The following is a 121,896-nucleotide window of genomic DNA, read 5'->3' as shown; positions in this document are numbered from 1 at the left end:
TTGGGATTATGTTTTCCAAAGTGCATTACTTTGTACTTTTCAATATTTAATGTCATCCGCACTTTTGTTGCCCAGTCACCCAGTTCTGTGAGCCCCCTTTGGAACTTGGCAGTCACCTTTGGCCTGAACTATCGAGTAATTTTGCACTGTCTGAAAACTTTGCAACCTCACTTTCCCCCCACTTTTCCAGATCATTTATGTTGCCCAACACAGGTCCCAGTACAGCTCCTCAGGGACCCTGCTATTTATTGGTCTCCATTGTCATAATGACCAGTTTTTCCTATTTTTTGTTGCCTGTCTTTTAACCAATCACTGATCCATGTGAGGCCTTTACCTCTTTCCCCATGACAGCTTACATAATGTAGAGCCTTTGGTGTGGGACCTTATCAAAGGCTTTCTGAAAGTCTAAGTACACTATATTGACTGGATCACCTTTGTCCAGATACTTGTTGACCCCTGCTCAGAGAATTCTAATAGATGGGTGAGGGATGCTTTCCCTTTATAAAAGCCACATTGACTCTTCCCCAACATATTATGGTCTTCTGTGTGTCTGAGAATCCTCTTCTTTAAAGCAAATCAGCATTACATTAGCGACCACCCAGTCATTTGGTGCAGAGGCTGATTTAAGCAATAGGTTACATACCACAGTTAGGCATGCTGCAATTTCATCTTTGAGTTCCTTCAGAACTCTTGGGTGAACACCAGCTGGTCCTGGGGACCTACTGCTGCTTAATTTATCTGTTTGTTCCAAAACCTCCTCTATTGACACCTCAATCTGGAACAGTTCTTCAGATTTGTCACCTAAAAAAGAACAGCTCAGGTGTTGGACTCTCCCTCACATCTGCAGTGACGACCAATGCAACGAATTCATTTGGCGTCCTTGTCTTCCTTGAGTGCACCTTGATTATCCAATGGCCCCACTGATTTTTTTGGGACAGGCTTCCTGCTTCGGATTACAAAAAAATGCTGGTAGCAAAAATCCTGCTCTAACAATTACCCCCCCCCACCGCCCCCCGCTCTCTTTCCCGAGCCAGAGCTAAAATTAGAAATGGGCTTTTCTTAAAAAAAACAAAAAACCAAAAAACACTTTTCTCTCTCCTGTCTTGCCCTGTGAAGTCTTTTTCCCTTTGTCCCTTTGGGGGGCCTTTTAAAAATTATTTCCAAAGCCAGGGGAAAAAACAACAACAGAAACCATTTTTAATTCTCTTTTGTTTTTTATTTGTCCTTCGTGTAGTTTTTTTGATTAGTTCCTTAGTTTCATTTTTACATGCGCACAGTTTGGGCTCAGCATCGGAATGTGGAGCTGTTCGTATAATAACCAGTTTCGAGAAACAAAGAGTAACTGCATGGTAGAAAATTATGCCCGAAGTACAAACACGTACAGAGAATACCCATGGCGGAGGTGAGCTTGGGTGTATTTACAGTGCGGGGCAGGAGAGCTTAGCAACTCATGGCCACTGGGGCAGGCTGCAATCTTGTGTGGCCGCTAAGCAGCGACCAGGTTAAAGGTCCTCACAGCTGAAAGGAAGCCAGTTTGGTGAGGTCAGTCCCACGGACGCTCATGATGGGGAGCTGCTGATTCTGGGCCTGATTCTGTCTCACCTAGTGCCTGATCCTGTGGGGTGCTGAGCCCTGCTGCCTTCCATTGACCTCAGAGACAGTGCTTGTGCTCAGTGCTTTCTGGGTCAGGCCTTCAGGAGGGTTTTCCATGGGTGATTTTCCATGGTGTGGGCAGGAGCAGGATGTGGCCTGAAGTTGATGCTTGGGTGCTCTAAGAACAGGCCACTGGCTCTGAGTGGGGTGGGGCTTTGTCTCCCTTTGCTCTTCCTCTCTGGTACCTTTGCCCTCCCGCCTCCCTGCAGATCAGACTCAGCCCCCAAACAAGCCCTCACTCTGCCAGGTGGGACAGCATCACTAGCCCCCTTTTACAGAGGAGGGGACTCAACACGGGCCATGAGGTGACTCTCCCAAAGCCACACAGCAAGTCAGCAGCAAAGATGGACCCACTCAGCTCCCTGTTTTAACCACCAGACACATTCACTCCCAAAGCCTGGCCTAGAACCCCTGTCCTGAGTCCCACTCTCCCATTCCAACCACTAGATCTCCTGACTCACAGTCCCCCTGCTCTAACCCCCTCTCCATTTGCCATGCCCCTCCTAGAGTCGGGCTAGACCCCAGTGGTCCTATGGCTTGACGCACCAGTATACCTGCCAGCCCTCCCCTGAGCACCCTGCCCTTATAGCCGGTATACCTCCCTTCCCCTCCCCGAGCGCCTAGCCCTGATAGCAAGTATACCTGCCCACCACACCCCCTGAGCACCCAGCCCTTATAGCAGGGATAACTGCCTCCTCCCCACAGAGCACCAAGCCCTTATAGCAGATATACCTGCCTGTCCCCACCCACTGCAGAGCGCCCAGCCCTTATAGCAAGATATACCTGTCCATCCCCCCAGCACACACACACAGAGCGCCCAGCCCTTATAGCCAGTGCACTCCTTAGAGCATGCGGCTCCCAGGCCCTATAGCTGGTGCATCTCCCTGTCCCGCCAGAGCACCCAGCCTGTACAGCAAGTGCACCCCCACCTCCCCTGAGCAGTGGCTCTCAGCCCCTACCGCGGTGCACCTCCCACTCCCTCCCAAGTGCCCAGCTCCTGCAGCAAGTACACCTCAGGGACCCTCCAGAGCACCTGGCTCCCAACCCCTCACCGAGAGCAGGGCTCCTGGCCCCTATAGCAAGCGTACATCCCAGCCACTCCCAGGGCTCCTGGCCCCTATAGCAAGCGTACATCCCAGCCACTCCCAGGGCTCCTGGCCCCTATAGCAAGCGTACATCCCAGCCACTTCCAGGGCTCCTGGCCCCTATAGCAAGTGTACATCCCAGCCACTCCCAGGGCTCCTGGCCCCTATAGCAAGCGTACATCCCAGCCACTCCCAGGGTTCCTGGCCCCTATAGCAAGCGTACATCCCAGCCACTCCCAGGGTTCCTGGCCCCTATAGCAAGTGTACTTCAGCCTCACCCCCACCCCCACCAAGTCCTTAGCTCCCAGCTCTTCAAAGTAGGAGGCTCCCAGCCCCTATAGCCCCCCCCTCCCCCAGCATCCACTCTGGCACCTAAGCATGCAGCTTCCAGTGCCCCCCACCACAGGGCAGCCAGCCCCTATACCAAGTGCACCTGTCAGCCCCCTGAGCATGCAGCCCCCAGCATGTGCTGCAGGACAGGCTGGCGTTTTAGTGGAAGGGTTTCTTGGATTTTTAGTCCGGGAAGTGCCAAGTGTGGAGCCCAGCTCCCCACTCACACCCCCTTTCCCCTCTCCCATCCAAGCGTCTCCAAACACTTGACAACCAGCAGTGAATTTAGCCTGGCAACCCCCTGGGGAAATGTCATTAACCCCTTAGACAGCGGGGGAAACTGAGGCGGGGTAACTTGGCCCTGGTCACCCTCGAAGTAGCGGAGCTGGAAATGGAACCCAAGAGTCCTCATTTCCCGCCGCTCTAATCCACTGGAGCCCACCCCTCTCCCAGAGCTGCAGATAGGACCCAGGAGTCCTAACTCCCAGCTCCCTGCCTGTACTATTACACATACGCGCTAAATACGCACTTATCTCCTCCCTAGCTCCCCCTGGTGTCCTCGCTCACATCCACTGGCCAAGCACAGACAGTGCCACTCCCTACTCGAGGTCACCTGAGGTCAGGCCAAGGTAGCTGACTGGAGCAGGCTCACCCGCAGCTCTGGGCTTTCCTCATCTAGACAAATCTAGACAAATCCTCTGGCTTTTCCTGACCCATGAACCCGTGGGAAGTCCAGCCTTGGACAGCTCCCAAACAACCCCACCACAGAGCCGGCTGGAACAGAGTCCCTGTGACCCTGGGAATCAGGGGGAACTTAATATTTACAGTTTGATACAGAGTGGGCTGGATAGAGACAGGCTTCATGCACGCATCCCCACCGGCGCCCCACTGATACCCCTCAGTTCTGACCTGCAGCGCCTGTGATCCCAGCCCTGGGTTCCCCAGTCACTGCCCTACTGATGCCTCTCAATCCTAATCTGCAGCCACTGGGATCCCCGGCTCCAGCTCTACCGATGCCCCTCAATCCCAACCTGCAGCCCCCTGGTAGCTCAGCCCTGGGCTCCCCTGCCCCTGCTCTGCCGATGCCCCTCAATCCCAACCTGCAGCCCCTGCTATCTGAGCCCCCCAGACACACAGCTCTGCCAATGCTAGTCTATCACAACCTATTCTTCAGTCCCTTTCCAGCCCCTCTAGGGTGCACAGCCCCCCAGCCCCGCTAGTCCAGTCCTGCCCCCAGCTCTGCCAAGGCCCCTAGAGCCTGCTGGCTCCCATGGCTCTTGCTGAATCCTGCTGCACCACAGCCCACGGCAACTCAGTAGAGTTAATGGTGGTAAACTGAGGCTGCCACAGTCATTGCACGTGTGAGTCGACCAGGCCGAGAGTTCAGGGTTCAAACGTGCTCCCCCCCCCCAAAAAAAAACAAAAACAAAAACAAAACAACAAACCCACCATCCCTGTGCTGTGAGGTGGGAATGGGGCTGTGGAGTTTGCTCCAGGCCACCCTGCGCTTGTGAGCCGAGTCCTGTTAACAGCCAGGTGTGCAAAGGGGCCTGCTCTGGAGCCCCCCTCCAGCCACAGGATACGGATCAGAGTAATAATCTGCTCTGTTATGGTCATTCTACCCCACAGGGCGGAGGGTGAACACACCTCCCACGGTCCCTGCCCGTCCTTCCATGCCCTCCTCCACAGGTGTGGCTCAGGGGCCTAGTGAGAGACACAGGATGGAGGGGGTGGTGGGGTGGCGAGGGCTTGGGAAGCCCTTGTCTCAGTTCCGTTTATTACCCTGCACTTCTGGGAGACGTGGCTTCACCTGGCCTTACTGTGGAGCGTGTACCTGGCTCCTTTACTGTTTAGCAAGTGTTTATCCAGGCAAAAGCGTGTACACTCCCCGCCCCATGACCAGTGGAGCCTCCCGTCATGCTGCAAGGACCCATGTGCAAGGAGGCACAGAACAAACACACTCCCCACATGTGTAACATGGGGCTTGCATCTGTAACTTGCACGGGACCCGGCGAGAGCAGATTCCACACAACAGCCCCTTGGTGTCAAATACCACAACCCCCACGCCAGCCCCATGACATCTGCAGGGAGCTCCTGGGTTCCCCACAGGAAGGAGAGTGGGTCCTGACCCAATCAAATTGGAGGGGAGCCCTGAGAAAGGGGGTTTAACGCACAGGGAGTGTCACACCATGGCACCCACTTTTCCAGCCTGGGCCCAAGGTGGGCCCAAATCCCACACCACAGCTGGGGGCTTGGCCTGGCAGGTAGGAGCCCAATAGCTGTTCTCACAATGCTGGGCCTGAGCCTGGCACAGGGTCTGTTTGAATGTTGGGCTCCGGGTAGATACATATTGGGGCTGCAAGTCAGGAGGGTTTGCCACTGGAGGCCAGACCCTCCTCTGCAGGGACCCCACTAGAGACGGGGAGGAGATTCTGGCCTGCGAGGAGTGGGTGTGTCTGTCTGGGGGTACAAGGGGCAACCCAGCCCATGTTCTGTTCTAAGGGTAGGCCCTGGGGCTCTGAGTCTGGGGGGTGCAGGCATCACCCCAGACAGGTATTGTGCAGTGGTCATCCATCCTGGCTCCAGTGGGCAGGTAAGCAGCTGTGACATGCCCTGGGGGCACTGCTGGAGTCCACAATTGCCCAAGTGACCAATTTGGCACCCCATTCTCCCCCAAACTCCTCCCACAGGCCTGTGGATCACCCTGAAGCCTCTGCACCTCAATCATCCCTGGGCGTCTGGCAAATTGGGATTCCAGAGAACACGTCCTCTAAAAAGACACAGGCAAAGCCCTGGCCCAGCAGCTCCGGGAGGTTGCTGGCTGGGCAGTGAGATGCCTCTGATAGCCCCAGCTGGAGGGGTGGGGCAGGAAGGCAGCTGGAACAGGGGCCTATAGTACCTGGCTTGGCAGGGCTGGTGGCTGGCCTGGCCATGCCAGAGCTCTGGGGTGGTGGCGGCGGCGAGGAAAGGCTTTGTTGGGTTCAGGCCATGTGCTCGGTGACATCAGGATTTCCCTTGACTCTAAGTTTACATTAATTTTTATATCTTGGCAATGGTTGTTCCTGCTCGCCCTCTGGCCTGCGGCGGCTCCTCCTGCGATGGTGTTGATTTCGATGGCATCGAAGACTTTGGACTAAACTGCATCATTCAGTTGGAAATGGGACCTGCTGGGTCAGAGCGGGAGAGTCAAGGCCTAGACAGCAGGATCCGCCCTCCCGCCAGGCCCCGCTGAGTCAGGGCACCCCTGCATTGTGCCAACCTAGAGTGCACTGGTGCACAGACGCCTCTGTGCAGGACAGCACGTCCCACAGTCCCCCTCCGCTGGACGCTGCTGAGCCAGGGCCCCCCCCCCACCTAATGCCAACTTGAGACCATGGTGGTGCATGTCCGCCTCTGTACAGGAGAGTGCATCCCACTACCCCACCCCGTCCGGGACCCAGTGACCCAGAGCGCCTCCACATGGTGCCAATCTGAGGGCACGTTGGTGCACGGCTGCCTCTGTGCAGGACAGCACGTCCCACCTTCTCCCTCCCCTTGGTCCTGCTGAGCCAGGGTGCTCCCTGCATAGTACAAGTCTGAGAATGTGTTGGGGCACAGCCCCCTCTGTGCAGGACAGTGCGTCCCACTGCCCTCCACCTCACAGCAGCTGACAGCAATGAGCTACTCCAACCATAGAATCATAGAAATATCAGGGTTGGAAGGGACCTCAGGAGATCATCTAGTCCCACCCCCTGCTCAGAGCAGGACCAATCCCCAATTTTTGGCCCAGATCTCTAAATGGCCCCCTCAAGGATTGAACTCACAACTCTGGGTTTAGCAGGCCAATGCTCAAACTACTGAGCTCCCCCCAGAGTCAAAGTCAGAACTGGCTGTACCAGAGTGGGGCTGAGGGGAAGAGCTCTGCAGACTCACACCCCAGCAGCACAGCAAGCTCCAGCCTTGCCCTAGAGGGACAACTCTGTTGGGGCTGAGAGGGGAGTGTGGTCTCCCCTGCCCAACCACTGCCTGACAGCCACAGGATCTGGGCTGAGATGCCCCAAATGTATCTGACAGCCGGGCCCTCAATAGCAGAGAGGGCAACAACACGTGGTCACTACAGGAGCGGGGACCATTTGGAATCGCTGCCCTAAAGGCTCTGTCACCCAGACCAGGCACCTCTGTGTCCGCGTGAGGCGAGGGAGTCTTGCTTCTGCAGATGGAGAGCGAGCCCAGGGAAGGCCAGCACTGCCATGTCCACAACCCTGACTGTACCACACCAGGAACAGCCAGGCCCTGCTGCAGGCAGGGGTGGCAGGTTTGTAGAAATTTTGGTGGTGCCCAGAACCCGCCACCCCCAAACTCTGCTCCCCACCTGCCTAAGGCTCTGGGAAGGAGTTTGGGTGGGGGAAGGGGTCTGGGGTGCAGGCTCTGGGATGGAGTTTGGGTGCTGGGCGCAGGCTCTGGGCTGAGGCAGAGGGTAGGGGGGCAGGAGGGGATGAGGGGTGCAGGCTCTGGGACGGAGTTTGGGTGACGGCTCTGGGCTGGGGGTGGATGTGTAGGAAGGGGTGAGGGGTGCAGGCTCTGGGACGGAGTTTGGGTGACGGCTCTGGGCTGGGGGTAAGGGTGTAGGAGGGGGTGAGGGGTGAAGGCTGTGGGGCTGAGGAGGAGAGGTTTGGGGTGTGGGAGAGGCTCAGGGCTGGGGCAGAGGATTAGGGTGCTGGGGGATGAGGGCTCTGTCTGGGGCTGGAGTTGAGGGGTTTGGGGCTTTGGAGAGGCTCAGGACTAGGGCGGAAGGGTAGCCTGCCCTGCCATTAGTGAATGGCAGGCACGAGGACCCTGCGGCAGCAGTTGATGCCAGGCAGAGCAGAGTCAGGATGAGTGGCAGGCTCGGGGCCGGGGGAGAGACCCAGCCCCAAACATTGGTGGAGCCGGGCCCCCTGAGCCCTGAATACTGGTGGAGCCCGGGCACCATGAGCCCATAGGACTCGTGGCCCCTGGCTGCAGGTTCTGACGCACCCGCTGAGCAGGGAGCGGAGGACTGTCATCAGGGTCACCGGGTGTACTCAGCACCTGCCAGGCTCAGCTCTTTGTGTGCCATTTGCACCGGGCAGAGCGGGAGTGGGATCCTCCCAACTGGGATGGCACAGTGCGCCCAGGTGACGGCACCAAGCTGCACTGGCTCTGGGTTCGCAATGACAGGCAGCAGGGTGAAGGCACCAGGCAGGCCACTCTGACTCCAGCGTTGCTGTGACCAGCGCCGGGGGAAGGCACCAAGTCGCACTGACTCTGGGTTCACAGTGAGAGGCAGCAAGATGATGGAGCCAGGCCACACTGACTTTGGTATCGTGGAGACCGGTGCCAGGGTGACAGCACCAGGCCACACTGACTATGGGTTCATGGTGACCGGTGCCAGGGGACAGCGCCAGGCCGCACTGACTCCGGGTTTGTGGTGACCAGTGCCAGGGGGCAGCGCCAGGCCGCACTGACTCCGGGTTTGTGGTGACTGGTGCAGGGTGACAGCACTAGGCCACACTGACTATGGGCTCATGGTGACCAGTGCCAGGGGGCAGCACCAGGCCGCACTGACTATGGGTTCATGGTGACCAGTGCCAGGGGGCAGCGCCAGGCCGCACTGACTCCAGGATGGTGGTGACCGGTGCCAGGGGACAGCTCCAGACCTCACTGACTCCGGGTTCGTGGTGACTGGTGCCAGGGAACAGCGCCAGGCCGCACTGACTCCGGGTTCGTGGTGACTGCGCCAGGCCACACTGACTATGGGTTCATGGTGACCAGTGCCAGGGGGCAGCACCAGGCCGCACTGACTCCGGGATCGTGGTGACCGGTGCCAGGGGACTGCGCCAGGCCGCACTGACTCCGGGTTCGTGGTGACTGCGCCAGGCCACACTGACTATGGGTTCATGGTGACCGGTGCCAGGGGGCAGTGCCAGGCCACACCGACTATGGGTTCATGGTGACCGGTGCCAGGGGACAGCGCCAGGCCACATTGACTATGGGTTCATGGTGACCAGTGCCAGGGGGCAGCGCCAGGCTGCACTGACTCCGGGTTTGTGGTGACCGGTGCCAGGGGACAGCACCAGGCCGCACTGACTCCGGGTTCGTGGTGACGGGTGCCAGGGGACAGTGCCAGGCCGCACTGACTCCAGGTTCGTGGTGACCGGTGCCAGGGGACAGCGCCAGGCTGCACTGACTCCGGGATCGTGGTGACCGGTGCCAGGGGACAGCGCCAGGCTGCACTGACTATGGGTTCATGGTGACCGGTGCCAGGGGGCAGTGCCAGGCCACACCGACTATGGGTTCATGGTGACCAGTGCCAGAGGACAGCGCCAGGCCACACTGACTATGGGTTCGAAGTGACCTGTGCCAGGGTGACAGCGCCAGGGTCACACTGACTATGGGTTCATGGTGACCGGTGCCAGGGGGCAGCGCCAGGCTGCACTGACTCCGGGTTCGTGGTGACCGGTGCCAGGGGGCAGCACCAGGCCGCACTGACTCCGGGTTCATGGTGACCGGTGCCAGGGGACAGCGCCAGGCCACACTGACTATGGGTTCATGGTGACCAGTGCCAGGGGGCAGCGCCAAGACGCACTGACTCCGGGTTCATGGTGACCGGTGCAGGGTGACAGCGCCAGGCCGCACTGACTCCGGGTTCATGGTGACCGGTGCAGGGTGACAGCGCCAGGCCACACTGACTATGGGTTCATGGTGACCGGTGCCAGGGGGCAGTGCCAGGCCACACTGACTATGGGTTCATGGTGACCGGTGCCAGGGGACAGCGCCAGGCCACACTGACTATGGGTTCGAAGTGACCTGTGCCAGGGTGACAGCGCCAGGGTCACACTGACTATGGGTTCATGGTGACTGGTGCCAGGGGGCAGCGCCAGACCGCACTGACTCCGGGTTCGTGGTGACCGGTGCCAGGGGACAGCGCCAGGCCGCACTGACTCCGGGTTCGTGGTGACCGGTGCCAGGGGACAGCGCCAGGCTGCACTGACTCCGGGATCGTGGTGACCGGTGCCAGGGGACAGCGCCAGGCCACACTGACTATGGGTTCGAAGTGACCGGTGCCAGGGGACAGCGCCAGACCACACTGACTATGGGTTCGAAGTGACCTGTGCCAGGGTGACAGCGCCAGGGTCACACTGACTATGGGTTCATGGTGACCGGTGCCAGGGGGCAGTGCCAGGCCACACTGACTATGGGTTCATGGTGACCAGTGCCAGGGGACAGCGCCAGGCCACACTGACTATGGGTTCGAAGTGACCTGTGCCAGGGTGACAGCGCCAGGGTCACACTGACTATGGGTTCATGGTGACCGGTGCCAGGGGGCAGCGCCAGGCCGCACTGACTCCGGATTCGTGGTGACCGGTGCCAGGGGACAGCGCCAGGCCGCACTGACTATGGGTTCATGGTGACCGGTGCCAGGGGACAGCGCCAGGCCGCACTGACTCCGGGATCGTGGTGACCGGTGCCAGGGGACAGTGCCAGGCCACACTGACTATGGGTTCGAAGTGACCGGTGCCAGGGGACAGCGCCAGACCACACTGACTATGGGTTCGAAGTGACCTGTGCCAGGGTGACAGCGCCAGGGTCACACTGACTATGGGTTCATGGTGACCGGTGCCAGGGGGCAGCGCCAGGCTGCACTGACTCCGGGTTCGTGGTGACTGGTGCCAGGGGACAGCGCCAGGCCACACTGACTATGGGTTCATGGTGACCAGTGCCAGGGGGCAGCGCCAGGCCACACTGACTCCGGGTTCGTGGTGACCGGTGCTCACCTCACTCCCTCGTAGACTGTGCTATTCCACATCGCCATTCTGATTGTGCTGGTTTTCGGGTGCATGTGGCTCCTCCTCGCATGGTGACAGCTCATCTATGGATGTCTGGTTAGTGATCCCTGGAGAGACAGGGCATGTGGGGCACTGGGGCTTGCTCATGAGACAGGGCGGCAGGGACCCCACTCAGGATGGAGCTAGTGAATGTGGACCATTGGCTCCATGGCCTCGCTGTGGGGTGCCATGAGGGGGTTGCTTCGTGCCACCTGAAATAGGTAGGCATGTGGACTGAGCTGAGACCTGCCAACTTGTCTCATGCAGGGCCGCAGACCCTGCCACCAGGGGGTTGCCATTCGGCTAACGTGCAGCCTTCATGGGCTGGAGTGTCTGGCCTTTCTCCATCTCACTCCACTTCCCTGTGTTGGTTTGGTTTTGGAATTAGATGAACAGCTTCTGCTGGCCCCCATCTGCCTGCTCCCAGGAGCACCTGCAACCCTCAGCCCTGTGGGCCATGCTGCCACAGCCACAAGCCCTGCTCAGGTGACCAGGTGCAGGTGCAGGTGCTGGTGCAGGAGCGAGGTTCACAGAGCCAGGCCCTTCCTCCCGTGCCACTACTGCCCCTGGCCGGGACCGGTGAGGAGCGATGTGCTGCTCCCAGGCTGGGCCTGACTCAGTCCAGAGGGTGCGGGGGCACAGTGAGATCAGCCTGAGAATTTCTCAGATGTGGGGGGGAGGGATTCTCCTCAAAGGGCCCCAGGTCCTGGGGAACCCCCCATCCCTCGCAGCCCTGCATGCCCAGTACGTACCGCTGGCCGCTCGCTCCTTCCACTTCTGCTTGTTCTCCTGGATGTACTTGGTCCAGGTGGAGCGGAAGCTGGTGATGTCGGTGTTGATGTCACCCAGCTCTGAATGCTCGTCCAGGGAAGGCTGCCTCCATTGGGAGCTGCAGGGAAGCCAGAGGGGGCAGTGCCAATGTAGTGTGGGAACCACACCAAGGCTGGGATGCACGGCAGGGAGCCCCAACAGTCGGGACAGAGGGGCTGGGGCTGGGCTGAGGTGAGGACACTGCGGGCTTAATCTCCTCCACTCCAGCCTACGGCCATGGGAGCTGCCTGCACCCAACAGCTCAGCACATCATCCCCCCGCTGGAGTAACAAATAACCCTGGATGCACCTGCTCCTTCACAGACAGGGGCAGCTGAGATGAGACCCCCTGACCCCGGCCTCGCAGCTCCCAGTCCCTTGCACTGAGACCCCCCACTGCCTCCTCAGAGCGCCTGCTAATGAGGCTGGGAAGTGAGATTGCCATCCAGTGGCAGGAGCAGGGGGAGCAGTAATGCTGCCGGCCTGAGGACAAGAACAGCTGCCAATAGGGAGGCTCTGCTGGTGCTGACCCCAGGGAAGGGGCAGTGCTGAGTTCTGCTGGACCCACTGCTCCATCCTCCTTCGGGACTCCCCACTTACTCCCCTCAGACCTGTTCCATCCTCTGCTGATGGTGTTATGCACAAGGCCAGCAGGGGGCGAGCACAGATCACACACGAGACAGCTGGGAACCGTAGCCGGGCAAACCTTTCCCAGCAACATCCCAGGGGTGTGGCATTTGCACGTGGCTGTGGGGCCTGCACTGGCAAACACAACCATGTGAAAGTCATGCAAAATTTGTCCAGGCTCAATTATCCCTTCATGGTGTTGGTGTTCACAGGCACCCCGTGTCTAGAGGGGCACCTGCCACCAGCACGACAAACCCCACTGTCTTTGGTCACTTGCTAAGTCTTGTGGCTAAGGACTCCTGGGTTCTCTCCCCCGCTCTAGGTGTGGAGTGGGCTCTAGTGAGTTAGAGCAGGGGTAGCTGAGACAGGACTCCTGGGTTCTATCCCCATTTCTAGGACTTACTTGTTTGGGGCCTGATCCGAAATGCATTCAAGTCAATGGAACGACTCTGGCTCAGGCCTTCTGCCCTTGGGCTCATTGGCTCGGTCTGACCCTCAGTCTCCCCTGGTGAAATGGTGCTAACGCTGAACATTCGCTAATGGTGAGGCTCAGGCACTGCAGCCTGGAGCCATCGGTGGGGTCCCAGCTGGGTCACTGGCCTTTGGCTCTCACACTGCAGAGAAGCTGGCATGTGCACACAGAGCTGCTGTGAAGCTCTGAAGTTGGGCCATGACTCCCAGCTACAAAAAGGAGCCGTTTACGCAGAGCTTGACTTTGCCCAAGGCCACGCCTGGCCCTGCTACCCACCTCCCCAGAGCCTTGCAGCGAAAAAGGCCTTTGGAAGCGACACCTTGAAATTCCCCTTTGTTCCCATAGAGAAAAACCATCGCCTGTAACTGCTCCAGGGCCCAGCAGGGACTCAGGCAGGCAGCACAACTGGGAACCTGCCTTTACAACATGGCAGGGGCAGACTGGGCTGGAGCTGCAGCCCAAACTCAGGCTGAACCAGCACTTTGCTGGCAGTCTGGGGAAGTCTCCACGATGGTTGTTTTACATATTCCTGGTGCTCTGAAGTGGGGGGGAAGGGGGGTCTTTTCTTAGGAGACTCTTCAAAGTCATCTCATCTAGAGCAGTGAGATTAGCATCTCATTTGCATAAGGATCAGCTGACGGTACTGCCAGAGCTGGATGTTCAGGCAGGTCCCAAAGCTTCCAGCATCTTTCCTTTCATGGCCATGTCGGACTGCATCCAAGGGAATCTCTGGGTGGTGGGGAAGGATGCCCAGGGGAACGTACATGGCTCATGGGGATACTAGGGCTCGTCAGCACACATGGGGCTGGACGTGGGTAACCTCACTGGAGGAACATCGCTGTGGTCAATGAAGTTCCACTGAGATAAGTGGCCCATTGCCCTGAGCTGGTCCTGGAGCTGCGACTCCTCTGTCCAGATGTCGGCTGGTGGATCTTGCTCACATGCTCAGGGTCATGCTTGTGGCCAGATTTGGGGACAGGAAGGAATTTCCCCCCAGGTCAGATTGGCAGGGACCTTGGGGGCAGGGGTTCACCTTCCTCTGCAGCTTGCAGCAAGGATCGCTTGCTGGGATCATCTGGGCAGAGCCTACCTAATCAATTCCCTGCCCTGGCAGGGGCCTTGGCTATTGGTGGCACCCGGTCTCTCCTCTCCTCTTCTCTGCCTGTGGCCCACAACAGCGTAGCTCTCTGAGGCCTGAATACATTGGTCTGAATAAAGTCATTGGGCCCAACATAGGGGTGGCTGGGTGATAATCAATGGCCTGTGCTGGAGAGGAGGCCACGTCCAATGAGCTGATGGTCTATTCTGGCCTTAAACTATGGAGCAAGAGGAGAACCAGGCTCATTCACCCTTCCTAGTAGTGTCAGCATTTTACACATGGAGAAACCGAGGGATTGCGAGGCACGATTTACCTGCAGCCGCATCATGAACCAGTGGCAGAGATGGGACCAGAACCCAGGCATCCTGCTGTCCAGTCTCACGGGCATTCTTCTGTGCTGTGCTGGCTCTTGAGGCCCAGGGGCTCATACAGCAGCACCAGCCTACAGGGGGGTCTGGCCCCTCTGGACAGCATCGGGGGCTGCCTCACTTTACTAGTGTTTCAGTCTAATTCTATTTCTGGACAGGGAGTGCCCCTGAGGGCAGGGTCAGAGGACACAGGCCCATCTAGTCCACGGCACTGACCCCAGTGAGGAGCTGGCCCAGCCCGGCAGACATCCCCTTCGAACATTTCCGAAACACTTAATTAAGATAAATTCCTCGAGGCTGAACGACCGTCCCACAGCCAGAATGGAGACACCGGCAGAGGTTTTCCTGATCCCTGGGCTGTGGAAGGCCCAGGCTCACATCCATGCTCTGAATTGGGCTAAGCTGGACCTGGACCCTGTGTCTCCCCAGCCAGTGGCAGATTAATGATTTTGGCACCCCTAGGCCCTGAAATAATTGCCGCCCCCATAAGAACTTGTTTTTAGTTTTTTTACAAATTCACACCCTCGTTGGTGTTTTCAATAAGTGCTGTGATTGGTAGAATCGCGGCATCCATAGACACCGATTCCGTGGGTGCTCCGGGGCTGGAGCACCCAAGCACCCACGGAGAAAAATTGGCAGGTGCAGAGCCCCCACCAGCAGCTCTCCGCCCTGCGCCCGGCCCCAGCTCACCTCTGCTCTGCCTCCTCCCCTGGGCACACCGCTGGGTTCTGCTTCTCCCTGCTCCCTGCCAGTGCTTGTGCATGAAACAGCTTCGCGAAGCTGGGAGGAAGAGGGGGGAACGCCGCACTCTCAGGGGAGGAGGTGGGGCTGGGATTTGGAGAAGGGGACCAATAGGGGCAGGGAGGGGCAGAGTTGGCGGGGGGACTTTGGGGAAGGGGTTGGGAAGGGGTGGAGTTGGGGCAGGGGCAGGGGGGCACGAGCACCCACCGGCGCCGGGGGAACTTGGCGCCTCTGGCTGCTATTATAAATTTGCTGCCCCTTCAAATTTGCTGCCCGAGGCTTAGGCCTTGTCGGCCTAGGCGATAATACGCCGCTGTCCCCAGCCCCGGTGAGCACCTGGCCCGCTGGGTACTTTGGGGTGCGTCTCTCTCGCTTTCTCTCTGGGTTTTTGTCAAAAAGGTCTAAAGGTCTTAGTTCTGTCCCAATGTGGAACTAAACCAAATGCCAAAACCTGGACAGTTTTCACACCATGAAATCCTTGTTTTCTTGCCAGCTCTACTTTGTCCCTCCACCCCCACTGAGAACAATTGGGATCCTCCCCTCCCCCATTCCCCATCCTTGAGCACAATGAAGAATTCCCCTCCCCCCAGAACAATGAGATCTGCTGGGACAACCTGGCCCTAGGGCTCTGGGTTCTGCCCAGGAGATCCAGGCCCCAGGCCCCCAACAGTGTAACCACCTCCTGGAGGGGGGACTGAGGCAACACAAGGCACCAACAGCTCCCCTGCGCCAGGAGGCCTGGAGCCGGCCAGCCAGTGACACCCCAGAACTCTGTGGTACTGGCTGGGAAGGAATCAGTGACTTGCCTAGGCAGTCCCCACTGACCAGACTTCGACCAGGACATGCAGCTTGCCCTGCCCTGCCCTGCCCTGAGGATCTCTGCAGTCAGAGGTGAACACAGCACCCCCACTTCCCTTGGCACAAGAGATCTGGACTGGGCCTATGTACTGAGTGTGCAGCCTGGGAACCAGGACTCCTGGGTTCCAAACCCAAATCTCCTATATGCTTGCTCTGTGTCCCTTCCCTGTGTCATGCCTCAATTTCCCCACCTGGAATGTAGGGATAGTGATACGACCCTGCAATCCTGAGCACGCTGAAAAACTACAAGGGCATCAGTGCTAGTAACACTCCCCTGAGCTTTCTAGCTGCTGTGTGTCCCCGATGCTAGTGCTCACCTGCTCTGCTGGCTGGAGGAGGACTTAGACTTGGAGCCTTCTTCCATCAGCGGGAGGACAAACTTCTCTGCCACGTCCGTCAGCACCGAGAAAGTGGGCTCCACGATGAAGTCGATGAAACCTGCGGAGGCAGAGGGAGGTGGCATTAGAATGCGATGCACCTGGAACCCAACTGTGCCACGGACCCCTGAGCCAGCAGGGCTGCATGCACAGATATGAGGGCATGGCCTGGCCCAACGGCAAGGCAAGTCACCAAATATATCAGGGCAGGTGTGTGGTGGGGGGAGGGAGCGACTCACCGATCTGGGACTGGGCCACCAGTGTGGACTTGCGATCACAGAGCGGAGAGAAGGGCAGGCCCAGCTCAGCCTCCTTGTCCCCCTGCGGGAAACAAGACAAAGAGCACCATTATCCCTGCCAAACGCCTGGGGCACCCAGCCCCAGGGTGACGCAAGAGCAGCCTGGGCACAGGAGAGGGATTCAGTGGACTCAGCTACTGCTGTGAGCCTGGGAAATACAAGCCAGGACACCTGGGTTACATACTCAGCTGGTCCAAAACACAGGATTCAAACTGTCCCTGGGCATGAGGCTCAATCTATCTGCCACTGAGCAGCCCGGCCCCGGGGGCAGGACAGCAGGTGTGAAGCCGAACCTACTCGATCTGCACACGATTGTCTGTCTGTGCCTCTGGGAGTGAGTTTGGTTCACACAGTGAGCGTTTGTAGCTGCAAATGCCTGTTTTCACACTCCAGTGGGGATGAGTCTGTAGTGACATCCCATGGCCGCATGGCATCGCAGTCCCCACACTGCTGTCGCAACCCGAGACCCCGCGGCATCGCAGTCACCACGCCGCTGTCGCGCCCCGAGGCCCCACGGCATCGCAGTCCCCACAACTCTGTCGTCTCCTGAGGCCACGCGGCATCGCAGTCCCCACGCCGCTGTCGCGCCCCGAGGCCCCGTGGCATCACAGTCCCCACGCTGCTGTCGCGCCCCGAGGCCACGCGGCATCGCAGTCCCCACGCCGCTGTCGTCTCCCGAGGCCACGCGGCATCGCAGTCCCCACGCCGCTCTCGCACCCGAGGCAAAACGGCATCGCAGTCCCCACGCCGCTGTCGCACCCGAGGCCACGCGGCATCGCAGTCCCCACGCCGCTGTCGCACCCGAGGCCCCGCGGCATCACAGTCCCCACGCCGCTGTCGCGCCCCGAGGCCACGCGGCATCGCAGTCCCCACGCCGCTGTCACGCCCCGAGGCCCCACGGCATCGCAGTCCCCACGCTGCTGTCGCGCCCCGAGGCCACGCGGCATCGCAGTCACACGCCGCTGTCACGCCCCGAGGCCCCATGGCATCGCAGTCCCCACGCCGCTGTCGTCTCCCGAGGCCACGCGGCATCACAGTCCCCACACCGCTGTCGCACCCCGAGGCCCCATGGCATCGCAGTCCCCACGCCGCTGTCATCTCCCGAGGCCACGCGGCAGAGCAGTCCCCACGCCACTGTCGTGCCCCGAGGCCAAGCGGCATCGCAGTCCCCACGCCACTGTCGCGTCCCGAGGCCCCACGGCATCGCAGTCCCCACGCTGCTGTCGCGCCCTGAGGCCCCACGGCATTGCAGTCCCCACGCTGCTGTCGTCTCCTGAGGCCACGCGGCATCGCAGTCCCCAAGCCACTGTCGTGCCCCGAGGCCAAGCGGCATCGCAGTCCCCACGCCACTGTCGCGCCCCGAGGCCCCACGGCATCGCAGTCCCCACGCTGCTGTCGCGCCCCGAGGCCCCACGGCATTGCAGTCCCCACGCTGCTGTCGTCTCCTGAGGCCACACGGCATCGCAGTCTCCACGCCGCTGTCGCGCCCTGAGGCCATGCGGCATCGCAGTCTCCACGCCACTGTCGCACCCTGAGGCCACGCGGCATCGCAGTCCCCACACCGCTGTCGCGCCCTGAGGCACCACGGCATCGCAGTCCCCACGGTGCTGTCGTCTCCCAAGGCCACGCGGCATCACAGTCTCCACGCCACTATTGCGCCCAGAAGCCACGTGGCATCGCAGTCACCACGCCGCTGTCGTGCCCCGAGGCCACGTGGCATCGCAGTCACCACGCCGCTGTCACACCCCGAGGCCCCACGGCATCGCAGTCACCACACAGCTATCGCGCCCCATGGCCTCATGCTATCACAGTCAGCACATGGCTGTCACGCCCCGTGCACAGAGCAGGGAAGGAACACCACTCTCTGTCAAAGGCTTCTGTGGAGGCACTTGGGACGGTTCAGTGGCTCCTTGGCAGTTAATTGGATGGCTGAGCTGTCACAGTGGAATGTTCCTCATGATGGCTGGGTCCCATTCCTAAAATCCATTCCAACTAGCCAATGTCTCATATCACCCACCCCAGACCCAGAGGCAGCATGAGCAAGCTCACTGGGCGCTGGGCTTGGGGCCATGATCTGCTGGTTTCCATATCCAGCCCCACCATGTGACCCGGGGCAAGCCCCTTCGCCTCACCAGGCCCCACGCTGCTGTCACGCCCCGAGGCCCCGCGGCATCACAGTCCCCACACCGCTGTCGCACCCCGAGGCCCCATGGCATTGCAGTCCCCACGACTCTGTCGTCTCCCGAGGCCACGTGGCATCGCAGTCCCCACGCTGCTGTCGCGCCCCGAGGCCCCACGGCATCGCAGTCCCCACGCTGCTGTCGTCTCCCGAGGCCACGCGGCATCGCAGTCTCCACGCTGCTGTCGCACCCCGAGGCCATGCGGCATCGCAGTCTCCACGCCGCTGTCGCACCCTGAGGCCACGCGGCATCGCAGTCCCCACACCGCTGTCGCACCCTGAGTCACCACGGCATCGCAGTCCCCACGGTGCTGTCGTCTCCCAAGGCCACGCGGCATCACAGTCTCCACGCCGCTATTGCGCCCAGAAGCCACGTGGCATCGCAGTCACCACGCCGCTGTCGTGCCCCGAGGCCACGTGGCATCGCAGTCACCACGCCGCTGTCACACCCCGAGGCCCCACGGCATCGCAGTCACCACACAGCTATCGCGCCCCATGGCCTCATGCTATCACAGTCAGCACATGGCTGTCACGCCCCGTGCACAGAGCAGGGAAGGAACACCACTCTCTGTCAAAGGCTTCTGTGGAGGCACTTGGGACGGTTCAGTGGCTCCTTGGCAGTCAATTGGATGGCTGAGCTGTCACAGTGGAATGTTCCTCATGATGGCTAGGTCCCATTCCTAAAATCCATTCCAACTAGCCAATGTCTCGTATCACCCACCCCAGACCCAGAGGCAGCATGAGCAAGCTCACTGGGCGCTGGGCTTGGGGCCATGATCTGCTGGTTTCCATATCCAGCCCCACCATGTGACCCGGGGCAAGCCCCTTCGCCTCACCAGGCCCCACGCTGCTGTCACGCCCCGAAGCCTTGCGGCATCACAGTCCCCACGCTGCTGTCGCGCCCCGAGGCCCCGCGGCATCACAGTCACCATGCTGCTGTCGCGCCCCAAGGCCACGCGGCATCGCAGTCTCCACGCCGCTGTCGCACCCCGAGGCCACGTGGTATCGCAGTCCCCACGCCGCTGTCGCACCCCGAGGGTACGCGGCATCGCAGTCCCCACGCCGCTGTCGTCTCCCGAGGCCACGCGGCATCGCAGTCCCCACGCCGCTCTCGCACCCGAGGCCCCACGGCATCGCAGTCCCCACGCCGCTGTCACACCCGAGGCCCCACGGCATCGCAGTCTCCACGCCGCTGTCGCGCCCCGAGGCCCCACGGCATCGCAGTCCCCACGCCGCTGTCGCGCCCCGAGGCCCCACGGCATCGCAGTCCCCACACCGCTGTCGCACCCCGAGGCCCCATGGCATCGCAGTCCCCACGCCTCTGTCGTCTCCCGAGGCCACGCGGCATCGCAGTCCCCACGCTGCTGTCGCGCCCCGAGGCCCCACGGCATTGCAGTCCCCACGCTGCTGTCGTCTCCCGAGGCCACGCGGCATCACAGTCCCCACGCTGCTGTCGCACCCCGAGGCCACGCGGCATCGCAGTCTCCACGCCGCTGTCGCACTCCAAGGCCATGCGGCATCGCAGTCTCCACGCCGCTGTCGCGCCCTGAGGCCATGCGGCATCGCAGTCTCCACACCACTGTCGCACCCTGAGGCCACGCGGCATCGCAGTCCCCACACCGCTGTCGCGCCCTGAGGCACCACGGCATCGCAGTCCCCACGGTGCTGTCGTCTCCCAAGGCCACGCGGCATCACAGTCTCCACGCCGCTATTGCGCCCAGAAGCCACGTGGCATCGCAGTCACCACGCCGCTGTCGTGCCCCGAGGCCACGTGGCATCGCAGTCACCACGCCGCTGTCACACCCCGAGGCCCCACGGCATCGCAGTCACCACACAGCTATCGCGCCCCATGGCCTCATGCTATCACAGTCAGCACATGGCTGTCACGCCCCGTGCACAGAGCAGGGAAGGAACACCACTCTCTGTCAAAGGCTTCTGTGGAGGCACTTGGGATGGTTCAGTGGCTCCTTTGCAGTTAATTGGATGGCTGAGCTGTCACAGTGGAATGTTCCTCATGATGGCTGGGTCCCATTCCTAAAATCCATTCCAACTAGCCAATGTCTCATATCACCCACCCCAGACCCAGAGGCAGCATGAGCAAGCTCACTGGGCGCTGGGCTTGGGGCCATGATCTGCTGGTTTCCATATCCAGCCCCACCATGTGACCCGGGGCAAGCCCCTTCGCCTCACCAGGCCTCAGTTTCCTCATCTGTAAAATGGGGTTTGTGCTGTTTCCTTGATTGGTGGCAAGCAAAGTTGTGTCTAACAGCAGTGGGAGAGTCAGGACTCCGTGGTTCTCTTCCCCAGCTCTAGGATGGAGTCTAGAGGTTAGAGCGGGGGAGGCAGGGAGGCAGGATTCTGGGGTTCTCTTTCCAGCTTTGTGAGAGGAGTGGGGTCTAGTGGGATCGAGTGGGGGTGCGGAGGGAGTCAGGACTCCGGGGTTCCGTTCTCAGCTCTGCTACTGACTTTGAGCCATGTTCCTTCCTCTCTCTGTGCTCCGCCCTTGCTGTCGGGGAACTCCATTATTTTGTGCAGCCCACAAGCTCCTTGGCTGGAAGAGGCTCTGGGCTTGGCTCTCTGCTGTCAGGGGGGCTGGGTTCGGAATCACTGCCCCAGCCAGCAATACCCAGCTCAGCAATGGCTCAGAAAGGCTGGTTGGTACTGCAGAGTCACAGGGAAGATCGTGCCACCAACAGGGCAACACGGGGGCAGGCCCACACTTGGGGGAGACCAAGGGGGGTCACAGCAGGGATGACTGAGCTTCAGTGCCTTACCTGGGGCCCTCGGGCTGTTAGGCTGCGTAAGGGAATCGTCCTCCCCTGGCCAAGAGGAGCCGGTTCGGGGGAAGCCTGATCCCACTCTCCACCGGTAGCCTGGGTATGGACTCTCCCTGGCAGCGGGTGACACTGAAATCACTGGGGATCTCTCCCCTCCTAGGACAGGTTCCTGAGACTGCAAATTCCTGGGTCCCCTGAGCTGCTTCTGACCAAGGCCTGGAACCCCATGGGCTCATCTGGTTTTAAAGGGAGCTGGGAAGAGCTGCAGGCCTTGGGGACCGGCTGAGCCTCCCCACGGTACCTGTCTGAAGAACTCCTCCATCAGAGCCTTGGTCCAGCGGCTGTGGACGCTCCATTGCTTGGTGGGGTGGCTGATGTCGGCTGCATGCAACAGCAGCGACAGCGCTTTCGATTTATCGATCCTGCAGAGGGAGGCGCAAAAGGCGTAGTGAGGGAGGGGCTCTGCTCTCTACCCGGCCTCCACCCAAGCACGGTCTGGCCCCACCTCTCTTCACCCCTGGCGCCCAGACACAGCCCAGCACACCTTGGCACAGAGTTGTGTGCACACCTGCACACAGGCACGTTCACACACACCCACCGCCATGCACAGACGCAATTCAGCTCAACAGTGTGCAGGCTATTACCATCACCTGCTCTGTCCGTCTGCATCTCCCCGGCCAGAGCCAGGGATTCCAGCCTCCAGCCGAGCCAGAGCGAAGCTTTTAGAGCCAGACTCCAAGGGTCCATCTAGGCTGCAGCGGGAGCCGTAATTCCCAGCTCTGATGGAGCTAGTGCGCTGAACACGGCAGTGTGGCCATGGCATCAAGGCAGCGAGAATACACTGCCTGAATACACACCCAGGATTTCACATGGGATTTTAGCCTGCACCACCACCCGTGCCACTGCGGACACAGTGCTCTTTGTAGCATGTTACCTCCATCAAAGCTACCGAGTGTCCGTACACCCAAGCTGGGAATGACAGCTCCAGCCGCAGGACAGAGTGACCCCACATGACTGAGAATCCACTGCACCCCGGGGCCAGTTGTTCCAAGGGTTAATTCTCCTCACTTAACCTTTTGCACCTTATTTCTAGCCTGAATTTTTTGAGCTTCTGCTTCCAGCCATTGGATCGTGCTCTGCCTTTGAGTGCGAGATTAAAGAGCTCTTTGCTCTCAGAAATCTGCTCCTGTGTAGGGATTTACAGGCCAGGATCAAGTCAGCTCTTACCCTGCTGTTTGATAAGCTAAATAGATGGAGCTTCTTCAGTCTCGCCCCAGCAGGCAGTTTCTCCAGCCATTGAATTGTCCTTGTGGCTCTTCCCTGAACACTCTCCAATTTGTCAACATGATGCATGCAGACACATGTACACGCACAGGCACATGCATGCAGACACACATCTGTGGACATGCCGGCGTGTGTGGACATATGTGTGCGTACACATACGCACACAGACCTGCACAGCGTGCGCACACACACACACACACAATGCACACCCCCCTGCCCAGCACACATCCCACTCCCAAAATCCACGTGTGACACACACATTTCTGTCACCCACCTCAGCTGCACACAAAGCCACCCATGCTCATAAACTTCCTACGTGCACAAAGCATCTGCCCCCCGCCCCCCGCCAACACCACCTCTTGCTTCCCCTTGAAGCAACACTTTCCTTCAGCGGCCTGGAAAGACACCTCCAACCCTACCTCCACCCCCACACCTTCACTCACCTCTCCAGCTGCTGGAGGGAGGTTTTCATGGACTTGACCTGCTGGAAGTGACAGGACATGTCCGTGGCCAGGACCATCTCAATCACCAGGGACCGCAGCTCCCTGCCCCATGTGGAGAAACAGACATGTGATCACTCCTGTACAGCCAGCCACTCAGCCCGTTGCACACGCCCCACCCATTGCATTTTATGAACTGGCCCCTTTGTGGCTGCTCTGTCAGCACAACACAATGAACCTGAGCTGGCAGCTGCCCCCAGCGCTCCCCATTAAGGGGTCCCCCACACACAGAAGGCTCGGAAATAGAGTTAGCAGAGCCTCAGGCTGAATGAGCTCCCTGCCCTATTCCCCACCAGGACCTCAGCACCACCCTCTGTGCATGAATCTCAGAGAGACGTACCCCCATCATTAACCGCTTCCACCATGATGGGGTGCTTTACTGTCGCTCCGTGCTAAAAATCCCATCAGCAACTCACTAACTAGGCTTTTTGTGCTGTGTCTGTACAGTGCCAGCACACGGGGTCCTGCTCCAGGACGAGGGCCCCGAAGTGACACAGTAACTCAACTGATAAATCATAAACACGGAGGGGAGGAAGGTCCCCTCTCTGCCTCCGTTTCAATTTGGGACGGGGGGGCCTATGTCTGTATCTGCTGCCCAGTGTTCTCTGCGCTGAGCGGATACATATGATCATAGGCAGACACCTGCAATGTGCTCCCTGCTGGCCAGATGAGCAGCATGATTAGCCACTTATTTGCAACCCCGTGGCTCGCAGAAATGAAAGGGACACGGGCTCTGGGGGTCCTGCAGAGGGACAGGAAGGCAGGGCCTTACACAAACTCATCCTTGGCCAGATTAATGAAGATGTTCATCTCGTCCTCCTGCATCATGCGGAAGACGGCGCTGATGTGGTGGTTCTCCAGCACCGAGCGGTCGTTGTACAGGATGGCGCAGTCAGACCTGGGACCAGAGGAGCCATGGCTAAGATTTGGGGCTGGGGAGAGGCCACCCCGGGCAGGCAGCCAGCTGCTATCACAACCACATCACTGAGAGATGAGTGAACCAGCACAGCGTAGACAAGATTGGGCCTGATTCTGCCCCAGAGCTCATGCTGGAACGGGCCCAATTCTTCATGGAGTGCAGACCAGGCCCGATCCTTCACAGAGCGCAGACCGGAGCAGGCCCAATCCCCCCAGAGCGCAGGCTGAAGCGAGCCCAATCCTCCCCTAGGAGCACAGGCCGAAATGGGGCGGAATCCCCCAGAGTGCAGACCAGAGCGGGCTGAATCCTTCCCCAGAGCACAGGCCGAAGCGGGCCCAATCCTCCACAGAGCTCAGGCTGGAGCAGGGATGGGCAAACTATGGCCCGCCAGCCATTTTAATCTGGCCCTTGAGTTCCCGCTGGGGAGCGGGATCTGGGACTTGCCAGCGCTCCAGCTGGGGAGCAGGGTCGGGGGCCGCTCCACGCAGCTGCTGGAAGCAGCAGCATGGCCCCCTCTCCGGCTCCTATGTGTAGGGGAAGCCAGGGGCCTCCACTCTGCATGCTATCCCTGCACCAAGCGCCGCCCCTGCAGCTCCCATTGGCTGTGAACCGCAGCCAATGAGAGCTGCAGGGGCGGTGCCTGCGGATGGGGCAGTGTGCAGCAGAGCTGCCTGGCCATGCCACTTGAGGTAAGCGCCGCCCAGAGCCTGCACCCCTGAGCCTCTCCCCATGCCCCAACCCCCTGCCCCAGCCCTGATCCCCCTCCTGCCCTCCGAACCCCTGGGTCCCAGCCCAGAGCACCCTCCTGCACCCAAAGTCTTCATCCCCAGCACCACCCCAGAGCCCGCACCCCCAGTCGAAGCCTGCACCCCTTCCCATATCCCAGCCTCCTGCCCCTGCCCTGATCCCCCTCACGCCCTCCGAACCCTGCGGTTCCAGCCCAGAGCACCCTCCTACACCATAGGATCCCGGGCTGGAGGGGCCGTGCCATGCGCTGCCACCTGGGCACTCACTTGGTCTGAATGTGGAAGCTATTGGTGGTGCCCGTGTGCTCATAGTCGTGGATGGCAGCTGCAAAGATGATGGCCAGGACCTCAATCTCCGTCAGACAGTGCTGGGGGGCAAAGACGCTGTTAGTGCCCACGCGGGGCCCTGCCCAGCTCAGCACCCTGGCCTGTCCCTGGGCAGAGGTGCAGGAATCACTGCTCCTACATAACCTGGAGGGGTGGGGGGAAGGTTGGCAGCAGGTACCTTAATATAGTGACCCCACTATATTAAGAGTCCCCACTATATTAACAGTCCCTCCAGCCTGTTCCTGACTCCTTCTCAGGGGCTGCTGCCCAGGCTATGCTGGCAGCAGGGCAGACATAGGTGCCAGGTGCAGGTGATGGCTGGGCAGGAGGAAGCAGCCAGGGCCTGCCCAGGGAGCTGGGAGAAGGAGGGCACTCAGGTCCATTCACCCTCCTGATGCTGGGCTGGTTTCTCCACCTGGCTGTTTCTGTGATGGTGGAGAGGCCGCTAGGGTGCGCTGTGCTCCTTGGTAACAATGCAGCCCCTTGCACTGGAACCAGGGGAACCAGGCAGCTCTTACATGGGTTTGGACCAAGACGCAGATCCCAGTACCCCCAAAATCTGGGGAAGTGGTGCTGGATCTGACCCACTCCCAGCCTGGGCCCTGACTCTAAAACTGGCTGAACCAAACTCTGGATCCCCACAAACTTGGGAAAGAGCCAGGACGGAGCTTCCCCCTCCCTGTCTTGTGCAACTAGGAGCTTGGAGCAGCTGCTGCTGAGTGCTGTGGGAGATCCCCTGCCCTCCACCCGTGGGCACCAGGGAGGAAGTAGTAGCATGCCCTGATCGTCCCACCTCCCCCCATTAGCCACCAGCCAGTGGAGAGACCAGACCGTGACCCCTCAGCATGAACCCAGGTGAGGGGCCCTGGACACAGCGAGCTGGCACAGCGCCCACATACCACCATGCCAGTGCGCAGCAGGAAGCAGTGCACAGTCTGGGTCACGTCAGCCGCATGGATCTGGTTGTGGTAGGGGTTCTTGTATTTCCCATAGCCAGCCTCCAGTGCGTCCAGTAAGGTCATTAAAAACACAGTGGGGATCTGCGGAGCAAGGAGATGGTGGTCAGGCTGCAGCACCAGAGCCCTGAGCCAGCAGCATGCAAGCTGGGCGCCCCTTGTGCGCTGCGGGGGTATCTGCCTGCCAGAGAGGGCTGCCAGCCTGTACTGGAGCCAGAAATATCACCACGTAATAACCCTAGGGGCAGCCAGGAAGGATTGATGGAGAAATTGAGGCACGGAAACAGCCAAGTGACTTGCCAAAGGCTGCCCAGGTGGGAAAAGGACTCAAGCACTCCTGGCTCCCAGACCCGTGCTTGTGCCACTAGGCCACAGACCTCCGAGCTCCCCCCAGGGCAGTGGCCTGCTCTCCCACTGTGGTTTTGGGGGATCTTATTCTATTTGCTGATGTCAGACGGGCTCAGGCCTCATCCTGCAGGGACTTACTCACTGGAGTAACTGCTGCTGCTCCCATGGGTAAAGCCACATGTGTCTTTGAGCAGTACCTGCAAAGAGGCCAGGGAGTGAATGGGCCCCAGGACTCCCCCAGCCATTGAGGGGCTCCATGGGGCCAGGCTGAGGCTGAAGCCCACAAGCAGGGGGCAGCCCTGCCCTGCCTGTTCTACGGTATTGCAGCTGCCCGAGAACTGCATGGTCCAGGGAACACCACGCTGCCAGCCCTGTTGCCAGAGCTCTGCCATACGCAGAGGGCAGAGAGGAGACAGGGGGTGGATGTGCTGTATGTCTAGTCCCGACCCTGCTGTGAGTGGGGAGAGGAGCATCACACCTGAGTCCATTCCCTCAGGGGCAAAGGGGAGTCTGCTCCAGAGATTGGCACGTGGAGACAGCCTCTGCTTCTGCTCCCCCTCGCCCCATCACAGCCAGTCCGACACCTCTGCTCTCCAGCCAGGAGCAGTCAGTGCAGCACCCGGCACAATGGGCTCTGACCCTGGATTGGGCTCCTTGGTGCTACCATTTGGGAAATCAACAATGATCTAGACCAACACACTGTCAGAGCTTCCAGCCTCCTCGGGCCACCGCACCCACCGTGGCTGCAGAAGGGAAGCACCAATCTGCTACGCCAGGGTCCTTGACCTATATGCTATGACTGTGGTGCCTGTGGGAAGGTCTCTGGGATTGGGGCTCGACTCTGCTCACAACAATCTGGAGCAGTGCCAGCGACTCCCAGCAGATGTACGGCAAAGAGCAAAGACGGGCACTGGAAATCGGGCCCTGCAGGGCACTTGTGCTGCCCAGCGCAGCACCACGGACTCCCTTGCCCATTGCAGCCCTGTGCCCATTCCAGCCCCTCCCACCCAGGCACCCAGACAGGGCTGGCTCGGAGTTTAGTACATCTTCTGCCCCACGTGATCAATGCTCGGGCAATAACCGTGGCAGCTCTTGGCACGTGACCCCTGCCAGAAGCCATTTTGCCTCAGGGCAGCTCCCTGTACCCAGCCTGGCACTGAGCAGCCAGGACCCCTGAATGAGCCTGGGTCACTGATGTGGACAGTCTCCTTCTCCAGGTCCCTGTGTGGCAAGGCGTCCCAGCATGCACTGCTCCATGGTGCTGTTCCGTGCACGTCTCCTGGGTGCGCTGTCCCTGTTGAGGCACCACGGGTAGCTGCCCGGATTTTCCCAGCATGCACTGAGGCATGCACTCAGGCAGTGTGTCTGGGGTGGATGCGTGTCATGCTGCAGCAGGGACATGGCTCAGACATGTTGGCTGTCACCTTCTCGGAGGAGTTGGGCACCGGCTGTTTGCATGGATGGGCCAGTGCCTGAGATGGCCCCTTTCAGCCATGTTGAAAAGCCGCCAAGGGATGTGATCTTGGGAACCACAGACCCCTGCCTTCCCCTTGCTCCGTGGCTCTGCCTGGAGCAGTCCCAGAGAGCCCATTAGCATCTCCTTCCTGCTAGAGCCCAGGAGCTCCCGATCCCCCCATCAGTCACCAGCATGTGGGTGGGAAAACACCCTGCGTGTGGGCACCACAGCTCTGCCCCAGGCAGCGATGCCAGCTTGTGCAGGGGACCAGGGAGCTGCCCCCAACCTGTCTCGAAGGGCTGGGGCACTGACCTGGGGAGCTGGCTCACACACCGCTCCCCACGCTCCACAGGCGGGATGCTGACGGAGCCCCCTGCTCTTGCAGTTTGTTCCATGGTGTGAGATACATGTGTTTCTGCTGGGACCTTGTTTTATTGTTTCACAGACGGGATCATTAGATCATCTAGTCTCAGCCCCTGGGTAGCACAGGGCAGGGGATTTCACCCAGACACCTGGAACCAAGTCTAAAGACTTGCGCTTAATCAAAGCAGGTTTGGCCCCAGCAGAGAAGAGGAGAGACCGAGGTGCCACCAATGCCCAAGGCCCCTGCCTTGGCAGGGAGTTGATTAGGTAGGATCTGCCCAGATGATCCCAGCAGGTGATCCCTGCTCCCTGCTACAGAGGAAGGTGAAAACCACCAGGTTCCTGCCAATCTGACCTGGGGAGAAAATTCCTTCCCAACCCCAAAGCTGGCGACTGTGTGGCCCTGAGCATGTGAGCGAGATGGGTGCCTGTGTCATGTCTGGACAACGGAGAGCATTGCAGAGAACGGGAAAAGCAAGTAGGGCTGTTCACACAAACCTCATCCCCATCAGTTACTGTCAATGGGCGAACATAACCGACCCAGCAAGGGAGCGAAGAAAAACAGTCAATGCTTGGACAGACATGCACACCTGGGCACTGACATGCACACTCAGGCACACACACGCCCCGACATGCATGCCCGGGAACACACACGCACAGACATGCACATGCAGATCACAGGCATGCATACTCCTACGCCACACATGCATGCACATCCCTACTCATGCACACACGTGCAGACTGATACACATATGTGTGCCTATGTAACCCAGGCCTGCTGGGAGTGGCACTCTGTCCCCCTCTAGTGGTACCTAGCCCAGCTAGCGATTGATGAGTCTGCTACCGCCTTGGCTAAGAGCCACAAGATTTTTAGTTCATGCGGTAGAGACTCATGCATTGAGCTCCAGAGGTCCCAGGTTCAATCCCGCCCAGTGTCTGAGGGCGCTACACATACACACGCTCACACATATCCACAGGCGTGCACATGAACCCTACCTAAGCCTCTGCGGAGCCGGGAAGGTCGCCGTGACCTCTCCATTCAGCTGGCTTAGAGAAAAACTCAGGGGATCTCTTCTCTGCAAGACCCAGCCCTTCCATTGACAAACAGAGGCCGGCACCCAGCCCCAGGAATGGGTCCAGGGCTGCTGTGACCACACCGGGCCTGTTCGGGTGCTGGCTCTGCTGGCCACACCCCTGCACTGTGTCCCCCAAACCTCCTTTCCAGCTGAGTGCTGGGGACAGATCTGGGCTGTGTAGAGGGTTGGAGATCCTGGTATCACTCATGGGCTCCTGTTCTACTACCCATTGGATCTTCCAGCCCTCTGGGGCTGAGTGGGCAGGAGGCTGCTGATGGGGCATGATAAAGGGCAGGAGACTGGGTTGGGGGCTGCTGATAGGGCTTATGGGGCGGGGGGGCTGGTGATGGGGCCTGGTGGGGACAGGGGGCTGGTGATGGGACATGGCGGGGAGCAGGATGCTGGTGGGGGACGGGGGAGAAGGTGGCAGGCTGCTGACCTTGAAGCGGCTGTTGAGGTTGTGTCTGGTGAGCAGCTCAAAGACAATGGTGCGCAGGGCGTGGTCCTCCGTCACCCTGTTCAGCGCAAACACGTCGAAGCACCACAGGTCCAGGGTCTGCGGGAGAAGGCAGAGCGGAAGTCACACCTCCGCTCCGTGCAGCAAGGCTGGGGAGGGACAGGCAGCTTGGCGCAGGGCCGTGGCAGGCAGGGGGCGCACTGCCTGAACCAGGCTGGGAGGAGCTGGCATAGGGCTAGGCTGGGTCCCATTCCAGGTGGCAGAGTTACATCCAGGGGGCCTTTGAAACACCCTGTATCCAGCACAGGCAGCATGAGCTGCGAATGGGTGCAGGGGCAAAGCGTCTAACCTAGGGAAGCAGGACAGGGAGGGGCACCGACACCCCAGCTAAGGGTAGGAGGGGGTTGTGCCTGTGGTTGTGGGGGGCCCTGTCCATCAGCCTGGTGCAGCCCTGCCCAGCCGATACAAGCAGGCCCATGGTGGGCATGTCACAGGAAGAGGTGATGGGGATTTTCAGGTGCTGGGAGGGGACAGCGCTCGTGTGACACAGCAGGGCTAGGCCGGGTGACCCCTCCCAAGCAATGGGCATAGCAATGCAGCCTTTGTGGGGCCAGCTTTGGCTCTGCCAGCACAGGGCAGAGTCATGCTCGGCTCTGATGGCCACAGGGAAACAGGGGTGAGCAGCACAGAGGATGCCAGGCTGCCACTGGCTGCAGCCTCCGCCCCCATGGGAGCCATGGCCCGTCTCACGGGCAGGGTCAGGGGCATGGGGAGCAGCAGGCACCTCCCCTCCCTGCTGTTACCTTCAGGCAGTTGATGACAGAGGTGGAGTAGTTAGGTCCCACGGCTGTGTACGTCCGGCGGAACATCCTGCAGGGAAAGGGAGCAGCAGGTGAGACTGTGGCCCTGCTCCCCACTTGCCAGAAGAGGGCGCTAAGGCAGGTAGCCAGCCCAAAGAGGCAGATCCCCTGCCATGAGAGGCGAGGGGTGTGTGTGATCCTGCTTGACCCTTCCCCAGAGTCTCAGAGCACTCAGCAGACGTTCAGCCTCATTCTCCACTCCCACACCCAGTGTGGGGAGCATCCCTGGACACAATATGGGAAACTGAGGCACAGAGAGGAGCGGTGACTATACTATCTCCCTTCCCAGAGCCAGGTATGGAACCCAGGAGTCCAGACTTCCTGCTCCCCCACTCTAACCACTAGACACTCTTCCCCGCCCAGAGAGTCCTGGCTCCCAGTCCCCATGCTGAAATCACCAGATCCCAGTGGCCTCCCAGATCCAGGAATAGAACCGAGGAGTCCAGGCTCCCAGCCCCCTCCACCAGGCAGGGAGCTTTCTCCCTACATGCCAATATAGCACCCTGCAAACTCCCCGTAGACAGCCCCCACCATGCCCCCCAGCTCCGAACCTCTCGACGAAGATGCCGGCCTGAACAGCATGGACAATGCTGCGGAACTTGGGCTTCTCCTCAGAGCGCCGGCCCTTGGCACGGGTCTGCTGGGTGAAGGTGGAGGCCAGCCAGTCCCGCACCTCGGACGGCACTGCGTCCGACTTGATCTCCTGCAGCTCATCCTCTGTGTCCAAGATTTGCCTGAAATGGAAACTGCCAGTGAAGCAGGAATGGACACGCACCACCCCACACGCTCCATCCCTCTCCCCTCATATGCCCCTATCAGCACAGCATCCCATGCCCTATACATGCCACTTGCCATCCTCCAATATGCCCCTGTCAGCATGGCATCCCATCCCCTGTATGTCCTCCTCCCATATACCCCTGTCAGTATGGTAGCAGATGACAGAACAAGGAGTAATGGTCTCAAGTTGCAGTGGGAGAGGTTTAGGTTGGATATTAGGAAAAACTTTTTCACTAGGAGGGTGGTGAAGCACTGGAATGCGTTACCTAGGCAGGTGGTGGAATCTCCTTCCTTAGAAGTTTTTAAGATCAGGCTTGACAAAGTCCTGGCTGGGATGATTTAGTTGGGGATTGGTCCTGCTTTGAACAGGGGGTTGGACTAGATGATCTCCTAAGGTCCCTTCCAACTTCTATGATTCTATGATTCATGGCATCCCATCCTCTGCATAAACGCCTCCCATATACCCCTGTCAGCATGGCATCCCATCCCCTGCATGTCCTCCTCCCATATGCCTGACAGCATGGCATCTGATCCCCTGTATCTCCTCCTCCCATACACCCCTGTCAGCATGGCATCCCATCCCCTATGAGATGCTGGCATATCTTGTGCCAGCTCATGTCAAGGCGCCATGTCTCAACTGAACACTGACAACTACGTAGCTGGAACCAGTCTGGCTGTTGAGGTTGTGTCTGGTGATGTAATATTAAAATAGGTATTAGAATTATAAGAATTTGTTTAGACTTTATGAAACACTTGTGAGTTGCTGTCTGCATTAATCTCACTTACAGCATCTGTATCCCATTTGGTCTGTAACTGTTAATCACCAGACAGGAGAGAAGCATTAAGGAGAGTGTAAATACAAGTCTCCAACAGGAGCTGAAAGAAAAGGAGTACTTGTGGCACCTTAGAGACTAACCAATTTATTTGAGCATAAGCTTTCGTGAGCTACAGCTCACTGCATCCGATGAAGTGAGCTGTAGCTCACGAAAGCTTATGCTCAAATAAATTGGTTAGTCTCTAAGATGCCACAAGTACTCCTTTTCTTTTTGCGAATACAGACTAACACGGCTGTTACTCTGAAACCAACAGGAGCTATTAGCTCCTGCCCAACTAAGGAGGCCCATCAACACTGAATGTCAGAGGACAAAAGGCTTTGCTGATTGCTCTCCCCCACCATGAGTTCCTCCGAACAGCTGAATGTACAACTCCATGCAGAAGGGGGAAAGAAATAAAAAGTGCTAACAAGGAGGAACTGTATCTTTTGTATTGCTTGGACTCTTGGAGGCAAGGATTGCTCGGCAAAAGATCCCCAGTTGCTTAGCCTTGGTTAGCCCAAAAGGACATATGAGCTTGCACATTATAGAAGTGTCTATTACCTTTTGAAATTTAAGATCGGAACACATTTGTGTATGTTTTTCTGCTTTAACCTTGTAAATAACTCTTATTTTCTTTCCCTAGTTTATAAATCTGTATATAGTTTAGTATAGAATTGGCTACAAGTGTTGTCTTTGGCGTGAGATCTAAGGTGCTACTGACCTGGGGTAAATGGTTGGTCCTTTGGAACTGGGAGTAACCTGACTATTGCTGTGATCCTTGGTGTAAAGTGTTAGGATATAGATATTCAGGCCTGTCTGTAAAGGCCTGTACTTTAAGAATTTAGGTGTATTCTTATCACTTGGCTAGTTAGAGGTATAAAAGAAAGAATCAAAATCACTGTCTGCCAGTGTAAGGTCCTTCTCTTACTGTGACAGTCTGAGGCCCTGTTCTTAGGTTAAGGCCTTTGGCTAAACAGCAGAGGCAGCCATAAGCTAGGAAGCGACCGGTCACCTCCTCACATTCCAAACTAGTCACATTGAAATAAGGTGCTATTGGGCTGTCAGGCACTATCAGGACAGGATTGTATTCCTATCACCTCCAGAGAAAGGGAAGTGCCTAGAAAATGTAAAAGGAAACTTAGTTTGATAGCATCCTGTCTGGCAAGAACTCACTTATCAATAGCTGGGATGTGAAATCCTCACTTCTGTATTGTTTTGTCATTATAGTTCCCACTTTGCTATTGTTTGTCTGTATAATCTCTGTCTGGTTCTGTGATTGTTTCTGTCTGCTGTATAATTAATTTTGCTGGGTGTAATCTAATTATTGTGAAAAGAAAAGGAGTACTTGTGGCACCTTAGAGACTAACCAATTTATTTGAGCATGAGCTTTCGTGAGCTACATTACGTGTAGCTCACGAAAGCTCATGCTCAAATAAATTGGTTAGTCTCTAAGGTGCCACAAGTACTCCTTTTCTTTTTGCGAATACAGACTAACACGGCTGTTACTCTGAAACCTAATTATTGTGGTGGGATATAATTGGTTAGCTAATCATGTTACAATATGTTAGGATTGGTTAGTTACATTTCAGTAGAATAAGATTGGTTAAGGTATAGCTAAGAATATTACTATATAAATTAGGGGCAAACAGGAAGTAAGTTGGGATTCGAAAATAAGGAAAAAGGAACTTGTATTTAAGCTTGCTGGAAGTTCACCCCAATAAACATTGAATTGTTTGCACGTTCGGACTTGAGGTATTGTTGCTCTCTGTTCATGCGAGAAGGACCAGGGAAGTGGGAGAGTGAAGGAATAAGCTCTCTAACATAAGGGACCATCCGTCACAAAGGCAGGCTGCCCTGCATGGCAAGACAGATCAGAGTACCGAGAGGGACTGTCTGTGACTCTGTGGTTAGATTGTTACATTGCCTGAGGAGTTTATACTTGATAATTGATTGGTGAAATCTAAGCACAGAACTCACCAACAATTGGGGATTGTGTCCTGGTCCTTAACAGTCTGCCCGGAGGCTGGTACTGATGCTCTTGAGCCACTGCAGGACAGCTTGACACCCTATACTCTTCCCCTCCATCTCCCAGGCACCACAGCACCCTGTCCTCTATGCACCCCCCACACCCCTGCCAGCACAGCACCCCATCCCCTATATACTCTCCCTCCATATGCCCCATCAGCAAAGCATCTAATCCCCTATGCACTCCCACCCACCCACCCCTGTCAGCATGGCACCCCATCCCCTATACATCCTCCCCAGGAGGGAGTGTCCCCCATACAACCCCTAGTGTCCCCAGGGGGCACTATGGGGCAGGCACACCCCAGCCTACCTGGTCTCATCGATGTAGACGGCCTCCAGCAGTGAAGCTGTGTACTCCAGGTTCTTCTTCAGCTCCTCGATGTTCACCTCGCCATTCTCCAGCTGCTTCACCATATACCTCAGCCTGCAAAACAGGACAACCCTGGGTCACCCCTTGCCTGTGCCAGCACCCCCTGCCTGCCATGGGGGGAACTGCTGCATGGATCTGTCAGGGCTGGTGCACTGCCCTTCCCTCAGCACACACACACCCTATCACAGCCCTGGCACTCACCGACTCCTGCCAGTCCACACAGGGACAGCAAGAGCCCTGCTCACCTGTTGAAGGGGAAGCCCTTGGAGCTGGTGTCTGAGCCACATTGTTGCTTCTGTTGTAACCAGACCCCCACTGCTGCACACACACCAGAATCAGCAGTGGGGACAGACCCTGGAGCTTCAACCTCTGCCAGGAAGGGCAGTTAGCAGCCAGACCCCACGCTGGAGGCCTGTTGTCCTGCTCCTGCTGCCAGCATAGATGCGTGTCTAGATGCTGCACAGATTTTCATTCCAAGACATACATGCCTGTGCTTTGCCCTAGGGCTAAGCGTCGGTGCTGTGCTGAGAACCCACCAGCTTGTCTCAGCCAGCTCTCCAACGGAGCACCACGATCGGCTACCAGCACACTGCTCTCCCTATCTACGGCCATATAAACCGCAGGGGAGCTTGGTTATCTAGTGCAGTGACCCATCACCCACATATGCTGCAGAGGAAAGTGCAAGAACCCCGAAGCAGGCAGATGTGGGGTAATCTGCCCCAATGGAGAGCTCATCCCAATTCTGACTAGTTACAGATCAGCTAATGCCCTGAAACAGGAGGTTTATCTCCCTTCAAACACTGTTTGCATCAGCACAAAGCCTGGCAGTTCAGGAACCACGCACTCAGTGGGATTCTGTCTTTCTGTGTGCTGCCCCTTTAAAATTTTCTGGCACTTGCTGCCATCTGCTCGAGAGCCAGCTGCCATTCTGTGCTCTGATCAGTGCAGACTGTTACAGAAATTCCACGCACCTGTGCACAAGTGTTCTGAGAGAGAGAGAGCAAGCATCAGAGGACTTTACTTTTGTGATTTGTTCTCTTATTTTGTTACTTTCCTTTGATCTAAAATAAAGGTGATTCCAATTGGAAATACAAATAGCTTTCACCCAAACTTTAGGGGTGGTTTGAAGGGGAAACAAAGTTAATAGATTGGAAAAGTCCCATGCAATGGATTTTGTTTGCAGTGGGAGCAGTAGGAATCTTTGTTTTGGCAGGAGATGAGAGCTTTGCCCCAGCAGACTCAAGAACCTAGAAATCCCTTGTCATTTGGGCTAGTGCAGCGGTCCTCAAACTGTGGGTCAAGATCCCAAAGTGGTGCCAAGTTCATTTTAATGGGGTCGCCAGGGCTGGCATTAGACTCACTGGGGCCCAGGGCAGACAAGCGAAGAGTGAGCCCCACAGCCCAAGCCTGAGCAATTTAGCCTGGTGGAGCCCCTTGTGGTGTGGGGTCATATAGTCATTTTTGTTGTCAGAAGGGGGTCGCAGTGCAATGAAATCTGAGAACTGCTGGGCTAGTGTATGGGAATAATGGAAGTGAAACTGATTACAACAGGAGTTGGCTGCCTAAACACCTTTAAAAATCTGGGCCAAAGTGAACCAGAGCAAGGTTGCAGCATGGCCAACCCTCCAGCATTCATGAGTCAGCTCTCAAAAATCATGAGATTGGCTTTACAATTCTGGGATTTTAAAAAAATGAAATTTCGGGACTTTTTTTGCCCACTGATTGGGGACAATTGGGTTCACACTCGGGTCACAGTTTCAAGATTTTCTCCACAATCACGAGGGAGAAAAATATTTTATTTTAAATAAAAGCTGATATTCTCACATGATCACTTGACTCCGGCAGCTGGAGCTTCAAGAAGAACAATCAATACCATGAAACTCAAGATAAAATCACTTGCATTGGCAGCATTGATTTTGTTTCACTTTCCCAGCTGAGTGAAGTGCAAAATGAAGCAAAGTTAATCAGCAGCGAAGTAAATTACACTCGTCAAATTCATCCTGTTTAATTATCTCAGGTTTAAATTGTTTTAAATAGGATTCCCATCCAGCTAATTACACTCACAAACATCAGATTCAGACCTCGAGGCAGCCTGGGTTATAACATCAGGCTTAAATTGCCACAGACATGGGGTGACTCCCTTTTTCAGAGCCTGACTTACACATGAAGCTGGGAACCCCCAGTTCCCCTTGGCTTCAGCTGGAGATTTGGGGGTTGAGCAGAGCATCCCTACAAATCAGGCCTTGAGGTGGGGCCTTCCAAACCAGCAGCCCCTTTTAAAATGTTTGGCATTCACTGTGAAATGCCTCACAGGGTGGGGTGGCTCCAGTTGATCACTGCCTACATCCCATGCAGTGATTGACACCAGAGTGAAGGGTGCTCTGAGATGGTACATTTCACACCCAGGATGTGCCAGTGCAAATGACATGCAGAGGGTTATACTCTGGGCCCCATATGGTCTTGGGTTTTGTGCAGTTCTTTTATTCCCTACTCGCTCTCTCTGGTGAGAGCAGAAAGAAAAGGAGGACTTGTGGCACATTAGAGACTAACCAATTTATTTGAGCATGAGCTTTCGTGAGCTACAGCTCACTTCACCCGCATCCGATGAAGTGAGCTATGAAGTGAGCTGTAGCTCACGAAAGCTTATGCTCAAATAAATTGGTTAGTCTCTAAAGTGCCAAAAGTGCTCCTTTTCTTTTTGAGGATACAGACTAACATGGCTGCTACTCTGAAATCTGGTGAGAGTGTTACTCTGCAGGTATTTCCTTGAAAGGCGACGAGCTAGAAAAATAGGAACAGATCTTTATTTTTGCAGTGGCTCTTTAAACCACCGTGATCCTCCTTTGATGGATGGCAGTGAAGCTCTCTCTGTGTTCTCTCACACCCGCACACACTCCCCTACATTCCTAAATTACTCCTCCTCAGATTAAGAGTTGTCACTCACTTTGGAGTTTCTTTAAATCAAAGCCTCTTTCTTGTGCTAATTGAGTTTCCCAAAGAACGGGGCTGCCTCTCTGGTTTGTATTTCACAGGCCGGAAGGGACAGGTTTGTGTGCTTATCTAAGGAAGCCATCCATGCCTGACTACAGATGGGAGCTGGAATTACACACTGAAAGAATTCCCAGCTCTGTGCTCAAAGGCCAGTGGGTCTGCGCTCCCAGCTAGGCATCTACCCTGCTGGGACTGGATGGGGGAGGGGTGCAGGCTCCTTGCCAGCTGCTCTCTACACTGTTCTAGCTGAAGCCGCAGGGCTCAGGCTCCTGCTGCAGCAGGCCGCCATGGGTGGATCTGTCCCAACGGGCCTGGGGTTTTCTCCTTTGCTGTGACGTTTATGAGAGCGAGGCAGTGAGGCGCGGAGGCAGGCCCAGCCAGCATGTTGCTGAGAACTTGGACCTTGGATTGGGTAGAGGGAACCACAGGTTCCGTCTGCAGCCAACAGCCTCAGTGCAGTGCACAGGTGAACCTGGACGACTCTGCTCCTGCCATCGGAGCATCAGGCTCCTGCAGGCAGGATTTGTGCTTCTCTAACCCACCACTCAGGATGGCGCTTTCCCCCCAGTGTGGCTGGGGCACAGATAGAGGCTGGGGAGCCGGATGCAGCCTTGGTTAACGGAGCAGGGCCTGGGCAGTTAGTGGCCTGTGCTTTTAGGGGTGCCATGTTCCATGTCTGCTGCTCACAACCCTTTTCCTCCCACTCAGGAAGTGATGGCACCTGGAGCCATCGGCACATGTTGCCTCTGGGAGGGACTGGCGCACTCAGACAGGGCCCGCAGCTCAGCGGGCAGCGGCACCGTCTATCTCGGAGCTCAGTGAGGCCCCAGAGCAAACCCCGCCCCTGCAGCTCCCCAAAGACCCCCTGCCTGGTTTTCACACTGCCATGCTGGCTACCAGTGACAAGATTTAATGTGCTGTGCTCCTTGTTTGTTGTTACCTGTAGCAACTGCTGGGAGTACAGCTAGCCCTTGCTGGGTCCTGCCCCAAGGGCCAGGTCCTCAACCTGCCAAAACCTTGGCAGCTCCTCTTGGAGCTGGGGTCCAAGACACAGGACAGACAGAGGCTCACCAGCAGGAAGGAGTGAAGAGTGGAGACTGGGGCTATGGAGGCAGGAGCTCCTGGGAGGGGATGGTAGGGGGCTCCTAGGAGCTGGTGGGCACAGGGACTCTGGGGGAGAAATTAGCTATAGTCGGCACTAGGATCCTTTTTGTTGGTGTGGGGGTGGCCTGTCACCATTTTTTCTGCCTCTTGGAGGTGGCAGTCCTAGTCCCAGGGTCTCGGCTGGGCTTTGCCCTGTGGCCTGATTTCCAGCTCTAGGGACTGAAGCCACAGAACATGGGCAGCATGGCTGCAGGCTACCCCTGATCCATCATGACCCCCACAGACCCAGGGTTGGGTGCAGCTCTGCCTCTGGGGGGCCCTATTTGAATCTTAGCTTCTTTGTTGAGACAGCCAGCAGTAGGCGTGGCTTCGTGATGGGGGCTAAGAACTCAGCAGCTCATTTCACTGGCCAGTCCCAAACTGGGCTGGATTTGGTGTGAATGGTGCCTGGCCCATGAGCTGCCCCTGAGAATACTGGCCCCCTTTGTGACCAGGCACCTGGCAAATTGCACACAGACACCGTGCCACAGCAAGCTGTGAACTGACACACAAACACACACACACCCGCCCCCATGCTGGCCGCTGATGGGATCCCAGAGCTGAGTCCACCTGGAGTCATTCCGAGGCAATGTAATAATACTGGTAGATGGAAATGAGACCTGGCTCCCATTCGAATACAAGGCTGGAATCTGATTGAGGAGCCCTCTTAATGCCATTTATATGATGAACAGCCTCTGATGGCTTTTCAGTTGCCGGCAATTGGATTAACGCCTCCGTATTCAATCAGAAATCCACTCTGCCGTGACAAGGCACGCACACGCACACTGGCACACAAGAGGTGCACACGCGCGCACACATGCACTCACACAAACACACTTATTTTGCTCTCCAGTCATTGGCGTCACTTTGAAAGCGGTCGCGCAGCAGAACGTGAGGCGCTGCCTGCACTGTCCTCTGGGGCAGGGAGTGCCTGGGCCCTGCTGGCGAAGGAGGAGCGTTGAAAGCAGCAGGGTCACCACACAAGAACCACACCCTGCTGCACCCATCACTGTTCTGGTGCTAGAATCCCGCTCGCCCCCAGGAAGCCCCAGGAAGCCCCTGCGTTGCGGAAGGCACTTTCAGACTGACAATAAGGCATCTATTCCACTGCCCTCTGCTGCTTCCCAGCTCCCTCCCTGCCCTGCTGTCTGCAGAGCCCCAGCCAGCACCTGCCCCCTCTCCTCCCGAATTGCCTGGGGGCTGGGAGCTTCGGGCTGGGAATGGACACCATGAATTCTCCAGAACAGACTGGGAGCCTTCGCTGCACCTGGGCATTCATGCGCCCGGCAAATGATACAGGGGATTGTCTGTACCCAGCCCCAGCCAATCCTAGCAGCATTGTGGCCCTGCAGGTGTCCCATGACAGCCAACAGCAATGCCTGACTTTATAGCACAGGCAGAGCAGAGCTTGGAGAGTGCTGTCTAGTGGTCAGAGCACAGGGCTGTATAGAAGTCTGAACAGCCAGGTATCACAGTGATGGATGAGACAGATGTTTCTTAGGGAGCAGGATATCTGCCACCCTAACAGCCTCTTGCAAGTTGAGGGCAGCTAGAAGTCAGTCTGCTTCTCCAGCCTGGCTGTTTTGTACCTGACTGTGGCCATTACAATTGCAATCACAATAATTACCGGAACACTTATTTACATTCCATTACACTTCACAGGCGTGGCGTTCTCGTTAGGCTCTAAATGACCCAAAAGCTCTGACTGAAAGCAATGGAGAATTCCCACGCCTCGCCCCACTGAGAACCATGGGAGCTGCTGGGTGCTGAGCACTTTTGAAATCTGGCCCATAGTGTCTTTCACCCAGAGTCCCATGGGCATTTTGCATACTCACTGCAAATTTAGACAGGGAAAATACTTCACTCAGCACTGAACTACAGTCGCTTCTGGGGTGGATCGTCAGCTGTTTAACAGCACACTGCAATGCTGCATGACAGCCCAGAGGAAGAAATGACAACAGCTCTTCATGACTTTGGCAGGGCTGGCCCTATGATTTGCAAGGCCCCAGGCTGCTGGTAGGTGTTTGTGTGTGCATGTCGATGGCTTTGTGTGCACACAGGGAGGGGTGTCTGATCTCAGACAGCAAAGACAGATTTTTTAAAAGGTATTTAGTTGCCTACAGATACAAAGGTCTGCAAGTGGGTTTGCAGAAGTGCCTAGGTGCCTAGCTCCCACTGAAATCAAAAACACATCCGAAAACCCTACTAGGCACCTAGCTGCATCTTTAGACAGCTAAATGCCTTTCAAAATCTGGCCCTGCATTGCACCCCAGGACCCCAGGGCCTTGCATGAGGGAAGATGAGGAGGCCAGCCGCATCGCTCTCAGTCCCACTGCAGGGGAAGGGGCTTGTCGGATTCCTTGGCTGCTCAGGGTGACAGCAATGGCTCCATGACGACAAGCTCAGACTATGCAGAACAAAAGCTTCACAGAGTACCCAGAAACAGCTGGGCTGCATTCACACAGCCATCTCAACACCTCTGCGATTTCCCTCCATGGTAGGGTTGCCAACTTTCTAATTCCAGAAAACCAAACACCATTGTCCCGCCCCTGCCCTGAGACTCCGCCCCTGCCCCACCCTTTCCCGAGGCCCCACCTCCCACTCATTCCATCCCCCCTGCCTCCTTCGCTTGCTGTCCCCGACCCTTGCTCACATGCTCATTTTCACTGCACGGCCCAAACAGGCATATTTATTGTGTTGACAGAAGTATTTTCCTAACTTCAGGTTTTATTGCTTACAGGACGCTAGAGCTGGCAGCAAAATAGTCAAAAAGGGTAATTTTTAAAAAAATGAAATTTCACAAAGGTTTTCATGATTCTTTCCCTCATCGGTGTCGACCACCCCACCCCCTTTCCAACTCCTTCCCCAAATGCCCGCCCTGGCCCCGTGTCATAAATATAAAGGGAAGGGTAAACACTTTTAAATCCCTCCTGGCCAGAGGAAAAACCCTTTCACCTGTAAAGGGTTAAGAAGCTAGGATAACCTCGCTGGCACCTGACCAAAATGACCAATGAGGAGACAAGATACTTTCAAAAGCCGGGGGGAGGGAGAAACAAAGGATCTGGGTCTGTCTGTGTGGTGCTTTTGCCGGGGACAGAACAGGAATGGAGTCTTAGAACTTAGTAAATAATCTAGCTAGATATGCATTAGATTATGATTTCTTTAAATGGCTGATAAAATAGCTGTGCTGAATGGAATGGATATTCCTGTTTTTGTGTCTTTTTGTAACTTAAGGTTTTTCCTAGAGGGATTCTCTATGTTTTGAATCTAATTACCCTGTAAGGTATTTGCCATCCTGATTTTACAGAGGTGATTCTTTTTACCTTTTCTTCTATTAAAATTCTTCTTTTAAGAAACTGAATGCTTTTTCATTGTTCTTAAGATCCAAGGGTTTGGGTCTGTAGTCACCTATGCAAATTGGTGAGGATTTTTAGCAAACCTTCCCCAGGAAAGGGGGTGTAAGATTTGGGAGGATTTTGGGGGGAAAGACGTTTCCAAATGGACTCGTTCCCAGTAACCGGTGTTAGAGGTTTGGTGGTGGCAGCGAAAGTCCAAGGGCAAAAGGTAAAATAGTTTGTACCTTGGGGAAGTTTTAACCTAAGCTGGTAAAAGTAAGCTTAGGAGGTTTTCATGCAGGTCCCCACATCGGTACCCTAGAGTTCAGAGTGGGGAAGGAACCTTGACACCCCGTCTCCTCCCCTGAGCGTGCCACATTTCCACTCCTCCCGCTCCCTCCCAGAATGTGCTAACGCTGCCAAACAGCTGTTTGGTGGTGGCTGGGCAGGAAACGCTGGGAGGTAGGCGGAGGAGTGGGGACACAGCGCATTCAGAGGAGGGAAAGGAGGCAGAGGAGGTGGGGCAAGGTGTGAGGGGAGCTTGGCTGCTGGTGGGTGCAGAGCACCCACTAATTTTTCCCCATGGATGCGCCAGTCCCGGAGCACCCATGAAGTCAGGTGCCTATGCTTTCCCTCCCCTCTTCCCATTTTTTGTAACTAGCTCCATGTTTTTATTCACTAAAGGTATTGTAATTTTATTTGTGGAATTAGGACCACACATTATCACAACTGCAATGGGTCCATTAAAGGCACTCTCCTGAAGCCCAAATACAAATCCATAGAGCACAACCACAGAAATGCACCCCTGTCCAGATACCTATATAAATAAATCTGTAGAAACTGACTCCCACACCTACATGCAGATACACACATGTACTCATGTGTACACATCTAGCATGCACTAACACGTATACTTCCACATTATTTATTATGACAATTGTTGTTTAGTGCCTAGAGACCCCAACTAAGATCAGGGCTCCAGGGTGGTAGGGTGGTAGGTGCTGGACATACACATAAAAAGAGAGAGTCTGCAACAAAGAGTTTATAATGTAGCTAGACAAAGGTGGGGAGAAATGTATGATACATTGGCTCTTCTGCAATTACTAGTCAACAACATTCACCTTTTAAGAAATAATACATTTCTTTTAGAGTTCCCTTCTCTTTTAAAAACTTGTTATGAAAAAATACACATATATTTTATGTCATAATTTTTTTGTGCACAAGCCAGCAAAAGGAATAACAATTGAAGAGTTAGTCTTCAAATTTTATTCACACAGGCATACACACATGTGGCAATACATGCACCTCCCTACACAAACAAGCACAGTCTCTTACACGCATACAGTGCGTGCATGCACAGACTTGCCTACGCAGAGATACCTTTTCATACACTTTTCCAGGGGCTGCCTAAATCAGTGCTTTTCAAACTTTTTTTCTGGTGACCCATTTGAGGAAAATTGTTGATGCCTGCAACCCAACAAAGCTGGGGATGAGGGGTTTGGGGTGTGGGAGGGGCTCAGGGCTGGGGCAGCGGGCTGGGGTGAGGGCTGAGGGTAGGGCTGGGGATGAGAGGTTTGGGGTGCAGGAGGGGGCTCTGGGTTTGGGGGGGCTCAGGGCTGGGGGTTGGGGTGCAGGAGGGGGTCAGGGCTCTGGGCTGGGGGTGCAGGCTGTGGGGTGGGGCCGGGGATGAGGGGTTTGGGCTGCAGGAGGAGGCTCCAGGGGCTGGGAGGGCTCAGGGCTGGGGCAGGGGATTGGGGCACGGGGTTGGGGCACAGGCTTACCTTGGGCAGATCCTGGTCAGCAGCGCAGCGGGGGTGCAGAGGCAGGCTTCCTGCCTGTCCCGGCACTGCGGACTGTGCTGCGCCCTGGAAGTAGCTAGCAGCAGGTCTGGCTCCTAGGCGGTGGTACGCAAGCGGCTCCGTGTGGCCAGGAACCAGCCAATGGGAGTGCAGAGCCCGTGCTCGGGGTGGGGGCAGCATGCGGAGCCCCCCTGCCTAGGAGCTGGACCTGCTGCTAGCTGCTTCCGGGGCGCAGTGCGGTGTCGGAACAGGTAGGGACTAGCACCGCTGACGAGACTTTTAACGGCCCGGTCGGCGATGCTGACCAGAGCCATTGCGACCCAATGTCTGACATTCCATGACCCAGTTCTGGGTCGCGACCCGCAGTTTGAAAACCACTGGCCTAAATCACCCAGCTGGGAAGGGAGGAGGGTGGGTTGGAGAGGAAAAGATGGGGGTGGGGGTGGGGGTGGAAGAGAGAGGATGGGGAGGGAAAGAGGCCAAGGATGAGAGCATGGTGGGGATGAGAGGAAGGAATGGGGGGGGAGGGTATGTGCGGTGGATGGGGATTCAGGGGAAGGCAGAAGGCTACAGGTGCATGAGGATGTGGGGGGCACAGGGGTGTATAGGGACATAATGGTAGTGCAGCAGTGTATGGAGGTGAATGGGGTGCAGAGGTGTGGTGTGAAGTACATGGGGGTGGTGGCTATGGGAGGTGGAGAGGATGGGTGGGAGAGTACTGTAAGGAGTACAGGGCTGAGATGGGTAGGTGTGAGGGGCAGGATGGGATGGGGAGGGATGTAATCACGGGAAATAGGGATGAGGGGGTGCGATGGGGAGGAAGCATGTGGTCGCGGACACCCCCCCCCAGCCCCTGGCAGCCCCTAAGGCTAGGAGCCGGACATGCCGGCTGCTTCCCGACCTGGGAGCCGCGTGGTCTGCGGTGCAGCGGCTAGCAGGGAGCCTGCCAGCCCCGCTGTCATGCGGCGAGAATCCGACATTCAACAGCCCAGTCAGCAGTGCTGACCAGAGCAGCCAGGATCCCTTTTGGACCGGGTATTCCAGTCCAAAGCCGGACACCTGGTCACCCTACTCCGCAGTCAGCCAGTCCATGTGATGGCCATTCCCGCACTGTGAACAGTCAGTGACCCAGCTGAAATATGTGTAGGTAAATTCCCATAGAGTGGAATCGCACGGGGGTGTGATGGGGGTGTTCTCCCCACACCACCCTGAAGGGGTAAAATGGCTTCGAATGGGCTGCTGACAGGATGTGCCACACCTGAGTGAGGTGTGGGCTGGCTATACAGCCCTGACTGGACCCGAGGCCCAGCTAGGCTTGTACAAAGCCAGGGAGAGGAGAGCAGAAGGGGGCTGCACAGACTCTCAGCGTGGAGAGAAAGGAGAAGGAAAGAGCCTAATGGAAACAGCAGCAAGGGTGAGACCGCAGGGGCTGGAGCTGCCAAATGTAGGGTCCTTAGCTGTAACCCACTGTAGGGGGCAGGCCTGGGTTTCCTTCCCGGCCACTGGGGGCTGGAACGGACTGGAGGGGTGGACTTTGTTTAGAAAGACTTTAACGGCCCAGAAGGGGGGAAACTCTAGTGATCTGCCAGCGGGCCAAGCCACGCAGAGGAAGTGCTGTAGCTCCTGGGGCACAGTGAGAGACTGGGACACGGGACGGAGAAGCCGCAAGACAAAGCATCAGACCAGTGGTGCGCTAATCCCTGGATGAGCCACAAGTGAAGCGACCCCAGTGACACCTGCGCAGAGGCCTGAATGTCACTTGAGCCCTCTGGGTTACGTGGTGCTAGGGCCGGATTTAGGGACCCAGGGGACCGCTTGGGGCGCTGGGCTTGGGGGGCGCTGGGTTTGGAGGCTGTTTTTGTTGTTAGCGTCAAAAGGGAAAATAGAATGTCTGAGATCAAGTTTCAGGTATTTCCTATGTGGATTCCTTTTCCACTAACCTGCTAGAATGTTCCAGACCTTTGTAGAATCTTGTGGAACCTTCCAGACTTTGAGAATGACATTTTCCTTGCTTTTATATGCTTATATATGGCATGAATAAGTACAGATTTACAGCTCCTAGTGTGCAAATCTTATATGACAGGGATCAATCATGCATGCGAATTGTGCATTAAAGTCATGAAATGGGCTACAAATGCAATAAGAAATAGGAGGGCGGGCGGGAGATGCTCCTTGCCTTGAGCACCATTTGGTCTAGGGCCGGCCCTGCCTGGAGCTGCCACCCACGGGAGGCCGGGGTCAGGTAACCCAAAATGAACAGAATCACGAGGATCCAGGTCTGCCCACAGAGAATTCACAAATGGGAGAAGTGTCCAGGTCTCAGGAACCTCCCCAGCTGCAGACTCCAGGGACAGAGGGCAGCCCTGCGCGGCTTAACCAGGGCGATTGGAATTAAACAAGCTCATAAAACAATTACAGGAGCAAAGAGATGGGCTGCTTAGTGTCAAATCATGTTACTGCTTCCCTGCCAGCCCACAGGCCCAGAGCAGGAAACTCTGCTGCCATCCAGACAGCATCGCAGGCTGCTCAGTGGGGAGAAATGTCCATTCATCAGAGATGTAAATGGAGCTAGAGATCCTCACTACCTCAATGGTCTGGGCTTAGAAACTGTGGCCATAGGCATCTCTGAAATGCCTCACAGAAAGCATGAGATTGCTATGGTGCATCTCACTCACCCCTGGAACATGGTAACTGCCATATGGGATCAGACCCCAGACTCCAGCTGGGCCACTCCAATGTCCTGACTCCAACAGGCCCTGCACCAGATGCTGCTGAGAAAGGTGTGAGGACCTCGCAGTGGCAGATGGAGGATAATCTGCCCCCTATTAAGGTTTCATCCTGGTCTCTAATAGCTAGCGATCAGCTGAAGCCCTAAAGCAAGAGGTTTAATTGCCCTTCCAGAATGTTTGTCGTCATTAATGATGATAACCTGGGATAGTTTTGTTATTCTAGAAATGTCTAATCCCTGTTTGAATCTTGCTAAGTTCTTGGCCTCATGACTTCCTGTGGCAGGGAGTTCCACAAGCTAGTTACATATGTGAAATGTGCACCATCTGCACTGTTTCCAACCCCTTCTCCAAACCCCTCTCTGCCACGATGCCTGCAAAAACCTTGACAACGGCTACGCAGCTGGTATGCTGTGACCACAGACTGTCATGCTGACCAGGATCCTCTCATTGCTCCCTTATGGTCCCTGTCTGCCTCTCTGTATTCACCTGTTGTGTCTTGTCTTAGACTGTAAACTCTTAAGAGGCAGGGGCCATGTCTGTCAGGTGGGGCAGGGCTCCTAGGTGCTACCATCATACAGATAACAAATAAGAACAATACCACAGAAGATGGCTAGATTGGGTACAGCTTTTGTCTCAGGTACTTGTGTTCACCTTGTGTCCAGCCCCGGAGCACCCATGGAGTCAGCACCGGTGCTTCATCGGTCTACTACAGTAGGAGAATTCAGCCCTACCTGAGATTCGCCAGTAGTGGACGCTGCAGGGTTAGACAGGGCTCAGAGCATCAGGCCACCATGATCAGAATACCTCTGCCCCATTTCAGAGCCTGTGGGGCTAGGTTTGTATGGAAGGGGATGTGTCTGAGCCGGCAGGGGTTGGGATGCAGAGGGGTGAGGGACCCTGTGGGATTCTGAGCCAGGATGGGGGGGCGAAGTGACAGGGGGGAGTGGAGTCAATAGGGGAATGAGGGTGGATGTGGGAGAGCTGGGGGGATGGTGGTGTAAGAGCTGAATTGGAGAGGGAAGGTTAGGAGTGAGCAGTGAAGGGGTGACAGCAGGGATCCATGTTCCCAGTACAAGCAAGTGTCCCAGTTTTCCTTTCTGAAGTGGGAGCCCCCTCTGCCCAGCTCCAATCAGCCTCCTGTGTCCTTCAGGCAAAACACTTCCCTTGACACACACAAACACACGCATGTGTGGCACCCTAGTTTTACAATATGAAAATGGAATCAACCTGAAGGAGGGGTAGCGGGGGGATCTAGCCACCTGCAGCCCCACCAGGCATCACTGACACTTGCCCACGGCCACATTCTCTGGCGCAATGCTGAATGTGGTTTGTCCAGGTCTGAGCTGGCAGCCTGACCGTGAGTCACTCAGGCGCGATTGCTGAGAAGTGTCCCGATGTTGCTGTGCACACCCAGCTAAGGCGCAGCTGAGCAGACTGGAGCAGGAATGCCATGCTCAGAACTCCATAGTTCACTTTGCCTAGGCCTGCCAGGAGACACCCTTCAGTATCAGCGCAGCACCTGACAGACACAGCCTGGCTGCTGTTGATAGATTCCCAGGCCAGAAAGAACCATTATGATCCCTAGTCTGACCTCCTCTATAGCACAGGCCAGAGAATAACCCCAAAATAATTCCTGGGGCCCAGCAGATCCTTTAGAAAAATATCCCATCTGGGTTTAAAAATTGCCAGTGATGGAGACTTCTCCACGGCCCTAGGTAAGCTGTGCCAATGGTTTATTTAGGCCTTTCCAATCTGAATTTGTGTCACTTCAACTTCTATATATTGGAATTGTGTTAAACCTTTTCTCGCTAGATTGAAGAGCCCATTATTACATATTGTTCCCCATGTAGGTACTCATAGACTGTAATCAGGTCACCCCTTAACCTTCTCTTTCTAAAACCAAATAGACTGAGCTCCTTGAGAGACGAGGTGCGGGAGGTAATATCTTTTATTGCACCAACTTTTGTTGGTGAGCCAAACTGCACAGAGCTCTTCTTCAAGGCTGGGAAACCTGCCCAGAGTGTCACAGCTAAATACAAGATGGAACAGGTTGTTTAGCACACGTAGTTAACACATATTTCAAGAGCTCATTCAAGGTGAAGTGGCCTGTTAACACCTCTCCACTCGGGATGTGGGAATATTAGTATAGATTGTTGTAATATGCCATAAATCCAGTGTCTCTAGTCAGTTCAGGATTTGTAGTGTCTAGCAAAGTAATGAATTTGCTCCCTGGCTCTTTTAGGGGACTGACTGAGGAACTTTCCTAGCTTTACTCCTCCAAGGCCAATGACAAACCCCTGGATCCAAACACCTCTGGGTGTGTGGACAGCCCACATCTGGAGTGAACCTTAATGGCGCTCTGTGTCTTCAAGGCAGTGTCTAATTCTTCCTGGATTAATCCTCTGAACATGCAGAGGGGAGCAAATATTAGTGGAGTTGTCAGCCAGGCGCCCATGCATGCGAGTAAACAACCTGGGCCAGCGAAGTCCCAGTGCTCACGGAGGAGGGGACGCGGGTGATGCTGCTTGAATGACCACATTTCAACTTGACAGCCCTGTGATCTAGACTCGCTGGCCTGAAAATATCCCTCGCAGGCTGTCAATGCAGCCTCCCCTCCTGGGCAATTTAAACAGCAACACTATAATCTTCCCCAACTATCTTTTCAATTAGCCACTTCTGAAGGTGGCTGCTGAGAGGCAAAGCGGAGGGAGAAGAAAAACATCAACAGCGTTCAAAGCCAGGAGCAAGGGCAAACTCAAGGAGATACTTTGCAAGAGAAGCCTCTTGTCTCTGAGATGCTCCTGCTGGAGGACCTGCCCCACGCCCCAGCTGCTTGCCCACCAAGGATCCATGTAGTCAGCCCTCCAACTCTGCTCATGCTACAGCTGCAGTTCTGAGACATTTCTGGGCTCACGGGAAGCACTCAGCAATTCTAACCCCAGGGGATTTCTCATGAGTGGAAGCTTGGCATCACTCTCTGAGCTGGCCAAACCTTGGACAGTCCATTTCATGGGAAATTTCAACACTTCGAAGTTTGCCTTCATTCCATTTCGGACCCAGCCCAAATATTTGCAGCATTTCCCACGAAACAGAAATTCACAGGTTTTGTTGTAGAAAATTTTTTGTTTTGACACTTTTTTTCATGGAAAATGTCATCAGATTCAATACGATTTTGTGAAAACTGGTGGGTTCATCACGGCAGCGTTTCCTTATGGAAAACTGTCTCAACAACATGTTTCCAGTGCAGCTAGTCAGCTGAGCTGCCCACGTGGGGCCCAATGTCCCAAGATACATAGGTGCCTCAAGATGCAGAGAGGTGCCTTATCAAAATGCCTAGGTGAGTTGGGTGCTTGACTCCCAATGACTTTCTAGGGGACTTAGGTACCTAACTAGCTCAGAAGCATTTGAAGAAACGTTAAGTGCCTAAGCTGTATCTTTATTCCCATTCCCTGACTGGACACACACTAATCTTTCTTATTAAGATCAGCGGTGAGCTGGAGCAGGTTCGCACTGATTCGCTAGAACCAGTTGTTAAATTTAGAAGCCTCTTTAGAACTGGTTGTTCCGCGAGGAACAACCGGTTCTAAAAGGGTTTCTAAATTTAACCGGACAAAAGTGACGCCTTAGGCGCCTACTCCATGGGTGCTCCAGCCCTGGAGCACCCCAGGGGAAAACCTCACCTCTGCTCTGCCTCCTCCCCTGAATGCGCTGCCCCGCTCTGCTTCTCCGCCCCCCACCCCAGTGTTCCCGCGAATCAGCTGTTCGCGCGGGAAGCTGGGGCAGGCTGAGAAGCAAGCCGCGGCTTCCTGCTCAGGCCCAGGGAGGCGGAGGTGAGCTGAGGTAGGGGGGCGCGAGGATGGCCACCCACGCCGCAGCAGGTAACCTGGGTGGGGGCGCGCAGGGGGCTCCCGCCCCAGCTCACCTCCGCCACCCTCAGCCTGAGTGGGAAGCCGCCACCTGCTTCTCAGCCCTCCCCTGCTTTCCGACGAACAGCTGATTCGCGGGAAGCTGGGGGAAGGCGGGGGGTGGAGAAGCAGAGCGGGGCGGTGCGTTCAGGGGAGGAGGCAGAGCAGAGGTGAGGTGAGCTGGGGCCGGGCACGGGGCGGGGAGCTGCTGCTAGGTGCTCTGCACCCACCAAATTTTCCCCGTGGGTGCTCCAGCCCCAGAGCACCCAGGGAGTCAGCGCCTAAGGCACCACTTTTGATGTGATCAGTGGGGGACTGGCCGCTCCCCCTGCTCCCCCCCAGCTATGCTCCCCCGCCCCTAGGAGCCAGAGGGACCTGCCAGATGCTTCCTGGGAGCTGCCCCAGGTAAGCACCTCCGGGACTCCCCACCTCGCCCCCCGGCAAGTGCCTCTGGCTCATAGGGGTCGGGTGGGCACCCACTACGGTGGCCCACGAGACCCTCCTGCCCAGTTCTGGGGGCAGTCAGGGGACAGGGAAGGGGGGTGGATGGGGCAGGGGTCCTGGGGGGGCATCAAGGAATGCGGGGGGGTTGGATGGGGCAGGAGTCCCGGGGGGCAGGGGTGGGCAACGACCCCCTCATGGGGTGAGGAGGGAACCCGTTGTTAAGATTTTGGCAGCTCATCACTGATTAAGATCACTTTCCATCCTAAAAGCCCTGCCCCAGATCAGGGCCCTGTCACACCAGGAACTGCACAGACCCAGTGAAAGACAGTCCCTGCCTCAGAGAGACAAAGCAAAGCAGAGGACAGATTATTGTCCCCATTTTACACCTGAGGCACAAGAAGATTACGTGACTCACTCGAGCTGCCTCCTGCAGAGCTGGGATTTGAACCCAGCCCAGCGCTTTAACGCTCCCTCTCTGAGCTGCTCTTATCCAGGATTACGTTTTTGTTGTTGGTAAATGGATCTCATGGTGACATTAATCTGCTCTTGGCTCTGGGCCCAAAACGGGCTTTCACTGACATTCGTAAAATTGGGGGCGTTCCCAGGTAGGGAATGAAAAGGGGGCCTGGATACAGGGGGAGTAAAGTTCTATTGCAAACTTGTTTGCGAATCACTTTTCCTGCCATTCATCTTGGCTACCCAGTAGCCCTAGCGCTGGGTTCTTGACCACTGGTACGGATTCCACCGCACCACAGGACTGAACCTGTGACTGTCTGTAGAGGTTGCACAGGCCTCTGCCATGGAGCCAAAGCAGAGCTCCTTTAGCTGGCTCACGTGAGGCAGCCAGAGACATACCATGGAGCCCTTGGGATTCTTAGGATCTGACACTTGTCAAGTCTCTTGTGTTACAAACTTTTCTATAAGGACTCTTGAGATTAATGGAATTTACCAGGCAAGAGGCTTGTGGGTTTAGTGGTTCAAGTGCTGGCTTGAGTGTCTGGACTCCTGGGTTCTCTTTGCAGCTCCAACACAGTGTCGGTGTGGCCGCACAGACAAGTCTCTGTGCCTCAGTTTCCTCAGGTGTAAAATAAGGGTGGAGATCCTCACCCACTGCACAAGGGTGGGGGGAGGAAGGATAGCTCGTGTGCTACAGCCCTACAGAGTGACTCTCCGCAGTTTAGAACTGCCCCAAGGCCTCTGTACCTTGCCACACTCCATGCTCCTCTCTAGCCATCTAGGACTGGCCCCCTCGCTCTGTGTCGACAAAAACCAGCAGAGGGCGGCACAAGCCATCCCTCTGCAGACTGTGGAACAGTGCCCCCCCGCACTTACAGACTCACTGTTGCTTCCCAAATCTCAGGTGTAAATAATCACCCCTTTCCTCCCACGGCCTGCACTCATTGTGCATCTCTGATTCTGCTCTCACCCAGCAAAGCATGGGGAGAGTCAATCTGCAGGGGACAGACTCTAAAAAACAGACCCCCATTGTGTGGTATGAGCATGCCTCCTCCTGGGAGTCCACTGGCATTCTGGAGGAAACGGGCCTCCTAAGGGTTAAATCTGAACTCCCCCCCCCTCCCCACCTCCCTATCCCCAACAGTTGCTGCAGCAACTCACTCTGTGGATGGTGGGTTTGACTTCCCAGGGTTACGATCTTCCCTCCCACACACAGAATCTCCGGTTTAACCATTGCAATTTGTGCCGGTATCTTTCCAATGCTGAGTGGGAGCCACCTCTTTCACTGCACCCCCCCACCCACACACACACTCCCCACCCTTGCTGCTCCCCCCTCCCCCCCACGCCTCCTCTTTGCTGATGGATCCAGATCCACTAGCTCTCGCTTTGCAGGAGCAGCTGAACACACATTCACTTGGAGCGAGTTTTGCTCCTCAACATACAGCGTTTTCTCCATTTTCTCCTCCGCTGCTCCCTGCCAGGCCCCAGACCCCACCAATTCCAGCCACAGCTTTCAATCTCCGCCCAGCATTGATGGGAGCCATTGGGTGATCGTAACCCTGGGTTTGGAAAATGGCTGCGGCCTACCTGGAGCTAAGAATCCAGACAGCCAGCCCCTCCAATCCCCAGGGAGCCTTGGACAAAGTCTTGCCACTTGGCTTGGCAGGGCGGCGGGGCGGGATGCAGATTGCGGAAGCAGGCTGGAGTGAGATTTCACCCCCAGTTGTGTGGAAGGACAGCCCTGATTCAGCTCAGTGCATCTCCATGAACATTTGCACCACTCTGGGCTAGCCAGCTGGGCTATTGGTATTTGACCCCAAGGGACCATTTCAGTCATGCAGACAGGGGTGCTGGAACAATCTGTATAGTGGGGGATCTTAGAGCCATTGAACCAAACTATAAACCCGGTATATAATGGAAACCACTTCAAGACAGGTGTGGCAACACCCCCAGCACCCCTAGTTCCAGCACCTATGCATGCAGAAGGGCTGTGCCCGACCTACCCTGGTCCTGTACCACTACAGTCCCGCAGCCCTCTGGACATTATTATTTAGTCATTGTATTGCAGCAGGGTGACAAAGAGGGAATTTTCTGTAATATCTGTAGGATTCCTATGCATGCCTTGGTTTCCCTCTAGAAACCTCAGTGGAGATTTGCGCCCTATTATGCTGGGCGCTGCCCCACACAGCTTGCTGTCCACACAGCCCACAGAGCAGTAGAAAGCCAGGACCATAACCCATAGGGTGACCATGCGTCCCGTTTTGGCCGGGACAGTCCCTTTTTTAAGCCTTGTCCCAGTCGTCCTGACTTTTGGGCAAAACCGGGCGTTTGTGTGTTCGTCAGTTGGGAAGAGCAAATCGGACAAATGCCCAGTTTTGCCAAAAAAGGTGGATGTGACCCCTAGTGGGGTGCAGATCAACTTGAGGGGGGCAGCGGCAATGCCAGCCCCACATGGGAGGGAGGGCTCAGGAGAGTGGCTCAGGCTGGGCTGGCCCCACTGGTGGCAGGGGGCTCGGGCCTCCCTGTACGCGGGGAGGAGGGGCTTGGGCTGGCCTTGTACAGGTAAGCAGCTTGGGGCTCGGGCCACCTCGCACACGGGGAAGAGAGGAGGGCCTCAGGCTGGCCCCAGGCGGGCGTGGGGGAGGGGACTTCGGACCAGCACCCTGAGGACAGGAGGCAGGGAGGGCTCAGGCTGGACCTGCACAGAAGAACGGGGAGAGGGGCCTTGGGCCAGCCCCCTGTGCAGGGTCCCATTTTCCCTTTGGGAAAATATGGTCACCCTAATAATCCCCCATGTTACCAGTGGGGAACTGACCCCCAAAGAGATTAACAACCATAGCGTCCCAGGTGCTCAGCCCCTCGCAGTACTCTTGTAACCCATACACCTCCTGGGTGTGGTGTTCTGTCCCATCGAGTGGCAGGGAGACCACTTAGAGAGAGAGATAAGATGAGTCTGCTCTACAGCCCTCGCTAACAGCCAGGGGGCTTTTAGCTCATGCAGCAGAGACTCATGCTTTAAGCTCCAGAGGCCCCAGATTTGATCCCGCCTGCCGACGACCCGGGTTTTTCAGTGTTACACTCTCAGTGCAGGGGACTCCTCCATAAGCTCAGACACTTGAAAGTCCAACCCCTCGTGATGCCCCCGGCTCACACAGGTCAGGCTCCCCAAGCCCCTCAGCACTTTGACAGCTCTGCCCTGCCAAGTCCCTGGGGGCTGGTTCCCTGGGCCTCAGGCTGGAAGAGTTCTGCCCTGATAGTGACCCTGCCCCCCTGTCTGGTTCTGGTGGACTGCCCGGGCCCAGCTGGAAGGATGCCTGCATGTTTCCAAGTGTTATTCCCATGCCCTGCGATTGAGGTGCTGGCTCAGTATGAATCCCCTTCCTGCGGCAACCAGGGTCCAGCCAAGGCCCAGGGACCGTTTGTTTCCCTGAGATATTGATGTTCTCATTGATTGTGACACATAGCACTGGCACCAATGGCTAGTTGTGGTTCAGAGAGCGAAACGAAATCGGCAAAGATCAGGTGTTAATACAGGCTCAGCGCGCCTGCAGTTGGGCTAATGGTCCATGGAGCAAGCCGAGACCCAGCTCCAACCTGGCAGCCGCTACATATGGGGTAGGGGACGAGACCGCAAGGCTCAGAGACATGGCAGGGTGGGGGGGATAGGGGCAAGATGTTGCCAGGGGATGTGAGGGCCAGAGTACAGCCAGGAGATGCCATAGGTCCTAGGGCTGTGAGACACTGGGGCCTGGGGAGAATGCAGCACTAAGACACCTTAGGGCCGGGGCATGTGGGCTGAGACGCTGGGGGGTCAGGGAGGACTGTGAGGCACTGAGATTCCTGGGTTGGGGAGGGAAGTGTGAGAAGTCAGAGCTCGGGGTGGCCGAGTCTGACCCCTGTCACACAGAGTCATGCTAAGGCCCAGCAGGCGCATACTGGCGCACCCAGAGGCACATATCAGAGCCTGCCCAGGGCAGGAGCACGCATATCCCCTCTGGGATCTGCGGAGACTTAGAGAACTAATGATGGCAAATACCGCTCCAGTATTCCTGCATGTGCCTGAGCCACTCCCCACTCCCCCAGGAATTATGTAATTATGCAGATTAAGTTTTTCTCCCCACTTTGCATAACAAATGCTCGGTTGGTGCTGCAGGGCACTAAGGAGATACTACAGGGCACTTGTTTCCCTTCCAAGAGCCAGTGAGAGAATGATGGCAGTGTCCACCCTCCCAGCCCACCCTGCGCACCCAAATCATGTGATCATCCCCCTTCAAGCCACTCCAGAAATCATTAACCACACGCTTACAGAGATAACAGAGCATGACAAGGGAGCTCTTATCAATTAGCACAGAACAGGGAATGTGGACTAGTGGATACAGCAGCAGGGCTGGGAGTCAGCACTCTAGTGCTCTATTCCTCGGCTCTAGGAGAGGAGTGGCCGGGTTCTAGTGGTTGGATCAGGGGCTGGGAGTCAGGACTCCTGGGTTCTTTCTTTGGCTCTGGGCGGGAAGTGGGGTCTAATGGTTAGAACAGGGGGGCTTGGAGTCAGGATTGCAGGGCTCAGTCTCTTGCAGACTCACTCCAAAGTCAATGGATTAGAAAACCAAACCCCCTGAGAACCGTATGAATCTTCTTGCCTAACCAAGAGCACTCAATGAGTCAGTGGCAGGGCCAAGAACAGAACCCAGGAGTCCTGGCACCATGGTCACTAGTTATCATTGTCCTGCAGTCCCTAAACATCCGCAAGGCTACCACCAAGGAGCCACAAGGCAGGTATACAGCTCCCCTGGGCAATACCCCTGGCGGAGAGAGCACCTATGCCCGGCAAAGAGCTGGCTCCACCGTTCCCATGAAACCAGCATCAGGGGTCCTTCAGGACGGAGGACACATGGTTTATGGATCAACAGCCGAACTGATCAAGCACAAGATGGGGTACCAGCTGCTGACTGCCACAGACCATCAGATCACACTAGGGAACAGGATGACTGGCTCCTTAAGCACCTATCTATAATGTGTAGGGAACATAGAATCATAGAATCATAGAATATAAGGGTTGGAAGGGACCCCAGAAGGTCATCTAGTCCAACCCCCTGCTCGAAGCAGGACCAATTCCCAGTTAAATCATCCCAGCCAGGGCTTTGTCAAGCCTGACCTTAAAAACCTCTAAGGAAGGAGATTCTACCACCTCCCTAGGTAAGCTTTGTTATCTCAGGGCCCTTCGATCTTAGTGGCACATGCTGCAGATCTCATGCTGCCCAGTATTAAAACACCCTCCGAATTGCTAAACATTATAGATGACAATTTCCTAACTCACCAAGTGTTCCAATCAACATGGGAGAACTCTATGCTAGACCACATCTTAACAGCTAAAGAGGAACTGACCACAGAACTAAACATAAGTGGTAGCTTAGGTACAAGCGATTGTGACTTGATAATGTTGGTTATGTGCGAACAAGTTAAAGTCCAGACCAGTGATACACACACTTGGTGCTTGAAAAGAGCCAGTTTCACATAGCTGAAACACAATTATGAGCCAAATCAGCTGGGAGGAAGAATTTAATTAGAAAAAATGAGATGGATAATTGGGAATTGTTAAGCACATTTTACTAGACGCCCTAAAAGCCACAATCCTACAGTCAAGGAAGAAGACTGCACTGGTAATTAATCTTGGAACAGCTTCCCAAGGGCTGTGGTGGATTCTCCATCATCGGCAATTTTCAAATCAGTGGGCTGTGGGTCTGGTCTGGTTCACATCAGGGCAGTTCTGTGGCCTGTGTCACACAGGAGGGCAGAGTAGAAATGATCCCAATGGTCCCTGCTAGCCTTGGAATTGCTGAGTGGCAGGCAGCCCCTTTCAGCCTGGGGCTCGCATTTGACCCTGCTTTAACAGATGGGGCTACCGAAGCACAGAGTGTTGAGGGGACTCACCCATGAGAGCGGTTGGCAGAGACTGGCATAGGGCCCCTCTCTCTCTTTCCCTCTGCCTGGCTTTGGTCCCTCATCCACACTGCATTCTCTGGCAGCTGTCAGGAATATCAACTGCTAAGTCAGGCCACCAGTCATTAGATTCCCCACAACAACCTGTGAATCCTGGCAGCTAATGGCCAGCTCGGGGAGCCGAGGGCCCCAGGGTTCACCTGTGGATGAAAGCAGCAAGAGGGAAGCTACTTGCTCTGGTGGTGTTTCCAATCCAGCATCAGAGTGAATTGCCACAGCCTGGATCCAGGCTGGGGTGCTCAGCAGCAGGGCAGCAGGGGGAGAATGGAGGGCTAACTGAGAGGGGGTGCGGGGGAGCAGAGAGGGCACAGGCAGGTCGATGGCTCAGGGCATGGGAATGAGGCATTGATTATTATTTATATTCCAGCGATGTCTCGTACCCAGCCAGGAGGGGTCCCTGCACAGACATGGCACCAAGAGCAGAGGCCCCCAGAGCAGGACCCCATCTCTCACCCATGTGCTCAGACCCAGAATTGACAGAACCTTGTGTCCCCCAAGGTCACTGGGTAAAGACCATTGCTCCAAGGGGGTGGGCTGGGAGTTGAGCGACAGCCTAACGACACAGACATTCCTCCAGATTGCTCCAGGATGGCGCTCGGTGATGGTCCGTGAGTGAGGGTCAAACCCCACTTTCCTGGGCAGGGCTGTTGTCTGGGATGCAGCACCACAGGCTGCTCTTGGGCATGGCCTGACTTATGCTGCCACCACGCTAACGTAGCATGTGAGAGTTCAGAACTGGACACAGCCAGCAAAGCTGTGGGGGATGCTGGCTCCTGCCCTGCCAGAGACAGACATACCCCTCTGCCCCACTGGGGCACCGGCACAGCTGTGGCAGGGTTCTTGGCCCCTCGCCAGCCTGCTCTGCCCCTTGCTGTACCTGTAAGATCAGCCATCCCCATGTACCAGCGCTCAGCTCATCCACACAGCTCTACTGCAATCCCCATTAGCCGTCCTGGCCACTGGGTCCGGGAGGCAGCACGCAGGTCCTTGGAGAGGCTATGGCCCCAGCCCTGTGAAGCAGATGACTGGGGGCTCACCCAGGACCCTACCTGGCAATGGACAGAAGTTCCTGGGAACCACATGGGATAAGATGCTGCAGCCCGGTCGCTGGGGCTGGGGCAGGGTTTGTATCCAGGGGGCAGTGCCCCAGCTCCAGGTAGGCAGCACACTCCAGCCAGGGGACACTGGGGAGTTAGAGCTGAGGACTCATCCTCAGGACTGGGCTCCAAGGGAGGAGCAGTCCCCAAGAGCCAGTGTGAGGCAGCCAGGCCAGGGCTGGGGGACTGAAGCTAGCTGTGAGGTTTCATATATGCATAGATTCCAAGACCCTTTGGTCTGACTTCCTCTACAGCACCTGCCCCCAAAACAACTCCTGGAACGGAGCTGTTAGAAAAACATCCCATTTTGGTTTAAAGATTGTCAGTGATGAAGAATCCACCACAACCTGTGGGAAGTTGTTCCAATGGCTAATCACCCTCACTGTTAAAAATGTACACCTTACTCCCAGTCTGAATTTGTCTAGCTTCAACTTCCAGCCACTGGATCACGTCATAACTTTCTCTGCTAGACTGAAGAGCTCTTTATTAAATATTTGTTCCCATGTAGGTACCTATAAACTGTGACCAAGTCATCCCTTAACCTTCTCTTTGTTAAGCTAAATAGATTGAGCTCCTTGCATCTAATCACGATAAGGCAGGTTTTCTAGTCCTTTAATCATTCTCATGTCTCTTCTCTGAACCCTCCAATTGATCAACATCCTTCGTGAATTGTGGGCACCAGAACTGGCCACAGGATTCCAGAAATGGTGGCACCAGGGCCAAAGACAGAGGTCAAATAACCTCTCTGCTCCTGCTCGAGATTCCCATGTTTATACTTCCCAGGATCGCGTTAGCCCCTTTGGCCACAGTGTCATACTGGGAGCTCATGTTCACCTGATTATCCACCCAACCCCCAAATCTTTTTCAGAGTTGCTGCTTCCCAGGATGGAGAACCCCATCCTGTAAATACGGCCTATAGTTTTTGTTCCCAGACATACACATTTACATTCAGCTGTATTAGAACACAGATTGTTTGCGCCCAGCTTACCAGCTGATCCAGATCACTCTGAATCAGTGACCTGTCCTCTTCTTTCTTTTCCACTCCCCCAATCTTTGGGTCATTGGCACTGTCCTGAGCACCATCAACTCCTCCTGGAGCCCCAGGGGCTGAGAGTGGCTTGTAATGTGAGCACAGGTTTCCCTCCCATTGCAAACCTCCCACCCTCAGTGGTTTCATCCTGAGTCAGAATGTTTCCATGGGCTGCTGGGTTCCCTTGTGGCTGCTGGGCCATAGGAGAGGGTTGGGGCTGTGATAGGTCCCTCCTACATTGCCGGTGTCACAAGCAACAACAACCCTCCGGAGAGAGGAAACAGCACTGATATGAAACCAGCTTGGATTCCTAGTTACCTTTCCCAGTTTAAAACCTCTCTGTCCTGAAGCAGACAGCCTAATGTTATTATTATTTGCATTACAGCAACACTGAGAGGCTGCAGTTGAATTCAAGGCCCTGATGCACCGGGGGCTGCACAGCCAGACAGTTCACAGTCTAAGTAAGCAAGACAGATGGCCAGTGGGGAAATGAAGGATGATTAGGGCCATCTTACATGCAGGGAGCTGACGCCCAAAGAGATGTGCTTGTTTCCTGATCACACAAGAAGCTGTTGGTAGAGCAAGGGATTGAATCCTGACCCCTGGCATTGCAATACCTTAACCACTAAGCCATCCTTCCTCTCTCAAAGAGCACCCTGCAGGGGCCTTGTCGGCTGATGGCTCAGCTTTTATCCATTTCACCAACGTGATTGTGCCGACTTCAGTAGTGCTATGCCAGATTTACCCCATCGTAAATGAGAGAAGAGTCTTCCCAGCGTGTTCAATGGAGCTTGTAACTCATGGTTGGCCCTAGCCGGGGCTGTGTCCTGTGGGCAAGTGAGAGACTCCAGCCCCACACCCACTCCCAGCAGCTCATGCTTCAAAGCTCAGCATGATCCAACTCTGATCCTGGGGGTCTTCAGAGCTCTATGACTCTCAGAGCATTCTGGGAGCTGGGCTGGCTGGAAGGGAGGTGGACATGGGGCGACAGGCTGAGAGAGGAGTGCGGCCCAGAATCTTTGGTGCATGCGTCCTCCTGTGCTGAAGGCCAAGGCTACAAGCGTCACTTCATGCACGCCTCTGCCTAGGAGCCGGACCTGCTGCTGGCTGCTTCTGGGGCGCAGCGCGGTCCGTGGTGCCAGGACAGGTGGGAAGCCTGCCTCTGCACCCCAGCTGCGCCACTGACCGGGAGCCGCCAGCAGTAAGCCGCCATGCATTCTGGGGTTTTTTTCCCACCTTCTTCTGAAGCATCTGGGATTGGCCACCGCTGGAGACAGGGCACTGGAACCATGGTCTGAGGTGGCACAGAGAATCCTTTGTCTTAGGTGCTTAATTGGTAACTTTGCTCACATGCTCAGAGTCCAACTGATCGTCAGGTTTTGGGTCAGGAAGGACTTTTTCCTCCAGGTCAGACTGGCAGGGACCTTGGGTTTTCTTCAACTTCTCTGCAGCACATAGAGCAGGGATCACCTGTTGGGACCCGCACTGCTTATCCCATTTAATCAATTCCCTCCATTGAAGGGCCTGGGTCACTGATGGCACCTCGATCTGTCCTGATCTCTGCCTTTGGCTCACAACAGTTTAGTCTCCAAGGACTGAGATGCTTTTGTCTAACCCATCACTGGGCTCAGTACAAGCATATGTAGATGCCGGTGGTGGCCTACAGCAGGTCAGTCTCTACTCTAGATGATCTAATGGTCCTTTTTGGCCTTACACACTATGAAATCTATGGAATCTTTCCCTAGTTCTTGTATTTTCACAGAGCATTTCAGTTCCCCTTTTCAGTCACTTCTGTCCCCTGCACATCTTCTTTCTCACTGAGTTCAGAGAAGATGCTGCATTCTGGAGTAAAGAATTCCTCTGCCCAGCCCAGCCCTACCCAGTACTCCACTCCCATCTCACATACCCTCGGCCTTCTCTGCCAGGAACAAGTCCTTCCCTGGGAAGGGAAAGGTCACAGCAGCTCCCACTCCTGGTGTACCCTGCGCTCTCGCTCCCCCTCCCAAGTCTCATGGCTGCAGACAGCACAAATGCTGGGATTAGCATTGACATGACATTACACTGCTGCTCTGCAGATTGATGGCCCAGCGCAGTGGCGCTAATGGGGCCATTTCAGAACACGGCAGAGAAACAGAAATCTCTTGCTTGAAACACTCTCAACAAGGATTAGAAGAAAAACAGTGCACAGACGACAATGGCATCTAGAGAAATCCATTGCAGGGGGCCTGATCCTCCCCAGCTTTGCACTGCTCTGGGGCCTGATTCTCTGTGACATGCCCTGCACTGGAAGCATTAGAGGGCACTGGAAAGGGCGCAAATGGCCACTGAGAATCCCCCCTCTCTGGTGTGTAGCTTGTTCAAGAGCTCTGTGCCAGCCCTGCTCCTAGCCACCCCACCTTGAGTCCCCCAGTCCCTGTGGCATGGCTGTTCTCTGTTTCCCCCATCCAATGTGGGGGAGGGTGCAACGGCACAGGGAACATAGTATAAGAGAGCAGCCTTGAGGCAGCTCTGACTTACACCAGGATCAGGACAGGCCTCCTGCTGCCCCAGAATACAGGGCTCTGAAACCAACTTCTCTTTTGGCCTTTGGCAACTCCTTTCCCTGATTGTGCCTCAGTTTCCCCACTGCAAATGGCCCTAATGCCAACCTTGCTCTCAGGAGCGCTGCTAATACTCTTTGCAGCTGGTGAGTCCCTGTTATGTTTCTGTGCCCTCCTGAGGAGCCCAGAGTACTGTCTGGCTCAGGCAGGGCCCGGTCTGACTGCGGGTGTAGGGTGACCAGATGTCCCAATATTAAGGGTTTTGTCTTATATAGGCAACTATACACTTCCTCCCCTCCCCCTGAAAATAAAAGTGCCCTGATTTTTCACACTTTCTATCTGGTCAGCCTGTCCAGGTGTGTGTAATGGGTGGGCAGCATTGCCCTGCGTATGGCAGGGACTTTGCCTCTGGATCTGATTCAGTGCCAGCGCCCACGCAGCAGGCTCCTTCCCCCCCCCTGCACCCCCCAATTGAAAGGAAGTGGAGAGCAGGGGAGTATGATGGGCTGGGCTGATTTTCATAGGTTTGTAGACGTGAAGGCCAGAGGGACTGATGGCTCAGCTTGTTTGACCTCCTGGATAGCCCAGGCCAGAAAACGTCACCCAGTTACCTCCATATTGAGCCCAGAAACTGTAGTTAGACCAAAATAATATCAGGCTCCCTTGGGTTGGGTTTGTTTGCTTGCACAAACAAAGCACTTTGATTAATTCCAGGGAAGCCCGAGTGGGCTGGACACAGGGATGTGCAGGCCCCAAAGGCTGGCACAAGAGCCTCAACGGGGGGTCCAACCTGCCTTCTGGATGTCCAGGGGAGAATGGCTATTGACCCCCTGCCAGTGCTGGGCCCAGAGAGGCTGCACAACCTGTTAGGCAAGAAAACGGGGAGGGCAGGCCCCTGACTAGGCCAGATAGAGGGGGGGATGGGGGGGGGCTATGCATTGAATTCTCCTGCTGGGCCCAGCTGGGATGGGACAAACCCACTCAGAGTGCTGGGCGAAAAGTTTCCATCACAAACCCAGCTCCGATGCCCCTCCCCTCGGCTAAGCCCCCTATGGGGCATTGGCCCGACAGCCAGAAGCTCAGGCCTACACCAAGCAGAAACCTCCTGCCTGCAGGGACATGGATGGACACGAGGTTCCCTGAACTGACCCCCTAAAGTCAGGCCCTCCCCGGAGCTCGGGCTGGCAAGGCCCAGCCAGTGATAAGGCCTAACTCTAGTCTAGCAAAGCTGTCCTTGCTCGTACAGCAGTGCTGGGTAGCTGTGCCTGCTCTGATGGGCTGGGCGCCAGGACTGTGACTGCCAGAGCCCCGAGAGATCTCTGCAAGAGCCAGTCCCCAGCCTCGGCCGAACCTGCTCCTGCTGGACCTGGCAGTGCAGGACTCTCGGCTGTTCATAAACTCAGCCCCAGTAGAGTCGGGGGAGGGCATCCTCGGACCCTAGCTAGATTGTAACGATAGTGCCCAGGACACCCTGGTGCCAGGTGCTGCACAAACACAGGACAGAGACAGCTGCTTCCCCAAGAACGCCGTGTACGACAAGACACACCAGGTGCAGACAGGCAGACGGGAGAATACAAGGGAACAATGACACAATACCATGCTGAAGACCAGGGGCCCACTCAGACCAAGTGGGCTGGGTTTTTCTTTGGGGGGAAGGAATGTTGGCCCCACCCTGTCCTCTGTACCCTCCATCAGCCACAGGTGCCCTCACAGACCCGTCAAAGTACTGCCTGCCGTCAATCTTAGGAGAGGGCTAGGCTGGGGGGAGCACAGAACTGGGAGACAGTGGGGGCAGGAGGTGTGGGATGCAGCAAGGGAGTATGGGTGGCGAGAGGGGGATAAGGCAGCAGGGTGGGGTTGCTGCCCCCCAGTCTGAGCTAGCAGAACCATACCATGCTGGCTGTGGCAGCCCCACAGGTCCTTCCAAATGGGAAACTCCCAGATCTCCTTTTCCCTCCACTGGGGGAAACGTCCCACAAATCCCACCCAGGTTCAGAGCCTCCTTTCAGCATGACTGGAGCTGATGACACTGGCCCAGGCTTTCAGCGTGTGCCCAACACCCCACTGCAGCTGGCCAGAGCATGCGAGGAGGCTTCCCCAGTGCAGCCCAGGCCTTGCAGCCAACTCTCTTGGGAACAAAAGGCCAGATCCTCATGGGCAGAACCCTGTGCCCCCCCGACCCTGATACGGGATTCTGTCCATACAGACCTAGCCACAGGATCTGGCCCTTCCTGAGTAAATGAGCTTGTTAAACTAGAGATCAGCACAGCAAAACTTCCCACCCCAAACCTTTGCCCTGCTGCTGCCTGGACTCAGCGTGTAACATGCACATTTGCTCTGTTTTGCGGGCTGGGGCAAAACTCTAACCCTAAAACAGATACTGTTTATTTTGCTCTTTGCCTAAGTTCTTAGCTCTGTTTGTTTTGCCCTGGTGCCTTTGTCAGTGAACGATTCTGTGATATCTTCCATGAGTCTTGTTCTCTCCCAAGGATTCCAATGCATTTTACGTGGGAGCCTGGACTCCCAGCTTCTACTCTGGATTTTTTGCCACCAGCCAGCTTGGTGACCTCAGGAAGGCCATGTTGCCTTTCTGCCGCTTCCCTGCACAATGGTGAGCACCCCTCTAACCTCCCTCTGCCAAGGCCTAGGCAGCCTCAGACATAAGGAGCAACAGAAGTGCAAAACAATAGCCCTGCCTCTGAAATGCAGGCACCTCTGCAATGGAACGCAGAAGCTGTTTAATAGCACACAGCAATGCTACCCAATGGGGTGGGTGGATGGAAAAAGTATGAGCAGGGAAAGAATGATGGGCAAGGCTCTGCTGTTACCAAGTGCCAGGCTCGTGGGCTGTTCACCTCCGGACTCTGACTGTCCTTCCCCAGTCTAGTGCTCCTGACACGGGCGCATCAAAGTAAGATGTAAAGCATGGTCAGCATGGTGCGCCGTCCCTCTAAATAACCCTTGGGAGCCAGTGCAGTCAAGGCATCGGTGCCTTGTGGAGCCCGCAGGCAGGGTTCAATCCCAGAAACAGCCCCCAAGTGTCCAGAAACACAGCGCTTGTGTTACTGGCAGACCAGAGCTAAGCTGGGAAAAGTCTGTGTGGGGAACTCCACACTTCTTACCTTAGGATAGGCCCCTTCAGATGGGCCCTCTGCACTGTCACAAACCATGCCATGGAGCACAAGTGCCAGCGAGTTGAGTGCCAGGACAAAGCGCCGGGGTTCTCCCTCCTGCAAATGGTGTCAATCCCAGGGGCGCCGGCCCACCCTCACCCCAGCACCATGGGTCGCTCACCACAGGCCCGGGCTGCAGGGAAGCTGTTTTCTTCAGAGGAACTAACTTTGGCAGCTGCAGCGGTGGCGTGGGAGTGTTGTGGCCAGGACGGCGGGAGGGTGGGGGCTCAGAGGGGTGTGATGAAGAAAATAACCCCACAGGAACTGTCAAGCTACTGTGGGGGAAGGTTTGCCGTAAAACAAGCAAACAGCCTGTAACCTCTGCCCAGTTCTGCCTCTGTGAGTTTACTCCATCCCCGCCCTTGGCTCTAGCCTTGTAAAGAATGATTTCCCAGCTATTCTTGGGAGGACCCATCTTCAGGGCATGCAAAGGGGACTGAGCAGCAGTACAGGCTGCTTGGGGGACAGCCTGTTGCTGTCCAGAAATCCAGAAACACCCTCCAACATGCAGTGGAACGGGTCCTGCAATAGATGCACCCCAGAAAGGAGCAGGAGGTGCCGTGTCCAGCTGGGAGTGCAGTGACCAACATCCCCAGGGTTTGGCTCAGGGAGCTGCAGCGATGCTCTCAAGAGACATCCCGGAGCTGAAGCCTCTCTCCAAAGTCCTCAGTTCATGCAGTTCCAGTCTGAGTTTGCAGGCGGTCTCCTCCGCTGTCCCTTTGGGAAGGCTGTGTACTGCGAGGGGGCAGGGCTAGGAGCGGCCCTGCTATTTTAGGCAAGTTGTGTGTGCATTTTAAAAAAAAAAAAGCAAAGCTCTCTCTTGCTCAGCAGTGTCAGGACTAAGGTCAGAAGCAAGGCTCCGGGGTTGGATTGGATGCTTTTTGCTCCTGATGGCCGGGTGCTGCCAGCCCAGTCACTGGGGGTGGGAAGCTGGGCTCTCGCCCCTCCGGTGCGTCACTTGAGTTGGTTACTAGGAAGACTATTTTCAAAAGCACCCACTGATGTAGGCTCCTAAATCCCATTGTCAAAAGTGATGTGGACACTTGGGCTCCTGAGTTACAGGGACTCTTAGTGTGATTTTAGCCCCAGAGTTCCTGAGTCACTTTGGAAAATGGGACTTAGGTTCCTAAGTCACCCAGATGAAAATGTAAGATGAGACTCTAGCAGTCTCTCCTCCCCACCCCCATCAAAAGTCACTGATGGCCGTGGGTCTGCCCAGATGGCACTCACAAGAGCATTTGCAGGGGAGCCACATGGGTGTGAACAGTGCATTTAAACTTCTGTTACTCCCTGAATCTCTAGGCTTTGCATGTCAGGGGGCTAGGACTCAGCCACATGAATGATGGGAATCTAAACCACAAGCCAGTCTGGGGATCTCTAAGGAAACTCCGCAGACCATTTGCTTCTGCTGGTGATGGTGAACAACCACTTTCTGCACTGCCTCTTCACTGCAAGGGGCCAAAACTTGGGTAAAGTAGACGGCCCCAGGTCATAGATTCACAGATCAGCAGGGACCATTCTGATAATCTAGTCTGACTTCCTGTGTAACTCAGGCCAGAGAATGTCCCCCAAGATCATTCCTAGAGCAGATCTATTAGAAAAACATCCAGTCTTGATTTAAAAATTATTGATGATGGAGAATCCACCATGACCCTTGGAAAGTTGTTCCAATGGTTAATTACTCTTACTGTAAACAATTATACCTGATTTCCAGTCTGAATTTGTCTAGCTTCAACTTCCAGCCATTGGATCATGTTAGACCGTTCTCTGCTAGATTACAAGTATTGTATAATATATATGGTAAAATATTTGTTCCTCATGTAGGTGCTTATAGACTGTGATCAAGTCACCCCTTAATCTTCTCTTTATTAAGCTAAATAGTAGAGCTCTTTGACTCTATTACTACAAGGCATCTAATCTTTTAATCATTCTCACGGCTCTTCTCTGAACTCTCCAATTTATCAGAATCCTTCTTGAATTGTGGACACCAGAACTGGATGTAGGATTCCAGCAGGGATCACATGAGAGCCAAATACAGAGGTAAAATAACCTCTCTACTCCTACTCGAGATTCTCCTGTGTATGAATCCCAGGGTCACATTAGCTCCTTTGGCCACAGCATCACACTTGGAGCTCCTGTTCAGCTGATTATTCATCCTGACCCCCAAATCTTTTTCAGTCACTGCTTCCCTGTATAAAGTACCCAATCCTGTAACTGTGGCCTACATTCTGTGCTCCCAGATGTATACATTTACATTTAGCCATATTATTATGCACATTGTTTACTTGTGCCATCTACCAAGTGAACCAGATCACTGTGTAGCAGTGACGTTCTTCATCATTATCTACCACTTTCCCAAATTTTGTATCATTTGCAAACTTCATCTGTGATGATTTTATGTTTTCTTCCAGGTCATTGATACAAATGACATTGCCTATCCCTGCAAAATGCAGCTCTGATGGCATTTGATGCCAGCTTTGCACTGGTGTGAGTAGCTGCACCACGGGAGTGGTGAATTGAACCCATAGTCACTGTAGCACTCAGACCCCCTGCAGCCTTCATACCACCTACACCCCTCGCACCCCATACAGCCCTCATACCGAATACAATGCTCATCCCCATAGAACACCTGTGCCCCATATAGTGCTCATATCTAGCACTCAGACCCCCTACGGTCTCATACCCCACACAGCACTCGTGCCCCAAACAGCACCCCATGTATCAAAGAACCATAGAATATCAGGGTTGGAAAGGACCGCAGGAGGTCATCTAGTCCAACCCCCTGCTCAAAGCAGGACCAATCCCCAATTAAATCATCCCAGCCAGGGCTTTGTCAAGCCTGACCTTAAAAACTTCTAAGGAAGGAGATTCCACCACCTCCCTAGGTAACGCATTCCAGTGTTTCACCACCCTCCTAGTGTAGTGCTCGTGTCTAGCACTCATACCCAATATAGCGCTCACACCCCATACAGCACTTAGCATGTGGGGTTTGTCTAGATCAGTGGTTCTCCCCAATCAGGGGTACACATACCCCTGAGGGTACACAGAGATCTTCCATGGGGTACATCAACTCATCTAGATATTTGCCCAGTTTTACAACAGACAACATAAAAAGCACTAGTGAAGTCAGTACAGACTAAAATTTCATATGGAGTTTATACTGCTCTATATACTATACTCTGAAATGTAAGTATAATATTAATATTCCAATTTAGTTATTTTATAATTATATGGTAAAAATGAGAAAGGAAGCCATTTTTCACTAATAGTATGGCTGTGACACTTTTGTATTTTTCTATATGATTTTGTAAGTTTTTAAGTGAGTTGAAACTTGGGGGTACACAAGACAAATCAGCTGAAAGGGGTAGAGTAGCCTGGAAAGGCTGAGAGCCACTGCTCTAGACTAGGAAAAGAGGTCCCAGTGAACCTGTTAGTAAAACAGGGCGGGGTCAGCTAATGTAAACAATGCTCCATGTTGGGGGGGGGGGGGGGGGAAGGGGCACTGAGGGGAAAAAAACTAAATCAAGGGCTTCCCAATTCAGTGACACTGCCAGCTTCAGCCTCCAATCAAGACTGCTTGACATTTGACCCCAACCAGGCACAGAAATGTATGTGAGATTTTATTCTTTCTCACCTCAGTGAAAGAAAGTTTTTGTGTTAAAAATAAACCCAAATAATGACTGCATTGTTTCAGTGAAGGAGAAGCAAGAAGTGAAACTGACTGCAGTCTAGTGGTTAGGGCGTGGGGGACTAGACACTGGGGGTCTAGCTGTGAGTGCTGGAGCACTGCCCAGGTCTCCTGCTGCCATCTGCATGGGGCTGTATTGCCCTGGAAGTCCACCTTGCTGCCCAGAAAGAAAAGGAGTACTTGTGGCACCTTAGAGACTAACAAATTTGCTGCCCAAAGTGAGTCTGGGTTGTTCAATCTGTGATTGGCAGGTCCTGCTGACCAATGGGTGTGAATGAGGCAATAATTAATCTTTGAGTTCACTAGTAGCTCCAAAACATAAAAAAAGAAAAACAAAATTTTGATTTGGGCTGAACCGAAACGGAAAATTTTGAAAAAGTCACCAAAAAATGTGGTTTGTGTCAAATGAAATGTTCAGTTCAGCCCAGAACAAAATGTGTCACCTCATTTCTGGGCACTTTTAAAATAGCAAAGGAAACGAAGGGCTCAATTCACTAATAAGCACCTCCCTGGTAAGCGCCCTGCCCATCAGCCACACCCTCTCTTTGGCCCAATGACTAGTCACGTAGTTTATCCAAAGTGGAAGAGCTGCACCAGGAAAGACGGCGAATCACCCACCTTGACTGTTTTATAGCCCAGTTTGGCCCATCACCTGAGCTGGAGGTGACCCAAGTGCAAGTCCTTGGTCCCAGGCTTAATTAAGTAATTAATTAATTAGCCATAGTGGAGCAGCTTAGAGCCTAGATCCGTAGGGTTGAAGGGACTGCAAGGGTCACTTAGTCTAACTCCCAAGATGCAGGATTTCTTGTGTCTAAACCAGTGGTTCTCAAACTCTGGGGTGAGCTGTATGCTGTTTTTTTTTTTTTTTTAAGAGCTCCAGCTGTCAGCCCTGGGCGTCTGGGGCTTGTGGAGAAGGGCTGTGCACACCCGGGAGGTGGGGGGAGGGAATAAAGGGGACAACCAGAGCCCCCCCTCCCATGGCTGACAGCTGGAGCCCCGCCGCCCGGGGTCTCTTCCCCCCATCCTCAATCCCTCACCAGGAGGCAGCCTGGTCCCCCCACTCCCCTCTCCCCGAATCCCACACCTGGAGGCAGCAGCAGGTCTGACAATTCAAGCTGTCATCCCCAGGCGGCAAGCAAGGTTCAAGCTGTCAGCCCAGGGACGGGAGCAGCAGTGCAGACGTGAGGGTGGCAAGGGGGCGCTAAGTCTGCTTTTACAAATAACACTTTTCACATTAGAAATTAGGATCTACAACCTATCCTGAAGGATGACCTGTCACTCTCACAGATCTTGGGAGACAGGCCAGTCCTTGCCTACAGACAGCCGCCCAACCTGAAACAAATACTCACCGGCAACCACACACCACACAACAGAACCACTAACCTAGGAACCAACCCCTGCAACAAAGCCCGTTGCCAACTGCGTCCGCATATCTATTCAGGGGACACCATCATAGGGCCTAATCACATCAGTCACACTATCAGAGGCTCGTTCACCTGCACATCCACCAATGTGATATATGCCATCATGTGCCAGCAATGCCCCTCTGCCATGTACATTGGCCAAACTGGACAGTCTCTACGTAAAAGAATAAATGGACACAAACCAGACGTCAAGAATTATAACATTCAAAAACCAGTCGGAGAACACTTCAATCTCTTTGGTCACTCGATTACAGACCTAAAAGTGGCTATTCTTCAACAAAAAAAACTTAAAAAACAGACTCCAACGAGAGACTGCTGAACTGGAATTCAATTCAATTCAAACTGGATACAATTAACTTAGGCTTGACTAAAGACTGGGAGTGGATGGTCATTACACAAAGTAAAACTATTTCCCCATGTTTATTACCCCGCTGCGCGCTGTTCCTCAGACATTCTTGTCAACTGCTGGAAATGGCCCACCTTGATGATAACTACAAAAGGTTTTTTCCCCTCCCCGCTCCGCTCTCCTGCTGGTAATAGCTCACCTTACCTGATCACTCTCATTACAGTGTGTATGGTAACACACATTGTTTCATGTTCTCTGTGTATATAAATCTCCCCACTGTATTTTCCACTGAATGCATCCGATGAAGTGAGCTGTAGCTCACGAAAGCTTATGCTCAAATAAATTTGTTAGTCTCTAAGGTGCCACAAGTCCTCCTTTTCTTTTTGTGGATACAGACTAACACGGCCGCTACTCTGAAACTTTTCACATTGCCACTCTTCCATCTGCACTACTATGGGTATGGCGCTGCCTTCAGATCTGGGCGACTCGGATTAAAACTCAAAGTGATCTGGAGAAACTGGAGAAATGGTCTGAAGTTGCAGTGGGGGAGGTCTAGGTTGGATATTAGGAAAAAAAAATTTCACTAGGAGGGTGGTGAAGCACTGGAATGGGTTACCTAGGGAGGGGGTGGAATCTCCTTCCTTTGAGGTTTTTAAGGTCAGGCTTGACAAAGCCCTGGCTGTGATGATTTAGTTGGGGATTGGTCCTGCTTTGAGCAAGGGGGTTGGACTAGATGATCTCCTGAGGTCCCTTCCAACCCTGATATTCTATGATTCTATGATTCTATAAGTAAATAGGATGAAATTCAATAAGGACAAATGCAAAGTACTCCACTGAGGAAGGAACAATCAGTTGCACACATACAAACTGGGAAATGACTGCCTAGGAAGGAGAACTGCAGAAAGGGATCTGGGGGTCATGGTGGATCACAAGCAGCCCCAAGTGCAAAAAAAGCAAACATCATTCTGGGATGTATTAGCAGGAGTGTTGTAAACAAGACATGAGAAGTAATTCTTCCGCTCTACTCCACATCGATATGCCCTCAATTGGAGTATTGTGTCCAGTTCTGGATGCCACATTTCAGGAAAGATGTGGACAAATCAGAGAAAGTCCAGAGAAGGGCAACAAAAATGATGAAAGGTCTAAAAACATGACTTATGAGGGAAGATTGAAAAAACTGGGTTTGTTTAGTCTGGTGAAGAGAAGACTGAGAGGGGTCATGATAGCAGTTTTCAAGTACAGAAAAGGAAGTAGATAATACCATATGACTTCCACAACTAACCAAACCAGCATGTGGAGGGTGGAAGCCCTGCAGTGCCGGGAGTCAGTTTTGCTCCAGCACAAGACTCAACTTCAGCCTGACATTTTAGACCATGACCTCTTTGAGGCAAGGGCTGACTGTGCAGCGCCTGGCACGGGGCGGCCCTGATCCCACTGGGTCCCTAGGCACGACTGTAATACACACAACTGTTTTGAAGCTGGTGTCTGGGCTCTCTGGAAAACCTGGCTGTAATCTGGGGTGCTGGAGTGGGCACCCAGGATAGCCAGTGGCTTCAGCACCATTGGGGGGTACCCAGCAGCATCTCTGCAAAATAGGTTTGGGGCCAGATTTTCCCAGGAACTCAGCTCCCATTGAAAAGAAGGGAGAATTCTTCGCCCCACGCATTGGGAACACTAAGAGCTGATGAGCAGTGAAAACCCGGTGGCTTCATTTCAGTGGGACCAGAGCCCTTTGGGGGAAATCTGCCCCATGTCTGATCCCACAAGGTGCCCAATGCCTTTGGCCCCTGCCAGTGGCTGAACTCAGCGGATTTGTACCACTGAGGATAATGTAGCCATTCTGCAGCTGCATCTTCCTGCTTTCATGCAGGCAGCAGCAGCTGCAGGGCCATTTAGGTGACGAAGCTATTTAATTAGTTTCATTTCTTCCCTGTGCAGTTATGCACCCGGCTGAGGCACATTTCGATTCTGTAGTCTCTTGGTGGCTTCAGGTTTGTGTCTTGAAATTTGAAGCACCTGCAATTGCCAGTGCACTGAGTTCTGTCCCAGACAGCAGGGGTTATGGAATGCAGGGCTCCTAGGTTCCATTCCCCACTCTCTGCTGACACAGGCTAAGTCCAAGCCCTCTGTGCCTCAGCTTACCCATCTGCAAAACAGATCTAATACAGTCCCTGTCTCCCAGCAGAGAGGGTTGTTAGAAGTGCAAAGTAACTATGGGACATTTATCATACTCTGATTCCATTACTCCAAGCTCCTTTGAGAGTTGCAAATAAAGATGGTTAAAAGCCAGAAATGCTGCGTGTGCCCAGTGGGTGTGAGGAAAGCAGCCTGCCCCTTATTGGCCAGAGTTGCTCCCCAGATGCGATTCACCCTTTGCATGGGCAGAGGTCAACATGAATCTTCTCCATCTCCTGTGATCCCACCTCACCCCATTGTGGGGACACATAGCTCCTGTGCTCGCTACCTTCATTGAGACAGAGACACAGTTGCTGACTACAGTGACTGAAACCTGCCTATGATGCCTCCCACACAACCACAACAGGTTGCACAGGGTCTTTAGTAAACAGGATGAACTACGAAGCAACCAGCTTGGCTATCTGTCCCCAACTCCACCTGGGCTGACAGCCCGTCTGACCAGTGACAGATATCTTGACAGATAAAGAGGAACTGATCACAGAACTAAAATTTAATAGTACGGTAGAACCTCAGAGTTACAAATTCCAAGAGTTATGAACTGACCAGTCAACCACACGCCTCCTTTGGAACCGGAAGTACTCAATCAGGCAGCAGCAGAGACAAAAACAAAAAAGCAAACACAGTACAGTGCCGTGTTAAATGCAAACTACTAAAAAAAAGGAAAAGCAGCATTTTTCTTCTGCATAGTAAAGTTTCAAAGCTGTAGTAAATCAATGTTCAGTTGTAAACTTTTGAAAAAACAACCATAATGTTTTGTTCACAGTTTCGACCAACCTCCATTCCCAAGGTGTTCATAACGCTGAGGTTCTACTGTAATTTAGGTGCAAGGATGGCATTAGCGCTCTTGCCCACATCATTGGGAGCTTAACTTCAGTTGATTAGCTACCATGACCCCCAAATCATTTTCAGAGTCACTGCTTCCCAGGACAGAGCTCCCCACAGTGTAAGTGTCACAGGTACTGACTTTTGGTTTTGCCGGGGGGTGCTCCACTCTGCCCCCTCCCCACCGTGCAAGGGGCAGGTGGTGCTTCAGGGCGGAGCACGGGAAGAACAGGGGGCAGGGACATAGTCCAGGAGCCAGGGCCCACAAAAGATTAATCCAGCCCTGTGGGTGCTGAGCACCCCCTATTTTTTTCAGTGGGTGCTTGAGCCCTGGAGCACCCATGGAATCGGGACTTATGGTAAGTATGATCTGCATTCTTTGTTCGTGGATGTATACATATACGTTCACCAACATTAGAACACATACCGTTTGCTTGCGCCCAGCTTACCCAGCGATCCAGATCAGTCTGTATCTTCTTCATTATTTACCGCTCCCCAATTTTTGTGTCATCTACAGACTTTATCAGTGATGATCATAATGTCATTTAAAAATATTAAATAGTGTAGGGCCAAGATCTAATTCCTGTGGGACCCCACTTGAAACACATCCATTCTATGATTCCCTGTTTGCAATTACATTTTGAGACCTATCAGTTAGCCAGTTTTTAATGTGTGCCAAGTTAATTTTATATAGTTCTAGTTTTTTGATCAAAACATCATGTGGTACCAAGTCAAATGCATTACATCCACACTATCAACTTTATCAATCAAACTTGTAATCTCATTTTAAAAAAAGACATCAAGTTAGTTTACTGGGATATGTTTTCCATAAACCCATGTTGACTGGCATTAATTATATTACTCACCTTTAATTCCTTATAAATCAGGTCCCATATCAACTGTTCCATTATTTTGCCTAGGATCGATGCCAGACTGACAGGCCTATAATTACCCAGGTCATCCCATTTACCCTTTTAAAATATTGGCACAACATTAGCTTTCTTCCACTCTCCTGGAAACTCCCTAGTGTTTCAAACTTATTGAAAATTAACATTAATGGTCGAGAGACCATCTCATCCACCTCTTTTAAAACTCATGGATGCAAGTTACCAGGACCTACTGATTTAAAAATGTTTAACTTTAGTAGCTGCTGTTTAACATCCTCCTGAGATACTAGTGCAATGAAAAGAGTGGTGTCATATGATATGACTACATCATTTCCCACCCCCCAATACACCATAGAAATATGTATTGAACACTTCTGCTTTATTATTGATAATGTTATCATTTCCATCTAATAATGGACCAATACAATTGTCAGGATTCTTGTTGTTCCTAATACATGTAAAAAAAACCAAAACACCTCCTTTTCATTGTCCTTAATTCTGCTGGCCATAGATTTCTCCTTGTGTCCCTTTGATTCCCTTATCAGTTTTCTACAATTACTGGCTTCTGATTTATATTCATTACTATCGACTATCCCCTTTCTTCCAATTGTTATATCTTACTTTTTACAGCTGTCTTCACTTCTTCGCTAAACCAGGTTGGTCTATTAACCAATATGGAACAGGACTTCAGTGATGACCCATGCCCTGAATGCTGCCCAAGTGAGAAGTGTGCTAATGCCTTTTCCCAGCTTGCGTCAGCCTCAGTCAGACCCTCTGATTCAGCTTCCTCTGGGAAGGAGAGCCTGAGTCAGGGAGAAGGGGGTGAGGAAGCAACCACCACATGGGACATTCCTGGAGAAGGAGAGGTTGCAGGAAATTCCTCTCACTCCCCCCTGCCCAGACTTCTATGGAATGATCGTGCCAGGCTTGCTCCCTCTGGGACAGAATGGGGCTGCTGGAATCAGCTCAAGGATGCTCCTGGGAACTGGCCTGCAGTTGCTTCTTGCTTAGAACAGCTGTGCTGAGAGGTTTTCAGTAGCCACTTCCTGTGGCAGCAGCTTTCAGAGTTTTCTCATGCAGGGAGCTGACGTCAGCGCAGAGAGCTCAGAGTCCGTCTGCTGCTAGCACGGGCAGGGGCAGGGGCAGGGTAGGGGATAGCCAGAACCTCATTGAGCAACACAAGGCCCTATCTAGATTGAGTAACAAGCTTCATTTGAAGACATGTTAGCTTGTTGTGGTTAACCTCAGTACAGCTGGCCACATGCGGTTAATGCATTTTAAGTCCAATTAACATGTATTTAATACTATCTCTGTCAACTCAAAGGTTAAGAACATAAGAACGACTGCACTGGCTCAGACCAATAGCCTGGTATCCTACCTTCTGACAGTGGCCAATGCCAGATGCTTCAGAGGGAATGAACAGAACAGGACAATTATCGAGTGATCCATCCCATGTTGTTCAATCCCAGCTTCTGGCAGTCAGAAGTTTAGGAACACCCAGAGCATGGGGCTGCCTCCCTCACCATCTTGGCGAGTAGCCATTGAGGGACCTGTCCTCCAGGAACTTCTCTCATTCTTTTTTGAACCCTGTTATATTTTTGGCCTTCACAGCATCCCCCGACAATGAGTTCCACAGGTTGACTGAAGAAGGACGTCCTTATGTTAGTTTTATACCTGCTGCCTATTAATCTCATTGGCTGACCCCTGAATCATGTGGTGTGTGAAGGGGTCAATAACACTTCCTTATTTGCTTTCTCCGTACCATTCATGATTTTATAGACCTCGGTCACACACCCCCTCAGTCGTCTCTTTTCCAAGCCGAACAGTCCCAGCCTTTTTAATCTCTCCTCATACGGAAACTGTTCCATCCTCTTAATCATTTCTGTTGCTCTTCTCTGTGCTTTTTCCACTTCTAATATAGCTTTTTGAGATGGGATGACCAGGACTGCATGCATTATTTGAGGTGTGGGCGTACCATGGATTTATATAGTGTGTCGGGGCAAGGCCAGATGGCTATAGAAAAGTATTGGGAGATACATATATATGCTCCAGGCTAAACAAATCCCTGGTACCAGGATAAGTGAAATGGCAGCTGCTCCAGGTCAATTAAGACACCTGGGGCCAATTAAGAACTTACCAGAAGGCAGGGAGAATGTTAGGTTGATTGGGACACCTGAAGCCAATCAGGGGCAAGCTGAAACTAGTTAAAAGCCTCCCAGTTAGTCGGGGGGGGGGGGGTATGTCAGGAGCTGTGGGAGGAAGTTGCGCTGTTGGAGAGGCTGAGTAGTACACACCATAACAGGCACAAGGAAGGAGGCCCTGAGGTAAGGGTGAAGTGGAGCTTGAGGAAGTGAGGGCTGCTGTGGGGGACTGATCATTTGTCCACTGATCATTTGTGGACTCTCTATAATTTGTCCACATCTTTCTTAAAGTCTGGTGCTCAAAACTGGGCACAGTACTCCAGATGAGGCCTCACCACAACAATCAACAAGGATTTTTTTTTCCTTCTGGTATCACTGTGGCTGTGTTGGGGCTTTCGTGGGCACAGCTATGTCAGTGGGATGGGGGTAGGGGGGATTTGTCATGATTGTAACTCACAGAGCTACTGGCAAAGCTTTTAAGTGTGGACCAGGCTTAAGTCCCCGTGACTTTCAATGAGCCTTCGGCTTTGAAGTGCCCAAGTACCTTTTGAGAATGGGACTTAGGCCTGCTCAGCACTTTACTGGTCTAACTCTGGTGGTTGGGGAGGGATTCTTTTACTGTGTTAGACTGGTAAAACCCCAGGCTAACAGGAATAGCTGGACCAATATGATGCCCCTTTATACTGATATAACTGCATCTACATTGGGGAGAGAGGGTTGGGCGTTGCGCCATTTTAATTATACCAGGATAGTTAAAGTGCTACAACTTGTGTGTAGACAACTTCTAGGCACTTAGGAGCCTACATGTAATGAAAGTCAGCCTGTAAATCACTTTTGACAATGCGACTCCATCTGGGGCCAGGCAGATGGTGCCATATGCAGAGAGGGGTTCTGCTGAATGACACACAACTTGTTATGGGGGGCAGTGGTGAGTACACTGACCTGGGGCTCAGAAGATGTGGGTTTTAGTCCTAGCTCTGCTATGCAACTGCTGGGAGAGTTGTTTCTTCTCTCTGTGCCTCAGTTTTCCTATGGTTAAAATAGGGCTGATGTGATTGACCTTTCCTGGGCTCCTGAGATAGCAGGTGCATCACAGGCAAAAGAGGAGGTTCCTTTCCTATTGAAGCCTGGGTAAAGCAGCAAACATGCTCTGCTTTGGGGGGATATTTAAAACCTAATAAAGAGATTATTAAAAAATAAAGAGAGTTTTCCAGAACCAGAGCTCCTCTTGTCTGGTGCTCCCTGGCACTGCTCCACCCCATTAGCACTAATAAGAATTGTCAGATGAGCACAATAAACTTGCAATGCTATTTAGTTAACTGCAGTTCAAACCTGACTGGCAGCTAATAGCATCACTCAGCAAAACCACACTGCAGCACCAAAGCCTCTGGCAAGAGAGGACTCCCCTGCCAACTGGAAGCAGAGATCCCTCCCATCCCTGTGCTCTGAATGCTCAGGGCACAACCCAATGTCATTACATGACACACTGGTCCATGCATGTCACATGGCCTGTTTGGAGCCTGCTCCAGAGCATAGAAGTCTGGTACAGCCGCAAAACACAAGACTTGCACCTTTCACTCAAGCGGTAGCAGCTTCTGGCTTTTGCTCTGTAGGTTCCTGGTTTAGTCCCACTCAGGATCACATTAATTGTGAGAATAATTATCCACTGGAACAATTTACCAAGGTAAGTGACAGACTCTCCATTCTGGGAGTTTTTAAAGGAGATTGGATACTTTTCTAAAAGATCTGCTTCGGTTCAAACAGGAGTTAATTCTGAAAAGTCTCAGGGCCTATGTAGGGGACAATTTCCTGGTGCAAGTGCTGGAGGAACCAACTAGGGGCAGAGCTCTTCTTGACCTACTGCTCACAAACCGGGAAGAATTAGTAGGGGAAGCAAAAGTGGATGGGAACCTGGGAGGCAGTGACCATGAGATGGTCGAGGTCAGGATCCTGACACAGGGAAGAAAGGAGAGCAGCAGAATACGGACCCTGGACTTCAGAAAAGCAGACTTTGACTCCCTCAGGGAACTGATGGGCAGGATCCCCTGGGAGAATAACATGAAGGGGAAAGGAGTCCAGGAGAGCTGACTATATTTTAAAGAATCCTTATTAAGGTTACAGGGACAAACCATCCCGATGTGTAGAAAGAATAGTAAATATGGCAGGCAACCAGTTTGGCTGAACAGTGAAATCCTTGCTGATCTCAAACACAAAAAAGAAGCTTACAAGAAGTGGAAGATTGGACAAATGACAAGGGAGGAGTACAAAAATAATGCTTGGGCATGCAGGAGTGAAATCAGGAGGGCCAAATCACACCTGGAGTTGCAGCTAGCAAGAGATGTTAAGAGTAACAAGAAGGGTTTCTTCAGGTATGTTAGCAACAAGAAGAAAGTCAAGGGAAGTGTGGGCCCCTTACTGAATGAGGGAGGCAACCTAGTGACAGAGGATGTGGAAAAAGCTAATGTACTCAATGCTTTTTTTGCCTCTGTCTTCACGAATAAGGTCAGCTCCCAGACTACTGCACTGGGCAGCACAGCATGGGGAGGAGGTTGTCACGGAGTGTGCGGGGGCGGGGCTTCCAGGCTCTGCACCCCTTTTTCTGGGATTCACTGAGACTCTCAGCCAGCCAGTAAAACAGAAGGTTTATTGGACAACAGGAACACAGTCCAAAACAGAGGTTGTGGGTATAACCAGGACCCCTCAGTCAAGTCCTTCTGGAGGAGCAGGGAACTTAGACCCCAGCCCTGGGTTTCCCTGCGTTCCTCCACCCAGCACCAAACTGAAACCAACCCCCCACAGCAGGCTCCCTCCTGCAGCCTCTGTTCACATTCCTGGGCAGAGGTGTCACCTCCCCCTCCCCCTCCCCCTCCTGGCTCAGGTTACAGGCTCTCAGGTCTCCCATCCCCAGGGCACATTCCCAGGTCAACACTCCCCTCTCTCTGCTGTGTCACGTCATCACAGAGGTGACCAGCCCTCTGTGAAGAAAGAAGTGGTTCAGGACTATTTAGAAAAACTGGACGAGCACAAGTCCATGGGGCTGGATGCGCTGCATCCAAGAGTGCTAAAGGAGTTGGCGGATGTGATTGCAGAGCCATTGGCCATTATCTTTGAAAACTCGTGGCGATCGGGGGAAGTCCCGGATGACTGGAAAAAGGCTAATATAGTGCCCATCTTTAAAAAAGGGAAGAAGGAGGATCCAGGGAACTACAGGCCAGTCAGCCTCACCTCAGTCCCTGGAAAAATCATGGAACAGGTCCTCAAGAAATCAATTCTGAAGCACTTAGAGGAGAAGAAAGTGATCAGGAACTATCAGCATGGATTCACCAAGGGCAAGTCATGCCTGACTTCTATGATGAGATAACTGGCTCTGTGGATATGAGGAAAGCGATGGACGTGATATATCTTGACTTTAGCAAAGCTTTTGATACGGTCTCCCACAGTATTCTTGCCATCAAGTTAAAGAAGTATGGGCTGGATGAATGGACTATAAGGTGGATAGAAAGCTGGCTAGATCGTCGGGCTCTACAGGTAGTGATCAATGGCTCCATGTCTAGCTGGCAGCCGGTATCAAGTGGAGTGCCCCAAAGGCCAGTCCTCGGGCCGGTTTTGTTCAATATCTTCCTTAATGATCTGGATGATGGTATGGATTGCACCCTCAGCAAGTTTGCTGATGACACTAAACTGGGAGGAGTGGTAGATACGCTGGAGGGTAGGGATAGGATACAGAGGGCCCTAGACAAATTAGAGGATTGGGCCAAAAGAAATCTGATGAGGTTCAACAAGGACAAGTGCAGAGTCCTGCACTTAGGACGGAAGAATCCCATGCACCGCTAGAGACTAGGGACTAAATGGCTCGGCAGCAGTTCGGCAGAAAAGGACCTAGGGGTTACAGTGAACGAGAAGCTGGATATGAGTCAACAGTGTGCCCTTTTTGCCAAGAAGGCCAATGGCATTTTGGGATGTATAAGTAGGGGCATTGCCAGCAGATCAAGGGATGTGATCGTTCCCCTCTATTCGACATTGGTGAGGTCTCATCTGGAGTTCTGTGTCCAGTTTTGGGCCCCACACTACAAGAAGGATGTGGAAAAATTGGAAAACGCCCAGTGGAGGGCAACAAAAATGATTAGGGGACTAGAACACATGATTTATGAGGAGAGGCTGAGGGAACTGGGATTGTTTAGTCTGCAGAAGAGAAGAGTGAGAGGGGATTTGATAGCTGCTTTCAACTACCTGAAAGGGGGTTCCAAAGAGGATGGATCTAGACTGTTCTCAGTGGTAGCAGATGACAGAACGAGAAGTAATGGTCTCAAGTTGGCAGTGGGGGAGATTTAGGTTGGATATTAGGAAAAACATTTTCACTAGGAGGGTGGTGAAACACTGGAATGTGTTACCTAGGGAGGTGGTGGAATCTCCATCCTTAGAAGTTTTTAAGGTCAGGCTTGACAAAGCCTTGGCTGGGATGATTTAGTTGGTGTTGGTCCTGCTTTGAGCAGGGGGTTGGACTAGATGACCTCCTGAGGTCCCTTCCAACTCTGATATTCTATGATTTTATGCTATATTGGAGGTCAGAATAGACTGGGGCGGGCAAACTTTTTGGCATGAGGACTACATCAGGTTTCCAAAATTGTATGGAAGGCCAGTCAGGTGAGACTGTGTCTCCCCAAATAGGCAGGCATGACCCGGCCCCCGCCTCCTATCCGACCCCCTCGCTTCTCACCCCCTGACGGCTCCCCCGGGACTCCTGCCCCATCCACTACCCCCTGTCCCCTGACTGCCCCCGGAACTCCTGCCCCTGACTGCCCCCCACCGCCCCATTCAACCTCCCCTCTCCTTCCTGACTGCCCCCTGCCCCGGGACCTCTGCTCCATCCAACCTGCCTGTTCCCCGCCCTCTGACTGCCTCACCCCATATCCACACATCCAACCCCTAACCACCACCCCCAAACTCCCCTGCCCTCTATCCAACCCCTCCTGCCCCCTTACCATGCTGCCTGGAGCACCAGTGTCTGGTGGTGCTACAGCCGCACTGCCCAGAGCACTGGGTCAGGCCAGAGCTTTACAACTGCGCTGCCTGGCCGCCCAGAGCATTGCGCCGGCTGCATGGCGTGCTGACGCTGCGGGGGAGGGAGAACAGCAGTGGAGGGGCCAAGGACTAGCCTCCCCGGCCGGAAGCTCAGGGGCTGGGCAGTAGGGTCCTGTGGGCCGGATGTGGCCCGCGGGCCATAGTTTGCCCACCTCTAGACTAGACGATCATAGTGATCCCTTCTGCCACCAGAATCTAAGAAGATGGCAGTCACTGCAATGCCCTTTGGAGACTATCCACTTTCACTCATGTTGGCACTTAGGGTGAGCTCCACAAAGGGACTTAGGTGCCTACATCCAAACATTTAGGCACACTAAGATCCTCAAACCCCTGCTTGGCTGTCTCCTAATCCTGGAGGCACCTCAACTCCCTTGGTGCCTGAGTTTCCATGGGTGGGCCTATGCAAAACTGCCTAAGTCCTGGCAGTGCCGAGTTGCCTGGAGCCCTGGCTGCCACCTAAGCCCCAGCAGGGTCCTTGAACTAGGTGTCCCCCTGCCAGTCTCTCCTGCAGGGCCTGGTCTGGTATGCGTGCTCTGAGCACACCAAACCTGCACAGAAGACAACCAGAGGTGAATCAGGAATTTGTCAAGGCAAGGGTGTGCCCTAGGAGTTGAACAGCAAAGCTTGGTGGTTAGGGCAGGCCCTTGGGATGTAGGAGACCCCTTTCAAGCCCCTGCTCCCATGAGTATCACATTTTTCATACAAAGGGGAACAGCTTCAGCAGGAGAGCTGGCGAGCACCCCACTCCAGAACAGCCACTAGCCTGGGGGCTGAGGCACTCAGCTGTTCCAAAGGAGGCAGAGCAGGAATTTGAACACAGCTTTCCCACACCTCAGGAGAGTGCCCGAACCACTGGGCTGTCAGCTTCGGCGGGGGATGTCCTCACCCACACAGTGGCCTAAGCACCCAGCTCCAGGCAAGAGTCCGTGGCTGTGAATCCTGAGCAGAGCTAGGCACCTACACCCTTGTGATGGGACCCTTTTGCCCTGAGCCCAGAATTGGTTGAATTTGAAAGTGATGCCCTGGGGGGGGGGGACCATCTTTCATTCCCTTCACAGAGGAGGTGGCTCCATGTCTCGCCCCCTCCGTCCTGGATTTCCTTGTTCATGGTGTATTACTGCCACAGGGCAGGACGAGGCAGCCCAATTCAGTTTCCACTGGAGCAAAACGATAGTTGTGTCAAAGGAGGGGAAAGGTCTGCCACAGCAAGCTTGAGCCCCCCTTCCTGCCCCCCATCCTCTACACTCGCACAGGGAAAGCAACCCCCCTCCCATCTGTCCTGGAATGCAAACAACTAGAGCAGTGTCCGTTGGTCCAAGGTGGCTCTGTACAGAGCCTCTTCTACCATAAAATCCATTCCGATTACACAGCACTGGAAGCTATTGATGGGCCAGCAGGGTGATAACGATGAGGCAATGGGAATCCAGAATCAGCTCTTTGTCAAGTTTCAGAGGAACAGCCGTGTTAGTCTGTATTCGCAAAAAGAAAAGGAGTACTTGTGGCACCTTAGAGACTAACCAATTTATTTGAGCATGAGCTTTCGTGAGCTACAGCTCACTATGCATCTGATGAAGTGAGCTGTAGCTCACGAAAGCTCATGCTCAAATAAATTGGTTAGTCTCTAAGGTGCCACAAGTACTCCTTTTCTCTTTGTCAAGGTTGCCTTTTGTTTTGCAATGCGCAGGCTTCTCTGTAATAAAACCCATGAGTCATAGCGACCATTGCACACACAGGGACCCCATAGGGCCAGACCCAGAGGACTCTGCCCCACCTTGCGCTGACAGTCACTTCTCCTAGCTGAGCTGATCCTCCCTGGGCCCAGGCACTAGGGGCTAGACCCACGAAGGGACAGAGATGTTGCAGGGCCTACGTCTGGTGCTCTGCTGCCTAGTGGAATCCTCAGCCCCAGTGAGGCCCCCCGGCCCCCCTGTGCCATGCACAGACAGTTAGGGATGTCCACAGTGCACAGCTGCCACCGCTGGGTCAGCTGACTCAGGCCTGTGCTATAGGGCTACAAATAGCAGTGTCAACGTTCCCACTTGGGCCGGAGCCCGTGGTCAGAGTCGTGCTTGCCACCAACAGAGACGGCAGAGGGCAGGAGCAGAAGCAGGCAAAGCAGGGGCTGCCGCACAGGGGTGGGAGAGATTGGGGCTCCTCCAGCAGATCCCTGGACCCAGAACTGTGCTGGGGAGTCCCCCCCCCCCAGGGGCTGGATGAGCCTGGTGGTGCCTCTCCCAACCCCACACCATGTGGTTCTGGGGGAGAACTGCAGAGCAGCCAGCCAGACACTCCAGCTGGTAGGACAAGGAGCAGACAAAGCTGGGGCCTTGGGACATTCAGTCAAAACTGCAGAGCATGCTCTGGCTTGCTCTGTCCTGGGCTGATCCTGGTTTGCTCCAACCCTCCCCCTCCTCATCCTCTTCACCTGAGCTTCATTCCACACCTGCCCCTCTTAACGCCCTCCCACCCTCTCCTCTTCACTTTTCTGTCCAGTTAGCTGATCCCCTCCTAACTGAACCACCCCAAAAATAAACCATGGCGTGAACATGCTTTTTGCTTCCATCACCCATCACTCTGCTGGTGTGTTCTACCCCTTCCCCCACGCTGCGTCTGCCTTGTCTATTAGACAATATGCTTTCATTGTTGCCTTGTACTCGCCATCTGTCTGTGTCCAGGGCTGTCTTTTGTCTTATGCTTAGCTTGTCAGCTCCCTGGGGCAGGGACAATCTCTTTGTTCTGGGTTTGTGCAGCACCTGGCACACTGGGGTCCTGGGCCATGACTGGGGCTCCTGGGAGCTACTGCTATACACATAATAAACACAGCATGTGGGGCGGGGGGAGGGGGAGCAGAATACACATATGGGGGACAGTGAGTGTGCGTGTGTGTAGAAGACAAAACCCCTACTGACTGAATTATTTGCACAGCATGTCTCCCAGGGGCTCCAGCAGAGAACGGGCTGGAGTTTGTCAACACAACCGGGAACCAAGTCTGGGAAGTGAACGACAGCAGCAGAGGAACGAATCCTGTAGAGCAGCCAACAGCTCCTTCCGTACCACCACAACCCTGGCTCAGCTGGGCTGAGGCTCTAGTCAAAGGGGGTTGTCAGGCTGGCTACCCAGATCCAGGGATATGGGCAAACCCTCCTTCTTGTGGAGAGGCAGCTTACACCAGCCAGAAGGAGGTTTTGCCAATATCACTGCATCTACACGGCACAAAAATGCCATGAAAAAATCACCCCGGCTGACATGAGCAAGCTGGCAAAAACTTCTAGCTTAGCCCTGACCTTTGGGAGCCGGTTGGGACTCGCAGGGTGTGGCTGTGCCCAGCTGCCTCCCATTCTGTTCTATAGGGTATGGCTCCAGGGCAAAAAGCCCCTGTGGCAGCGAGTCTCGGAGCCCGGGTCTCCAGACTGAGGCTTGCAGGGCTTGCATTATGGCACTAAAAATAGCCATGTGGACATTTGGACTCAGGTCAAGCCCAGGCAGGAATGTCTACATGGCTATTTCTAGCACTGCAGCACGAGCCCCACAAGCTCCAGGCTGCAGTCCTGGACTCTGAGCCGTGGTCTACACTAGGACTTTAGGTCGAATTTAGCAGCGTTAAATCGATGTAAACCTGCACCTGTCCACACGATGAAGCCCTTTATTTCGACTTAAAGGGCTCTTAAAATTGATTTCCTTACTCCACCCCTGACAAGTGGATTAGCGCTTAAATCGGCCTTGCCGGGTCGAATTTGGGGTACTGTGGACACAATTCGACGGTATTGGCCTCCAGGAGCTATCCCAGAGTGCTCCATTGTGACTGCTCTGGACAGCACTCTCAACTCAGATGCACGATTGTTTGCCGTTGCTCTGACGCAGGGAGGGGTGACTGACGACACAGCTTACAGGGTTGGCTTACAGGGAGTTAAAATCAACAAAGGGGGTGGCTTTACATCAAGGAGTATTTTTCAGGCAGGACTTCACGGAGGGTTCCAATAAGAAAGGGTGCACCTAAGTTATTGTTCTTATTGGAACAAGGAGGTTAGTCTGGCCTCTGATTGATACATGGCTAGATTTACCTCGCTGCACCTTCTCTGTGAGTGACTGCAGTGTGACCTAGAGGAATGAGTCCCCTAGACAGGGGAGGGGTGTTTGCAAATGAGTACAAAACAAATCTGGTCTTTTTCTTGTTTTGATACACTCCATCTATCTTTTACATCTTTGGCTGGCAGCAGACGGTGCAGAAGGACTGCATGCCATCCACATCTCATGGCTGCTCGACAGAAGATGGTACAATAGGACTGCTAGCCATCCTCATCTCTTGCCTGCCCGGCAGAAGACAATGCAATAGGACTGCTAGCAATCCATATCAGCTGCCTGCTCACCATAAGATGGTGTAATAGGACTGACTGCAGAACTAAAGAGAATGACCTGATCAAGTCACTCCAAATTTAGTCCCTGCGCCCATGTCTGCCCAGGCGCTCCTGATCGACCTCACACAGGCGACCAGGAGCACCTCGGACATGACGATGACGGCTACCAGTCCTATTGCACCGTCCGCTGCCACAAGGCAATGGGTTGCTGCTGCTGTGTAGCAATGCAGTACCGCGTCTGCCAGCACCCAGGAGACATACGGTGACAGTGAGCTGAGCGAGCTCCATGCTTGCCGTGGTATGGCGTCTGCACAGGTAACTCAGGAAAAAAGGCGCGAAACGATTGTCTGCCCTTGCTTTCACGGAGGGAAGGAGGGAACGGGGGCCTGACGATATGTACCCAGAACCACCCGCGACAATGTTTTAGCCCCATCAGGCATTGGAGTCTCAACCCAGAATTCCAATGGGCAGCGGAGACTGCGGGAACTGTGGGATAGCTACCCACAGTGCAACGCTCCAGAAGTCGACTCTAGCCTCGGTACTGTGGAAGCACTCTGCCGAGTTAATGCACTTAATGCACTTAGAGCATTTTCTGTGGGGACACTCGAATATATAAAACCGATTTCTAAAAAACCGACTTCTATAAATTCGACCTAATTTCGTAGTGTAGACATACCCTGAGACTCACTGCCATGACGTTTTTTCCAGGTAAACATACCCTCCCCTACACTACAATCCTGCTTGTTCCCATAGACACCCACCTACATCCAGCCAGCTAGTATAGAAGGAAGATGGACAGACAGGCAGATGGGAGCAGCAGGCAGAGCTGTGGAACATGCCGTGGTGCCAGCTGTACCCACGCCCAGCCAGCTGGCGAGTACAGGCAGAGAACAAGGGAGGAAACCATAGAAGAGTTCTGTGCAATTGCAAAACCCCTGGAGATTGTCCCAAGCCCAGACTAGGCCAGCACACGCCCTGGCATCCAGCTACACTGTTCAAGGGATTACTTGTCCAGCAGAGCTCACACAGCCATCTCCTACTGCAGTCTCTGTCGCCAACCCCCAAGGTGGAAAACACTCCAAGACCAGCTTGGAAATCGTGAGATTTTAAAAAATAATAAACAGGCTCTTTCTCATTGCCTTGTGGGGACTGAGCCTTTCAGGGGCATGTTTTCAAACTTTTCTCAGCACCCCAGAGGGCCGGAAATAGATTGTTATTTTTTTAATTGAAAGCCAAGAGTCTCTTCTCATGCCATGATTCTGGGAGCTGGTGCTTTATAGGATCATAGAATCATAGGATTAGAAGAGACCTCAGGAGGTCATCTAGTCCAACCCCCTGCTCAAAGCAGGACCAACACCAACTAAATCATCCCAGCCAGGGCTTTGTCAAGCCTGACTGTAAAAACCTCTAAGGATGGAGATTCCACCACCTCCCTAGATAACCCATCCCAGTGCTTCACCACCCTCCTAGTGAAATAGTGTTTCCTAATATCCAGCCTAGACCTCCCTCACTGCCACTTGAGACCATTGCTCCATGTTCTGTCATCTGCCACCACTGAGAACAGCCGAGCTCCATCCTCTTTGGAAAAGAGGTAGTTGAAGGCTGCTATCAAATGGGGTCATGCCCTCAGCAGATGGGGTCATGGCCATCCCCAGTGTGCGGAGGATGCCACTTAGCTCTGCACAGCATGATTGTATGTACGGTGCGTGCAAGGACACGACGCAGGGAGGGCACCATTTTGCTCTACAAAATGGCGTTCTCCATACAGTGGGATCTCACAAGCACCATAAGTACAAGCTCACGCTGTGCGGCGGATGCTGTTTTGCTCTTCAAAATGGTCTGCTCCGTGCTGTCTAGGGTCCCGGAAGGAAATAATTCACTGAAATGGGATTGTGCAGGCAAAACGTTTGGGAACTCCTGTTATAGACTGTGATCAAGTCACCCCTAACCTTCTCTTATGAATCCTGGGATCACATTACCCCTCTTGACCACACTGAGAGATCATGTTCGGCTGATTATCCACCACAACCCCCAAATCTTTTTCAGAGTCACCAGGATAGAGTCCCCCTCCTGTAAATATGGTCTGCATTTGACACATGCGACCACAGCCTAGGGTTGCCAGTTTTAGTTGGATATATTCCTGGAGGTTTCATCACATGACATACTCTTTAATTGAAGATCAATCTTTAATTCCTGGAGACTCCAGGCCAATCCTGGAGGGTTGGTAACTCTATCACAGCCACAATGCTTATGCAACCCCTCTGATAACAAGTGTTATCTTCCCCTCTAGTGGCTGGTCCACTAAAGAGTAACAGACTACTACTGCCGCCATTTAACGGAGTTACCCTTCAGCTCAAGTGGCCGCAGTCTGTGGTGCGTGGGTGAACTGCCCAGGTTCAAACGCCTCTAGAACTGGTAAAAATGTGTTCAACAATTTTTTCCCTTCCACCTCCATCCTGGGTAAATGCCTCAGTCCCAGGCTATGAGCTATTCTGGGGTCTCTGCTTTCTGGGAAAGGAGCTCAGCATCATGATTTGCACCACCCATGTATTCTCCCCATGTCCTGCCTTCGCTGGCTAGTCCTGCTCCATCCAGCCTCGGCACTGAGCTTTCTGGAGAAGGAGGAATGGATCTCTCCTGCTGAGCCTAGCGCAGTCTGCAAAACAATTTGCAATAAAACCCAATCATCTGGAAAATAAATAAATAATAACCGCTCTTTGCATTGAGCTGATGGAAGGTTTAACGACCTTGGCTTAGCGACAGGCGACGTGTCTGGAGGTTCACAAATAGGGTGTCAATAACCCAAACAGGCGCCATTCACCACGTGTCACATGGCTGATAAAAATCATTCAATTAGCAGGAGAGGTGGCATCACGATTAAGGTGAAGATTTGGAAGCCAGTCAGTGGTAGATGGGAAACTTGTTGGTCACGGCAGAGGAAAGGGAGTCAGGACTCCTGGGTTCTGGCCCTCGGAGGGAGTGTGGTTATAGTGATTGCAGCAGGGCTCTGGGAGTCAAGAAACCTGGGTTCTGTGCTCAGCTGTGGAAGGGGAGTGGGGTCTAGCGCTTCGCTCAGGAGGGCGGGAGTCTATTCTCAGCTCTCCTGTGGAGTTGCTGCGTAGCAGTGATGGGAGATGGATAAGAGTTCTGTCGGTGCCCTGCGCCTCAGTTTCCCCATCTGTAAACAGGGGTCACCCTCTTGCCTCACCCAGCCAGACCGGAGGTGCTCCAGGGAGGGATGCTGGGAATAGGCAAAGCCCTGGTGTGGAGGCTGGGAGGGACAGTTTCAGCACAGCACCATGTGGTGGGCAGTCTGGGCAGGGCCAGAGCCCCATGCAGGCAGGAATAGCAAGTAGCAAGAACACAGGCTGTGGCTTGGGAAATGAGAGCAGGACGGGGAGGGCTTGAGAGACAAGGAGCGAGTGGCTGTGCAGACACATTCCCTCGATGGAGACAGAGGCGGCTCCAGACAGCAGGACTGCAGAGGAGCCGGCTCTTGCACCCCAGGGGAGGGGCGGCTAGCGCTGCTGGAAGAGCAGAGGGTGTGGGCGTCACAGCAGGGAGCATTCTGCCCCTGGGAGTCCCAGACGCTACTCAGCCTATGGGGGACATCTCTGCAGTGTCTCTTCCCAGCTCCAAGGCGGGATGGCAAGGAGGGTGGCACTCGCTGCAGGGGTATCAGGTACCACGGAGCTTTATGCCATGGCAGGCACACCCTGGGCACATGCCCTCTGTGTCATCGTGGGGAGCTGCCTTCTGGCTTTTACGGGAGAGCCCGTGGATGCGGTGCAGCACAGGGGAGAAGGGCGGGGTCAGGCTGCCCACCCTCGGGCAGAGAGAAGAGTGCCCAGCGTCAGTGCTGATCCTCCCTCACAGCAGAGCAGAGCCAGGCTTTGGCTGGGATGGAGTGAAAGGAGACTCCATATTGAGGGCAGTGTATAGGGACGCACTGATATTGCTTTAAATAGTCCCCAGGCCCGCGAGTAGCGCTCTCCATTTTGTAAAGTTCAGCAGCCACCAAAAACCAGGCAGAGCAGCTATGTGTGCCCCCGGCCAGAATCTAGCATAGCCCAGGGCTTGGGACTCAACCTGAATGGAAACACTTCCACAGGACCAGCAGCTGTCAGCACATCCAGCTCTGTCCTGAACCAAACCCTCTGCAAAGTCACGGTGACAGCGCCGAAGTGTTTTTGGTTGTTGGGTTTTTTTGGGGTGGGGGGAGAAGGAGAGGACTAGGAGGAGTGGAGGTGGATTCTGACAATGCCAAATCAGCTGGTTTTGAGATTTTCACCATGAAAAATTTCAATTGCTCCAAAATGAATTCTCATTCTGAATATTTGTAAGTTTGCTATTAATTAGCTCTTCTACATCGGCTCTCAGATCCTATAAAATCAAAAATTTCCAGCAACCGGCAACAACACTTTGGGGGAATTTTCTTTCAGGGAGAATTTTGAAATTTTCTGATTTTGCTGCTGATCAGAACCAAAACAAATCCCCAAATCTCCCAAGAAATGGGATTCCTGTTCTGTGCATGGCTCTGCCTAGCACCAGTCCGGACCACGTGCTTCCTTCCCATTGTTCTGTTGTGCGATGAGCAATGCACGCAGTTCGGAGGCCGCTGGACCCAGAAGGTATGTCTCCATTGCACACAAAGTCAGAGGGTGTGGGACCCCAGCGTGCACAGTGTGTCCGAGCCCACGCTTCAGCATCGATGCTGCAGTGTAAACCTGGGTTTCCAATCGCTGGACCGAAGTCTCACAGCCACGCTAAGGCGTCCACGCTGCACTGACTCAGGTCTGCGGCTTGAGCTGAGTCCATGCTGCACAATGACAGGGCTTGGACCTGAGTCTCAGCAGAACTTGGGCTCTGACCCAGCGTAACCAGGTTCCCAGGATCCGAGTGCTGCTGCTTGCTGACCTGAGTCAGACTGATGTGTACGAGTGGATGGAATTGGGGCTTGGGCTCAAAACTGAGTCAGAGTCCAGGCTTAGTGGGCAGTGTAGACATAGCCAGATAGACCTGATGGGTCTCTCTGGCTCTTTATCTTGAGCCTGTGCCGGCCTGTATCATTCATCACATGGGGTCTCCCTAAACCCTGGCCTGAACTCTGCAGCCACGGTTCTGGCGAGTCTGGACTCAGGATGGAACTGGATCAGACCAAAATAACATCCTCCCTTGCGCCCTTTCTGCTTCTCCGCCCAAACCAGCCCAGGCAGAGGCGTGAGAATCGTTTTTCTTAAAACCAAAACAGGAAGTTGTCTCAACTTATTTAACCTCCAGGAAGTTGAAGTTCAGTTTAAGTATGGGGGGGTGGGGGGCATGGAAGGGGGCTAGGACTGGTGAGGGTGAGGACTGAGGGGCCCCAGCAGAGTTGCCAGTGGGGAGCCCAGGGCTGGGATAGCAGGGGTGCTCTGGGTCGGGAATGAGTGGCACCAGCCGAGCAACATGAAGGAAGCATACATAATTTCTGCAGCCATTTCACAGGTCTCAAACCAGTGGCTAGAACCCCGTGAAACTATTTTTATTTTTTAATAGTTTTTCATTTTAGTTTTCAGGAAATTTTTCATTTATTTTGTTTTATCCATTAAAACGTTCTTTTATTTCTATTACATTTACATTAATAAAATACCTCAAATGAGCATGTATAAATAAAAACAGTATCAAGCCCAGTCTAGCTGTACCATCGAGAGAAACTGGGATTTAGACTCTTTTTATTTACATACGGTCATGTGAAATAGCCACCCCAAAATACCCAGACAGCTCCTTTGGGTTCCCCAGTTGAAATTTACCTAGTACTGCAACCCCCAAATAACTACACACCCCACAGGACACCACAGGTCTTCCCAAGCACGACTGCTTCCTTCTCTGGCTCCTCAGCCGCAGCCCCATATTCCCAGGGACTCTCCCTGGGTGCCCACATCTCCCCTTATATATTCCCCCTCTCCCATTGAACCTCACTCCCCAAGCTCCCCATTAGCCCCAGAAACTCCTACCCTACCCCCTTACACATTCACCCTCCCCCATGAGCCCCAGCCCCCCCACCTGTTAGTACCAGGGACCCCTCCTCTATCCCCCTAATATATTCTCTATCCCTATTGGTCCTGCCCCTGGGCAGTAGGAGGACCCAGGAACGGGGGTTGTGTCCTGTCCCCAGGGGGTGGAAGACCCCAGAGGTGGGTCCTGCCCCCACGAGGTGAGAGGAGCCAGGAGCGGGGTTTGGGTCCTGCCCCCAGGAGTTGGGAGGCCCTTGGGGGCAGGGGAAGTAGATCCTGCCTCTGGGAGGCTGGAGGGTTGGGGAGGTGGATCAGGTGCTGCCCCAAGGGTGGGAGACCCTGGGGGTGGGAGTCCCAGAGCAAGCCTGCACTGCACTCATCCCACAGTGGCAGCTCTTGTCCCACCAGGCTGGCTGGCTGGGCTTGGCTCCCTGCTCCAGTTATTGCAACCTGGCCCCTGACGCAGGGGGTCACAGCACGGCTCAGGCTTGGCCCAGCCATGTCCTCTCATGATGATGGAGGGGGCAGCCAGGCCAAACTTGAGTGAGTGGTGCTGCGACCCCATGCAGCTGCACCAGGTTGCAATGCTACTCATTCAGATTTGGCCCAGCCACCCCCTTGTCAGGAGGGCCAAGCCAAACCTGAGTGGCCATGCAGCCCTGGGCACCAGAAGCCAGGTCACCATGCCTGAGGTGGGGAGTCAAGTGCGAAAGACACGGGGCTCTATCCGTGGCTCCCCAGTTTTCCAACCACTAGATTTGCTCCCTCCTTTGAAAGCTCAAACCTTGGCCCCCTCTCTCCCTGCGCTAACAAGACCAGGGCAGCCCGTTAACTGCGTCCCAGGGCACCAGCCACTTCTGCACCTGGGATTCTCATCAAGCCAAGCACAGAGCTGAGAGCAGCCAAACCCCGTCACACTCGGCACCAACATTTCCGGAGTCCTTCTCATTACTCCACTTGTGCAGCCAATTAAACCAGATCTCTAGTCCCCCCCCCCGCGGTGGCTGCACTGAGTGAGTTCAGTGCAACTCGTCTCTTCGCCAGCTGAACAAGTCAAGCCTGCAACACGAGGGAAGCTAACTGCCCCGCACCAGCCTAGGTGCTCCAGCAAGGGGGTGGGGAGCCCCCTAACACTGGGTCTGGAGCACAAGTTGAGCCGGGAGGGTTGAAATTTAGCGCATGGGCCAACATTTTCAGAGGGCCTGAGCGTGTTTCCTAAAGTAAGGGGCCTGTTTTCTTCCCCAGAGGTGCTGAGGTGTTTGGGGAGACACAACTGTGGATTGAGAAGGCTAATTTCAAGCCCTTTTCTCTATAATGCAAGGCGCATTTCACACAAACGCTGGCTGCTCTGCAAAAGTGCTGCAGCAGCTCTGGAGTTCAAGATGATGTGGGAAGTGCGGGGGGCAGGGAGGCAATGGAGGCCTGGAAATGGGTGAGCAGGGGGAACTTTTAAACAACAGCTTCTGATTTTTTTAAACCCATTTGACATTCAGCTCTTGGCTGCTCTGTCATGGGCCACTGTGACTCACTGGAGAGCTAATAGCTTTATAATCACAATAGCAAAGAAAATGAGATCTGATTAACTGAGAGGGGAAGAGATTTTTATTCAGGCTGTTTACATTCTTATTTCCCCCCCTTTTATTGGTTACTTTGTTTTAATGAATAGCTATTAACTCAGACATCCAACGCCCACTCAGGAGAAAATCTCTAAAGTTCATAAAGAGAATTTAAGGCCAGAAGGGACGGTTACAATAAACATTAATAATACCGAGCCCTTATATAGCACTCCTCAGCTGAGCATCAGAAGGCACTTATCCAAACTATCATCCTCCTCATTTTATGTGGGGAAACTGAGGCACAGATTCTAATCACCTAGTCTGACCTTCCACATGACACATCAGAGATTTTCATCCAAGCATTCATGCATGGAGATGGCATGAACCTCAGAGGCTTCCAGTCTTGACCTAAGGCTCCAAGTGCTGGAATATTTACCACAGCCCTTGGCAAGTTACTCCAATGGTAAATACCTTGGTAACAGTTTGTGCCATGTTTCCACTTTTGAACTTCAACTTTCAGCCCCTGGACCGCATCCTGCCTTTGCTGGAGATGCCAAAGCCTAGCCTCTTTAATGAAAGGGCCAGAAATCTCAAACGCCACATTTCTGGGTGTTCCAAAGAGACCTCCAGGAAGACTCAGACGACAAGACTCCACATTGCTCCTGCTGCTGATCCCAGATGGCTGCTCTTATGTTAGAAGACACTCCCCCTCCCCCAGCCCTAGCAGAAAGGCCTGAAGCCGATTGTTGCCCCTTGTCCAGGCTGCCTTTCGGATTTCAGCCACAGTCGCCTTGTGCAAAGCACGTTTCACGCACAAAAACCAAAAGCAGCAATGCCATTGTAACAGCTGTAAGGGAGTGCTCAGTACCAGCCCATTCTAAACACACACCCATGATGTGCCCCCCAGCACACACACTAGGACCTGACTCAGCTACTATCCCAGACAGTCCCAGCCAAACCACCTCTAACCCCTAGTGTTGTAGCTAAAGAAACAAAAAATTATTTGTGTTGCGGAAGCACCCTAGTCACGAACCAGGACCCAGTGCGCAAGGTGCTGTACATTATTTATTAGGTGTATTATGGGAGAGCCTAGGAGCTGTAGTCATGGTCCAGGGTCCCATTGCACCGGGTACTGTACATTATTAGGTATATTATGGGAGTGCCCAGGAACCTCCATCATGGACCAGGACCCAAGGGCGCTCGGTTCTACCCAACCACAAAGCAAAGGATGAGACCTGCCCTGAAGAGCTGACAATCCCAATAATGTAATGCTAAGCCAGATGCAGTTTTCACCGCACATCTGGCTTTGCAGGAGGTGCTGGGAGCTGCGGGGTGGGGGAACAAGCGCTGCCTCCCTCACTCCTCCAAGATAGGGGGTGACGGGGTGTGCCAACCCTGCAGTGGTGAGGCAAGAGTTAAGGAACTGCTCTGGATACAGGTGGCCTCACCCCTGCTGGGCAGGGTTCAAAATGGAGCAGCTCAGGCAGAGCAAGCAGGAGAGGAGTCGGTAGCTGCAGACTCCTGCAGAGAAGCTGCTGGGGCTCCAAGTGCCGGGACTGGGCCACACAGTCAGGCTGCCAGTGGCCTCTCCACCACGGGGCCTGAGGACGACGAGGCACTGCTGAGAGGGGAAGACGCTGCGGGGAGTGACCCAGAGCCCTCCAAATGGCATCCCAGTACGGAGCTGTGGTGCAGATAGAGAAACAGAAGCAGGGGTGGGAAGTGACCCAGGAAACAGGCATACAGATGCCTGCCCCTAGGCCACATATTGGGACCATTATTTTGAAGGGTCTGGGTTGGAACCCGGTGGAGCAGGATGGGCCCAGGTTCCCCTACCCCCAGCCACTGACTCTTGCTGCTAGGCAAGGTGGCCACAGACTTTCGCCGCTGGGCAAGGCAGTCACTGACTCTCACCACTTGGTGACATAGCCCAGAGTATCACAACGAGGCGGTACTGCCACCCTTGGACACCAAACCCCCCTGACATGGGAAGATGGGGGGAATCAAGGCAGGCAGGCCAGTCTTACATCCCTCCATGGTGAAAGGGACACTCCTACAACTACAGACTCTCAGACTTCAAGGCCAGAAGGGCCCATTCTAACCATCCAGTCCGAGCTCCAGCATTGCGCAGGCTAGAGAACCTAGCTGGAGGTCCAGGCCCTGAGTCCAGCACCTGTGGTTCAGCCAGATGTGTCATTTAGAAAGACATTAGTCTCAATTCAAAGACACCAAGTGATGGAGAAACTGCCCTGTCCCTAGGTCAGGCACTCCATGGCTCACACCATACCTATGAACAGCTACCCAGGGTGTGTAAGGGGTTTGCACAGCTCTGGCTTGGAGCAGGATCTGTGCCAATGAACAGTCAGATAAGATCAAACCACAGCACAGCAGGGGGAAGTCACACACCAAACCAACAGGATATTTGGCCCCACCTAATGGCCTATGAAAAACTTTAGGGTAACTTAAAGGGACAGTATCCAGGGTGACTGGCCCAAGATATTACTGTTGATTTTCAATAAGTCTTGGAGCACTGGAGAAGTTCCAGACTGGAGGAAAGCTAATGTTGGGCCAGTTTAAAGGGTAAATGGGATGGCTTGGGTAATTATAGGCCTGTCAGCGTCACATCGATCCCAAGCGAGATACCGGAGCAGCTGATATGGGACTTGATTAATACAGAACTAAAGGATGTGTAATTAGCACAAAACAACATGGGTCCATGGAAAATAGCTCTTGTCTAATTAACTTATCTTTTCCTGACAAGATTACAAGTTGGGTTGATAAAGGCAATAGTACTGACATAATAGACAGACTTCTGTAAGGCATTTGATTTGGGACCACACAATATTTTGATTAAAAAACAAGAATGATATAAAATTAATATGGCGCATATTAAATGCACTAAAAACTGGCTAACTGATAGATCTCCAAATGTAACTGTAAATGGGGAATTGTCATCAAGGGCTCTGTTTTTAAGGTCAGGCTTGACAAAGAATCATAGAATCATAGAATATCAGGGTTGGAAGGGACCTCAGGAGGTCATCTAGTCCAACCCCCTGCTCAAAAGCAGGACCCATACCCAATTAAATCATCCCAGCCAGGGCTTTGTCAAGCCTGACCTTAAAAACTTCTAAGGAAGGAGATCCCACCACCTCGCTAGGCAACGCATTCCAGTGTTTCACCACCCTCCTAGTGAAAAAGTTTTTCCTAATATCCAACCTAAACCTCCCCCACTGCAACTTCAACTTGAGACCATTACTCCTTGTCCTGTCCTCTTCCACCACTGAGAATAGTCTAGAACCATCCTCTCTGGAACCACCTCTCAGGTAGTTGAAAGCAGCTATCAAATCCCCCCTCATTCTTCTCTTCTGCAGACTAAACAATCCCAGTTCCCTCAGCCTCTCCTCATAAGTCATGTGTTCCAGACCCCTAATCATTTTTGTTGCCCTTCGCTGGACTCTCTCCAATTTATCCACATCCTTGTTGTAGTGGGGGCCCAAAACTGGACACAGTACTCCAGATGAGGCCTCACCAATGTCGAATAGAGGGGGACGATCACGTTCCTCGATCTGCTCGCTATGCCCCTACTTATACATCCCCAAATGCCATTGGCCTTCTTGGCAACAAGGGCACACTGCTGACTCATATCCAGCTTCTCGTCCACTGTCACCCCTAGGTCCTTTTCCGCAGAACTGCTGCCTAGCCATTCGGTCCCTAGTCTGTAGCTGTGCATTGGGTTCTTCCGTCCTAAGTGCAGGACCCTGCACTTATCCTTATTGAACCTCATCAGATTTCTTTTGGCCCAATCCTCCAATTTGTCTAGGTCCCTCTGTATCCTATCCCTGCCCTCCAGCGTATCTACCACTCCTCCCAGTTTAGTATCATCCGCAAATTTGCTGAGAGTGCAATCCACACCATCCTCCAGATCATTTATGAAGATATTGAACAAAACCGGCCCCAGGACCGACCCCTGGGGCACTCCACTTGACACCGGCTGCCAACTAGACATGGAGCCATTGATCACTACCCGTTGAGCCCGACAATCTAGCCAACTTTCTACCCACCTTATGGTGCATTCATCCAGCCCATACTTCCTTAACTTGCTGACAAGAATACTGTGGGAGACAGTGTCAAAAGCTTTGCTAAAGTCAAGATACAATACATCCACTGCTTTCCCTTCATCCACAGAACCAGTAATCTCATCATAGAAGGTGATTAGATTAGTCAGGCATGACCTTCCCTTGGTGAATCCATGCTGACTGTTCCTGATCACTTTCCTCTCATGTAAGTGCTTCAGGATTGATTCTTTGAGGACCTGCTCCATGATTTTTCCAGGGACTGAAGTGAGGCTTACTGGCCTGTAGTTCCCAGGATCCTCCTTCTTCCCTATTTTAAAGATTGGCACTACATTAGCCTTTTTCCAGTCATCCGGGACTTCCCCCGTTCGCCACGAGTTTTCAAAGATAATGGCCAATGGCTCTGCAATCACAGCCGCCAGTTCCTTTAGCACTCTCGGATGCAACTCATCCGGCCCCATGGACTTGTACACGTCCAGTTTTTCTAAATAGTCCCTAACCACCTCTTTCTCCACAGAGGGCTGGCCATCTCTTCCCCATGTTGTGATGCCCAGCGCAGCAGTCTGGGAGCTGACCTTGTTAGTGAAGACAGAGGCAAAAAAGGCATTGAGTACATTAGCTTTTTCCACATCCTCTGTCAGTAGGTTGCCTCCCTCATTCATTAAGGGGCCCACACTTTCCTTGGCTTTCTTCTTGTTGCCAACATACCTGAAGAAACCCTAGATGTTACTCTTAACATCTCTTGCTAGCTACAGCTCCAGGTGCGATTTGGCCCTCCTGATTTCATTCCTACATGCCCGAGCAATATTTTTATACTCTTCCCTGGTCATATGTCCAACCTTCCACTTCTTGTAAGCTTCTTTTTTATGCTTAAGATCCGCTAAGATTTCACCGTTAAGCCAAGCTGGTCGCCTGCCACATTTACTATTCTTTCGACACATCGGGATGGTTTGTCCCTGTAACCTCAACAGGGATTCCTTGAAATACAGCCAGCTCTCCTGGACTCCTTTCCCCTTCATGTTAGTCTCCCAGGGGATCCTACCCATCCGTTCCCTGAGGGAGTCGAAGTCTGCTTTCCTGAAGTCCAGGGTCCGTATCCTGCTGCTTACCTTTCTTCCCTGTGTCAGGATCCTGAACTCAACCAACTCCTGGTCACTGCCTCCCAGATTCCCATCCACTTTTGCTTCCCCTACTATTTCTTCCCGGTTTGTGAGCAGCAGGTCAAGAAAAGCTCCCCCCCTAGTTGGCTCCTCTAGCACTTGCACCAGGAAATTGTCCCTTACGCTTTCCAAAAACTTCCTGGATTGTCTGTGCACCGCTGTATTGCTCTCCCAGCAGATATCAGGAAAATTAAAGTCACCCATGAGAACCAGGGCATGCGATCTAGTAGCTTCCGCGAGCTGCCGGAAGAAAGCCTCATCCACCTCATCCCCTTGGTCCGGTGGTCTATAGCAGACTCCCACCACTACATCACTCCTGTTGCTCACACTTCTAAACTTAATCCAGAGACACTCAGGTTTTTCTGCAGTATCGTACCGGAGCTCTGAGCAGTCATACTGCTCCCTTACATACAGTGCTACTCCCCCACCTTTTCTGCCCTGCCTGTCCTTCCTGAACAGTTTATAACCATCCATGACAGTACTCCAGTCATGTGAGTTATCCCACCAAGTCTATGTTATTCCAATCACGTCATAATTCCTTGACATCACCAGGACCTCCAGTTCTCCCTGCTTGTTTCCAAGGCTTTGTGCATTCGTATATAAGCACTTGAGATAACCTGCTGATCGCCCCTCATTCTCAGTATGAGGCAGGAGTCCTCCCCTCACAGACATTCCTGCCTGTGCTTCCTCCCGGTATCCCGCTTTCCCACTTACCTCAGGGCTTTGGTCTCCGTCCCCCGGTGAACCTAGTTTAAAGCCCTCCTCACTAGGTTAGCCAGCCTGCTTGGCTGGGATGATTTAGTTGGGGATTGGTCCTGCTTTGAGCAGGGGGTTGGACTAGATGACCTCCTGAGGTCCCTTCCAACCCTGATATTCTATGATTCTGTTTCCAGTGGGGTCCCAAAGGGATCAGTTCTTGGCCCTACACTATCTAACATCTTTCTCAATGACCTGGAAGAAAACATAAAATCATCACTGACAAGGTTTGTAGATGACACAAAAATTGGAGGTGAGGTAAATAACGAAGAGGACAGGCTGTTGATTCAGAGTGATCTAGATCATTTGGTAAACTGGGCCCAAGCAAACAATTGAATTTTAATAGAGCTAAGTGTAAATGTATACATCTGGGAAGAAAGACTATAGGGCATACTTCCAGGAAGGAGGCCTCTTTCCCGGGAATCAGTGACACTGGGGATCAGGGTGGATAATCAGCTGAACATGAGCTCCAAGTGTGATGCTGTGGCCAAAAGAGCGAATGTGATCCTGGCCTGCATAAACAGGGGAATCTCATGTAGGAGCAGAGAGGTTCTTTTACCCCTGTATTTGGCCCTGTTGTGACTGTTCCTGGAATCCTGCCTCCAGTTCTGTTGCCCACAATTCAAGATGATGTTGATGAATTGGAGGGTTCAGAAAAGAACCATGAGAATGATTAAAGGATTAGAAATCAGGCCTTATAATGATAAGCTAAATAGACTGAGCTCCATGAGTCTAAGAAAAAGAAGCTTAAGGGGTGACTTGATCACAGTCTATAAGTACCTACATGGGGAACAAATATTTAATAATGGGCTCTTCAGTCTAGCAGAGAAATGCATAACATGGCCCAATGGCTGGAAGTTGAAGCTAGACAAATTCAGACTGGAAATAAGGCATGAATATTTAACAGTGAGTGTAATTAACCACTGGAACAATTTACAAAGGGTCATGATGGATTCTCCATCACTTACAATTTTTCAGGTCGCGACTGGATATTTTTCTAAAAGCTCTGCTCTGGGTATTATTTTGGGGCAGTTCTATGACCTGTGTAACATAAGAGCTCAGACGAGATGATCTCAGTGGTCCCTTCTGTCTTTAGAATCTATGAATCTAGGACAGATCTGGGCACCCAGCTGCTTGCTAAAGATCCTTGTCATGGGGTCACTGTGCTAGGGTTGATGGAGGCAGTTTGGGGGAAATCATGCTTCAGTTATTACTATTTTCTAGTAGTTTGTCATAAGTCAGCACAGAACTCACCAGAAGGACACATTGCACCCAGATCCCACAGGCCTGGGATAGCTGGGAAAGGCCTGAGACCAGCAGACTAGGTTTGCTATTTCATCAATTCATTCAGGGATCTCAAATTGCTTTATAAACATCAGTATTCCATAAGGTAGGTGCTACCCCCATACTACAGATGGGAAAACTGTGCCACAGAGAGAGGTCCTGAATTGCCCACGGTCACGTAGTGTCAGAACCAGGGACAGAACCTAGGAGTCCTGCCTCCTATTCATCTGCTCTAATCACTAGACCCTCTCATAATGCCCTAGATCCGATGCATCCGATGAAGTGAGCTGTAGCTCACGAAAGCTTATGCTCTAATAAATTGGTTCGTCTCTAAGGTGCCACAAGTCCTCCTTTTCTTTTTATGGATACAGACTAACCTGGCTGCTATTCTGAAACCTAGTCCCCATGGAGTCCCTCACTAGATCATTACACACAGCTCATGTCTCCCAAGCAAGGAGCCATCTGCCTCCTAGGCTTCCAGAGCACGCCTGCAGGAACTAACCAGCATGCCCATCTCCCATTAGTGCATGCCCTCCTGCAACTGCACTGGAAGGAACCATGGGAACGTCAAGTCCCCAGGGGAGTAAGGCGAAAGGTTAATACAAAGATTCACTGAATGTCCTTTAGATGTCTATAGCGTGGCCCCCAGCTTGCTCCGATGGGCATGGCCCTTGCAAACCAACACCAGTTCGGACTCTGTCTCCAGTGTAGCCGGATCAGCTTGGACGAGGGAAAATTTATCCAGCAAAGTGCTGTGTTCCATCAAGCCAGGCCCTGTGATAAGCAACTCCGAGAACAACCGGTTTATGCATCAGCACAGCTCAGGGCTAATCTACACATGCAGCCTGTTGGCTCGGCTCAGCTTCAAAGGGAGTGGAAAGCCAGCACACAGCACCTGGGGGAGAGCAGAGACCCAGGACACGATGCTAATGCATTTATCTGCATGGGAAGAGCCCTGCGCAGCCTATGTGAGTCACAGGCAGCTCTCCGCTGCTGCAAACCAGCGCCCCATGGGGAGGGGCAGGTCTGTTTCAAGAAAGATTTTGAGCAAAAACTGAAAATTACAAAATTCTCCACAAAGAAAAATTCGGGTGGGAGGGGGAGAATGTCATTGTGCGTTGATCACATTTTGGTTTCAATTTAGACTTTTTAAATTTTGTAGCGTACAATAATAGTTTCATTTCAAAATGAAAAACTGACACATTTCATTTCCAAGATGTCAAAACACAACATGACTACCTTTGTGGAACTTCCCCTCTCTGCCTCCCGGTGCTCTTCCAAAACGAAACTCCAGCAAAACTGACCCGAGTTTGACAGAACAGCACGTTTCGACAGAACGTGGCTCTGTCCACGTTTCCTACCAGCGCTACTGCAGAGCACAGACACTCACATACACAGCGACAGAGACCGTGGCAGGGCTTCCTCCAACTTGGCCACTGACCCATCATGGGACCTTGGTGTGACGGTGCACTCCATATGATTCTATGAAAATATGCTAATGAGTGTGAATATAAAGTAACTGGAATATGCTTCATGCAGAAGGTCTCTTGTAAGGCATCATTACAAAGCTTATAATCTCCCGAGTGTGGTCATCCAATTTGTATAAATGTATCATTCTTGTATCTGAAACTAGGAATATGAAATATAACTCTGAGGTCCTACTGTAATTATGCAAAGTGTGGGCCATTAATGGTGGTTTGGATCTTGATGGATCCCATCAGCTAGGACAATTGGTTGAAAATGGCTCTGTTTACTTGCAAGCCTTCCTATGAGCCAGGCCAGGAAGAATGAAGGCTTGGGGTCTCACAGGACACGCGACCATGTCACCTGGTATTGGAATCCATCTTAAACGTGGTGCTTTTCCATTTAGAAGGAGGGGTGTGGACCCAGAGAGACAAAAGATTCCTGCCTTGTGCCAAAGCCATATAAGGGGGTGGAACAGAACAAAGGGGGCTGCAGTCATGAGAAATCCCCTAGCCACCACCTCAGCTGGAACAAGGACAGTACCAAGGGAAAGGATTGGGCCCAGACTAGGAAGGAGTCCAGTCTGTGAAAGAAGCTTATTGGAACATCTCTGAGGGTGAGATTTATCTGTAATCAGTTTCTTAATGTATTTGGCTTAGACTTGCGTGTTTTTGTTTTATTTTGCATGGTAACTTACTTTGTTCTGTCTGTTATTACTTGGAACCACTTAAATCCTACTTTTCATATTTAATAAAATCACTTTTTACTTATTAATTAACATAGAGTATTGGGGGGGGGGTGGCAAACAGCTGTGCATATCACTCTATCAGTGATATAGAGGGTGGGCAATTTGAGTTTTCCCTGTATAAGCTTTATACAGAGTAAAACAGATTCATTTGGGGTTTGGATCCCATTGGGAGCTGGGTGTCTGGGTACTGGAGACAGGAGCACTTCTTAAGCCATTTTCAGTTAAAGCCTGCAGCTTTGGGGGCGTGGTTCAGACCCTGGGTCTGTGTTGGAGCAGACTGGTGTGTCTGGCTCAACAAGACAGGTTCTGGAGACCCAAGCTGCCAGGGAAAACGGGCTCAGAGGTAGTCTCAGCACACCAGGTGACAGTCCCAAGGGGGTCTCTGCGATCCAACCCATCACCGTGGTCGGGGCTATGATTCTATGATTCCTCCAACTCTGCCACTGACACATCACGGGACCTTGGATAAGTCCCTTCTGAGCTCTGTGCCTCAGTTCCCCTCTGTAAACAGTCAAAATTCCTGAGGCCGGCCCCCCAGCTGTCATGAGATTTTTTAAAAGTAAACTTTTCAGGTTTCTTTTCCCCCTTTTTGGTTTCTGAGTCTGCAGGGGTCCCATTTCCGAGATTAGGGCTAGAAAATTACATTTTTGGTTTAGATGAAAGTAGAGATTCTCCTATAATCACAGGACTCCAGCAGCTGGGGATTAAAGAAAGACTCTATGAAACTCACAATAAAATCCTGAAAGGCTGCAGCACAATTGTAACATTGTGCCTCCTTTCCCCATTGCCTCCAGGCTTGCTCACAGCCAGTGTTTTGTGGCATGTCCCAGGGCTCAGTGGTCATTCAGGGATGGGATCCAGCCTGGTCTCACTTCCTCCAAGGGACCAGTCGCTTGCCGAGCTGCAGCCTGCCCGTTCGCAGATGGCTACGGACATTCTGACTCTCCAAAGGAAGATGGCAAAGCTGATGCTCGGGGTGGAGGCTCGGGCGACCGCCAGGAAGGGGGACTGCGGGATTGCACTAGCACCAGGATGTTCACAGGCTGCAGTCAGTTCCTGCAGTCAGGGCTTCCTTCTCTTCTGCTCTCCCGCCCCTTTAAAGAGATAATAGAGCTTTGCAGAGAGGAGCTGCTTATCTGTTTCTTGACAAGTACATAACTGCTACAGATGGATGGGGAGGAGAACAAAGAGGGCCTTCCAACGCAGTCAGATAAGGGGAGCCATTCATGGATCCTGGCTCTCGCCATGACCATTCCTACGTGGGAGCCAAAGGGCGGGGGGGAGGGTGTGTGGCTCTGCCATGCCCCAGTTGCTCAGGCCATGGCAGGAACAGGGGTCATGGATTCACACACACACAGCAGCCATATGCTCTCAGCGGTTATTTTAGATTTAGGAGGAAAACAAAAAAAACAGCTAAGGAAGAACAAAAGTAAAGTCTCTGCGTATGACCGAGAGTGCAGTGTGTGTAGCTGCCTGCATCAGCTCTGCCCCCTGCACCGCAGCCGTGTCTGCAGACAGGCGGGCTCTGCAGAAAGGTAAAGGTGCAGACCACAGAAATCTAACACAGCAAACAGCCCCGTAGCCCACTGCACTGCGGCCACAGGAACAAACGCCACCCTGACCATCAAGGCCTGTCAGCCCACCCACACAGGTCTCCAGACTCAATGGGCTTTGTCGCTGGGGCGCAGAACACGTGCAGGGCCTGGCGGGGGGACCAGACTGGGGGAGCGGGCTCATTCTGTAGGCCAAGGGGGCGGAAGGGTCTGCAGCTGGGATCCATAGGCACAGCGTTGCACAGGGCAGGAGTGAGCCACGCTTGTTACTCTGGGAAAGTAACAGCACCTGCTCTGCAGCCCAAAGTCTGAACAGCACTCCCCCCGCCCACCCTCTGCCGTCTGGGCACACTCGCTCTGTACACCCCCAGCTGTGCACGCTCCCTCCTCCCCTTCCCTCCCCCAGCTGTACACACACCCACACCCTCCACTCCCCCGCAGCTGTGCGCATTCACATCCCACCGGGATGCTTACACTCACCCCCCCCACTGGCCGGTCATGCTCACCCCCCTACTCACACCAGCTGTGCTTCCCCCCAGGCTTGCAAGGACTGACCCCAGTGCACACAGCCACATTTCCAAAAGCGGCTTCATTCTGGGCACCCAACTCGAGTAGCCACAACTCTGCTAGAGCTGGAGACCCTAGAGCCCTTCCTACTGGGCCAAGCAACAGATCCCCCGCTCCTCCCCTTCCAAGCCTTTAACACTGCTCCCCCGACTGACCCAGCCCGGAGAGCACGAGGCAGATGCTGGCTCAGGGCACCTATCGAAGGCAGAACGCAGCAGTCGGGCTGGTCTGGGTTTAGTGCCAGTGTATGTTACCCCATGCTGCTCACTGCCTGGCCGCTGCCAGAACCTCCCACCACTGCGCCAGCCCCCGCCAGGGCACAGCAGCAAGGCAGGAGCCCAGCAGGCATTAAATTATAGACCCGGCAAGCTGCTAAAAGTTTAATAAGAGAAACGGTATCTCCTGGCCCCAACGGATACATTGGAGAGCACCAGGCTCAGCCCAGGAAAGCAGGTGCCTGAAGGCGAGGGGGGACCTGCCCCGTCACAAGCCAGAAAGGAGAGTCGGAGCTGCAGAGCACAAACTGGATCCTGGCAGGGACTGTAGGGGCCTCAGCCCCACTGAGCCGAGGACAGTAGATCAGAGCCAAACCCAGAAACCCCCCTCATAAGACAAGACTCGCAGCCACCTCTAACCAACACCAGCAGCCACCCCAGCCCAACCCTCTTCCCAGCCAAGGGGGCTTCAGCCAAATTCTCCTGTATACAGAATGCCACAGAGAGGAGTGGGGTTAGGACTGGGGGGATAGAAAGGTGAATCCCCTCCCCAGGAACTAGGCCCTGATCCAAAATCCTTTGGAAAGCTCCGCTGGCTCCAGGCACTGACTACAGCCTCAGAGGTATGTGGGGGGATTTCTCCAGCTCTCCCCCCCACCAATCATCCGCGCTCCAATGGTTTCATGCCCTTATTGGGAGTTTGGTGGCCTTGGCCATGGCCCCCTTGCTGCTTGTGGGAGCAGGCTGGTTAGCAGAGAGCCCAAGGTCTTAGCTCAGCTACAGGTAGCAGGGCGGGGGGGACGGGGGTGTTGTCAGCCTCCTCTGCACCTGGCCTGGCTGTTCAGAGAGAGACCAGGTGGCTGCGGGGCTCCCAGGAAGCAAAAGGCACCCATGGCCTCAGTGTGATCCAGGAGGCAGGAGCACATACCAGGCCTGCAGGCTCATCGGGGCAGGAGAGAGAACAAGCCAAGCTGCTGGGCCCCTGGGCCCGGGACTCGGCACATCCCCACAGAGCCCTAGCCCTGGGCTGGCTCGGGCCGTGCAGATCCCTTCCCCCACAATCCCCACCTTCCCAAATGCAGCCGGTTTCCTGTCAGGAGGGGATAGGCTGGGTGCTGCCTGCTGGGGGAGAATAATCCAGAGAGGGATGTACTAGCTGTTTTACAGTAGCACTTAGGAGCCCAGTCGGAGGTGAAGATCCCATTGCGCTAGGTGCAGAACAAACATATAATAGAATCATAGAATCATAGAATATCAGGGTTGGAAGGGACCCCAGAAGGTCATCTAGTCCAACCCCCTGCTCGAAGCAGGACCAATTCCCAGTTAAATCATCCCAGCCAGGGCTTTGTCAAGCCTGACCTTAAAAACCTCTAAGGAAGGAGATTCTACCACCTCCCTAGGTAACGCATTCCAGTGTTTCACCACCCTCTTAGTGAAAAAGTTTTTCCTAATATCCAACCTAAACCTCCCCCACTGCAACTTGAGACCATTACTCCTCGTTCTGTCATCTGCTACCATTGAGAACAGTCTAGAGACATCCTCTTTGGAACCCCCTTTCAGGTAGTTGAAAGCAGCTATCAAATCCCCCCTCATTCTTCTCTTCTGCAGACTAAACAATCCCAGCTCCCTCAGCCTCTTCTCATAGCTCATGTGTTCCAGACTCCTAATCATTTTTGTTGCCTTTCGCTGGACTCTCTCCAATTTATCCACATCCTTCTTGTAGTGTGGGGCCCAAAACTGGACACAGTACTCCAGATGAGGCCTCACCAATGTCGAATAGAGGGGAACGATCACGTCCCTCGATCTGCTCGCTATGCCCCTACTTATACATCCCAAAATGCCATTGGCCTTCTTGGCAACAAGGGCACACTGCTGACTCATATCCAGCTTCTCGTCCACTGTCACCCCTAGGTCCTTTTCCGCAGAACTGCTGCCTAGCCATTCGGCCCCTAGTCTGTAGCTGTGCATTGGATTCTTCCGTCCTAAGTGCAGGACCCTGCACTTATCCTTATTGAACCTCATCAGATTTCTTTTGGCCCAATCCTCCAATTTGTCTAGGTCCCTCTGTATCCTATCCCTCCCCTCCAGCGTATCTACCACTCCTCCCAGTTTAGTATCATCCGCAAATTTGCTGAGAGTGCAATCCACACCATCCTCCAGATCATTTATGAAGATATTGAACAAAACCGGCCCCAGGACCGACCCCTGGGGCACTCCACTTGACACCGGCTGCCAACTAGACATGGAGCCATTGATCACTACCCGTTGAGCCCGACAATCTAGCCAACTTTCTACCCACCTTATAGTGCATTCATCCAGCCCGTACTTCTTTAATTTGCTGACAAGAATACTGTGGGAGACAGTGTCAAAAGCTTTGCTAAAGTCAAGAAACAATACATCCACTGCTTTCCCTTCATCCACAGAACCAGTAATCTCATCATAGAAGGTGATTAGATTAGTCAGGCATGACCTTCCCTTGGTGAATCCATGCTGACTGTTCCTGATCACTTTCTTCTCATGTAAGTGCTTCAGGATTGATTCTTTGAGGACCTGCTCCATGATTTTTCTGGGGACTGAGGTGAGGCTGAGTGGCCTGTAGTTCCCAGGATCCTCCTTCTTCCCTAGAGAAAGTCCCTGCTCCACAGCACCCCCACCCCACACACTTGGGGGGGGGGGGGGTTGGATACAGATTACAGGGGAGCCAGGACAGCTCTGCTATAGGGGGAGGCTGCTTGTTCTAGTGTCTCTCGGATTTAAATGACAGGTTTCAGAATAGCAGCCGTGTTAGTCTGTATCCGCAAAAAGAAAAGGAGTACTTGTGGCACCTTAGAGACTAACCAATTTATTTGAGCATAAGCTTTCGTGAGCTACAGCTCACTTCATCGGTGAGCTACAGCACTTCATCAACTCACCGCGTCCCACATTGGTGAAGGGAGCTGTAGCTCACGAAAGTTTATGCTCAAATAAATTGGTTAGTCTCTAAGGTGCCAAAAGTCCTCCTTTGGATTTAAATGGAGCAAGATCACCCAGGGAACAAGCTGTGCCCTGCTCTTAGGTCTAGCCCAGCACTGGCCCAGCTCTGCAGATGGGAGCACTGGTGGAGACTGGCCATAAACCTTTGCCAGCCCCCACCTTAGCCCCTCCTCACTGTCCTCAGTTAGTTGCTGCCTGGCTTGCTCTTGCCCACCTTTGGGGGTCAGTGTCCCTGCAGCAACCCCAGCAGCCAAGGGTGGGCTATTCCCACATGGGGGCAGAAGATAGGCAGTGACAGGATTCACTCTGGACTGACACCTGCAGCTGACAGCAGAATTAGACCCAAATGCGTCTCACTCCCAGACAGGTTTCAGAGTAACAGCCGTGTTAGTCTGTATCCGCAAAAAGAAAAGGAGGACTTGTGGCACCTTAGAGACTAACCAATTTATTTGAGCATGAGCTTTCGTGATGTCAAGGTTCCTCCCCCACTCTGAACTCTAGGGTACAGATGTGGGGACCTGCATGAAAAAACCTCCTAAGCTTATCTTTACCAGCTTAGGTCAAAACTTCCCCAAGGTACAAAATATTACACCCGTTATCCTTGGAATGGCCGCTACCACCACCAAACAATTACTGGTTACTGGGGAAGAGCTGTTTGGACGCGTCTGTCCCCCCAAAATACTTCCCAAAACCTTGCACCCCACTTCCTGGACAAGGTTTGGTAAAAAGCCTCACCAATTTGCCTAGGTGACTACAGACCCAGACCCTTGGATCTTCAGAACAATGAACAATCCTCCCAACACTTGCACCCCCCCTTTCCTGGGAAATGTTGGATAAAAAGCCTCACCAATTTGCATAGGTGACCACAGACCCAAACCCTTGGATCTGAGAACAATGAAAAAGCATTCAGTTTTTACAAGAAGACTTTTAATAAAAAATAGAAGTAAATAGAAATAAAGAAATCCCCCCTGTGAAATCAGGATGGTAGATATCTTACAGGGTAATTAGATTCAAAAACATAGAGAACCCCTCTAGGCAAAAGCTTAAGTTACAAAAAAGATACACAGACAGAAATAGTTATTCTATTCAGCACAATTCTTTTCTCAGCCATTTAAAGAAATCATAATCTAACACATCCCTAGCTAGATTACTTACTAAAAGTTCTAAGACTCCATTCCTGTTCTGTCTCTGGCAAGAGCAGCACACAGACAGACACAAACCCTTTGTTTGTCTCCCTCCTCCCAGCTTTTGAAAGTATCTTGTCTCCTCATTGGTCATTTTGGTCAGGTGCCAGCGAGGTTACCTTTAGCTTCTTAACCCTTTACAGGTGAGAGGAGCTTTCCCCTGGCCAGGAGGGATTTCAAAGGGGTTTACCCTTCCCTTTATATTTATGACAGTGAGCTACAGCTCACTTCATCGGATGCATACGTTATGTTTCATCTTGATTGACTGATGTCCACAGGGCGAGTGCCCGCTCAGCCAAGAGACACGGTGCCTCCAACGGCTTGTCCCGGTCCCTGGCTAGCTCAGCTTTCACACCTACTGCACGGTGTGCCAAGGAGACACAGGCTGCCTTGAGTGGCGGGGTCCCACTTGTGGGACAGGCGCCTCCCACGCCCAGCCCACCTGTGCCAGAAATAGGCCTCAGACAAGCAGGCTTCAGAGATAAAAGCATCAGATTGCTTGAAGATGTGACAGGGGGTTTGATGGCAAACAGTGAAGCTCAGAGAGATTGGCAGTGTGCTGGTGTGTGGTGTCAAAACTGTTATGAGGACCCCCTGCGTTCCTGTTCTCTCTGCCGTTCTCTCTCTCGCATGCATATCTCTGCCAAAGGGACTCAGTTAACCTAAAAGGCACATCCTGAAAATTATGACCCCTGCCATTGTTATATAAATCCACCCAGAGGCCTCCTAGAGCAGGAGGAATTTACCCCAGCTAGTTCTCCTGTTCTGTTCCAGCTGGTTCCCTGGGGCATCTCTAGGCAGCTCTGCGGCAACCTGGGCCAGGAAAGGCCCTGAGCAATATCCGGCTCCTGCTTTAGCTCAGGGGAAACTCTCAGAAATTCAGGAGACTTTGGGTCCATTTCAAGACTCACCGCATCCCTCTAACATGCCCCAGAGAACAACCATGGTTAATATTTTGTTCACAGACTCCCTCTCTCCTACCGCAGGAGAGACTAAGGCACAATAATGGGGAAATGCCACTTAGCGCTTTCCACTCTCACAGTGAATATCTGTTGCAGAGGCGACCAGAGCCTAGCACAGAAAGGACAGTACTTTATCAAGCTGTTTCTTGCGGAAAGCCCAGCTGTGACAGCTCCCCCAGGCCACTGTGGGGACAGAATGCACAGAGTATCATCCAGGTGCACAGTGCCTGGCTGAGCAGTTCACTGCATACACACTACAGGGGATTCATAGAATATCAGGGTTGGAAGGGACCTCAGGAGGTCATCTAGTCCAACCCCCTGCTCAAAGCAGGACCAATCCCCAATTTTTGCCCCAGATCCCTAAATGGCCCCCTCAAGGATTGAACTCACAACCCTAGGTTTAGCAGGCCAATGCTCAAACCACTGAGCTATCCCTCCCGCCCTAGATTCAAACTGCTGCAATAATTAGCCAAACTCAGGAGCTTTCATCCAGTACAGAACAACCCCAAACTCTTCTCTGGCCCTTTCCAGCTGCAGATCTCAATATCACCATGTGATTGATGGGGAAACCGAGGCACTGAGTGATGCAAGGATGTCCCCAAGATAACCCAGGAGGTCAGTGGCAAAGCCAGGAATAGAACCCAACCTCCCATCTGCCAGGCCAGTGTTCTAGCTGCTAGGAATCATTGCTTCAATCACAGGCAATTCAGCCTGGCACCCTTTTCCCTGTGCACCAGGATGGCACCATAGTCCTCCCCTCACAAGCTTCAGAAATGTGGCTAATGAGAGATTGAGGGCGACATTTGCCAGAGCAGCCGCTGATTTCAGAAGCCCCATCTGAGACCCCTTGGGCCAGATTCTCAGAGGGACTGTGCATCCACAGGTCCACTTTAGACCAGGCATACCCTGAGCCCCTCTCAGGATCAAGCCCAGAGCCCCTGCTCCGCTTTCAGCAGCACTTCCCCAAGACCCGCAAATGGACTAATGGACACTGGGTGCATTTAGCCCCTGACCCTAGTTACCATCTCGTCGCTGCCCTGACCTTTCACTGTAAATTGTGCCTGGCGCAGACCGAACTAGCTCCACACGCGTGGGCGCTGCGGGCTGCCGCGCTGCTCCATTTATCTGGGTTTTTAATTTCCCGCATCGTACTTCCTGGGCAAAATATTTCTTTTTGGGCTTTAGTATATTAAAAAAATTCAATTTAAGGATTTATGAGGCAATTAGCGAGTTCGGAGAGAGAACCATTTCATGTCAAAAGCAAGATTCCGTTCTTCTTTAAAAAGGAACCCTAAGGAATTAGCGTTAAGCATGGAAATATCACCCCGTCCTCAGGCAGTTCCACCAGCCACCCCCTGCTTTAGGACCTGCTCCAAACTGTCCTGCCCAGCCAGCCTTGCTTCTCTCCAAAACCCTCTCGGCTCCCTGTACTCCCCCGCCCTGGCCGCCTGCCCCAGATTCCTATGAGGAACCTCGACACAGCTGGTGCAAAGTCTAGGGTGAGCACCTGCCCACCCCACCCGCTGCTCTTGTTCCCCCACACTGCAGCCCCCTGCTGTCCCAGCCCTGGTCTCCCCCCTCTCCCCACAGCACTGCTCTGCTGATACCCCTCAGTGCCTACACACAGCCTCCCGCTGTCCCAACCCTGGTCTCCCCCCTCTCCCCACATCACCGCTCTGCTGATACCCCTCAGTGCCTACACACAGCCCCCCGCTGTCCCAGCCCCGGTCTTCTCCTCCCCTGCCTCCCACCCCACCCTACAGCTCTGCTGATACCCCTCGGTGCCTACACACAGCCCCCTGGTGTCCCAGCCCCGGTCTCCTCCCCCGCCTCCCACTCCACCCTACAGCTCTGCTGATACCCCTCAGTGCCTACACACAGCCCCCTGCTGTCCCAGCCCTGGTCTCCCCCCTCTCCCCACAGCACTGCTCTGCTGATACCCCTCAGTGCCTACACACAGCCCCCTGCTGTCCCAACCCCGGTCTCCCCCTCTCCCCACAGCATCACTCTGCTGATACCCCTCAGTGCCTACACACAGCCCCCTGCTGTCCCAACCCCGGTCTCCCCCTCTCCCCACAGCATCACTCTGCTGATACCCCTCAGTGCCTACACACAGCCCCCTGCTGTCCCAACCCCGGTCTCCCCCTCTCCCCACAGCATCACTCTGCTGATACCCCTCAGTGCCTACACACAGCCTCCCGCTGTCCCAGCCCTGGGCTCCCAACATGTGGATCAACTCCCAAATCTTTAGCTCTGAGAACAGAAGCTCCCACCGCACAGGCTCCGCGTATCGCTGCTCACTGTAAGCATGACTATTGTCACCAGGGCCTGGCACTAGGGGTGTCACTCATGTAGACCTTCTGAGTGCGGGATCCAGGGCCAGGCAAAAATGTAGGCTACCCAAAGGGGACGTGGCAAGGCACAGCCCCACCCCCCATCCCCACTTGCTACCAGAGGCTGCTGGTGCCTGTGGCAAGGGGTGAGTCAGGGACAAGCTTTGCCCTGTGACGTGCTGTAGCAGCAGCTGCTCTACCCAACCCCCATGGGACCTGGGCAGGTATCACATATCACCTCCTCACACAGACACCCCCATGGCAGCTGCAGCTCAAGGACAGCCTTCCCCATCTCCTGGGGATGATCCGCAGGGCAGGGGGCAGCCAGACCCTTCCGAGGCTCACAGAAAGGTGGGTCCTTTCCCAGCAGGTCACTCCCAAACTAGATCAGTGAAAGGGTGCTGAAAGCCAGGAGTGTGTGCGTGCGTGCACGCATGTGCACGTGTAAGCGCGCTGCAGATGGTTGTGTGTGTGCGCGTGTGCACATGCTCACACGTACTGGGGAGGTTGTGAGCATGTGTGAGACTGCAGAGAAGATCGGGGAGTGCACAGGTGCACTTTGCTTGTCACCAACTGGGCAGAGTCAGGGCGGGGTGGTGCCCGGCCTCGCCATCTCCTCCAGTGCAAATGCCCAGCTAGGCTCTGCTTCCTGCCCTACACACTGGAGCTGCAGCAGAGCAGCAGGGAGCCAGAATGCCTCAGCCCACCTGGTCCCCCACACGTCCGATTCCTCCACACAGAGATCAGACTGGAGTCCCACCCAACACAGCCTCCAAAGTCCTTCCGCTGGCCAGGTCAAGCAAGAGGATCCCTCTGATTATTGGTTAACCAGATATGGGTTTTTCCCAGAGTTTGCAGCCTTGAGATCCCAATAGACATTGCTGGGGCACATCCTGCTCTTCTAAAATGCATGTATCAGCAACTTCAACACAATTCTTTTCAGGAAGGACACAGGGTCAAGCTGCCCTTTATGTAGCACCCAAAACCTCCTCCCCTCCTGCCTTGGTCAAGCTGAGTTTGCTACATGACTACTTTATGGCCTGCTGACTTGGCTGCTTTTAGCAATAAGCCATAGTGGTTTCAGGCACTTTACTGGTTTGCTGACATCTCCCCGTACACCTATGGGAGTGTATTTGCATTCACAATTACTGCAATTGTGCAAGGCAGGGATTGTGTTTGAGGCACTGGCCTAGGGCTCAGGAGACATGGGCTCAGTTCCTGGCTCTGCCACTGCTTCCCTGGGTGATCTTGGGCAAGGCCTTGCATCTTTCTGGACCCCCAGTCAGTACTGTGGGGATAAAGACTCTTTCTTTGTCTTGTCTGGTTAGGCTGTGAGCTCCCCAGGGCAAGGCCTGTCTCCCCCTCGGTCTGCACAAGGGTGTGACGGGGCCCTGATCTCAGTTGGGGCCTCTAGACACTGCTGTGATAGAAACAACTCACAACTCAAACTGGGGCTGGAGAACTGGAGCTACCATGAGTCCCACCAGGGCTGGCACGGACGGCTGCTCCGAGAGTCGAGCTCCACCTTTACTCCATGTGGTGAGACCGTCCCACATATGCTGCATGGGCATCCAAGAGCCAGGGTACTTGACATGGAGTGGGAGGTTCCCCTGTGCCCGTACCCTTTCCTTCCCCTCCCCCTCCCCTATACACACTCCCTAGAGGTGGCCGCACACCACACTGCTGCCTGGACAGAGTTTGGGGTGCACAAGGGAAGCTACAGAAACACAAAGCATTCCCCTTGTGTGGGAGTCGGCCCATGGCAGAGGCCAGACTGGCACGGTACAGATCCCGCCCCATTCCCTTCCCACTGCACAGAGCAGCCTGCCAACACCCTGGTCCAACCTCCCCCCTGTACGCTGGCTGCAGGAACTAGCAGCAGCTGTCCAAGGTGCCAATGGGAAACTCATTAATTTGTCCAGGGCCTGGGCAGAGCCGCGGCTCCCTGCGGTTTCTTAAGCAGATAGAGCAGGTTTGAAGAGGGCATGGAGCAGCGCGTTGCCATGGGAGGAGTGCAGGCTGCTGGCTACCATCTAGGCCCATGGCACAGACGCTCCCATGAACGGCACTCAGCACCACGCTGCACCTTCCCGCAGGCGAGCGAGGAGCCTCAACTGGTGCCCAGCAGACCCCGACCAGGCAAAGCTGCAGAGAGAGCAACAAGGCAACAGCTTGTCCAAGGCCACCTGCTGGGAGAGAAGCAGCTTGGTCCCAGTGGTCAGGACACTAGCCCAGGGCTCAGGAGAGTCAGGCATAGACACAGACTTCCTGTGTGACCCTGGGCGGGTCACTTGGGCTGTCTGGTCCTCAGTTCCCGTCAGTACCACATGGATGACAGCCCTGCCCGGCTGCACAGGGTGCATAAGGATAAATACACTGGAGCCTGGAGCTGCCCAGCCGCTGGGGTGATGGGGACCTGATAAGCACCATTGTTCCCTGCTCTGCGTCTAGACGTAGGTGTGTTACTTAGGGTTTGTATTCGAGCAGTGTCGGAGGCCCAGTCGCACCAGGCACTGCACAGACACAGTGAGACGGGCTCGCAGGCTGGGTGGGCAAGTCAGACATGACGGATCCTTCCACAGCAGAGGACTGGTGCCTGGAGAAGTGCAGTGATTCCTCCAAGGGCACACGGGGGCGTCTGCAGCAGGGCTTGAAACTGAACCTGGGTGCCCCACCTGCCAGGCCAGTGCCTTGGCAGCGAGGCCAGTGTGGCGGCCTGCAGGGCACGGGGTAGCTCCAGGACTGGAGGGAGATTAACTGGCCACTCCCTCCCAAATGCCGGGGCCTTGGTTTGACTACACCGATTTGCTAGTGGGGAATTTTGCTCTGACGAGGATCTGCACGATTCAGTCCAACAGGCAGTAGGGTGACCCCAATTCCAGCCAGCCCAGCTTCCCAGATAGTACAGGGCCCCCAGAGTAACCCACAGAAACCCACTCCTCATGCTGGGACATAGCTCTGAAGCCACCTGCTGACGCTGGAGCATGACGGGTTGGCACAAGCTGATCCCTTTGTCCTATTGCCAGGGGTTTATCCCGTTAGAGCGCCCCCCATCATCATAGCACAATGCCTCCTCTGAATCAGAGCCAGCAGCCCTGGAGCCTCTCCCCCTTGAGATGTGCCCACTGCTCATCCCCAAACCTACATGCATGTTCCTACAAGGACATCAGTTCCCATTGACTCCCAGGGTTCTGCACCCATGCAGGATTGGCCCCCTGTACGCAGATCTGCTTCATGCCTCCCAGGGCTCACAGGCTGCAGCTTTCTTCCTCACCTGCTAGTGCCTTTGCCTTGGGGTGGGGAGAGCGTCAGGAGAGGCAGTTGCTCTGCCCACAGCCCGTGCCTTTGGGCCCACCCCCACTCTCGGTGCTATCGGCTGCAGCCTGTACCGAGTCAGAGCCGCCAATCTGCACCAGAGAGCACATGTCCCTGGCCTGTGAATTCACTAATGATCCTGACCCACTGCTTTCAGTTACCAGCCCCCACAAAGCACTCAGATGCCATGGCTACCCCCGTGCTCAGGAGTCTGTCCCACTCCCCCGTTGTTTACCCAGGGACTGGAGCCAGCGCTTGCTCCCACCCCAAGATCTGAGGCTTTCAGATTTCGAGTCAAGGCTACTGATTTGGTGGATTTGTAGGCAGCCCGCGCTGCCTTCCCCACACAGCTCCCGGGAGCAGTCAGGACCATTACACACAGCGCCGCATTAAACACAGGCTGTCAGGCTGGGGCTTGTTTCCCTCTGTCATCGGGAGCCTTGTGCCGAGGGAGCTTTTGAGGAGCTATCAGAGTTTCGCTTTTTCAAATATGGTGAAAGCAGCTCACTCCGAACAAGGACGAGCTCGGACTTTCGTCTGCCCCCAGCATCAGAGCCGCCACCCCAGAACAGCTCTGGCTGCAAACGCCTGCTTGAAACATGCTGCCGGCTCCCAGGGAGACTGAGTGCAGAGAAGGGCATCTGTCTCTTGTGCCCTCTGGAGATCAGAGCAATGGCTCAGCCCAGAAATTAAAGAGGCAGCGCAGTGAGAATCGGTGCAAGGGGACTCTTTAAACATGCAGGGTCAGGCGTACCAATCCCACCCAGCCCCATTGTGCTCCGGTGGGGCAGAGGAGACACAATCAGGCAGCAGATAAGTCCCCTAGCAGAGAGGATCTCCCTAGCAGAATCAACTCCTGCACCAGCCACACCCTCCATCTGCCACAGACGAAGATACAATGCTACAGGGTCTTTCAGGGATCTTAGACCTGTGGCATAAGTTGGGGCAGTCCCTAGGATGCTTTAGTTTACACTACGGCCAGCAGAGACCAGACTCCAAGATAAGGGAGCCACAATCAGCTCCCTTAGGCACACACTCCTGTTCCCCCCCACACACATGCTGCCTTCTGCCAGGCAATGCTTGGAGAGAATCTAGGCCATAAGATTAACAACTTGTGGAACTCACTACCTCAAGATATTACAGAAACCAAGAGCTTGACATGATGCTTAAAAAGGATTGGACATTTATGGCTCCAATTCACCCAGCCCCTTGCATAGCCACTCACACTAGTGCAAAGCAGTTTTACACACCCACACTGCATTATCTGACAGCTCAGCAGCATTACAGGGCAGAGGCGAACTTGGTGTGCAGCCTCCACAGGGTTTGTAGCTTCACCTTCAAAGGGAGGCTCCATAAAATGCATTTTACCCCCAAATCCCTGGTGAGCCCTGTAGGGTATTTCCCATTTGTAATGCAGTGAACCTTATTTAACATGAGGAGAGTCCCTCTCAGTTTATACCACAAGTGCCACTGCAACCACCCCCAACAGGGCCCCAGCCCTGGAAACACCTCATGGCCAAATGAGACTGTCACGGAGTCCCTGGGCGATGCTCTGGAACTGCTCCCCATGAAGCCAGTCAGGACTCTGGGGCAGTCTCCTTTCTGTGAGCAGCCTGTCTTCAGGACACACCGCTCACACAGCTTCCACCTTCCTGGGTCTGACCTCGGAGCATTCAGCATCCTCTGCCCCTCCGTGCGCTTCCCCCCAGCGAGTCCGCTCAGGCGGGGCTCCTGGGGAAGCCAGAGGGTCCTGCACCCCAACTTCGCAGTCAGACGTGACTCTCAGCCAGCCAGTAAAACAGAAGGTTTATTAGACGACAGGAACATGGTCTAAAACAGAGCTTGCAGGTGCAGAGAACGGGACCCCTCAGCTGGGTCCATTTTGGGGGGCAGTGAGCCAGACAACCACGTCTGCACTTCACTCCATGTCCCAGCCAGCCCCAAACTGAAACTCCCTCCAGCCCCTCCTCCTCTGAGCTTTGTCCCTTTCCCGGGCCAGGAGGGCACCTGATTCCTTTGTTCTCCAACCCTTCAGCTTTCACCTTGCAGGGGGGGAAGGGCCCAGGCCATCAGTGGCCAGGAAACAGGGTGTCGGCCATTCTCTGTGTCCAGACTCCTGCACACACCTGCCCTCTAGGGCTCTGCAATGATCATACACCCTTACTCCACCCCCTAGATACTTAAGAACTGCCTAGGGGAAACTGAGGCACCCCCACACTATTCAGAGGAAACATTAAGAACAGGCCCACTTCGTCACAGAGACCCATCCCCAAGTACCACAGGCTGACAAGTTAAGGGGGTGAATTAAACAAGCAGTTCAGATATACCCAGACACTCTGTAACCAAGGGGGGAGGGTACCAGGCAACCACCAAGAGCACATGGGCTCTAATCCCAGCTCTTCTACGCACTGACCTTAATATTTCTGTGGGCTTCACAGCCATTACTAACCAAGGCCTCAGACCCCAGTCTGAGGGCAGGCCACACTTGTTTACCCATCTTGCAGAGTTTGGGCAAGGTCACTGTAACCAGAGCTGGTGATAAAACCCAAGTGCCTAATACAGCACAGCCAAGTCTTGTCCATTTTCTCACTCTGCCTTTCAGAAGGAATATGCCAAATTACGTGCCTGTATAACCCACACCAATGCAGGATGAGTCTTTGTCCCTTTCTAGTGGCTAGATCACATGGACAGGTTTATGAGGCTGCTACTGCTTCCTTACTAACATGAAGAAAAGGAGGACTTGTAGCACCTTAGAGACTAACCAAGTGAGCTGTAGCTCACGAAAGCTCATGCTCAGATAAATTGGTTGGTCTCTAAGGTGCCACAAGTCCTCCTTTTCTTTTTGCGAATACAGACTAACACGGCTGTTCCTCTGAAACCTTACTAACATGGTTTCTTTAGCTACAGTGGTAGGTGATCATGACTTGTTTTATAATGTGTAAACAGAATAAAGTCCAAACCAGTAATTTATATACTTGGTGCTTTAAAAGAGGTAATTTCACAAAATTGAGAACAATTATGAGCCAAATCAGCTAGGAGGAAAAATTTAATCAGAAAAATAAGAATGATAATTGGGAATTGGTTAAGAAGACTTTACTAGATGCCCCAAAAGCCTTAGACTCACAATTGAGGAAGAATGATGCACTGGTTAAAAAAACCAACATGGTTTAGAGGATAAGTGAATGCAGGTATAAAAAATTTAAATAATAGTAATATATAACAAATGGAAAAAAGGAAGTTGACAGCATAAATCAGAAGTTAGGAATTATAGAAAATTGATAAGGGAAGCAAAGGGACATAAGGAGACCTCTATGGCCAGCAGAGTTAAGGACAATAAGGAGGAGTTTTTAAAGTATATTGGGAACAAAAAGAATCCTAATAATCATATTTGTCTATTACTAGATGAAATGGTAGAAGTATCAATAATAATGAAAAAAGGCAGAAGTAATCAAAAAATATTTCTGTTCTGTATTTGGGGGGAAAAGATGATGTGATTATATCATATGATAACACTTTTCCATTCAACTAGTATCTCAGGATGATGTTAAACAGCAGCTACTAAAATTAGACATTTTTAAATCAGCAGGCCCAGATAACCTGTAGCCAGGAGTTTTAAGAGAGCTGGCTGAGGAGCTCATTGGACAATTAATGTTGATTTTCAATAAGTGTTGGAACACTGGGGAAGTTCCAGAAGACTGGAAGAAAGCTAATGTGCCAATATTTAAAAAAGAATAAACAGGGTGACCTGTCACTCTGATATCGATCCCAGCCAAGTTAATGGAGCAGCCATTATGGGACTCAATTAATAGAGAATTAAAAGAGGGCAATGCAATTAATGCCAATCAAGATGGGTTTATGGAAAATAGATCCTGTCAAATTAGCTTGATATCCTTTTTTGATGAAATTACAAGTTTGGTTGATAAAAATATTGATGTAATAGACTTCTGTAAGGTGTCTCAGTGGGTACTGCACATTATTTTGATTAAAAAACAAGAATAATATTAAATTAACATGGCACATACTACATGAATTAAAAGCTGGCTAACTGATAGGTCTCCAAATGTAACTGCAAACAGGGAATCATTATCAAACAAGTGTGTTTCTAGGGAGGTCTTGCAGAGATCAGTTCTGGGCCCAATACTATTTAACATTTTTAATCTAAGCCCAGGAAATCAAACATTATTATTAAAGCCCAAAATCATCACTAATAAAGTTTGCTGATGATTGGGGCAGTAGTGAATAATAAAGGGATCAAGTCACTTGTACGGTGTGATCCAGATCGCTTGATAAGCTGGATAAGCAAACAATGTGTGTTTTAATATGACAGGTTTCAGAGTAGCAGCCGTGTTAGTCTGTATTCGCAAAAAGAAAAGGAGGACTTGTGGCACCTTAGAGACTAACAAATTTATTTGAGCATAAGCTTTTGTGAGCTACAGCTCACTTCATCGGATGGTTACATGTAAATGTATATATCTAAGAACAATGAATGTCGGCCTTACTTACAGGATGGGGGACTATCCTGGGAAGCTATGACTCTGAAAAAGATTCGGAGGTTGTGGTGGATAATCAGATGAACATAAGCTCCCATTGTAATGCCGTGACCAAAGGGCTAATGCAATGAACAGGGGAATCTGGAGTAGTAGAGAGGTTATTTTATTTGGCACTGGTGCCACCACTGCTGGAATCCTGTGTCCGGTTCTGCTGTCCACAAGTCAAGAAGGATGGTGATAAAGTGGAGGGTTCAGAAAAGAGCCACAAAAATTATTAGAAGATTAGACAACCTGTCTTCTAGTGATAGACTCAAGGAGCTCAGTCTATTTAGCTTAACAAAGAGAAGGTTAAGGGGTGACTTGATTGTAGTCTGTAAGTACCTACATGAGGAACAAATATTTGATAATGGGCTCTTCAATCTAGCAGAGAAATGTATAACAGGATCCAAAGCTGGAAGTTGAAGCTAGACAATTTCAAACTGAAAATAAGGCATAAATTTTTTAACAGTGAGGGTAATTATATGCTATATACTATATTCACCCCAGAATGATATTAGCCTTTTCCACAACTGCATCACATTGTTGATCATAACGTGAATATGAGTCAACAATGGGATGCAATTGAGAAAAAGGCTAATATCATTCTGGGGTATATTAACGGGAGTGTCGGATGTAAGACGCAGGAGGGTAATTGTCCGTCTCCATTCGGTTCTGGTGAGGCCTCAGCTGGAGTCCTGTATCCAATTCTGGGCCCACACTTCAGAAAAGATGTGGACAAACTGAAGAGAGTCCAGAGGAAACCAACAAAATATATAAGAGGTTTAGAAAACCGGATCTATAAAAGAAATGGTTAAAAACCCTGGGCATGTTAAGTCTTGAGAAAAGACATCTGCAGGGGGCTGCTAAGTCTT

General features: G+C 53.4%; 1 protein-coding gene across 2 annotated transcripts; it reads right to left on the bottom strand.

The window, feature by feature from the left end:
• Nucleotides 1-1,194: 1,194 nt before the first annotated feature.
• Nucleotides 1,195-65,513, bottom strand: PDE1B (phosphodiesterase 1B). Of its 2 annotated transcripts, none has more exons than XM_075121842.1 (15): nucleotides 65,368-65,513; nucleotides 34,720-34,833; nucleotides 31,344-31,526; nucleotides 30,736-30,802; nucleotides 29,915-30,031; nucleotides 26,176-26,316; nucleotides 25,217-25,317; nucleotides 24,057-24,182; nucleotides 23,228-23,329; nucleotides 21,802-21,922; nucleotides 16,485-16,566; nucleotides 16,186-16,306; nucleotides 11,647-11,783; nucleotides 10,844-10,962; nucleotides 1,195-6,235 (listed from the first exon to the last, which is right to left on the bottom strand). In XM_075121842.1, exons 1-14 carry the CDS (start codon nucleotides 65,418-65,420, stop codon nucleotides 10,865-10,867), a joined length of 1,563 nt encoding a protein of 520 aa, XP_074977943.1. In that variant the 5' UTR covers nucleotides 65,421-65,513; the 3' UTR covers nucleotides 1,195-6,235; nucleotides 10,844-10,864. The 2 variants fall into 2 exon arrangements, with proteins under 2 accessions (XP_074977943.1, XP_074977942.1); XM_075121841.1 differs by having other exon boundaries at nucleotides 1,195-6,232; nucleotides 65,368-65,507.
• Between the last annotated feature and the right edge of the window lie 56,383 nt (nucleotides 65,514-121,896).

The sequence above is a fragment of the Caretta caretta genome, chromosome 20, assembly GCF_965140235.1.
Source record: "Caretta caretta isolate rCarCar2 chromosome 20, rCarCar1.hap1, whole genome shotgun sequence".
Classification (NCBI taxonomy): domain Eukaryota; kingdom Metazoa; phylum Chordata; order Testudines; family Cheloniidae; genus Caretta; species Caretta caretta.
This window is presented reverse-complemented; position numbering and strand designations above follow the sequence as displayed.

What these genes read in the sequence shown, in the direction of transcription:
- PDE1B (XM_075121842.1), bottom strand. Translation starts at nt 65,420, where the DNA reads ATGGCATGGTTTGTGACAGTGCAGAGGGCCCATCTGAAGGGGCCTATC. An exon ending in TGGAGGAGTTCTTCAGACAG is followed by an intron (nt 16,567 to 21,801) that starts GTACCGTGGGGA and finishes TGTTTCCCGCAG; the next exon opens with GGGGACAAGGAGGCTGAGCT. An exon ending in TCCTCCAGCCAGCAGAGCAG is followed by an intron (nt 11,784 to 16,185) that starts GTGAGCACTAGC and finishes GCTTCCCTGCAG; the next exon opens with CTCCCAATGGAGGCAGCCTT.